The 126,974-nt window shown below is 35.5% G+C and overlaps 3 protein-coding genes, 1 long non-coding RNA gene, 2 other non-coding genes and 3 pseudogenes across 7 annotated transcripts; 3 read left to right on the top strand and 6 right to left on the bottom strand.

The window, feature by feature from the left end:
• Positions 1-15,889: 15,889 nt before the first annotated feature.
• On the top strand, positions 15,890-69,069 carry METAP1 (methionyl aminopeptidase 1). The gene is made up of 11 exons (XM_016133591.2): positions 15,890-16,067; positions 43,084-43,135; positions 47,820-47,932; positions 48,948-49,008; positions 52,831-52,922; positions 53,848-53,931; positions 55,728-55,866; positions 57,505-57,636; positions 60,447-60,590; positions 64,733-64,798; positions 67,262-69,069. Exons 1-11 carry the CDS (start codon positions 15,954-15,956, stop codon positions 67,423-67,425), a joined length of 1,161 nt encoding a protein of 386 aa, XP_015989077.1. The 5' UTR covers positions 15,890-15,953; the 3' UTR covers positions 67,426-69,069.
• Positions 18,630-18,750, bottom strand: LOC118608737 (annotated as a pseudogene).
• LOC118609038 lies at positions 37,860-37,978 on the bottom strand (annotated as a pseudogene).
• Positions 66,976-67,094, top strand: LOC118608919 (annotated as a pseudogene).
• An 8,904-nt stretch (positions 69,070-77,973) lies between the features above and the next one.
• On the bottom strand, positions 77,974-89,223 carry ADH5 (alcohol dehydrogenase 5 (class III), chi polypeptide). Its single transcript, XM_016133593.2, has 9 exons — positions 89,119-89,223; positions 86,507-86,608; positions 84,927-85,068; positions 84,334-84,421; positions 81,654-81,873; positions 81,241-81,501; positions 80,394-80,529; positions 78,403-78,541; positions 77,974-78,264 (listed from the first exon to the last, which is right to left on the bottom strand). The coding sequence occupies exons 1-9, from the start codon at positions 89,131-89,133 to the stop codon at positions 78,240-78,242; spliced, it is 1,128 nt and encodes a 375-aa protein (XP_015989079.1). The 5' UTR covers positions 89,134-89,223; the 3' UTR covers positions 77,974-78,239.
• Positions 89,224-90,841: 1,618 nt separating this feature from the next.
• LOC118608832 lies at positions 90,842-90,911 on the bottom strand. The gene has a single exon (XR_004953206.1). It is a non-coding gene; the product is annotated as a small nucleolar RNA U2-30 (small nucleolar RNA).
• Positions 90,912-91,104: 193 nt separating this feature from the next.
• LOC118608833 lies at positions 91,105-91,181 on the bottom strand. The gene has a single exon (XR_004953207.1). It is a non-coding gene; the product is annotated as a small nucleolar RNA U2-19 (small nucleolar RNA).
• Positions 91,182-97,047: 5,866 nt separating this feature from the next.
• ADH4 (alcohol dehydrogenase 4 (class II), pi polypeptide) lies at positions 97,048-111,938 on the bottom strand. 2 transcript variants are annotated; one of them, XM_016133594.2, is made up of 9 exons: positions 111,812-111,938; positions 110,455-110,556; positions 109,270-109,411; positions 107,827-107,914; positions 105,226-105,457; positions 103,660-103,920; positions 100,082-100,217; positions 99,494-99,632; positions 97,048-97,485 (listed from the first exon to the last, which is right to left on the bottom strand). In XM_016133594.2, exons 1-9 carry the CDS (start codon positions 111,827-111,829, stop codon positions 97,461-97,463), a joined length of 1,143 nt encoding a protein of 380 aa, XP_015989080.1. In that variant the 5' UTR covers positions 111,830-111,938; the 3' UTR covers positions 97,048-97,460. The 2 variants fall into 2 exon arrangements, with proteins under 2 accessions (XP_015989080.1, XP_015989081.1); XM_016133595.2 differs by lacking the exon at positions 110,455-110,556 and having other exon boundaries at positions 111,812-111,903.
• On the top strand, positions 110,270-116,632 carry LOC107504419. Its single transcript, XR_001595473.2, has 3 exons — positions 110,270-110,438; positions 114,764-114,814; positions 116,486-116,632. It is a non-coding gene; the product is annotated as an uncharacterized LOC107504419 (long non-coding RNA).
• The last annotated feature ends 10,342 nt before the right edge of the window (positions 116,633-126,974 follow it).

Raw genomic sequence — 126,974 nt, 5'->3', positions numbered from 1 at the left:
GCTTCTATTGTCTCATGGCTTCTGACCATTGCCTTTTCTCTGGGTGTTTGGTTGGTTTTGTTCTTTCTCACTTTTTTTTTTTTTAAATTCTACCCCTATGATAAACTGCTGACTTACTCTGTGTGTTATACACTCAGCCTTTGCAAGAAAGAGTATTGATCTATTTATTCAGTCATGGCCACTTCTGTTGGGCAGAGCTCGCACACTTGGGTCATCTCTGCTGCAGCCCGGGCTATAGGTTCTTGAACCTTTCTGAGAAGAAGTTGTGGTAGGGACAGACTCTGTGAGAATAATAAAAACAACTAACACAGAGTGCTTATAGTAGACCAACCATTGTTCCAAGTGCTTTATAGTTAGTTTACTCTGAATAAAATTTCCATTTTACAGATGAAGAAGCTAAGGTGATTAAAGTTGAGCAATATTTTCAAAGTCACACAGCCAGTAAGCAGCGGAGCCAGGATTCTAGCTGAGGAGTCTGGCTTTTAATTGTCTTTCCAATTCAACTGAATTTAAAGAAACCTGCACTGGGGTTACTGTGCATAGAAGAGGTGGCTAGCTGACCACTACAGATTTAAATTCAGCGTTCACAATGAGGATTCGTTATTAGAAAGCAGCTGGCCAGCCAAAGACTAGGTTTTCCAGTCCCTCTAAATTTAAGTAGGAGCCAATGTGAACTGAGCGATGTACCTCATGTTCAGGTCAAGGAGGTAAGGACCTGGTGTGCCTTCTTTGAGCTCTATTCCCCTTCCGCAGATACCTTGGAGCTCACGTATTTAAGACAGTGGTGCCAGAAGGGAAGTGACTAGTTCCCTGAGTGACCTCTTGGAGAATTGCCTAGGAGAGCTACCCAATCAGGAGTATTTACTAGACTTTGCATGACATAGAAACATACTTTAATGTACTGAGACGTGGGGATTATTTGTTATGGCAGTTAGCCTATTCTGAAATATACCATGTAAGTACCCATTTCTTCAATAAAATCTGTAAACTTGTTGATAAATATGTGGTCAAGATGTTCTAACCAAATAAATGTTTTGGACATTATTATTAAGTGAGAAAATTTATAAAAAATTTTGATAAAGGCTCTGGGAAAAAAATGCTGTGATCTTTATTGATCGTTACTAAAGATTACATTATACCAATAATTGACTTTTGTTTTGCATATGTGGCCATAAATGCAAATATTGTATGTTGGGACATTTTTCCCTGGAACTCTTAGAATTATGTAAATAATCAAGATCATCAGTTGGGAAATACTGTGAACTATTTCCCTATTTCCTGGAACTAGATTCTGATAGATTTAGGAGAGTGTATTTTCCAATGTCATGGGTTGAACATTGTACCCCTAAAAGCCACATGTTGAAGTCCTAACCCCCAGTACCTCAGAATGTGATCATATTTGAAGATAGGGATTTTAAAGATGTAATTTAGGTAAAATGAGATCATGTAGATGGGCCAATATGACTGGTGTCCTTATAAGAGATTAGAACACAGAGAACACAGACCAAAAGATAACACATTGGGTCCAACAAGAAGGTGACCATCTTCAAGCCAAGGAAAGTAGCCTCAGAAGAAACCAACCCTGCTGACAACTGATCATAGACTTCTAGCCTCTAGAATGTCAGAAAATAAACTTCTAATATTTAAGCCACCCAGTCTGTGGTGTTTTGTAATGGCAGCCCCAGCAAACTAATATATCCCCAAAGGCCCTTTTTCCCCTCAGAATCAACATTCTGCTTCTGCAAATCTCCTAATCATCACAGATGTAATCCTGCACAGCGTGGGCAGGATGCTTGAAATATAAGCTGATCTCTAAATATTTGAACACGAACATTTTTTGTTTTACTAATTCCACAGGCAAGAACTCTCTGCTTGCATCCTATAAAATCCCTGTATGTTAGCAACTGTTCCTTTACTTCGTGAGTTGAGATAAATAATCCAACTCTTCAACTGAGTTAGTAATATCCCACTAAGCTACTGATTGCATTTTAATCTTTGAATATCATTGATTAGAAAGATTCTTTTGATACTCTCACAAATTTATCGAATGCTTTCTTCTTAAGTGAAACAGAAGAGAGGAATCTTATGATAAAATGTTTCCTCTAATATTCAAGGGACTATTGGATTCATTGGGAGCATAACATAGTTTGGTTGGAGACCTCTATTTTTGTTTATTTTAAGAGAGGATGGAAGCCTTAAAAGAGTAGGTTCACTAACATCAGACTTTACAGAGAGCCCTTCAAAAGTATTTTATAGTCATGTCTTATTCAGTTTTTATAAATTATAGACTAAAGTACTCATAGAAAGTACCAATGCTTTAAATAAGATGAAATTACATGACATATTTGAAGCCTGTTCCGTCTACCTTTGTAAAAAACATTAGAATACATGGAGAAAATGAATGAATATAAAATTACTTGAGAATCCTTAGAGATGCATTACTAACATTCTTGTTGTAAAGACTATTATTGAAAAAAAACTGGCCCAAATGCACTGTTTAAGAAGAAACATGGTTTAAATACAAGATAAGAGAAGCAAATTGTATTGTTCAGTTGCAATATTTATTTTGATGCTAATGAGACTGGAATAAAGCAAAAAGATAGCCTCTGCAATCCCAGATTGCACATTGACACTTTTCAAGTTATCAAGTTACGATTAAGTAGCATCACATAGTAACTAGTCATTCTCAAAAGGGCAGCTGTAATCACAGCTGGATGAAGCTGCATTCTCACAAAGACATTCTGATCTTAGTAGTATGTCTGACCTCTCCTTTGAGCCTTCTCTGATGGCCCCCGTAGATCTCACCTCTTGCACTGCTTTCAGACATGCCCATAATAGAGCTGAAGTGAAGTCCTGCCATAAATCAAGGTTCATGAATGGAGACTATAAAATTTCTAATTTATATGCTATAAGGTATATGTTCCTTTAGGAGATATACAGCTATGCAAGTAGAGTAACTAGAAAGCACTGATAGAAGAGGACCACTTGCTAAGAAAGGGAGCAACAGAAATCAGTAAGCTCGTTGCAAGTGAATGTGCCACCAAGCAGTGCGATGGGGCAGCTGTGGAGTGCCCCCATAAGAAGCTTGGCTAAGCTATCAGAAAAGCAGCTGATAAATTTATAAAACAAACAGATGCTAGCCTTTCATTTCTAAACTGCTTTGGTGTGGGGTAGTTTTCTTTCCTGCCATCTACTTGGAAGGCATGACAAACCATTCTGTGTAATCTGAACTAAGATATAAAAGTGAAAGGTATGAAAGAATTGTACTTCCCCTTGCTTCATTCCTGGGCCCATCTTTCTGCTAAAAAGGTTGCTAAAAGGGTTGCAGAATATAAAAGGCTATTTCCTTGCATATAAAAGTTATGTCCCTGGGTAATCGAGTCTCCATCTTTTAGATCCTATTAGCCTATAGATGATGCATTACTTTCATAGTTCAAATGAGAAATAAAGTTCAGAATCTGCAATGTGGCTTTGGTGTTAATGTATATGTTGACTATTCCATAATTTGTAGATATTTGTCTAACTCTACTTTCTCAGAGATTTCACTTCTTTCAAATTTTCACAAGCACTCAAGACAGAAAATCAGAATGGTATTTACTTTACACCACCTGTCCAAGCCCACTTTTTAAGAAAATCACTTTTAGTTCAACTTGTACGTGTAATCAGTCTTAGAACAGTCATGTAATGTATTGTAGAATATAGCAGCAGAAATAAATTTAAGCAACTCTTCACTGTCTCTTGCTGCCTCAAAGGATGGAGATTGATGCCACTGCCATTTTAATTTATTAGGTGGTAGTAAGGAAAACCAGACCGTAATGTGGAATGTATATTTCAAATTAAACTTTGTAGTGTTTGGTTGATATTTATCTGAGGCATTGCATTTTAGAGTTGTATTAGCACAAAATTTGTGTCAATTAATTCAGAGGCTGAATTGTAAAGGAAATGTGTTTTACATGAAAAGTAAAGAAGATGGTCCCAGGTGTTTGTTAGGCTCATAAGTCTAAAATACTTAGACACTATTCTTTTTAGAAATATATGTCGAAAAATCCCTCTTTATCATTGAACCGAAATCCAGAACTTGTAATTAATTCAAAAGAAATAGGACATTTTGGATAAATAAAATGGATTTTATATTATTACAAATAGCATAGTATGTAAGTTAAAGAAATAATGCTTCTTTATTTTTAAATAGCTTTCTTCCTTTAAAGGAAGCACACTTTTGTTAAGGATACTGGAAAATATAAAAAAGTAAACAAGAAAATTTATTTGTTATTGTTCCACCATCCAAAGATAAGTATTATCCATATTTGGGTATGTTTCTCTATACTTTTTTTATGTTTCCGTTTTGAGCCTCTGTTTATTTTTATGACAAATTTCTTATTCTGGCTTTTATAGTTAATAGTAAATAATAACATTTATCTATGTTACGACATATTTTTACAATTTTAAAGAATCATACAATTTTATATTATACGTGAGCTCATCATTTATTTATCTAATTTCAGGTCATGAAATATTTAGGTTGATCTAAGTTTTAACTATCATAAAGTATACTACTGTGAATGTCTTTGAAAATAGAAAATATTCTTAATTTTGAATTTTAAATTATTTATTTAGGCTTTCTTCTTAGATAGAAATCATTTTTAAAGATGTCTAAAAAAAAGGACACTACCATCAGATACCTTCAGAAATCTATGAAAGTGCTATGTTTTTATGGCACTCTCACCATCATTGAATAGTATCATATATATGACTTCTTGTTAAACATAGCACAATGACCATATTCATTTATTTTCTCTTCTACTCAGAGCTGCATTAAAGAGAAAGCAAAAGAATAAAAATATATATATGCGAACTCATAAAAGCAAAGGAAATGAGAATGAAAACATGAAATTTGGACCAGAGGAAGCTGTGACTCCAGGAGTCAACCAGGGGCATAGTGAAGATATACAGACTCTGCTGGCGGTTGATATGTGTCTTCTTGGCAGGAGATAGAAGGATTATTTTCTTGAATATCTTAAGATCAGGAGAAAAGATCACCAAACAATAAGAGTTTGGCCTCCTACTACAAGAGTTGGCTTGTTGTCTGAAATATTCAGACAGAAACTTGGAAAAGAGAAAGGATATAAAAAAAGAGCATAAGAATCATATGGGACATGGAGGAGAAATTGAATGTATGTGTAATTGAAGTTTACTTTTAACATATGTGTCGTTAGAGATATTGACTAAGAATTTTCAAAATCCTACAGAAGATAACAAGCCATAGAATCAAAAAGCTCTAGATTCCAAACACAATAAATACAAAGAAAATCATGTCTAGGCACATAACAGAAAAACTATTAAAAACCAAAGACAAAGAAGGAAATCTTAAAAGTATTTGGGGACGGGGTGGTGGGGAGGAATCTCTTTCAAAGGAATAACAAGACTAATACCTAACTTTTAAATAGAAAACCTGAAAACCAAGAGACATCGGAGTAACAGCTGTAAAGTCCTATTTAAGAGAACCTCCATGTGTCAGTTTTTACATCTTTCTTTTTTTTTCCTTTTTTGTTTCAAAGTTACTTTTAAAAATTGCAATATAATTCATATGCCACAAAATTCGTCATTTTAAAGTGCATAATTCAGTGGTTTTTCACATATTTACAACGTTGTACAACCATGACCACTAATTCTAGAACATCATTATCACCCTAAAACAAACCCTTCCTTGGTCATTCCCATTCCCTCCTCCCAGATTCCTGGAAATCACTAATTTAATTTCCGTCTCTATGGATTTGCCTATTCTGGACATTTTATATAATTGGACTCATACAATATGTGGCCTTTTCTGTTAGGCTTCTTTCACTTGGCATATTGCTTTTGAGGTTCACCCATGTTGCAGCATATATTTAGTACTTCATTCTTTTTTATGGCTGAATAATATTCTATTACATCAGCATAACACGTTTAAACATTTATTCATCAGTTGATGAACATTTTCATTTTCTTTTAAAATAAATGTATGAGATTATTTTTGGACTTTAAATTCTATTCCACTGATTTATATGCCTGTCTATAAGCCAGTATTGCACAGTTCTTTATTTTCTTGCAAGCACTTATGTATCATTGACATTTATTTATTTGATTCTGGTTGGAAACTTTGAGAATACAAACTACGTGTTTTCTGTTATTCACTGATATATGCTAAGACTCTAGAAAAGCACTTAGGATATGGTATGTACTCAATGATACATGATTTGATTGCATTTGGACTTATTATTCTGTTTTTGATAATTTCTAAACACGAAATTCTAGATACACGGAATTCTTTCAGAGGTTTTCTAGATACCTAATTTTATTTTTGTCAGCTATCCTTTGGCTAATTTTATAACCTTCAATTTCTCACTTTTGCTCTTTAATTCATCATTTAAATTTTTTCCCCCAAATGTTACCAAATTTTCCTAAGATTATGTATTATCCTTCATATATATATATATATATATATATATATATATATATACACTTTCAACATATATAATATGTGAGGGAATTCTTATACATAAGAGGCAGACAAGGAGAAACTAACAAGGCAGGGGATGAATTAGGATTTGAATTCAGACATTCCTATTTTTCCCAGTTAATCACTCTGCTTTTTAGACAATTTTGTCCCATGGGGCTATACTATTATACTGCTACCATATATTAGAATTAGTCTTCTTTTCTAATTTATTATTTCTCTTCCATAACTTTGTGGCCACCTTTACTTGTTTTTAAAAAATAAATAAAATTAAAAATAATTTCAATAACAATTAGCAAAACAGTAACAACATAGCTTGGATATTTTAATTGTAAGTATAACTAACCTATACATTCACTTCGGACAAACTGACATTTAAAAAAAAGTCTGTCTTTCTATATGTAAATATGTGTCTTCCCATTTATTTTAGTTTCTCAATAGGTTTTCTAAATTTCTTCCTCTTGATATTAACACGTTTCTCAACAAGCTACTTGATGCTATTTCTAAAATTGGTATTATAAAAGAAATCTTTTTATGGTATTTTCTAGTCTGTTATATTTACTAGATGTCATTTATAATGTGTGGAAATCGCGTTCTTAAGAGCACTAACAAATATGTATTAGCTAATATTTATTGTGTCCATTTTTAATATGGCTTTAAATGCAAGTATTGTATTTTGAATATTTTAAGAGCCTATTCATTTATGTATGAAGTGGGTGCGAGGGATTTTTCTCTTAATGATGATTCCGCAACAGTACAAGACCAACAGAAAGTTTGTTATTCATGCTCATAATTTAATCAAATCATCTATTACAATGCATTTGTACTTTACAATTGATTAAGAAGAACAAAATATCATTGCTCAGAATTGTAAAAAGCCTGTTATAATCTGGTTATTTTAAAATTTAAAAAGTATTTTGCAGAAGTGTCACTCTATGGCAATTCAGTAAAGGAAATATGACTTCTAGACAGGTTTTAGCAAAACATGCTTATTGCGTTTCTTGAGTAAAAATCATTATGAGAGATACAATTTACCATATCTATTGTCCAATGAATACATGGATATTGTATATAAGCACAGAAATATGTTTTATATGATTCGTGGCTGCAATTTTTATTTATGTGATCCCATCATTGTTAATTTTTTACTCCATGTACATATACACACAAAAAAATACAAGTATGTAAGTTGTTAAGATTAACTGTAAAAACCACTTTCTAGTAGAATAAAATAGGTACATGCTAAAATGAAAGCATTTGAATCAAGGTCAAGGTATTGCTTCAAAGTAGGTCAGGTAATTTTCACTACACCTGTAGGTCAAGCAGTAGCTCTGCCTTTGGTTATAATTTTTTATAAAGTTATTGTACTCTGCATTAGAAAAATTAACTAGTATATGTAAATTATTATTTTTTAAAATATCTTGCATAGGATAGGGCTACATTTCTTGAAATAATCTCAAACTTAGAGAAAAGTTATAAGTACAGTACAAAATTTATTTTTTCTTAAAGCATTTGATAGTAAATTGCCTACCTGATGTTCTATCAATCTCTAATACTTTAGTGTTTTTCCTACAACCAGAACAGTCAGCCACATAACAAGAGATATTATGCACTACCATGAAAATCAGGAAATTATCATTGATACATTATTACCATCTAATCCTCAGACCCTGTTCAAGTTTTGCCAGGTGTTCAAATAATGTTCTTTAGAACAAAAGGATTCATTTGAGCATCATGAATTTTTTTCAAGCCATGTCTCTTTAGCCTCTTTCAGTCAAAAAGAGTTCCTTAGTATTTTTTTTTTTTTCATGAATTCAACTCTTTTGGACATTATAAGGCAGTTGTTTGTATAATGTTACTCATTTTTGGATTGTCTGATGTTTCTTCATGGTTAGATTCAGTTTATACATCTTTGGAGGGGTCATAAATTCTTCTCATCGGATCCTATCAGGTGGAGGACGATTTCAATGTGTACCTTTGCTGATGGTGCTTACTTTGATTAATTTAATGAATTTGGTGTCTACCAATCTTGTCAACTCTGAAGTTAATTTTCATCCTTTATAATTGATAAGCATTTTGTGGGGAAGTATTTTGAAACCATCTAAATATTCTATTCTTTATCAAATTGTCAATTCATTTATTTATCATTTTACAGCAGTATGATTCATTATTTCCTACTTTATTCAATGGGCTGTAATCTATTACTTTCATTATCATTACTGCTGTTCCTTTTCGTAGAGACTGATATTTAGAAGCCAATATCTGGGCATTAGGTATGATCCTTGCTTTTGGAATGCTGTAGGTCTCAGGCTTGCTCAGTGGCTAGAACTAAGGGATGTATGTATTTATATCCACACCTGTACTTACCTCTGCATCTATGTGTTTAAATCTATTAATATAAATTGAAAACCATAGCTGACACCAATTCCTCCAATTCCAATTCAATATCACAGGGTTTATTTTAGTTTTCTGTCTTTCCATACTTTAATTCCCTTCTCTGACAGAGAGAAAAGTAGCTTCAGTTATCCTTAACATATTGTCTGATGAACCCAGCATACGCAACTAATTTCCATTGCTGCTGCTGCCCTCCCCTGTGCACATTTTCTTCTTACCACATGTGGGCTCTGACACCCCACACCATTACCCCCTTCCACATGGATGACTTCTTCACTTAGCTCAGGCTCTGATGCCCTGCATCTGCTCCCTTACACATGGGACCCCTCCTCGCAGCATTCAAGCTCTGATTCCCCATGTTGGTCTGTCCCTCTTAGGGAGGTGTCCCACCTTACCTCCATCAGGCTCTGAACAGGAGAATACATATATTGTAGTGTAACAGATTAATAGAATACTATACAGTAAAGAATATAAACAAACTAGAGCTGTAGATATCAACAAAGATGAATTTCATAGTCATAATGAAGAATGATGAAGTTAAGATGAAGACAACCCACAGCACAATGCCCTTCAAGTTTGAAGATATTCATGAGAACGATAAATACTAACTTTAGGATAATGACTCACCCGAGGGAGAGAAAAAAGGGGGATGTGATTCATGAAGGGACTTCAACTGTATTGGTCATATTCTAGTTCTTAAGGTGAATGGTAAGCACATTATCCTCGATTATTTTTCATTTGGCCCTCTGGATCCATTTTCTGCCCTTCTCAATTGGCCCTCTGTTTTAGGAGGCTGCCTTGTATGGTCTCCTGTGGATCAATGTGTGCCTTATCCTTCTAAGTTGTAGAAGATTGAAAGGAGGGAAGATATTGAGGTCCCGGATTCTTGATTTTAAGATGACTTTCGACTGGCTAGGTTTCTTAACCAAAGGTCACAACTCCTGCTAGGAGGCCCTCTCCACCCAGCTCACTTTGGTTTTGGTATTTGCCCGGTCCCCTATTCCTTCAGGCTTAGGAATGGAAATGTTGCCCTTTGTTAACTCTCAGTTATTGCAGTATTCCTTTTTGGTTTCCAAGACACTGTTCATGCCTTAGTATATATTTCCTTTATTAAACTCTTCACTCTTCAAATTACCCAACTTGAGAGTGCCATATGCTTTTCACTGGGTTCTGACTGATAGAATATTTTCTCTATCTCTCTTTTTCTCCCTGTCTCTGTCTCTGTCTCTCCACATACACGCACCCTTTTTTCTTTTTCGTATATTTGAGATCACTCATATTTACAAAAAACTTAAGAAAGAAAAATGTTTATTAAGCACTTAGGTGTCAAACATTGTGATAGGGTCGAGAATATAGAGAAAAATGAGACAATAACCTATCTGTCACAAGGAAGTCACAGTGTAGAAGGACAGATAGGTGAAAATGAAAGGTTAGTAAGTGTAGTGGTTAAGAGCATGGGATTTGTGATTAGACAGACTAGAGCTCAAATCCAGACTTAGCCACCGAATGGTTCTGTGACCTTGGGCTAAAGAGATAAAAATGGGTCAGTAGTAGTACTTGTCTCATAGAGTCCTTGTGAAAATTAAAAGTAAACTCATTACCATCTATATATACTTTAACATTTTATAAGTCTTTAATAAATGCTACCTAAAATTATTGTTAACTGCAACAATTGCACTTTGTACCTGGTTTAGAGGTAGCACAGAGGAGGCACATGTTAATTATAGCTGAGGAGGTCTGCACAAATTTAATGGGTGAAGTGATGCCTGAGCTAGATTTTGAAGAAATAGTAATTTCACCGGGATCAAACAGAGATAGGCAGCCCAGGCAGAGGGAACAGCATGTATGAGAACATGCAAGAATGAAATAGTATTGCGTGTTCAGGGAACTGTGAGCAGTTAGTTTACTATTTCTGGAGGGTCAAGGCCAAGACATGAATAGTGAGAGATGAGGCTAACAAGTTAAGCAAGTGGTACAGGGATAAAAAGCCTAGTTTGGACTTGATCCTGCTGGTGATGAGCATCAAGAAAAGATTTTTATAAGGTTCTTCTTTAAAAAAAAAAAAATTCTAACTTACAGAAATGTTAGAAGAATTGTAAAAAGAACTCTGGTGTACCCAAGTTCCCCAATTGCTAACGTTCTACTACATTTACCTTGTCATTCATTTTTTCTCTCTGTATAACAATACGACAATGTAACCAACAATATAATTATAGCATAACTGTCAAAATCAGAGAATTCATAAGGGTACAATACAACCTAATTTCATTTAGAGCAAAAATACTTTTTTTTTCGGGGCAAAATCCACCCCAGGGTCAAGAGTTCAGTTGTCATATCTCTTGATCCGGGACTGCTCCTCAAATCTTTCCGTCTTCTGGGACACTGGAATTTTGAAGAGTACAGGGCAATAATACTGTGGACTATCTTCAGTTTGGGTTTGTCAGATGCTTCCTCATGATTAGAATCAGTTATGCATTTTTGGCAGGAACACCACAAAAAATATACTGTGTTCCCAGTGTTTCATATTAGATGGTGCGCAAGGTTGATTTGTCCCATTACTGGTGATTTTAACTTTGATAACACAGTTAAGAGAGTGTTTGCAAGGTTTCTCCACCATGATGTTACTATTTCTCCATTTTAAATGATATTTTATAAGTAGTTACACTGAGACTACACAAATATTCTGTTTCTTAAACTTTCACCCAATCGTTTTAATATCCATTGATGAGTCTAGCCTGAATAAATTATTACAATAACTGTTGTCAAATGGTGATTTTCTAACCCTATCATTCCTTCCAGATTCATTAGTTGACATCCTATTGTAAAGAGCTTATTTTTGTTTCTCATTGGTTTATTTATATATTTTTATCAGTATGGGTTCCTAAATTATTATATTTTTCTCATGGGCTATAATTTGATACTATAATTATTTATTCTAATGCTCAAATTGTCTCCTGTTTGGACAGTGGGAGCCCCTTCAAATTGGCTACTGTATCCTTTTCATAGTCTCCATCATTTTTGACCTCTACTTTATGTTCTGGTACAATGAGATTATCTAGACTTATCTTGTACTTTCCTTGCTCTGGCCCTGGAACGAGCCAATTCTCCAATTCCCTAAGGAGCCCTGATTCTTTTTAGTGAAGAATTGTATTTAGAAACAAAGATCTGGAAATTAGGTGTGCTCATTGCCATTAGGCCCTTTTAGGGGTCAGAGCTTTAAACATGCATGCACACACACTCATCTATACTACTCATCTCCTTAGCTATCAAAACCTTGAGTTGACATCAGTATTTCTAAATCTAACATAACAACACACTTCATTCCAGCCTGCATCCTTTCCATGTTTGTAACTATCTTCTCAGATAAAGAAAAACTTGGCTCTCATTATCCTTCATGCAGTTGCTTATTTACTCGTTTCCCCTTTATGTACCAAGCTCCCGATCCCTTTGACTGTTTCCTTAGCTTTGGCCTTGGTGGTTTCATAGATTCCCTTAACCTTGACTAGTAACTTACCTCTGTTTACTTAGCCCCAACTCTGTGGGTTCTATCCACCTCTTTGACCCTGGCTCTAGCTCTGCAGGCTCCACATTAATGAAGGATTTTAAGAAGGGGAAAGGCATGATCAGATTTGTCTCTTAGAAAATCAGCTTGATATCAGGGTAGATTCAATGGATTAGAAGCAGTTAAGAGGCTGCTGTAATAGTCCAACCAAAAGCTTAAAATGTCCTAAACTAAAGCTGCAGCTATTAGAAAATAGAGAACACATAAAAAATATTTAGAAGATGAAGGAGCCTAATTTTTATTAGATGCGAATTTCCTTTTACTACATCATAATGTAAAATCCCATGTTTTTCAGAACACCTCCTTACATTTATTATTTATTTATTTGTTTGTTTGTTTGTTTTTTATTATGGTTACATTAGCTAATGAAATCCAGTAAGTTTCGGGTGTATAATTTAGCTGTAAGGCATGTATACATTGCATTGTGTGTAGAAGGGGCCTAATTTTTAACTTGGGAGATAAGAGTAGACAGAGGGTGTCACTAAGAAAAATAGAGAATTCTGGAGAAAAAGCAGATTTAAATGAGGTGGCAAAAGTGGGTAAATAGAAGATAATTGTTTCTTTTTGGTCATGTTGAATTTGAACTGTCTTTGGACACTGGGAGTATAATAGCTAGTTGGATAAGTAGCTTTTGGGTATATGCTTACATCCTATCCCAAAAGTGCTTTTTCCTGTGCAGATGTCCAGGGAATCAAGTGCCTTCAGTGCCAAAGGACTCTTCAAAAATGCCAAATTCTTATCTGAGATGCTGTGTAGTCCATTCTTCCTCCTGGAAGTGTGTTAGCTGAACTTTGCTCACAGGAATGAAAATAGTAACCAAATGTCCAATAGGGACTTTGAGTTAAGATCTCAGAAAGAAGAATTAAAGAGGGACTATGACATAATTTTGTAAAAAAAATCTTATGTTCTGTCATGTTTTTATGCTTAAACAAAAGATCTAGGTGATTATCTTAACAGCCAGAAAAGTGGTCTTGGGAAGTTTATCTCACTCAATAGCTTGTCTTACGGGAGTAAAGAGGACCAAGGAAGGAGATGCTGATGGCAAGGCTAATAATGACAGCATCACTTATTGGGCTTTTAAGCACTTCACGAATTCTATCCAACTTAATTATAACAAAACCCTATGAGGCAGGCACTCTAACCAGTATTTTTCAGATACAGCTAATAAGGTTTAACAATTTGCCCATGGAAACATAAGGGAGTGGGGCTGAAAAGAGAGGTTTCAACTGAGGTCTGCTTATTGTAATGCAACATCTGTGTCCCCAGTACTGCTTTCTTAAAGATGCAAGGAGGCAGCAGCCCCCAGAGGAGATAGCCAGCAGGGGCAGGAGAGTCTTCAGTCTCCCTGGTCCCAGGAAGAACTCTTAGAGTCTTCTGGACTAGAACTTTCAGGAATTCTTGTTCCTCCATTTATTAGCTCAGTCCTGAACACAATCCATCAAGGGTCAACAAAGTGAAATTCCTTCAGAGTGGATGGACAAAGATTGCAAGTCATCTAAATGTGCTACCTAATACAAGAGAATGTTGGAAAAACTGATAAACCATAAGATATGATAGTTCGTCTCAAATACGTAAAGAGCTATCATATAGAAAAGGAATAGAATTTACTGTATTTTTTTTTTTTTATAAATCTAAGAGTAATCCATGTTATGTGAATATGTAGGATAAAAATTTGATCAGTGGCAAGAACGTTAACATTGAACATTCTGGTGGACAAGGACTGAAGGTAACAAAGACAAATGAAACGTGCTTAGTTAATTGTATTGAGGCAAATTTGTGTCTTGAACTTTTTTTTTTTAGTATTTTTTTCTGCAAAAATGAAAGCAAATGTAAAAGAAGAAATACAAATGTTAACAATCAGAGAAAAATGTTCAGTCTTACTATAATTTAATAAAAAAGGACATCGCTTCTATTGAACAAAAAGACATGAATTAAAAATAGTACCCAGCACTAGTAAGGTCTCAGGAAATAAGATCTCTAGTACAATTTGACCAGTAAATTTGTATATACTTTCTGAAGAAAATTTTGACAAACTGTATAAAAAACAATAAACAGCAACAACCTTTTGATGCAGCAGTTCTATTTTGAAGACTATATCACAATAAGGATGTATGGAAAATTCTAGCTAAAAGAGTATATTCGCTGAAGTCTTGTTTATAATGTATAACAATTAAAAATAACTTAAATGTCTATTAGTGAGTTTGGTTCGGTAAATTATCCATACAATAATTGAAGAAAGCAGTTAACTAAATACTCTGCATGGTATGGTCCTGTTTTCTTTAAAAAATATTTTATAGAAACATATATACACATGTATAATATATACTTATATTTAGTGGTTGATGTCTTTTTGTGTATATCATATTTTAAAGTTTATTGATTTTGTTACATTATTTGTATTGCTTACAATGCAAAGCTATTTAAAACAAGTCATATGAGCTTTTCTCATCTATTAAATATGGAATTTAATAATGGATAAGATAATACAAAGTTTTCACTACTTTGTCGTTGATCAATAAATATTAGTTCCTCTCTATTTCCTAGTGACAGGAGGTATTCAAGGATAAGTCAGAAAATGGCAGATCTGGGATGTAGGTGAAGAGATTTAGGCAACAGGTTTGCATCAGATGACATCTAATGCTCATTTAAACTTTGACATTTCATGTTTAACACAAATCTCCCCTATTTACCTCTTAAACAGTTATAATACAAACAATATTATATGTGTAAAATATAATTAAAGTTTGTACTGAATATCTAGTAACTGTTGTGTTACTATTACCAGCTCTGTAGATTGCGAATGGAGGGGGGTGGTGTGAAAAAATATCCAGCGCCACGGAGGAGGGCTCATGCAAATATCAGCCCACCTCCTCATAGGCAACTCTCAGGCTCTCTTTTTTTTTTGTGAATGAGCGGTGATCCTTAGGCCTCAGAGTACACAGTAAGCAATAGAACTTAAAAAAGGGAATTACTTTCATTTTCCAAGGAGCTGCCAGGTGGACTAACACAGAGGAGTGGAGCGCCCTTTCCAATAGCCTGCGAACGTGGGGGACATACAGGGCACTGGGATTCAGTCTGTAAGGGACCACTGGGTATCTCTCTTTAGGAACAGAGGGCGCGAGGCATGTGGGCCTCTCCTGGCCGGCCTCACCTGGCCTTCTCCGCCCAGCCCCAGGAGGTCGCACTCCCCGGGGGAACTCCGCGGGGGTGGTCGCCGAGCAGGTGGTCTCCGCAGCGTTACCTCGCGGCCCCCACGTGCGCGCTCGTCCCGGAGGCGGGGGCTTTGGGCGGGGGGCGGGGCGCCAGCTGCGCGCGCGGGGCGGGGGCGGGGCGCGCAGCGTGGTCAGGGCCGGTCCCGCGAGCCTCTTCCTTCCGCGCCCAGCCCCGCCGGGCCGAGCTCCTCCCCCGGCTCGGCCTTCCTCCCCTCCCCGGCTCGGCCTCCCTCGGCTTCCCTCCCTCCTCCTCTTCCTCGCTCAAGCGCTCCTCCAGCAGCCTGGCAGCATGGCGGCCGTGGAGACACGGGTATGCGAGACGGACGGCTGCAGCAGCGAGGCCAAGCTCCAGTGTCCCACCTGCATCAAACTGGGCATCCAGGGCTCGTACTTCTGCTCTCAGGTAGACGCCGGCGGCGGCGGCGGCGGCGGCGGACTCCCTCCGCTTCCCTCCGCGCCAGCCCTCGCGGCCGGTCGGGACGCACTCCTCCTCTTCCCATCGGCGCAGACTGCGCTTCCTCCCCCCCCCCGCCCCCGCCCCCGGCGCCGGCACCCCTCCCGCCGCCCGCGGTCCTGGGCCCTTCGCGACCCGGGCCGCGCTCGGTTGAAGCCATGTGGGCTGGGAGCGGAAGCGGAGTTGCCCGGGGTCGTCCCGCTGCCCTGGGGAGCCGCGTGGAGGGACCAGTTCCCGCGGCGCATATTCTGCCGGGGCAGAGGCTGCCAGGTGTGCGGGCTACCTGGGACAGGGGCCGCCCCAGCCGAGAGAGTCACAGCTGCCGCAGCTTCCGGCAGGGCTCTGGTGTCGGATCGCGGGGGGCGGGCCTCCAGGGCCCGTAGTCACTCTGGTCCGGAAGGGATTGGGGGGTCGGAAGAGACCCGCTGGGCTTTGAGGAGTGGGTTGCCTGGGGATGGTGGGAGTAGAAGAAGGGAAGAATGTAGGTTCTAGCTCCACCTCTGTCCTTGTGTTTTACTACCTCTCTTTGACACTTAAGCAACTTTGGGGATGAGGACGGAGAGGGGTCTGTGGAATTCTTTTCCTTTGGCATCCAAAATTTTTAATTTGGAAAACCGTGAGTTAACGGCACGAGTCGCATTTTGCATTTACTGAATTTCCCTGAGTGGAAAATTCAGTTCCATTAAGGGTTAAGGCTGTAGTGTATTTTAATAAGTTTTGTGCAGTGGAGCACACCCAGCATTAAATGGGGTCCTGACTGAAACGTGTGCTCATGCTTATGTTTACTGAAAAGTACTAGTGTTCTGGCTACATTTCGATACTCAGAATTTTGGCTGGGTGGCAGTGATATGGCTCTTACAGTCCAGGTTTGTTGAAGAGAAGCACATGAATATTCAAGTATTGGTAGTTACCTGCGGGGAGAAGAGCATGAACAGAGTCTGAAGGCCTGGTCAGGGTTCAGTCCTCCCTAATTACTGTGCGATCTTGATTTAGTCACGTTACCTAACCTTTATGAACTCTTCTTCCACCACTCTACGGAGGAGAAATGATTCTTTTACTTATATATTTCACAAGGTTGTTTTGAGGTCCAAGTTATTCAATGAATGTGAAATGCTGGTAAAACGTAAGGCATTTTTTTAAGGCCGCCAGTATGATGTGAACACTGCCATATGTGAAAATAGTAAATGAAAAGAATGAAAACATGAAACAACAAATACAAATAATATACTTAAAATACAAGATATATGAATATAAAGCTGTATGCAGAATAAACAAAATCCTCAAGTCACACTTGTAGATATGCCATTGTAAGAGATCTTAGCTATGTTGTATAGGTCTTGTTTTTAGTTAGGATTTGATCCTTGACCTTGTTAGTATCAGTTGGAAAAAGTTGCGCATGGAGGTATGTTGCTCATTCTAAAAATAGCAGTGGGACTACTCCACATACTAAACCTGGTATGAGTCCTTTTGTTTCTTTAAAATAATTTTCAGATTCTAGTTTGTTGAGGCCTATGTGGGACCTGGACTTAAAAAAACACAGTAGTTTCCTTTTGGAAATTGTGTAACATCTGAGTAGAATAATGTTTACTTCGCATTTAGGATTAGGTGGCATTTTGTAATGCTGAATGAATTCATATGTACAGACACTTATCTGTTGAGATTTTAAAAAGATACTATGAAACCATATTCTCAAGCATAGATGATATTCTGTTAAGCAAGGTATTCAGTAGAAAGAACATTGGCTCATTGCGATTTGTGGAAAAATTCAACACATTTTTGAAAACCTAAACAGTTTGTTTATTTTAAAATAATTGGAGTTATTTTATATTCATGTTGGATTCTACAGGTATATTTCTGGTACCATTGCTATACCTGTAAGTCAAACATATCCCAAGTTGCTTTCACAGCTATCTCTCTTCATTCCTATAACAATCTCCCATGGTCAGTTTTGAACATTTCTTACCAAGTCAGTTGTTGTGGTGTCTTAATTCATCTTCCTACTGTAGTTTCCCCATTGTGCAAACAAACACCCACAAAAAAACTATCCAAATAAAACCTTATGAACAGAAGTTATTTTCCCCTAGCATTGCACAGTTTGATTATGCTTACCCTCCACCCATAAAATAGAGTTACCATTGCTTACGGGATTCTAGCCCCATCAGGGAACCTCTGTGGAGTCCAGCTGATTTTCTCTTGCTCTAATCAGAGGCTGTCTTTCCTTCATCCAAAATGTCACCTGTCTTCTGAAATCATAGCTATTCTTTCAGTCCCAATTTGAGAATTTGATCAAATCACTAACTTTTCATAAGCCATTTTCCACAACTGTGATGAAAGTAGGGCTTCTCCTTGCCACTTTGATCTCCACTAAAATTGGTGGTCTTTCTTTATTCCTTGCTCCTTTGGTCCCTAGAGTGGCTGTCTGGCCAGCTTGTTACTCTGTCACACCACCTTGTTTATTGCCTCTGTAGTATTTTATATAATCTAATTATCATTTTTTTACTTTTTTTTTAGTGCCTACAGCACCTGGTATTCCTCCTAGGTGGTCTCCCATTTAAGTACTAACCAGGCCTGACCCTGCTTAGCTTCCGAGATCAGTGAGATTGGACATGGTCAGGGTGGCATGGCTGTAGACTGTTTTCTTATTTATCTGTTTTTCAGTCTCTGATTTAGGTGAGCTTTATGAATAAGTTGTCTTGTTCACTGCTCTATCCTCATTTTTCAACGCAATGCTCTTTATGCAGTAGTTGGTCAAATGTTTGAATCAATGAATAAATGTATCAAAATGCAGAATAGAGAGGTTAACTGCCTCATTTGAATCACAACTCCATCATTTACTAGCTATGCAATGGGTAAATAACCTGTTTTCTGTTACATCCTTTTAAAATGGGGCTATTAATAGTACTTACCTCAGGGTTTTAGTGAAGACTAAATATTTAGTATGTGTAAAACAGCACATTAGCAAACTTAATCACCGTTAGCTGTTTTTATCATACATCTGTATTTTATGCTTAAGAAGGTAGAAATATTTTTATCTAAATGCTTTATTCTAAGAAAAGTTTTGTTTCTTTAAGTGAGTAAAACCCATTTTACTTGAAAATTCAGCTTTTTAGGAGTTCCTGATGTTTGATGGTATTTCTCTGTAGAAGTGTTCATTCTTATTTAATAGTAGTTCACTAATTTTAAAAATAATTTAGTAGTTTTCTCCTAGTTCCTAGGAGTTTGTAATACTTTTTTTTTTTTTTGAGAGTGGATGCTGTGCTTTACTCATTTTTGTGTTTCTCTAAGTGCCCTGCACACAGTAGACACTTAGTTCATTAAATGAAATAGAGATGGATAAGCTTGAAAAAGAAAGCAAAGAGCATTCAGGCCTTCAGTTTAATAGCCCAGGGCAGATGCTATCTTGCCCTTAAAGGATCAGCTGAAAAGGACCTGAGTGGTTTGCAACCAATGTAATGCATAAGAATTTAAAAGGTAGTATAGTGTAAGCGGAAGGATACTGAGTTTGTAGTCTGACCTGGGTTTAAACCTTTGTTACCATGTCCTTGGGTAAGTCATCTAATTTTGTGAGAGAGGGCTAATGGTACATCCTCTTTATGGAGTTTTGGGGGCAGTGAATAAGAGAGCATGCAAAGTGCCTAGCACAGTGTTCAGTAAGCGGTTTTACTTTGCATATAGCCTCCTGCCTAAAACTGTTGCAGTCAATTATAAGGAAGGTTTAAAGTGTTTAAAAGTGATGTTTATCAGTGTTTTGAACAAATTCTTGCAATCGTTTCTTATAAAGAAGCAGTGGCAAGGCAAGGTGATTAACTGGGTGTCCTTGAAGAAAGTGAGTGGCTGGGCATCTTGCAGGAAGGATTGCCCTAACAACATGTAGCATCTTTGAAATGCAACTCTGTCCTCTGAAACTCTCTCTCCTTTAGTAGTAGAGTTCTAGACATTGAAGCATGTTTCTAGAACTCATCTTCATCAAATATTACTATATTATACTTTTTTTATTTATAGGGATTTTCTTTAAATTCCTCACATTACTCATCACACCTAGATATTGCTGTAAGTTCAATGATTGGGTACAGCTGTCATCATCTTATAAATGAAAGGTAGAACGAAGGCATAGAAAGGTTGTGATTTTTAAACAAAAACAACTAATATATTTACTGTAGAAAAATTAGGAAATACAGGTGAAAAGTTAGTGATAATTTCTATGACATTTTTGATGTGCATTTTTACAAACATTTTATGTACATTAATATGCATATAACTGCATATATTTTCACAAAAATGTTACCATAATAGAATCCTAGGGAAATTGACCACTCTTTTGCTTTAACTAATATATTGGGAATGTCTGTCATAGCTACATTTACAGTATCTTTTGTAATGGCTGAATTGTATGTTGTGTTATAGATATACTGTCCTTTACTCACCTGTAGTTGAATTTAGTTTATTTCCAATGTTTAGCCGCTATTTAATTACTCTTCAGTAAATGTTCCTGTACATTTTAAATCATTTTGATTTTCTCAGGAGCATAGAATAATGGTAGGACTGGTACATGAACACAGGATTGAACCATCCCAAGCTGCCAGCAATTCTCACATTGTAGTCAGTGGGTTTTTGTTGGTTTGAGGACCTTCTGGTGGTCAGTGGAGATCTCCTTTTACTGACCTGCTTATATTATAAATACTTATTATTGAGGTTTTGGAATGAATTTTACTTATATTCCACTAGGCCTTGTAAAAAGCAAGCTTCATTTGGTTGGCAGGTGATCCAAAGTTGAGCAAATCTTTAACTCTGAATTACTTTTTTTAGGGTTCTAAGAGCTGTTGGAAGTTTGTGTATCTTGTATGGTTCATATAGTTTGTGGATAGAAGTTTTAGTCGCTTTTTCTTGTGAGCCTTTTTTCAAGTTTGGCATACTTGCAGAATTTTTAGTTTGGTCTTAGTAAATTTAGTTGGGTGATAGGTCCATGAGCACATAGCTAGGTACATACCCAGCTGTAGATGTCAGGAGGGAGAAGCAGTAGCGTGGTAACTCCTTCTGTATTAATGAGGAATTATCTTTGGTATTAATAGCAAACCTATGTAGTAGATGTATATAGACAAATGTTCTACACAGCAACCGTGGTATTCTCTCCATATTAAAATTTTAATGTAATGAAATATAAATATAATTATTACCCTTTTCCCTTACCCTACAATTTTAACATGAAGCCTTTGCTTATTCATGTCTGGGCAGGTAGTGCTCCCAGCTCAACAATTATAAGTCTTTTTATTTTGATTTCTTTGATTGCTATCAGTCTTTTTTTCTGGCTTTGAATAAAGAACAATTGAAAACATTCTGTAGGCTAGGCCTGCCTTTCTCAATAGGTGTGTTTGGCAGCTGCAGTTGAACCTGAAAGAGGGCCTTGGGAAACTTCCCCCAGATTAAACATTGTAAGTAAGTTCGCTCCTTGCAGCACCTTTCACAGTAGCTAAGTTGTGGAGACAACTGAAATGTTCATGGATGGATGAATGGATAAACAAAATGTGGAGTAAACATAGAATGGAATACTATTCATCAATAATAAAAAAAAAGGAAATTCTGCAATGTGCCATAACATGGATGACCCTTGAGGACATTATGATAAATGAAATAAGCCAGTCACTGAAAGATAATAGTGCAGATTCTATTTACTTACGTGAGGTATCTGATATAGTGAAATTCATAGAACGAAAGAGAGGAATAGTGGTTGCCAGGGGCTAGGGGGAGGGATTGAAGGGATGGAGTTACTGATCAGTAGTATGAAGTTTCAGTCAAACAAGATGAATAAACCCCAGATGTCTGCTATTCAGTGCTCTACTGACAACAGTTAAAATTGTATTGACAACTTTGTGTTAAATGTGTTAGGAGGGTAGATCTCACATTTTAAGTGTTTTTATTATTATTAAAAAAAAAAATTCCTGTTTTTATCTCCAGAAACTTTTTATTGCAAAGTCAAGTAGGGACTACCTCCTGGTATACCAGAGCTGTGCCAGGTCTGTTGGAAAGCATTTCTCAGAACCCTGTCAGCTGAGTCTGCTAATGTGGCATTTATCTGGGTCATAAGCTCATGCCTCTGAAGAGCGGGTAAGGTTTAAATGATAAGTGAAATTATGACTAACAATTTCTTTATCATCATAAAGTAAGGCAACAGAGACTTCTCCATATTATGAACCTGTACTTAATGATTTTGCCTTGATAGAAAGTACAATAGGTCAACAACACTTTGTATCAGATTTTGAAGATTACCCTGTCTTACCCATCAAGTTATGAGCTTAAATCATTCAGTAAAATAGGTAAATGTAAGGTTTTAGATATGGTGTAGTTTCTCTCCCCTAATAGAGCATACCTTTATTTTTTTCAAGTAGGTATTTTATTACTAGTTATTTTGTTAATTAGTATTAGTGATGGGTTTGACTATTTGAATACTGACAGCTTTGTATTGTTCACTACTAAACAAAAGTACAGAAAAATATAAATGCAGTTATTACATGAATAATGTATCGCTTTCGAATTGAGGTTTTAAGAACTAGAAAGTGAGGATTTATACATAAGTATTTTTTTTCTAAATTGTTTTTATTAGATGTTGACTAGAATAAAAAATATTAAGTCATCCATAGGATCTAAAGAAGCGTGGCACGGTAAATGCCTGTATACTTACCACCTTACTTAATAAAAAGAATATTCCTAGGAAAAACCAGTAAAGCCAGAAGGCTCCTATATGTTCAGTACTCCTTTATCAGAGGTACTCCTTTACAGAGGTACTCCTTTATCTTGACTTTTGTGTTTATTATTCATTTGCTTTTCCATATGTTTGATTCCCTAGATAAAGCATTATTTAGTTTTGAAGTTTTTGAACTTTTTGTAAGTGAAATCACTGCAAGTATTCTTCCACAACTTCCTTTCTATGTTTAACATGTTCTTGAGATTTGCCCATGTTGTACATTGCTCTAGTTCATTCATTTTCATTGCTGTATGATATTCCAGTGAAATAATATATCATAATTTATTCATCCCTTTGTTACTGGATATTTGGATTGTTTCAGGTTTTTGCTATTATAAGCAGTGTGGCTCTAAATGTTCTTGTACCTAACTCCTGGTGCCTGTGTGCAGTAGTTTCTCTTGAGTGTACACCTAAGAAAAAAATTCTTGGGTGATAGGATATGTGTCTGTTTAGCTTTATTTGGATGTTCCAAATTGTTTTTTTTTAGTGTGATTGTACTTGCTTACACTCTCATCATCAGAAAATTTATATTGTTCCATATCCTTGCTAGGACTTGATTTTAACAGACATTTTGATTTTTGTCAATATAGTTTTTTGTGTTACTTTTGAATAACAGCATTCATTGGGCTGTTTTCATATCTGTAAACTTGCAAAAATTTGACTGTCCTCAAGAGGCTTCTGGTTACTTACACTGACAGGAGGCACAGAATACCTGGTTGTCCCACTCCCAGTGGTACTAAATTTGATCACTAGGTTAAGAATGTTACTGCCAGATCACCATAGCAAACATAATTTTTCATTTTGCAATTACCATATAATCTATGGGATGATATTTGGCATTATGAGAATATGCATTTCCTCAACAGTCCTTCCGAACCCAGTGGTTATAGCATCTGTGATCATCCTTGCCTGATAATTATTTCAATGTTGGTTGCAAAAGGTGATTCCCACCCCAACGTGATCCCCATGGTCCTTTAATAGCTGATTATTTTTACCTGTAAGGAAGAGTTTTCCCTCATCAACTGGTAAATAAACTATGTTCCACCTAAAAGTGGTATTATTCCTACTAAACAGACATGTAATGGTAACATACTGGTTTCTTCCAGTTGTCATAAATGTTTGTTGTTTTCTCATTCTTCAGTTTAGGGGTCTTTGGACTATTTTCCTTCATTAAATATTGAAATGAATTACAGTCCTGTTCTTTTTTATGTTGATCAATGTTACAATTTTCAAAATGGTTTCAATACCCCTTTGACCCTCCTCCATTAGTCTCTGCTTCCTGGCTTTCTGGCACAAGACAAATCAGATTTACCCTGTAATTTCTCTGTCCCAGGTCTGGAACCAATCCTGTCTTCAATAGCTCTGGTTTCTGATAGGAATGTCTTTAGAAATCTAATCTGAATGCTAAGTATGCTTCATGCTACTGGAATGCCCTTGGGGGATGGGGTAGTGACATCTTCAAGGAACTTTGCTGATGGCTCTGTGGAGGACACAAACCACTATAGGGCAGTTTTTCAAAGCAGCACACTAAATAGGCAAAGAACAGCATAGGTAAGGATAAGTCCTAGAAGGCCTTCTGAAGTAGGAGCGTTAAGAACTGGATTTTGATAAATTTTAAAAAATAAACAAAAAAAATTAAAAGATAAAAAGATGTGTATTTGGACGAAGGAGAGGACATTCTCTCCAGGGAAAGGATGTGTTTATGGAAAAAGAAGGAATCAGAGCATATCTGTTACAGCAGATAATTAGCTTTACTTTAGTGAAGAGTCCCAGTACGGACATGTAAGGAAATAAAGTGGTTGTAGGGATTGAGACTCTGCTGTCCCATTGAGTATATTTTTTTCAAAATGTAAATATCTTTTGTTTTTCATTGTAAAAAGCAGTGCATGATCTTTGTATATATTTAAAACAAGTGTATAAAGTGAAATCTCCATCATATCTTAAGAGAATGTTAACAGTTAGGTTTATTGTCTTTCTAGACTTTTATCTATGTATTACTTAGAGGATGAGAACGTGGATACTGTCTCAAGAAAGCCTGTATTTAAAACCTGGCTTTGCCATTAATTATCTGTGTGTTTTTTGGGCATGCGAACCCATCTAGGTCTCAGCTTTCTCATCTGTAAAATGGGATAGTAATAGTAGAACCCACTTCTTAGAGTGGTTTTGCGGAGTAAGTGTTAATACATAGTAGGTGTCTAAATCGTGTACTTGACATGATAGTAGTACACATTTGATGGTACATGCTCAAATGTTAGCTGTTGTTTTTATTTTTTAAAAACAAAAATAGGATCATTGCTTTGTATTTTATATAGCTATGTAGTTGCGTAACTTGTTTTTTAAAAAATGTGTCTTTTTTCTTATTGTAAGAAACATATAAACTTTATCATCATAATTATTTTTAAGTGTACACTTCAGCAGTGTTAAGTATATTCACATTGTTGTGGAACAGATCCCCAGGACTTTTCGTCTTGTAGAACTGAAGTTCTAGACCCATCAAACAACAACTCTCCTTTGTTCCCTCCTCCCAGCCCTGATAGTCACTGTTCTATTTTTTGTATTTATGAATTTGACTATTTTAGATACCTCATGCAAATGGAATCATACAGTATTTGTCCTTTTGTAACTGGCTTATTTTACTCAGGGCCCTCAGTGTTCATCCATGTTGTAACATGTGACAGGATTTCCTTCTTTTTTAAGGTTACAGAGTTGTCCATGGTGTGTGCATACCACATTTTATCAGTCCATTCTTTGACAGACATTTGGGTTGCTTTTACCTCTTGGCTATTGTAAATAACACTGCTGTGAACATGGCTATGCAAGTATCTCTTTGACCCTGCTTTCAGTTCTTTTGGATATGTACCCAGAAGTGCAATTGCTGGATCATTTAGTAGTTTTATTTTTAATTCTTTGGAGGAACCATCATGTTTTCTGTAGCCATCCCCACCCCAATGTAGTTTACATAGTGCTTTACGATCCTACCAACAGTGCACAAGGGTTACAACGTCTTCAAATCCCTGCCAATATTTGTTATTTTCTTTTTTTCTTCTTTAATAGTAGCCAGCTTAGTGGGTGCAAGATGATATCTCATTGTGGTTTTGATTTGTATTTCTCCGATTAGTGATGTCGAGTACCTTTCGTATGCTTGTTGGCCATTCTTATATCATTTTTAGAGAAATGTCTGTTCAAGTCCTTTGCTCACATTTTAATCAGGTTCTTTGATTTTTTTTTTTTCTCCTGAGTTATAGGAGTCTTCGTATATTTTATTTCTTTTTCTTGCCTGAATACTCAGGCTAAGACTTCCAGTACTTTGTTGGATAGAGTGGTGAAAGCGGGCATCCTTTTCTGTTCCTGATCTATAAAGAAAAGGCTTTTACTCTTTCCCCATTGATTGTGATGTTAGCAGTTGGCTTTTCATATATGGCTTTTATTATGTCGACGTAGTTTCTAGTTTGTTGAGTGTTTTTATCATGAAAGGGTGTTGAATCCTGTCAGATGCTTTTTCTGGATCAATTGAGATGATCATGCGGTTTTTGTCCTTCATTCTGTGGTATGTTATGTTAGTTTTGTATGTTGAACCATTGCATTCCAGAAATAAATCCCATGTGGTCATAATGTACAGTCTTTTTAATGTTGCAGATTTTTACATCAATACTTAGCATGATTATTGGTCTGTAGTTTTCTTGTGAGTTTATCTGGTTTACCTTCTTTATTGTTAGTTGAATCTTTACCCTTTTTTCCTCCTTAATTTAGCTAAGAGTTTGTGGATTTTGATTTAAAAAACAAAACAAAACACCCAGTTCTTAGTTTGATTTTTTCTATTGTTTTTCTATTTTATTAATCTTCACTGTAATCTTTTATTATTTTCTTCCTCCTGCTAGTTTTAGATTTACTTTGTTGTTCTTTTTCTAGTTCCTAGAAATGTAAAGTTAGGTTGTTAATTTGGGATCTTTTTTTAATGTATCCATTTATAGCTATAAACTTTAGCATTGCTTTTGCTGCATCCCATAAATTTTGGTATATTGTGTATTTTGGGATGTTTTGTATTTGGTATGTTTGGTGTTTTGTTTTCATTTGTCTCAAAACATTTTCTAATTTCCCTTGTGTCTTCTTTGACCCAATGATTAACAGTGCATTAATTTTCACATAATCGTGGATTTTTCAGTTTTCCTTTTAATTAACCTTTAAAACCTAAACCATTGTAGACGTCTTTGTATGCCCATATGTAAGGTTAATTCCATTGTTTTTAATGACTGTATAGAATTTGCTTGCATGGTTAAATCATATTTTATATAACCCATTTTATATGGATTGATAAATTCACTTCAATTTTTTACAATTATAAATAATGCTGCTGTGAGTATTAAATTTGCGTATATCTTTGCTAATTTGTCAGGTTATTTTCTTTGGTTAAATTTCTGTGTGTGGGTATATATGTTTTTATGTATTAAATATTTATATACATGTTCTATTTTGATACACATAGCCTTCTCATTACCAGCTGATCATTCAGTACTCACTAACATTGTTTGGTGTACTCTTTTTTGCTTATGTCTTCATTAATGTGAATTGATTTTAGTTTTGAAATGGTAGAAAAGAGAAAAATAATACAGGTTCTTAAGAGGATAGGAGTGGGTAGGTAATCATATTGTGAAAACCATTTAATGTTAATTCTGGCAATACTTGTAGGGTGGTTTGGAATAGGAAAAGATTAAGGAGAGGAGGGGATCGAGGTGGGGAAGCTGTATTGGTAGTTTGGCAAGTCGGTAGGGCCTAAAATAAGGTGGGAGATGTTGGGATTATTAGATGAGAAGAGTAATATAGGAAACTACTTGTTCTGGCAGCGAAATGAAAATACAGCTATTTTAACTCTGGTGGTACTTTTATGCTCTCCAGTGATTCATAATCCTGAAAATAGATAAGAATCACATAGCTTATCCTCAGAGATTATGACTTAATTTGAGGTGGGAAACAACATGAGTATTTTTAAAGTAAAACTTTCCAGGTGATTATAATACATCGCCAGGACTGAGAACCACACTACCCCATATAGCTTCTAAAACTGGTAGATACCTCTTGGTACTAAAGGAAAAGTGTGTTCTCTTGGAGTGAAGACCCAAATTTTACCTACTATTTATAAAAGATTATCAGTAGACAGTGCTTTGACATCGTTAAGTAGGCGAAGAATAAATCAGTGAAAGAAGGTGCTCTCAAAGATTCCTGAAATAAGTACACGTGACCTGCTGGGCTTAGGTGTGAGATGGGATGTGGTGTGGGGATACTTTATGGAGGAGGCGGCATTTGAAATAGACTTGAGGGCAAGTAGCTTCAAAGGATATAGATGTAAAGGTGTCAGGAAGGAGCAGATAGCGCAGGTTGTGCAAAGGAAAGGAAAGTGTGGTCTTCGTCGGAGGATGTCTAAATCTAGTTGGGTCATTGGTACATTTTTCAGAGATAAAGAAGGAAAGATTGCCCAGTTAAGGAGTCAGGGGTTGATTCTTCATGGAATGCATAGTCACTCAGGGTTTTGAGTGGTCCTAGTCTGGTAATGAATGAAAGAGAAAGTGAGACTATGGTTTAGAGAAGGAACAGTATTAGGTCTTCAGGAGTTAATAGGAGATATGGGCATGTTCTTCAACGCCATCGGTGACTTTGAAGACTTTAAACTGGTCACTTCATGGTCTCAGCAAGTAAGAGGAAGTTCGGTGTCCTTATGCAGATAAAAAGTTTGTATTATGACTATTTTGTTTCCTTCATTTACTTGAATCCTCCCTCATATATCTTGAAATACAAGCTGTTAGCTAATTAAGCTGTTTTGTGAGACAGTTTGCCAATTTATCTAATGATTTATTTAATGACAATAATCCTATTAGTCCTCTTATTTAAAAATTGGGATTTGGTATAAGTTTTATGAATCAAGTACAAGTACTGTGAAACCCTCTGAGTAAAACACAGAGCTATTTGGATAGTGACTTTTCAGTGAATGTGTGGAATTTCAAAATGTTAGATGATGATAACTATATTGAGAATGCAGTTGGGAGAAAAATTGATGTGGGATAGTTTCGAATGCCAAGTAGTCTGAAAAATGTAAAGTATGTTTCTCTTTTCCAGAAGTATGTTTATAACCTTGTCGAAAGTATTCTTTGCTGAATAGAATCAAGAATGATTATTTTTAAGTCTTGGTAATTGTTCCATAGCTTATGACTTTTCAGAATAGATATTGAAAGAAAATAATTTTCCATAAACACTTACGATGTGTCCAAAATGTTGATCTTTGTACCTTTTCCTGGGTTATTTACTCTGCCCACTATAAAGTAAGGATGCAGGAGAAGGATTTTGATTACAGTTCCTTCAAAACATTTATACTGCTTTTAGTTTGTTCAAAGTTTACCTGACAGTCAAATCAACAGTAGAGATCACAGTGGAATAGATTATCAACTTAATTGCAGAGGCAGTGATTGCTAAAAGGGTTTATAAAAAGTGTCATTTCCCATTAGAGGACAGTAGGAGTTTTACAGAGAAGATGGTATTTAAAATCAGTTATTGTCATCTTTACTCTTAAAGGAAGGTAAGGTTTGAATAGAGAGAAGGACATCTGATTATTTAAGTATAATTGCTTTGAAGTATACATGTAGAATTGGGTACAAGTGAGAGCTGTACCAGCTCCCTGCTCCTGTGTCAGTCAGAGCAGCTCTTTTTTTTTCTATTTTAAGTACTGAAGGTTGCTCTAGATTTCTTTTTACAAGAGTTCTGTGGTTAAGATGGGTAAAAAGAAAAATATTTGAAATGTACCCTGATACACTCCCTATGGCAAGCTTTTGCAATTAGAATAGAAGAGTCTTTATTTAAAATTCAGGAAGATTTGATGACTGGGTTCTGGGCATTGTCAGGTTGTAAATGACATTACCTTTTGAGGAAGAAGGTAGGAAAAATCAACAAATACTGGCGAATGTGTAGACAGACACACTCACTGTAAGGGATGGGTCACTGAAGACAACAGTGTTGGGAAGGGAATTGGGTTGATGTGAAAGAAAGGAGAAATGTGATTGTTTCTTTGGACGCCAGTCTGTCAGGCTTAGTTCACCAAAGGCTCATGTACCCCAGAGAAGAGGCTGAGAGAGGTGGGCTGTACGTTTTGGACACTGGGGGGATACTCAGTTGTGGCGCAGAGAGTAACTTGTCCACTCACACTGTGAGCAGAAAAGTATAAACATGTTGCCTTAATGTTGTATTAATTGGCATATAAATAGTACCTACCTTATAGGGTTTAGAGTTAACATACATAATTAGAATAATGACTAGCACATAGTAGGTACAATGTGTTATCTTTTACTACATTGTGATTACTTTTTATTTTCCTATACAACTCTACTTAGCTTTCTGTGTACTTAAATTTACCCCAACTTTCTTTGGTTTCATAAATCTCTTCTTAGTATGTTTAAACATACTTGGTATTCAATCACTTGGTTTCATGTTCTTGAAGGAGTCTCTTCTGGAGTCTTCTGATCTCTAGCTCTGCTGTATAGTTTTTTTTGGTGGGGGGAGGGGAATCATCTCACATCATTGGAGGTTTTTCTTGAGCATCTCTTGTATAGTATCCCCTGATTCCTGCATCCTGCTAAACTATTCATGAAAAATTCCATTGAAAAATAACATTTTAAGAAAGTATTTTCCTTTCTGGAATATAAAGCAATTGTTTTTAATTTAAAAGCATATATGGGTGGCAGTTTTATACTTTATGCTCTTTTTAGAAATAACTTTGATAATCATTTACAATTACATATATCAGTAATGGTGGAAGCTATTAAATAGCAGTTTTGTATGGAATTACCTTAGTTTATACCCAAATGCATTAGACTGTCACTCCAGGACTGCTTTATGTATTGAGTGCTCATTTAATATTAATTGATTGGTTTTGGCAATTTTTAAACTTTCTATTTGTTGAAAATTTTTAAATAGAAACAATCAAGTTTTATGAAACCACGATAATTGTTAGGTGCAGTATCTCTAGAGCTTACAAAATGGGCCTGTAGCCTCTTAAAAGGACATTTTCTTGAACTTAAAAGTCGTCCTAGTCCTTCCTCTTCCTTCTGTCTGGTAGGTCTTATAGAATAAGTAGGTAGTTTTTTGTTTATTTCGTTTTCCTTATTTGGAAATGAGGAAGAAAGGACTTACTTGTGACGCACCAGGAGGGCTTCAAAAACCATGCTGTATAACATCTGGCAATGTTTGTTCGTTTTTATTATTTAGAGGTTGTATTTTACCAACATAAAGGATAGGATTCTAGCGGAGTGACTTGCTTAGCACTTAAAACTTTTCAGTAGCACAATTTACAAGTTCATTCCTTTAATGTAAGACCTTTCGGGAGCTGCAGTGTAACAGTTGGCTGTGTATCCCCAGGAGTTTTGAAGGTACCTGGTGTATCTCTTAATCAGCATATTGTTCAACAGAATTCAATAAGAAACATTGTATTTTTTTTTTGTCTGTACTTGATATCATGGGTCACTATAGCATCTAATAAAGAAATAATTGCTACTGGTAGGAGAATTAACATACTTACAGTAATATAAGCTCTCTGAATGAAAACATTTAATCTATTGCAGAATGTTTAAGTTGTAAATACAATTCTGCTTGAGACTAGTCTCATGTTTTCTTTGACTTTATCCTTTTGCCAATTCTTACTATATACTGAGAAATATTTTTTATTTTTATATTTTAAAAAATCTAAGTTAAGAAACTTTAGCCTTTTCTCTTAAATTGGTCTCCTTTTACTTTGCCTTTCATCTGCTGCTGCTTCTCTCTCCTGTATGCTGCTAGGTTGTTTTTGTTTTCTTTACATTTACTGGTTTATTATAAAGGATACAACTCAGAGACAGCCAAATGGAAGAGATGCATAGCCCAAGGTTGCGGGGTAGGGGAAGTGCAGGCCTGTATCTTAATCATTTTATGGAGCTGTTGCATCTTCAGAGTACTGCCTTGTGAGCCTTACAGTTTTTAGAAAGAGAGTGGACTTTGGAGCCAGAGAGTTGTATTTAAATTCCAGCTCTGCCACCTGACAGGCATTTGAGCTGTCAAATTATTTAACCTTTCCCTGCTTTAGTCTCCTTGTCTGTAAAATGGTAATATTAATATACAGTTTCTAGGATTAATGTGAAATCTGAATGCGATAATACACATGTAAGGTGTCTGATATTCATAAAGGTTCTCAACAAATGGTACTTCCCACTAGCAAATGCTAAATGGAGGTATGACAGGCTGTTACCTATGATGGAAGGTGATGTCCTTCTAACTCGGCTTGATGGGAACCTTCCTCTATAGATATTCACCACCTGGTCCTCTTTACTCATTAAGAACATGACAGGGCTATTTTTACTTTTGAGACAAGACTCTGAAGCAGAAGTAATGGCTTGGTTTCCTCCCTATTATGTATTGGGAGGGTTAGATAATAAGGGTTTATAGTAACAGTTAATAACAACAACAGTAATAATGGTCAGTAGCAATAGTTAGTGAAATGGCAGGACAACAGGGAAGGGAAGAAAGATTAGCAAGAAAACTCTGCAGTACAGCACACATCGAGAGACAAAATGACCACAACTTTGTAAAAACAACTATGACCAAGTTGCATTTATGCAGTATATAAAATAGTAATCCACCATAGTCAGCTAGTTTATTTCATGGAGGTGAAAATCATTAAATAATAGGAAAAGCTATCACTGTAATACATCAAATGAGTGTATAAAAATACAAAAAGAAAATGACTTCTCTAAAATGTATTTGATAAAATTCAACATTAGTCCCTTGTCGCATTATTTCAAGGGTGGAAATCAAAAAAAATATTTCCTTAATATAAGAAAAAGTATAAGATTTTTCCAATTTTATTCTTTTAAAAAACTGTTTTAGTCGTTCTAGTTCATTTGTCTTTTCATACAAATCTTAGGATCATCCTTTTCTGTATCTAAAAAAAATCCTTTTATGATTTTGATTGGAATTGTTTAAAACTTATAGATGAATTTGGGGAGAATTGACATCTTTCCTATGTTTAGTCTTCCACTCCATGAACACAGGATATTTTTTTTATATCTTATTTAATTTCTTTTATCATTGTTTCTTAGTTTTCAGCATATATACATGTTTTGTTAAATTTATACTATATTTAATTTTGGGAGGAGTGATTGTAAATGGCATTGTTTTGTGTAATTTTTCAATTATACATTGCCAGTAAATAGAAATACAGTGGGTTTTTGTGTGTTGACCTTATATTTGTGACCTTGCTAATTATATCATCTTTGAATGGGGACAGTTTTATTCCTTTCCAGTTTGTGTGCCTTTTATATTTATTTTTCTTGCCTTTTTGCATGGTAATACTTCTGGTGTGACATTGAAACAAGAGTATTGGTTCCTTATCTTAGGAAGAAAGCATTGTGTTTTTCACACTAAATAATCTATAGACTCTTTGTAGATGGTCTTTATTAAGTTGAGGATATTATTTTCTAGTTTGTTGAGAGTTTTTATAAACGGATGTTGATTTTTGTTTCTAACTATATTGTGGATTTTTCTCTTTCTCCTAGCTTCTGTCACTTTTTGCTTCAGTGCATTTTGAAGCCCTGTTTGATATAGGTAGTTTAGACCGTTATATCCTCTTAGTAAATTGACCTTTTTTATCATTATCTATTTTTTGTCTTTACTCTTAGCAAGCTCCTTTGTTCTTGTCACATAGGTTCCTGAGGCTCTGTTCATTTTTTAAAAATCTCTTCATTGTTTGAAAGGGATAATTTTTGATCTTTCATTTCATTTCACTGAGTCTTTTCCCCTGTCATCTCCATTATGCTATGGAGTTCATATAGTTTTTAATATTAGCTATTGTATTTTCCAATTAAAAGCTTTTCATTTGGTTGTTTTTTATATCTTATTTGTAAATATTTTCTCTTATTCCATTGGTTTCAAGAAGGTTCTTGATTGCTTATTGGAGCATTTTAATAATAGCTACTTTAAAGTCTTTGTCCGTTAATGTCGGCATTGCTAATACCAGTGTTGGTGTCTGTTGACTCTCCTCGTGAGTTGAAATTTTCTTGGTTCTTAAAATGCCAACTACTTTTAGATTGTATCCTGGAGTTTTTGAATTTTATATTATGAGATCTTGAGTTCTGTTTAAATCCTGCGCAGAATGTTGATATTTTTATTTTAGCAGCCTACTAATCTGGTTAGATTTAGGCTACAAGTTCTAACTTGCCTTCTTTGGGCTTTGGTTCCAATGTCAGTTCAGTTTTTAAAGCCTTTGTTGTGTTCTTCAGACCTGGCCCATTGCTTGGTCTGAGACCTAGACGATGGTCTATTCTGTTCTCAGAAGCATCTGTATTATTTATTACGGACAACTTCATGGGGTCACTCTCTGGAATTCCTCCTTGGTACTTTCTGGTTCATTGGGAGTCCTTTTTTTTGGTCCTTCTGCCAGAAAGTGGGAGTTTAGATACCTGTTCTGCTGCACACTTACATGACTGTTCCTGTGTCTGGGGCCAAATGGCAAGAGGACACAGAAAAAAAGCAATGGGTTTTGGCCCCACCCTCTCTGAACCACATTTTCACTGATAAGAGAGGAAAATGCCTCTTTCCAAGAATTTTGGCTCCTACAAGCTCATGGATCACTTGGGATCTGGGGTGTGAAAGGACAGAAAAGAAGAAGCTGAACGTCAGTACTCTTTGAGTACTAGAGGTGCCCTTTCCTGTTCCATGAGCCGGAATTAGAGGGTTTCTCCTGGAGCAGTCTTGTGTTTGTGCCCTGGTGGTCACTTACCCCTAGTGATTGGGCAGCAGTGGTTTGGGATGGTAAACTCATTGTTAGTTCAGTGGTACTTCAGATTTTGGTCTCTCCCCAATCTGCTTGCTACTATTCACTTTTGAGAGTCCTTAAATAACTGCTCCCTGTATTCTGTTCGGGTTTTATATTTTATAGTTTTTATAGACGCAATCTGTGAATTTGTGATTTTTGTCTCATTTGCACTATGGCTGCTGATGGCTATGCTCATTTTATTTTTTATTTAAAAAAATTTTTTTAACGAAAAAGCCTGGCTTCCTAAGGGTTGCTGTTGTGTCTGCATAGCTTAGTAGTCTGTCAAAGATTGGTCACAGGTTGTGCTCAAACACCTTGAGCCTCTTTTGTTCTCAGTGATGGTTTGTGTGTTGGCCAGGGAGCTCATTTGAACTTAAGGTTCTGCTGGACTCTTGCATCCTCTTCACAATGTGCAATTTCTGGCTAATATCATGAGTTTTCATAAGCCAAGGATTTGGGTCAGGTTGATGCACATGTTAAAGACAGATATTTAGGTGCATCATCTTTTCACATTTAAAATTTAAATTGCTTTTAAAAGTAATAAATTGGTGATATTTGGAATTGAGCACTTATTACTGACCATACATTTCACACAGTTATTTTTTCTACATTACAATTTAGGAAAGTGGAACTTAGAGATATTAAGATTTTCCCCCCCAGCATCTCACAGCTAATAAGTGACCAAGCTAGGACACAAGTTTGACTTCAAAGTCCATGATTTTAACCACTGTCCTACATTTAATTTTGCAATTAAGTGTTTTAGAAAACCACGTGGGTTTTGAGTTGTCCCTACTTATAAACTCTGCGAATTGTGAATTATCCTTAGAAATAAGTGGACACTTATTTCTGTGTTTTAGTAGTATTAAAAAATTAGACAAGGATACTGATCATAGCATTTTAAATGCTGCTTTTACTTCTGTTCTCTAATGGTTTCTTTTCTACTCTTTTTCATAAATTAAATTGGTATGTAAACGCCCCTTTTTGATTTAAATTGGTATGTAAACTTTTGTGCTACCTGAATCATTTGAGATAGAGATGTTATTTTTGGAAATGTGTCTCCGGTTTTGTGAGGGTAAAAAAAGATGCTGGGTAATAACAAAGGTATTTTGCTCACATAAGCTATTTAGAAAAGTTTTATAAATGGGTTGTATCAGATTTCCAACTATATGAAAGCAGATCTTGCAATTTTGATATGGATGAATTTAGTAACCACAGTTCAGTTAAATAAAACCAGACAACAGAGAGTAATTACTTAAAGTACAAACTTTACTGCTAGCTCTTCAGTTCTTGGACCACTGCATAAATCGCAGGTGTGCATTTTGATCAGTGACCAGCCATTTCACTTCTTTTGAAGCCCATCAGTGACTGGTCACTGTGCACCTGTCACTCAGTTCTCCAGCAGGCAGCAGAACCTGTAGCCGTGCTACTTTCCCAGTGATAAACTTAAGTGACATTTTATAAAAATGGATAATCGAAAGAAAGAATTGGACAACAAAGATGAAAGTGCAGCAAAGAAATGAAGTGATAATGCTAGAATTGAATTCTAAATCAAACATTAATGGAGATGTAGAAGGCTTAGCTGACCAAGGGAATGTTGACATTGCCCACCACGCTAGAGAGTCTAGATGTGCAGCCAGAGGAACTCTGTGAGGCAAACTTTTGACATAAATGAGGAAATGATTGTGATGTCAAGAATGACAGTGTCTCAGGGGAAGTGACACCAACCAAAGACTTCACATTAAAGGAACTCTCAGATGTATTGACAGTGCAAGGATAAAATTTGCAAGCTGTTCCAAACCTCGGCAGGAGTATAACAACTGGCCCAGCATGACTGTATTTCATAAGTTATACAATGGGCAGAAGGCAAACATCGTTTAAACTTGTCTTGATAACATTTTTAAATAAAGAAATAAAAGCCTCTAGCTCTCAATATTTCTAATGTTTTAAATTACAGCGTACTAAACAAATATTAATTTTATTTATTTATTCTGTTCCCTGTATATTTAGAACTGACAGGAAGAGAGTTTTTAATGTTTTGACAAAAAATTTAAAAGGTCATGGACTAACTCTAATTTTTTATATTGATTATGAAGATTGCTTTTTATGGTTGGAGCTTGCATGGTCATTTTTATAATTCTACACTGTTATGCAAAGCAAGAACTGCCTGTGTTAAAAACCATTTTATGGAGTTCTTCAAGCCCATTCTGTATGCTATTTAGAAAAAGTTTTAATCTTGGTTTTGTGGATGGAGATCAGACATGCCATGAACTCATCTTTATCTGGTCGTTCTGGTTTTAAGACCCTTTAATGGCTTTCTGTTATTAGAATAGACCAGAATATCTATCTTTAGTTCTTCAGCCTCTTCTCATAGCACTGTATGTGTGTGTGTGTGCGTGCGTGCGTGTGTGTGTGTGTGTGTATTTAGCGCTTATAACTTAAACTATGTAGTTAACTGTGTAATTAGCCATGTAAAATTTGTCTAACATGGGCCTACATCGTTCACTGCTGAATGCCCAGCACCAGTGCTTTGGTCATAACATACACTCTGTATTTGCATGAATGAAAGAATCGTATGCACATGTTTGTTTGTGCATATATGTTCTCCCCCTCTCCCCGCCCTCCACAGAGGGTAATGATTTTCCAAGATTCTCAAAGGATTCAGTGATCTAAAAAAGTTAAGTTTCACACTACAGGAAGTTTTGCAATGAAATGGGTACTAAGCCTAACTGGTATTAAACATTAAAGATGTTTACTTCATAGTCTCAAATTGCATTTGAATATCTGGACATATGTATAGTACTATATGTGGTACTATATATGGCCATAAGCAAGCATTTAAAATTATTATTTTGTAGAACATAAAATTTATTTTAAAAAATGTTATCTGTGATGGATTGTATTAATAACATCTAAAAAAATCTGTTGATTATTACATAAAATGTAATCTGTTGTTTATTACATAAGTGGGAGATTGGCTACTTGGCAGATTTCATCTTCTATGAAATTATGTTTCTTTTAGTTTTAAAATTCTGTGTTTTCCTTTTTATTTTTTAATTAAAAGATTTTGTTTTTATTTATTATATTGAGTGGTGGTGTGGGAATCACTGAACTAGCAAGTTATATATATCAGATTATAAGAGTTTGCGAGTTACTTTTGGTCCACTTTTTTTTTTTTAAACACCTACAGTACCTGGTATTCCGAGGTGGTCTCCCATCCAAGTACTAACCAGGCCCAACCCTGCTAAGCTTTTGAGATCGGATGAGATTGGGCACATTCAGGGTGGCATGGGTGTAGACTTGTATTTTCCTTTTTAAATTACTGATTTTTTTAAAGTGCAAATTCATTCTTGTTATAAGTTTTAAAGGAATTTCTTTAAACATATATATATGTTTAAAATTTTTTTATATCCAATCATAACTCACAATGAGGTGATTTAAATGTCTCAACATCATAGAAGCAAAATGTCCATAGTTAATTAAAATAATTTTTTATAACTTTTTAGTTGGTTATTCAAATTATTTCACATACCTAGTCAAATGGACTCCCATCCTCCCTTACTTATTTCCTATTCCTTTAATAGTTTTTCATTGGTCAGTTAACTGATTTATCCTTAGTCTCTTCCACGGTTGTTTAGGACTCCTCTCAATACTTTTAAATATGTTTGTCATATAATTAGTTTTTTCTTGGTAATGAATGGCACTCTCGGGATTTTTTGACCCTCTCCAGCCAGAACTTCTTGTTCCCTGGACTTGTTTTGTAGTTGTCATCCTTACATCTCTCTTCAAGCGTCATCCTGGAGGTTCCCTTTACTTCTCTCTGTCTTATCTGTATCACATCTTCTTCTTTCCTGTTTTATTTTTGTGTTTTGTATAATATCTTCTCTAGTAGCTTTCTAAGAAAGATTGTATGGGAGATAAATATTTGAGATTCTGCATGTCTGAAAATTTCTAGCTATACCCTGATGCTTGGTTTTCAGTTTGGCTGGATATAGAATTCTGTCTTGGAAATGGCTTCGCAGAATTTTTATGTTATGGCTCTGTTTTCTTTTAGCTTCCAGTGCTGTCGAAGTCTGATGCCACTGGGATTCATAATCTTTTGCATATTATGTCCCCTCTCCTCCCTTTTCTCCATAAACTTATTGGATCTTCTCTTGTTCCTGGTATTATGAAATTTCAAATTGTATGCTTTGGGCAAGTTGATTTTCATCTTTAGGGGGCCTTTTTGGTCTGGCAACTGTCTTTTGGTTATGAAAAACTAAGTAATTTGAGCTCTTCCATTTTCTTTCTGAAGGTTTTGTTCAGATATTAGACTTGTTGACCCTCTGTTTCAAAAATATCTTTTTTATTTTCACCTTTTTGTGATTTTGCTCAAATTTTGGGAGAGATTTTTTGTAGCTTCATTTCGAGATATTCATTTCTACTGTCATATGTTAAAATTTCTAAGAACTTGTAATTTCATAATTACTTATAAACTGGAATTATAGACTGATAGAGCAGAAGAGTATCTAAAAGCATCTGTTAACCCTGCTTTGTCCACAAGTTGTTTCTTTGTTGCTTGACATATTTTTTTCTCATTTTGCAGGGTCATCATCTTTATATTCTAATTTCAGTGATGGCAGGAAAAGGGATTGCCAGGCTGAAGGTGGTACAGACTGTGCTGGTGCTTTCCTAATATTTGGAGTGGTTTAGGATTTTGGATAAGGGGGTTTATGTGCCAGGAATCTGTCCTTAATATTTTCAAGGAAGACTGTTCATAGTGAGTCATAGTGGAGCTGCAATATTGGCTGTATCAATATCTAGGAGAAGTGTAAACCACTTTAGCTATAGATAATTCTTACTAGGCAGACATTTAATTGATTTACTTACTCTAAGATGGCATCATGAAAGTGAACTGACAACCAACCGTACCAAATGTAGTTGGTATTGAGACGGTTTGTCTGGTGTTAAAGGAAACATTAGAGTTAAGGCCTTGAAGTGAAGAAAAGCAGTGGTGCGCCAAAGATGCAGTCGTGGTGGGATTTTGCCTCTGGGCCTGGAAGACTCTCACATGGGTTCTTAGACCCACCCCGAACTTTTCCCTTCTCTCCTTTCCTTCCCCATCCATGATCTTTTTCTGACAGTCTTATTGCCATAAATATCATTGCCGTCAGACTAGACGGGATGAAGGAAAAAGTAATGAAACTCTAATCTGCCCTGTCACTTTTGCAGTCATATCTGTGATGAGGAATAGCTCCAATGGGAAGAGAGGAAATTGAAATTGCCGATTGAAGTTAGGTTTCTTAAAATAAGTCATGTGCCTTTGCTCACCCCATTTAAAAATTACCAGGAGTAATTGAGAGTTGACTCCATATATAAGTACATGTAAGTGGAAAAAGCTTCAAAAAGACTGTACTTAGTCCTTCGCCCTATTTTAGTGTAGAAATTGGATTCATTCTTGTGTGCCCTGATGTCTTGTCAGTTACCGTATTAGTTTCCTGTGGCCGCTGTAACAAATCACCGCAAAGTGAGTGACTTAAAATAACAGATTTATGCTCTCACAGTTCTGGAGGCCAGAAGTGCAAAATCAGTTGCACTGAGCGTAAATCAAGCGTGAAGCACAGGGTTGTGTTCCCTCCAGAGGCTCTGCTCCATTACTAAATTGATGCTTTGAATTCAGTATACACACCCCAACACTCACCCATCCACACACTTGTAAAGCAGTGAGAAAGCCTGACCTTTAGTCGGGTAATGTTGGGTTTGAGTCTTAGTTCTGCTAGGTTTGGTTCTGTTATGTGATCGACAAATTGTCATGCTCGTTTGTGTTTTGGCCTTGTCATTTGTAAAATGGGGATAATGCCATCCGCTTTACAGGATTTTGTGAAAATGAAATTAGATATGGCATAAAGTGTACATATTCAGTAAACGGTAACTTACAGCTAATTATTATGATTGTCTTCCTATTTTGGATCAATGTCGACTTCCTTTTTTATTCTGTAGTAGATGTGGTAATACTGAAGCAATTATTTATTCCCATTTTAGATCTAGGGATTTTTCAGTGAAACATCAGTTTCCACTCTTGTGGCACAATAGATAAATATTTGGTTTTCTGCCAATTTCCTGTAACTCTGAGGTGGGGAAGAACTGATCTTTTTGCCAGTTGTGAGTAGTTTTTACATTTTGACAACAGATAGGGATAACCATTTTCTCTCCTGTATTAGTTTTCCTGTAGCTGCCATAACAAATTACCACAAAATTGGTGGCTTAAAGTAACACAGATTTATTATCTTACAGTTCTGTAGGCCAGAAGTCTGATGCAGGTCTCAGGGCTAAAGTCAGGTGTTGGCAGGTCAGCATTCCTTTCTGGAGGCTCTAGGGAGAATCTGTTACTTATCTTCCCAGGTTCTAGAGGTAGCCTGTACTCCTGGGCTCTTGGTGCCCTTTCTCCATCTTCAAAGCCAGTAATGTAATGTCTCTCTGACCCTGTTCCATCATTATATCATTCTCTGCCTCCTTCTGCCTCCCCCTTCTACCTCGTAAGGACACTTGTGATTACATTGGGCCTTTTTGGATAAAACAGGATAACCTTCCCATCTCAACGTCAGCTGATTAGCAACTTTAATTCCCCTTTACCTTAGTTGCAGTCTAGCATATTCACAGGTTTTGAGGATTAGGACATGGACATCTTTGGAATGCTGTTAATCTACCCACTATACCTCCTGTCCTTTCCAAAAGACTGAGCTCAGTTTTAGCTTTTAGAAATGAAAAAAACAAAAAACAAAAAAAACCTTAATGTTGTGGATACCTTCTTATACATATGAAGTCTGTTGATGTAGGTTGTAGTAGGAGGAAATAAGTATGACCTGGGTTCTTGACTTAACTGTTGTAGGCTGTGAGGATACAAGAAGAGTAAAGGGGAAATAGTTAAGATCCTGACCCCAGAGGGAGAAACGGACTTCTCAGAGGTCCTTGGTAAACCTTTAGTGAGAGTAGCCTTAGTGTTACTGGTGTAATGTGTGGTTCGATTACTGCACAATCCTACGGATGTTTTATTTGTATTTTTTTTCTTAGATTTTTCTCTTAACCATGACTTACTCTTTAATGCTTGCAAAAAAACAACTCTTTCCTGCTTGAGCTATTCATAGCAAAAGATGTGTAGGAATTTGTGAATTTTCTTAGTATTTGTAATGATTTATGGTAGTCTGCCCTTATCCCACGTTTCAAGACTCCCAGTGGATGCCTGTATATACTGTTTTTTTTTCTTCTTTTTCCTATACATACCTATGATAAAGTTGATTGCTTCTCTTTGTCATATCCGAATTGCCAGCATCACTCTTGTGCTTTGGAGCCATATTAAGTAAGGTAAGGGTTACTTGAACATATGCTCTCTGATAATGCCACGATTTGACAACTGAGATTCCTACTAAGTCATTAACAGGTGGGAAGTATGTACAGTGTGGATATTGCTGGACAAAGAAACGATTCATGTTCTGGGTGGGACTGCACAAGATTTCATCACACTACTGAGAATGGAGCACAATTATAAATTATAAATTATTTATTTCTGGAATTTTTCATGTAATATTTCTGGGCTACAGTTGACCTCAGATAACTGTAACTATGTAAACTGAAACTGATAAGGGGTTGACTACTGTGTGTTTGTGTAATTTTAAATTCTTTGAAGGAGGGACTCTAAAATTTAAAGCATAAATAAGAACTATACCTGATTGAATCATTTTTCTAATGTATTATTTAAGCTCATTACTTTAATTCAATTTATTACTTGAACTCATTTTTCCCAGTTCAGTAGTTCTTACTGTATCTGAAATATGTTATGTGAACATTTTTCTAAGTGAAAAGTTAGTCTTTCTAGTCACTGATCCATTTGATTAGTCAGTCAGCAAGTTACTCAAACTGCTGGTACCAGGTCCTCTGCTTGGGTCTGGGGACATGTTGATAAACTTGACATGATCCCTTCTCTCATAGAGCTCATAGTTTAGTAGGGCTGTGAGCACATAGTAAACAAAGTGGGTGTAACTGACTGGGAATAAAATGACTTTAAATAATCAAAGAATCTGCAAAATTTTCCTTTTTTTTTTTTTTTCTTTTAATGCATGATTGATTAATTGGCTTATGGTTCTTTTTAAGTATTTCAAAATAATTTGGTGACATAAAATTGAACTATAGCTACTATTTACAGTATAGGCTAATGTTTCTTGCTTATCTGAAGGAATATAAAGTTTAGGCTGCTTTATGAAATGAATTTTTTAGCAGGTGTCATTTAAGCTTTTCTAAATATTTATGTAGTGAAATCACAGATTTGATTTTTGTAAATGAATTTCCAATAACTTTCTTATATACAACATTTCTTAAAATGTTTCTAATTAAGGAAGGCCTGACACAGATTTTCATGTTTGTTCTTTTAGGAATGTTTTAAAGGAAGTTGGGCTACTCACAAATTACTACATAAGAAAGCAAGTAAGTGAAACCATGCATCTCTATACTATTTGTCTTAAGCAGCTTTTGTGCAGAAGAAAAAAAGTATTCTTTCAGTTCTGAAAGTGTAGGTTTGAATGTTCTGAAAATATGTATTTGAATATTCTGACAGTAATCTCAAGAGCTGGAATTTGGACATATATTTTATTTGTGGTATGTAATCATGAAAATAAAATGTGGCCGAGAGATCTATCTTTGTTGCTGTGTGACAAATGTAACATGGAAACATGAAATGTTTTCTAGAATAGATAGATCTGGCTTGAGCAATACCTGAGAATGTCTAATCTTTTGGCACTCTCTTTCTTTTGCTAGAAATACTGTATATTCAATGAGCTATCTGGCTCCAGTTAGCCTGCTATCTTTGATTTTGTTTGAACAAAATTTTGAATTTTGATTACTTTTTCTACTCAAAATTACATTACTCTGTTTTTTGGTGTTTTAATGTTATTATTTTTAGTCAAAGGTTTAATTTTCTCTTTTGAAGATGCTTTGTCAGACACCACAAAGTAAAACTATTGGCTGCTTCTTAGCTATTCTGTCTGCCACAGAGAGTATCTTTGATTCAAATGGCCTTTCTTGCTTGGGCTATTCATCTGTAAATTCATGTCATGATTGTGGTTGGCTTAAGACAGCCCATTACAATTACCTGGATATTGACACAGGCTTTCTGTTATCATGGCTTTGCCCTGCTCATGGAGGAAGCTATGGCAGGCAGCATGTGGTCCTTGGTTTAGGGGGTCTGCATTTAATGGAAATACTAGGCTATTGTGGGAGGAAATGTGGTTAGAGGTAAGAAAAAAATGATTGTGAATAAATGCATTTTTCAGAGCATAAATGACAAAATTTGTTACCTCAAACCAAAGTATAGAGCTTGGTTTAAATAATTTCATTTAGCTTTTTTCACTCGTACATTAAATACTGTATTTCTACTGTGAGGTATTTTTAGAGCTCTTTGAGCCAGTTATTAACATACGATAATAAGGAAATTAAAACATAGGGAAACAAAGGGTTGAAGTGAAACAGCACTTTAGTAAAAGAGCTTAAAATGTGTCTCTACCCAAGCATTTGTTAACTCATCAGTGTGCCTATTTCTTCAATACTAGATTTATAAGGGTAGACTTATTTCATTCTGACCTATACTACAGGAGAACTAAACAGCCAGTGTGCCCTAAAATAAAAAGAGCATAATTATTACTTCATTGAACTGAGACTGTTTGGGTTTTACATCTAGTGTTCAGTATTCCTTTGGGCTGTGTTGGGTAGAAACAGCCCTCAGGTGGCCAGCCCTGTATCTTTCCCACCCTAATAAACTGCCCCTGACTATGCCAGCTACACCCTTATGGATGACTGTGCTAGGGGAATGTGTGGGGAAGGATACTCTTCAGAGTGAGAAGAGTATTGGGAAAGAAATTAGGGGGAAACAATGTTGGGTTATGAAGGAACAGGGCATCAAAAAAGACAGCTCAGCACCTATTTCAAGAAACAATAGCGAGATAACATTTCAAGCAATTCATTTTGTAAGGATGACATATTCAGGCTTTTTCTTTTCTTATCATATAATGTGTACTGATCTTTACAGGTGGGTGATGTATATCTTTGTGCCTCTGAGATATTGGTCTGTAATTTGCTTTTAATATCTTTGACTGGTTTTGTCATTACAGTAGTCCTAGACTCAAAAAATAAAATGGGGAATGTTTTCTTCTGTTTTCTGGAAAAGATTATATAGAATTGGTATTATTTCTTCCTTAAAATGTTTGGTAGAATTCACCAGTGAAACCATCTGGACCTGGAGTTTTCTCGATTGCAGAAACTAATTAGTCTTTAGGAAGATTTCAAGTGTGAGTTAAATATTAGCACATAATGCTAATATTTGGATGGCTATTTCTTATACCGTATGTCCTGCCAGAGTGTACATAGTAGCGTTTGCTTTTAGTCTGTCTAATCTGTAAAAGTCGTAGCATTCCATATCAATGCTCTATTACTCTGCATGCTTTTTATGTATCACTATTATATTCAGTGTATTTCTTTGTCTCCCATTTCCTAAAGTAAGAGGTGGAAGCATTTGATAGGTGTCTTTTGAGTAGTCAAAAATATGCTATAAAAAGCCATTAAAAAAAAAAAACACACCAAAACTCTAAACAGTACTTTTATTTCACTCCTCTACCCTCCAAACTAGTGTGCTTGATTTTAGGATTGCATAGTGAAGGTGTTATGTAATGTTTCAAAATTGGTTCCACCAAGCTTTGCGAGAATAGATTATTTTGAGCCTCACCTCCAAAATGCTGAAATCATGTTCTATGTGAGGATTAAATGAACAAATCCATGTAAATTGCTTAGCATATGTAGAGTGCATGGTAAGTGCTCCACAGCTATTTACTAATAATATCTGGAAGAATCGAGTCCTAATTATGATCAGAAAATCCTGTCCTAGGCAGAGCTTAGACATATACAGTTATTTTATGTCAGCTGACTGGAGGAGGGAGCCTGCATAGAACTTTTCAAAGATTAAAGCCTGGATGTGATGTACTTTGGGGCAGACCTTGCATGTATCAGGTACTCTCTGACACTAACTGCATCTTACCTGACCACATTACATTGTGATGTTTGAGAGACACCTTACAGGTATGTATTTACACTGTCCTGTGCTTTCACAGCCTTTTGAAAAAGACCATTAGTATGCATTTTTGTTACCAACCTCCAGTCCAGTTCAGATTTATTGCGTGTTTGTTATGTGTCTAGCACTTAGGGCTCAGATCAAACTGACCCTAAAATGTAAACAAAATGACTTTTGAAGTGTAAATTTCCCTAAGTAAATTATTAGAACTTGCCATATTTCAGTCTCACATGGATAGCTTTTTGGTTATATTATTCGTTCAAGGTCTGCTTTCGGTTCTCTTTTGAAAATACACTGTGGAAGGCTCTGAATGCACATCAGCAGGAAGCTCTTAAAGAATTTACGTCCTTCTTTCTTGTTCCCTCCCCCGGAGTGTATTAAAGCAAAAAGCCTGCGTCTTGATTGTTAGTCTCTTCCATGTTTCAGGTGAAAATTATTCTTGAGGTTTGTATTTTAGATAAGAGCACTTGATGCAATTCATAGTGGAAGCAGGCATTGGTGGGCCTGCATTTCTAACTATTTTCTATAATGTTTGACCTTAGTGGCAATGAATGGAGTCCATTTTTGTCTTGGGATGAGAAACAGTTTTCTTATTGACATTAACACTCATAGTGGCTCTCTTGAACTCCAGAAGAGAGAAAGATAATTAAAATTCAGTAGCACAGTAGAGCTTTTCTTTTTCTATCATTTTTTTCTATTTTTTTTTTTTTACTTTATATGTAGTATTGTAATTGTATTCTCTTCCAGAGTGCTATGAATGGATTGACTGTATTTTTTGCATTCCTGTATCTCTGCCCATGTGAACCCCCTTGCCTCAGTTTCCTCATCTATAAAATGAGGAAATTTGACTAAATTGTCTTTATCTTGTTGTTGGTTTTAGTCACCATGCTGTACATTATATCCCTAGAGCTTCTTTATCTTGTAACTGGAATTTTGTACCTTTTGACCCCCATCACCCATTTCACCATTCCTCACTAGCTTAATATGATATGATTCCATCTTTTCTGCCCCATTTCATGTTTTATTTTAAATAGCTTGTTTAAAGGAGGAATTTTATTTTTCTTGTATACTTCTAAAATTATTTGAAGCCTTTCAAAACCTGTGATAACATGACAGTAATCAGGAAAAGATGGGTGTGCTTTGGGAGGTATATAGGCTGATTTGAATTCTCGCTATTCAAGGTCTTCGGTTAGTTGTTTTATTTCATATTGGAGATAAGAGGTGCAGCCAGTTCACTGATGTCACATACCATAGAGGGTCTGTTCTGTGTGATAATAAGGATTCTTAGGTACATTTCAGTAAATACAACATTATATATGAATAACTGACCTGATAAGGGGTGTGTGTATGTATATATATGTGTGTGTATGATTCTTAATTTTTCTACTGAGTTTTCAGTAACTTTCTAACTGATCGTTCCCTCCCCTTATTTTTGCCTTTTCCTACCACCTTCGATTACCCTTTTCCTGCAAGAAGGCAAATGATGCTCATAAGATTTTCAAAGCAATTCGAAATATTGACTTGAAAGCCATTCATCATCTAAGTGGGAAATTTTTATTTTTTACTTTAAGTTTGCTTTAGGGCTCTTTAGAATCTTTTTTTTTTTTTTTTTTTTTTTTTTTAGTAAAAGCATAGAATTCATTTGTAATACTTGCTCTCAGTTAGGAAGTTATGCCTAAGTTCAGATTTTATATTTCAAAATAGGCTTCCTATAAATCAATATTGTAGAGAGAATATATTTAGCATTTACTTCCGAAAAGGATTTCTACTGTGAGCAGTTCCTAGTTGACATTGTGTAAAAACTTACAATATGGTTAACTTGGGCTTTCTCCCCCAAGACACTTACATCTTTGAGTCGTTTTGGGGTTGTGAACATAGCAGAAAAGCAGCAGTAGCTTTGGTGATTTAGGTTGGGGTGGGGGTTGGTTAGATTTTTGTGCCTGAGCCGTTCGGTGGGGTGTTCAAACAAGTGATAGAGTATGCTGCTGCTCTGTAGCTTGACCATTGAAGCATTTCTTTCTCTCTTCTATATTTCATCCATACATCACACAGAAGATGAAAAGGCAAAGCGAGAAGTGTCTTCCTGGACTCTAGAAGGTAATATTAACACTGACCCATGGGCAGGTTATCGATATACTGGTAAACTCCGACCACATTATCCACTGGTGAGTAAATAAGGTAATAAAAATTTAACATTCTTTTAAAACAATTTTCAGAATTTGCAGTTTCTTAAAAATGACACTCAGAATTTGTATTCCAATTATGAGTCTTATAATCAAGATTAAGTTTGTGTTCTGGCTCCTCAGTACGTTATTTGGGAGTTAGTAAGAGTAACTGTCAATCAGGGATGGAGTAGAAAATTATAGATGAAAGGATTAAAACAATTTTAATCTTAAAAAGAAAGTGGTGGAATTGATATTTTCTGGCTGGCACAAGGGTAGCGTATATTGCTTTTCTAAAATTTTTTCAGCATATTTTTACCTTAATTTTGAGGTGGCTTTCCTGCCACTCCTACCCTTTTCTAGGTTCTTTTTTTTAATTTTAATTTTTCAATTAGAGTTGACATTCAACATTATTTTATATTATTTGAAGTGTACAACATCTACCCTTCCTATATTCTTGTCAGATGGGCCTCAGAGTCTTAACATAGGAATCCACTGAAGTTGAAATCTGTTTATCATCCTTAAATATTTAAATTCTCTTTGCTGATATATTTCTTTTTATAAAAAGAATACATCTTTAATTTTAAAAATTTGGAAAAATATCAAAAATATAAGAAAGTCTTTTTAATTCGACCCCTTAGAGATAATGATCAGGAGCGTATTGGTGAATATTTACTTACAGGCATTATTTTATTGTAGTTGGTTTGCCAGTTCGTTTGGAATAACATAGGTACCTGTTTTCTGTGCGCACTCTTAAATCCTTAGTGGCCTTGGCTGCTCTCCTCCATTTTAAAATATCCTAAGAAAGAGGGTGACTTTAGCATTAGGAAAGTGAAGCTTTATCTTCATGATAGATATTTCATGATATTTAAGATGTCATTTAAAACTTTTCATTTAAATGAAATTAACTTTTTAGTGTTTTTCCCCCCTACTTTTATTTCCTTTGTTAGTAAATTTTAATAATGAAAGTGACTTTTATATTTGACTCAGTTTTAACTAACATCTTTGATGTTTTTAGATGCCAACAAGGCCAGTGCCAAGTTATATTCAAAGGCCAGATTATGCTGATCACCCTTTAGGTAAGTTCTGCTATACTGACTCTTTAGCTTTCAATTTGGGAGCCTGATGACTACTGCAAAGGAAAGGAGTGCTTTTGTTGTAGAAATTTTTTAGTGCTGGATTTCTAACATAAACATTTTTGAAAGAGACACTACAACATTTGAGAGAATTGAAGATTCTTTTCATCCATTAGAAATCTACCCAGTTTTGAAACATCGTTTACTTCATTTTCAAATGCTATATTCAACATGATATTGTAGTTTGTTATGTCAAATTCTAGATTTAAAAAATAGTTTGGTTTTAACATATCCTCCTTTCTTAAGTAATATTCGATAAAAACAGATTGTGGAGGCCTCGAATGAATGCCTAACTAAAGACTGGGCAATAGCAGTAATAGAGAAGTAGTAATGGTGATGATAGTAGTAATCATGATAATTGTATAACTGATATTTATTTTTTCGCAACTATGTGTCAGGCACTTTGCTAAGTTCTTAACATTATGTTACTCCTGGGGTGGGTTCTGTTGTCTTTTCCACTTAATAGACAGTGAAACAACCAGAGAAGATAGGTAATTTGCAGGACAGGTTAGTGGAGCATTCTCTGACCTGAGGGCCTTTACACATAATTTAAGTTGGATTTCTGTGAAATTATTGATTTTGCATGTCAAAAATGGTTGATTATCAGTATTTCATATGGTTTAATCCGCTGAGCTAAGCTGCCTTCACTTTGTCTCTGAGAAGTGGGGAACCATATTATGTTTTTATGGATATAATTTAAAAATTTAGTTAAACTTCACTATTTCAGATACATGAAGGAAAAGGTAGTTTGATAGATAGCTCTTGAGGCTCTATAATTTTATTACTCTATTTAATATTCTTGAATGTAGTTTTAAACTGTAGTTTAAAAAAAAATACATTGACAAAGTAAATTCTAATAGGAAAATGTTACAGAGTGAAAAGTAAGCCCTACTCCACAGAGGTAACCACTGTTAACAGTTTGCAGAAGTTTCCAGAGATGTTTTGTGTGTGTACACACATAACTGCCACCCTGCCCCTCTGCCCCAATTATACACAATAGGAACAAACTATATACACTTTTTCACCAGTTGTAGTCTCTTAATATATCTTGTAAATATTTCATATAGGCCCCTATAAAACTTCTTTCTTTTTAATGACAGGTGTATTTCATTGTGTGGATGTACCATAATTTATTAAAGTAGGCTCTAATGCACTAATGTACATTTAGATTGTTTCCAGGTTTTTACTTCCGCAAGTTTGACTGCAGTAATTATTCTTGCAATTACATGTTAGTGCACATGTGAGAGTATTTCTCTAAGTTAACTGCCTAAAGTAAGATAGCTGGATCAAAGAATACATACATTTTTTATTTAGAGTGATGTAATAAATTTTAGAGATTTAGCAATTGTTACTTTCATTAAAAAATATAAGTATCTCTTTTTTTCTCTTATCTTCTGTAGCATAGCGTGCTATCGGGCTTAATGATTTGTGCTTATCTGAATGATGAAAAATGATATTTTGGTATTATTTTAATATGTATTTTTAAATTATGAGTAAGGTAGGGCATCTTTTTATATGTTAAAATTATTTGTATTTTCTTTCCTTTTGAACCATCTGTTCATCTTTAGCCCTTTTTTCTCTCCCCCAGTTAGGTTACTAGTATTTTTCCATCTGATTTATAAGTGTTCTTTCTATAACAAGGAAAATAATCTTTTGATGTATGTAGTATATTTTTTCCCAATTAAGCATTTACATCTTGTCTTTATAGCATTACATTTGTGATAAACTTTCAGCATTCTTCTGTAACAAAATTTATTAGCGTTTTTTTTCAAAGATGTCTATGGCTTAATGGCCTAGAAAGACCTTTTTGATTCAGAGATTATAAAAGTATTTTTCCATGTTTTCTTCCACTATTTTTATAGATATACTCTTTTTTGTGTGTGATAAAATTTTTGATTCATCTGAAGCTTATGTAGTACTAGGAATTAAATATAGATGCAACTTAATATTTTCCCCAAAGAATATATCCAGTTGTCACGTCACTAGTTATTTAAAACATCAGTCCTTTTTTACTGTTTTAAGAGGTAGCCCATATCATTGTATTTAATTCTCACATGTCTTTGAGTCTGTTTTTGGATTCTATTCTGTTTCTTTAACCCATTTGTCTAATGTGCCATAGCCAAACAATTATTATAGCTATATAATATTTTAATATTTGGTAGGCCTTGTTGTCCCCACCTTTCCTCTTTTTCAGAATTTACCTGGCTATTCTTGCATGTTTGTTTTTCCATGTGAAATTTGGAATCAGTTTGTCTGGTTCCCAAAAAAAATCCTGTTGCCATTTTTTATTGGGATAGTATTAAATTTATAGACTAATTTTGGAAGAATTGACACCTTTACAATATTGAGTCTTCCTATCCAAGAACAGGGTATGTTTTTCTATTTTATTTAAGTCTCCTTTTATGTCTTTCTGTGGTATTTTAAACATTTCATCATCGAGTCTTTAAGTTTATTTGTGGATACTTTATCTTTTTTAGTTATTCTTATAAATAGTATCTTTTATATTTTCTAGCTCATTTGTATATGGGAATTATCGATTTTGATATATTTAGCTTATAATCTGCCAACTTGCTGAGTTCTTATTTCTAGTCATTTACTAGGTATTCTCTTCTTCTAGGGATATATAATCATCTGAAATTGATAAGAATTTTATCCTTTTCTTTTTAATTTTATATGTCATATTTCTTTCTCTTGTTTAATATATCCGCTAGTACCATCGGAAGAGTGTTAAATAGTTGTGCTGAGAGTGGGCATTCCATGATGTGGGTTCTTGGCTGGAGATTTATTTTTAGCATGTTGGGGTAGTAACTGGCCATGTTATTTGAATCATCTTTCTAGATAATCATTTATTAATTTTCTTTCTTTAATCTATGACTGTGATGAATTATATAGTGGATTTGTTGATATTGAATTATCCTTGCCTTTTCAGTATGAATCTCGCTTAAGTCATGGTATGATATCTGCCTTTTGGATCCTGTTTGATAATATTTTAGTTGGGATTTTTATATCAGCTTTATAAAAAATATTAGTGTATTATTTTTTTGGTCACATTTTGAAATGATTATTATACTGGCTCTAATATTTTTAAATATATGAATAATTTGAGTTAAGCTGCTTTTATTAGCGAAGATTCTTAGGGCAGTCCTTTTTAAACTTTTTTGACTGCGACTCAGAGAAATGTCTTTTATAACATGATCTGTGTGTCTGTGTCTATGTGCGTAAATTAACAAACATTTTACAATAGCACTTACCCCTGCCCCGTACGATATTAATATTTTCTATTCCCTTTATGTACTTTGGAAATTAATGGGCCACAAATAGCAGTTCGAAAAACCCTGACTTAGGTTCCTATTTAAAAAAAAATAAATTTGAGCGTAACTGATTTATCAGTTGTTGGTATAGAGATGCATCATGAGGTGATGATCATAAAAGCTTTTGTGAATTGTGTGGTGCTACTCACATCGAATCATTTACTGACCTTATTAGCATAGCGCCTATCATGTAATAAGTGTATTCCATATTGACTGATTTCTAATAGATTTGGAAATTTGTGCTTTAGAATTCTTCCATCAGTTTGTATAGCAAATTTCCTTTTCACTTTGAAAATGTATTTTCAAAAAATTTGATCTGGACTCTCCCAAATTATGAAATACTGTTGTGTGAGATAGTGAGACTTGATGATGATTATATTATTGGGGAAATGGTTATGCTTAGTATTATATCTGTCCATTTGTTTGGGTTTTACTTACTGATTTTCCTTTCCAGGAATGTCTGAATCTGAACAGGCTCTTAAAGGTACTTCTCAAATTAAATTACTCTCATCTGAAGATATAGAAGGGATGCGACTTGTATGTAGGGTAAGATTTTTTTTTCCCTTATGGTGTAGGACACATTTAAATAGTTATTAGACATGAAGTCAGTGATGTGCTGAAGGGAGGAAATGTTACGTTGTAAGGCTGTGAGTGAATAGCCATACTTACTATTCATTAAACTTATTTTAGTATATAATTCTGTGCAATGGTTGTTTTCTACTTAAATAGTCTATTTGAAAATTAATATGGCAGGTAATCTATATTTAGTTGACAGTCTGTTTTACCCCTTGTATATATTTTTTAAAGAACCAGGTTTTTATGATATTTTGTCATTTTATTTTCACGAGTCACTATAATGCAGGGCAGAGTTTAAGGCTTACATAAACTTAAGCTAAAGCTCCCTTTAAAATACCTATGCAATGTGGTGGTAGTGGCTGATATTTATTAAGTGAAATCACATGTTCACATTTTTCTAAGGAAAAAAATGAAGAATTGGTAGTTTTCATTTAGAAATGGTTTTTAAAATTTTTATTCGGTGCTTAAAAGTGATTTGATACTAATATTCTTTGATAGTCTGGAGAAATTTATATTTCTATCACTTTTGTGCTATGATTCTTTGAGGATATCATTCATTGATTCTTTTATTTCCCTCCCTTCCCTTCCCCTTTATAGAAATATGACAACACTTAGCCTCTACCAGTTGATTATTGTTTAGATTACTTAGGTTGTACATTTTCACATGGAAATCACTCAGACTTATTAAGTTGTTTGCTAGTTAGCCCAATTTTATTTATGTGTTTACACATACGTACACACACTTATTAGATGTTAGAAGTACACATGGTTTTAAAATAAAGAATTTAATATTCAAGGTGAGATGCATTTTACAAATCTTTCACAAAACCTATGTAGTACAAAGGGTACAGATTTCTGTTTCATCTTGGGTGTATTAAGTGTTTCTCTTTTACAGCTTGCTAGAGAAGTGCTCGACATTGCTGCTGGGATGATTAAACCAGGTGTAACTACTGAAGAAATAGATCATGCTGTACACTTAGTAAGGACTTTACTTTTATGCTTTGAAAAATTTTTTTCACATTATTAGATGTTTTAGACATCAAAAATTAAATAAGCCTAAGTAACGAATGTCTAAAGTAACTTGGCTAAGCTATTTTGAAAGTAAATTTTTACTTGGTTTCAAATATAGAAAATATGCAACAGTAATTTTCCCCATCTTTTAATATCTGTGATATTGAGGTCTGACGTGAGCTTGAAATATCTTGTTTCTAAAACCTTACATTTCATAATTTTAGTTTATTCGTGCTTTAAATAAATTATGCCACCATATAGAACAAAGATTCTGAAATAAAAAAGAATACAGCTTCTGAAACTAGATTAGTGAAAAAATGTTTCTTTTTATGTCCACAGTAAGGCAGTAAACAGAGGTAAATGTTGATAGTAAATATTATCTAAGAATATCTTTTTTATAAAGATTACCTATCCATCAAGGAGAGACCTTAAAACTCTATAGTAGATGAGTGCATACATTATATGAACAGATTGTTCACAAAAGAGGAGCAGTAACTAGTAAATAAAATATATTGAAAACTAAACTTGCTCTGGTCAACATACAAATGCAAATCACAAAGTTCTACTAAGTTATTAAGTTTTCAAAGATGTTTATATCCACCACCTGTGTGGGGATAACGAAGCTGATACTCTTTAACGTGGCGGTGGTATTGTAAATTGGGGCAACCCTTTTGAAAGGACAAATGTTCTTGAGTATAATAATGTTTATGAAGACTTTATATTCATAATTTTATAAATTGTGATTTTTGGTTATTGTTCCATATGTTACAAAATATGGAATATGCATTAATAGCATTTTGAGTGCTTTTTTTGGCCAAATGCTCTTTTTTGTGCTTCTTTTACTAACTCATTTAATCTCCCCAATGACTCCATGAGGTAGATACTACTACCATCTCCATTTTATAGATAAGAAAACTGAGGCAGAGAGAGGTTAACTTACCCAAGGTTACACAGCTTGCGATGTGATGGAATTGGCATTTTCAATCAAGACATTCTACTGTGAGAAATATAGAAGTATATCATTAAGCAAGGGAGAAGTGATAGGCATGTAGTTATTGACAAGGAGTAATATGGTTTTGTAATCAAGGGACTTTAACTTTCTGAAAATAGTAAGAATCGTCAACAAAATTTTAATGCATTCTACAAATTGTATTATATGCAACTATTTAAAAATTATTAGTCTGAGGACTGTGTAGCACTACACTGAATAAAAACATCTAAGTGAAATAAGACTCATCATGGAAAACCAGACCATTTTCTTAGAAGTTCCTTTGTTGTTCTACTTGACTGTAGTGATTAAAATGCCTCTGACTGTACTTTACCATTTCTTAATTATACTTGTATTCATTTTTTGGTCAGAGATATATACTTGTTTCTGTATAAGAAAGTATAACTGTATTAGAAGTACACATTAATGTTTACTTTAAATAGTTTTTACTTCAATGTATTTTTCATAGGAGTAGTTAATTCTAAACTAGACTTTATATTTTTATACATTTATTAATATTTGTAATATGTGAATTTTTCTTAGCAAGTATCAGTAAATTGGTTTGCCTGCAGTCTATCTGACTGGCACAAATCCTGTTCTATACTGTTTAAGATAACTGTTGCTATTTCTAAAATAAAATATTTAACACATTTTTTATTAGGAGCATCTTTACAACAAATATTTTTACATTTTTCAAATTTTAAAATCTGGTTTATTGCATAGATTAATTTTTTTCTTTTATACATTCCAAATTATTCTCTTTATTTTAATTTTAGGCATGCATTGCCAGAAATTGCTATCCTTCTCCCTTGAATTATTATAATTTCCCAAAGTCTTGTTGTACTTCAGTGAATGAAGTAATCTGCCATGGAATTCCAGACAGACGGCCCTTGCAAGAAGGTGATATTGTTAATGGTAAGAAATATATAAATGTGACTTTTGTCACCATGAGCAAAGGGACAACAAGGTTTTGAGAGCCTGATAGTGACTCGTGTCTTCTTCATTTGCTTCCTGTCTTTAACTTACCCTTTTTCATATTTAGAATTTAAAATAAATCTTAAATCCATCGAAACCTTTTTTATGGTTTTAAGATACTGCTTTTAAGATACTTCTAGTATGATGTGTTTGGTACAGCTTGTATTTCTTTAATGTAGAGTATCATATGTGATTGTGGAATAGATGAAAGATGTCAGTGAAATGTGGGAGTAATGTTGATTCAAGTCAGATTATTATTTTTTGTTTCTTTTAGTCTACTAATGGTTTTGAAGAGATCAGGACAGGCTTTCTTCCAGATAAAGAGAAATCTGTAGTAATATATGAAGACCTTAAGAAAAAAGCTAAAAATCCTATAAAAGTACCTTCCCTTATATAAGAAGAAGTTCATCAAGTGACTTTCAGGACCTCTGTGTTAAGCTGTCTTGGGAAGCTGCAAGTGCAGAGGAAGAAGCTGTCCAGATATTTTCCTCTGTGATTCAAGAAAAATTGATGAAGAAGGCTCCCCTAGATGGTGTTTTTAATGTTGATGAACTTGGTCTTTTTAGTAGTCAGGGATCGTCAAGCACTTGCCTATCAAGTGAGGAAGCGTGACCCCAGGTGTTAAAGGCTGCAGAGAATGCACTGACTGTGCTGCTGGCTGTGAATGCTAGTGGAGACACTTTTTATCTGGATTGTTACTGCTTTAGTTAGAGTATCTATTCATAAGGTACCATAGGTTTTTCAGGGGTCTGTCTAAATAACCCTGTATTTCATATAAACTCTGTTTTATTTAATTTTTTATTTTATTTAGTTTTAAATCAATTAATTTTTTATTATGGTGACATTGGTTAACAAAATCCAATGTTTCAAGTGTACAATTCAACAGGATGGCACATATATATTGCATTGGGTGTTAGCCACTCTAAATCCTGTTATTTTATATGCGTAACGCATGAGGTTTTTAAGGAATGTATGTATTGTGCGAGAGCCAACATACCTGTGATATTTTAGGTTGAAATTCATGGTTTAAAAACACTCATTTCATGTGCTCTCTAATAGACATTCATTGTATTATAATGGTGTAGCAGTAATCTGTATTCTTAAACATGGGGACAAAGAGAAGGATGAATATTCACAAATAAGTGAAAGGCAAATGAGTTTTTGAAAAATAAGTGTAGAATAGTGTAAGTTTTTCTGTTTTTTTAATTTATTAGGAGGAAAAACTTCTTTGAGGATAGTAAGTTTAAGCAGTATTTTCTGTTTTATATCAAATGTAGTGAAGTCCTCCAAAACTTGGGTATTGACCTTACATGAATGTATCCTGGATGCAGTTTTCTTCTGCCATAAATGATCTATTACTACTATAAGACTATACAAGCCCACCATCGGCTTGTGCTGTGTGACCATGTCCCACGGTGAGTTTAGTTACATTAGAGATAAGGAGTCTCTTGGGCAATAACTATATACCCAGTGTCTAACTGACAATTAAACCGCTTGATGCTGTCATCTTGAAGAAACTGGACTTCAGTTTTGAAATAAAAACAAATGTAGTCTTTATATTTGCACATTCTTTTGCAGTGGACATCACGCTTTATCACAACGGTTATCACGGGGACCTGAACGAGACATTTTTTGTTGGAGATGTGGATGAGGGAGCACGGAAACTGGTCCAGACCACGTATGAGTGCCTGATGCAAGCCATCGATGCAGGTCAGCTTCAGTCCTGGGCACCACCCACTAGAACATCTGTGTGTTGTTGGGTCTTCAATGATTCGTCACTGCACCATGAATTCCTTGTCCCTGCCAGCTTGGCCTCTTCCCTACCTGCGTTAGCTTTGAATTTTAGCAGTAACAGTTTAAGGATGATTTGGAATCCTTTGATAAGATTGTTTATTTTTCTCTTCTGTGATTTGCCTGCCTTTTCTTTGGCTGATAAATAAGGGGTAATATATGCATAGTTTTTGAGCTCAATCTTTTCTACTTTTTATTCTTTTATAAATATTACATTCTCATTATAAATAATTAAAACAAGATAACTAGATTATGAAGGAAAAATGAATTATCCTCCATTACACCTGCCTTGCCTCTTTCCTTTTTATATTTCTCTTTTCTCCAGAAGTATTCACTTTGAATATTTAGGTTTTTTTCTCCTCTGTGTATTAACACACACATAACACTCATACCTATTATACGTGTTTAGTTAAATGGAGTCTCGTAGTATTCTGTAATTTGGTACTTTTTCAGTTAATAAAATCTTAGTGATCTTTCCAAATTAGCATATGTACCTGCATGCATCATTCTACCATATTTTGGTGACTGTATGTTATATTCCATAGTACAAACATTTCTACAGCTATTCCCCTACTGGATTTTGGTGTTTTCTAGATGCCTTGCTATTGTAGCGAATACTGTCTTTGGGTAGACATGAATTTCTCTACCATAGAAACAATTCATCCAGGGTTTTTGTTTGTTTGTTTATTCCTGTATCTTGTGAGGAGAGAGAAAGGCTTGTCGTAAGTGTTAACAGACTTTTACTGAAAAAGACAGCTTGAGGACAACTTTTCGGTTGAAATCCATAGCATTTCAGCTTTATCGTTCAGTGTATATTATCTGCATTTCCTACTCACCAAACAAACAAACACCCCTGATTTATCATCTACGGAGTCTTGTTCTTAGGCAAACATTTATTTATCTTTAGTAACACAAATCCGTTATTTTTATTATTTTTAGTCAATTTAATGTGGGGGAGATGATGAAATTTTTACTGATTTAATGAAATTTGAGAAATGAACAATGAAAGCATGTGATATTTTCATGTATCAATTTTTTTTACTTATTCACTGTTGATTATTTAAAAATAATATTCCCAGTGGTATTGTGAGATGAGAACTTTAGTATTTAGCTTCTTGTTTGTAGAAGCTTTAGTTTTAAATAATTTTTAGACTTTCTGCCACATAATGTGTTCATTGTTTCTATCCTTTTTGCTTCCCCGTGAGTTAGTTGGCTGAAATAACTGGACAGCTGTAATGTCATTTTACGAAGACATAGGAATAAAACATGCCAAGAAACTATCAGAAACCAAAGTCTTTATAACAGTAACCAGGAAAGAACAAAAGTTGTTTAATCTCTTTGTATGTATCATTCCTGCCCATTATTTTACGATAATTTGGCTGCCCATGGTGGTGCAAGGCACTGGAGAACTTGATCAGTTGTTGAAATTAGCCTTCTGGAAGAGGGCTTCTCACTTTACACGTGAATGGCGTTTTGAGTCTGATAAATCTTTGTTGTAGGGGCCCTGTCCTGTGCTTTTTATAGGATGCTTAGCAGCATCCCTGTCCTTACCCATTAGATGCCAGCTGCACCACCACTCCTAGTTGTGGAAACCAATAATATCTCCAAATATTACAAAGTACACCGTGGGACCAGAATTGTCTTTGCTTTGAGAATTAGAAAGGAATCTCCCCACTTTCACCTCATTATTGTCAAACGGGGATGGTCTTTATTGTATGCTGTGCAACATGGGTTAAAATTTTGCTTTTCTTACTGAATGGGGCTGATAGGAAGGCTTGAATGGAAATGTAGGAAAATCATGAAAGTCAGCATCGTTCCTCAAAATCATTAACCTTCTGTCCCCTAAAAATTTCAAGCTGGAACATCTGGTTAAGGACAAGTAAGTGTTACTTAAAATGATTCCTTGGGCTCTTGGCCCAGAAATTTGATAGGCTGGAGAAGATATGTTGTACCTGAACCTCAGGTTGGAAGTCAGGCAGAGAAGGAGACTGGGTGTGTGTGTGTGTGTGTGTGTGTGTGTGTGTGTGTGACTCACCTTCTGGAATCTGAGTGCTAAGAGAGCCATAACAGCAGTGAGAACCCCTTCTTCTGTTTGGGTTTTTGTCGAAACGGTAGTAAAGTCATAAAAATTAAATGGGGGTAGGAAGTATATAATGAAAAGTACCTTTCTATACCCTAAGCCCTTCTGCAGGACCTTCTGCAGAGGCAGCTATGAATAATTTGAGAACCACTTTTATGGAGATGAGGAAACCCAGGAGAGGTAATTCTTTGAGAAGTTGACCAGACTGAGACTCAGGACAAGTCAAGTTACTTTTTGGACATTCCTTTTTCTCCTGGTGCTCTTTCCTTTTTTGCCTCTTTTGTTCACTTTAATAGGATAAGTGCACTTGACCTTAAGGAAGGAGAGGAAGAGAAGTGTGTTTTCCATTCCCTTGTTTATTCAGAAGGCAAAAGGTGCCTTCCCGCATCTTCTTGGTACCGGGCATTGGACATGTGTCCTACTCCCTGCCCCTCCCACTCCCATACCCATCAAAGGAGGTGCTGCTCGTTTGAATGTCAGCTTTACCATTTACTGGCAGTATAGCCTCTCTATGTCTCTGTTTCCTCATGTGAAAATTTAGGCATGTAGCCGTATAAAGCATGCAGAAAAGTTCCTGGCACATAGATAGTAAGTATTTGCTTAGTAAATGTTATTACTTTTTGTCACGAGTCTTTTCTTTATCTTTCAGTGAAACCTGGTGTTCGGTACAGAGAATTGGGAAACATTATTCAGAAGCATGCCCAAGCAAGTGGCTTTTCAGTTGTTCGAAGTTATTGTGGGCATGGAATCCACAAGCTTTTCCATACAGCACCCAATGTACCCCACTATGCCAGTAAGTGCTATCCAAAGACTTGGTGTTCACCAACTATTTATTCAACAGATATTTATTCAAACATTTAACAGGATCTACTATTTTATATTTATTAGAATAATCTATTAGCTATTATAAATAGACCTCCCCAAATTGTATATTTGCTCAAACACAATACACGTTCATCTGTTCATCTTGCTCACAGAATAGTCTAAAGCATGCATGTGTGGTTGCTGTGTGCGGTAGGGCAATTATTCTGTGACCCAGGCTCTGTCATCTTCAACCTTCAGCTTTCAAGATACTCTGGGAGTTGACTCATAATCTGTAGATGTTAGGAAGGAAGGAGAGAAGCATGGAGGGCTATGCTTGGGAGGATTTAATGAACCAGCCTGGAATTGGCATATTCGCTACTTTTACTTTTCATCGGCAGGAACTCAGTCACATGTCTACACTAACTTAAAGAGAGGTTGGGAAATGTTATCTAGCTGAGTACTCTGGAAAAAAAGTAAATTAATTTTGGTGAACAGCCAGCAGTCTCTGCCACATATCTAGCCATCACTGTTCTGATTCTTTAAATAAAATTGGTTCAGCTTGGTTTGTTTTGAATACTTAGTGTATCTCAGATAATATACTGTTGTTGATACCAGTAGACAAAATACCTTTCTGCAAGTTGAGTGCTGTCTGATAGAATAACAAAGGGAGTGTAGGACAATTAATGTTTTCCAGAAACTTTTTCTTTTGGAGAGATAAGACATGCAGGAATAAATCTCCTTGTTTAGTGCTAGAAATGAAATCTATCCACTACAAGTAACCTACGAAGGAATTTAACAAATATGTAGGAGCCTCTGCCCTGTAAGAGGCTTTCACCTTTCTCTTTGTGCTTAAGATTTCTCATCTGTATAGTGGGTAAGGCGTGGCACCTTCCCTCAAACTGTTAATAGGAATAAGTGAGATATACATGGAAAACTCTTAATGTTAACTTTTAGAGTGATGCATGTGATGATGATAAGGTAACATTGTCCAGTTTGATCACAATTCAATGAAGAATTATTTTGCTCTATTTTAAAAACAGATTCTGTGCTTAGAGAAGTAATTTATTTACTCAAGTTCACAGAGACTAGTAAATAAATGCCAGGGCAAGGATTGATACCTGGATTCTGCCTGGCTTTCTATACTCATTATTTTCTCCTGTACTTCATGCTGTCTAGTAAGGGCCGAAGCAGTTTGGTACTAGGTCCTGTGGGAGAAATAAAGAATGATTGAATTTGGTTTGGAGGAGAAGATGTAGAAGAGCATTTCTAGGTAGAGGTGAAGCATGAATAGGTGCTTCAAGTTAAGACTGAACATAGACAATACGAGCTCGGCTGAGTATTATGTGCTAGGAACTAGTAATAGGCAGTGCCAGGAATTTACAGAAACATTTTTGGGCAGAGAACTGGCAAGGTGAAGTTGCCGTTTGGGGAAGACCAGTTTGGCCTTAGTGTCTAGAATGTATTGGAGGTGCGAGCTGGTGTGGCCAGTCGGCCCCGTGCACTGTTGCTGTGGATCAAGGAGGAGGTGGTAAAATTCTGGATGTCCGTAGTTGTGAAGAGAAAGTGAAATGAGTGAGAAACTGCCTAACAGTTGGAGCGCGAGAAGTCATTTAGAGCACAGCATTTGACATAAATCAGTAAGCATTTATTAGCAGACCACATAGTTCTTTTTACTTAAGATTTGAACGGTGCTTAAAATAAAAGCCGACAACAGAAAATTAGTAGCCAACTTCATTCCTTCCTGGTAAACCTTGTAATCATCTGATGTGCATTCTCTTTAACAGAATGGAAGTGGTTATTCTGATTACAGTGGTGTGAGTGTGTGCGTATATGTAAATAAAAAGTGTGTGTGCAGGGAGGGAATGAAAAAAGTGCCCTTACTTGCAGAGGTGACAAACTCAGGTTTAGGTATGGATTATGTAAAGAGACTGTCTGAAGAAGACAGGATTTGTGGGAGAGGGGGGTGTGCATCAGTGATAATGGTGTCAGCCAACTGTGGTGCCGCTGACATGCAAGAGATGCCGCTTGAGTTTCTTTTTAAATTATTTAGTAAGAAATAAACAATTCCAAAAAAAGAAGCAAGGACCAGGTAGGTATACTTCATTTCATACATTTGATATGTTTATGAAAAGTCAAGTGTAAATCAGGGTTTATATAAATGACAATATGTTGTGACCACTTTGGGGAAGTGTAGAGGAACCTGCTGGGATAGTCTTTGTGGAGCTGAGAGAGGCCTTTTGATATGTAAATGATCCCTGGCTTGTAATTCCATATTCCTAACCAGCTAAAGGTGGAACCGGGAAATTGTGTAACTTCCCTCCACCCCTTTCATGTAAGAGAAGTCCTTGTTATAGTAGAGTTTATTCGCTGCTTTATGTAAGTTATTAATGGTTGGGAAACCATGATGATAATACCTTACATTTAGAATGTACAGTATGGTAATGTTATGAGGTAGATGATAGAGCATGTACAAATATTTTAAGAAGCACTTAGCATAGTGTCACTCAGACAATGTGTGTTGGTTGAGTGAGATATGTTGAGAAACTTGAAAGCATGAGTCGATATGAGTAGGAGTTGTAACTTTTCTTGAATAATGAATCAGTGGCCGCAGCAGAGTTGGAACTTAGATTCCCTGTATCACTGCTGTCCAGTAGAATATATGAGGCACATATGTAATTAAACAGTTTTAGTCTTATTCAAAGAGTAAAATCAAATAGGTGAAATTAAGTATGTTTAATCTACTACATTAAAAATATTAGCATTTCAATATTTAATGAATGTAAAAACTATTGAGATATCCTACATGCTTTTTTTTTTTTTTGCTTGTTTCCTTTGTCATATTTTTACACTTACAGCCTGTCTTATTCTGACTGGCTACTTTTTTAAGTGCTCAGTAGCCGCGCGCGCAGCCAGGGCTGCTGTACTGGACGGCACAGCTCTAGGTTTATTCAGTCTCTTATTACGTGACACCACACTGATACTCTTGACAATCTTTTTGATATCATCAGAGGAATAGAATTAATTGTGTATATGTAGTAAATTGGTGATCATTTGGAGAGAAATTATTTTTGCCCCTTAGATTTTATAACTATTTAGAAACTGCAGATTTGGAACCTGCAGAAAGTGTATTTGGGAAATACGTAAGATAGTGGAAAGCAGCGTGATGGCTCTTCACAAGGAAAGATGAGCAGGAAAAAGTGTGGCTGAGCAACTCTGAAAGCCGGTGCTTTTGCCATCTGCTGGTCAGGCCAAGCAAATGCAGGCATTTGTTTACTCGGGTTCTTTTTTTAAATTTAATTTTATTTTTTTACCGGTTCTTGTTTTTCAATTTGAAATTTAAACTGCTTCTCCATTTTTGTCTGAGATTGTGTAAAAAGGCCTTTCTCTCTCTGGACGCTTTAATTCGTAGTTATGTTTCTCATGATGGTCTTGAAAAATACATATTAGTGAACTTGATCAAAAACTAAAACAGTATTTGGAAGGAGAAATGGAATTTTGTTTCAAATAAAAAGGAATAGTCTTGTCAGCACTAAAAAAAAATAGGTTAGTGTGCAGAGCCAGTGTTCCCCTGTGAAGATTAGAAAAAGAAGACAACGTATAGAAGAATTTAATGAAAATCGGCAATTGTTTCTGTGGGCTGTGTCCATCCCTCTACTCCACATCCACACATGCCCCCCCCCCCCCCCCCCCGCCACATACACACCCAAGAGGTGGGAGATTTGTGGCGTAATCTGAAACATCTGTTATTCTCCTTTAAGCTGTTACACCGGGATGAGTGACGGAACTTTGGCTCCATGATTGCAGTTCCAGTCCTACTGTAACAAATGGTGGACTTTTCCTTTTATAGAAGTGATAACCACATCTGAAATCCAGCCTACAGATGTCTCTCTGTATTTTCCTAGAGATAACATAAGCAGAACGAAATATGCCTAGGAGAATATCTGCCCCAAAGTAGGTGTTCATTAGTAAGGTACCTGTTTGTTGAATGATCTACTTTAAGAAAGGGGACTCAGGAGAAGGTAGTTTAAGAATCATGGATGGGACTATAAGTTGTACACTTTTTCAGTGAGCTGTTCAACAGTACACTGTAGGTTTTTTGCTATGTTTTGAGAATTTTTTCTTTAATTTCAGAAAATAAAGCAGTTGGAGTGATGAAGGCTGGCCACGTATTTACAATTGAGCCAATGATTTGTGAAGGTGAGAAAAAAGGATACAGTAATGTTTTTTAATTGAATTTTTATTTACTTTTGGCTACTCATGATCAGATTAGTAGTCTGCTCTACTTTCTTTTTGTTTATTTCCTCCGCCTGTCCCGTATTGAACTTGATTCAATGTCATTTGGAGAACTTAAAATTTTAAGAGTTGGTAAGAAAGCAGCAGTATTTTTTACACTGTAATTTTCTTGCTATCTGTAAATGCTAAAGTATTTCATTCCTGGTCCCTTTTCATTAGGATCCTGTCAAAGGGTATAGTGTAATAATTAGGAGCTTCCATCAAGCCCGTGTGGTCTTGCTTGGCATGGGGGGTGGAGGAGAGGAAAAATGTAGAGCAACTCACTTTGAGGCAGAGACAGTTTTATGTCCTCATGGTTTCTATGCCCTGTGACAGGCATGTGGCAATGATAATAGACTCTCGTGGTTATGCCCCTTACTGAGATGTCAGAGTGACAGCTGGAGCCTGCTTGTGAAGCCTTCACCTTCTTTTCTGCCAATTCTGTGTTGGGATCCTGGGGTACAGATTGAGACAGTAGTTAGTAGCAGGCAGTGTGACCTGGCCCTGTGTTAAAGGTACCTACCTCTCTCTGGGTTCTTCCAGTCTTTTTTGTACCTAATCTTGAGAGTGACATCCCACAACTTCTACCAGATTCTCTTCCTTAGAAAGGAGTCACTTAATCCATTTCACACTCAAGGGGAGGAGGAGAGCATTGGAGGTTATTTTAGAGGCGGCCTTAATCTGATCCTTTGCTTTAACATGGAAATCACAATCTTTATCCTGCTAACTCTGAGAAGCTGCCCTAAGAATTAAGTTGATCATCTATCTTAACACAGAGTACCTTGTATACTATAAAGGACTGTACAAATATATTGTTATTGTCGTCCTTATGGAATAAAGTTCTAATCATATATAACCAATTGCAAGGGCAATAAGCAATATTAGCAGAGAAAGGCAAGACAGTGAGAAGAAATTGTCTTTTGGTTACATACCTGTTTTCATTAACTGGCACCTGGGTAGTGAGACATAATGTGATGGTTACAGGCGTAAGCAAATAACTTTCTAGAGAGCTGGTTTAGATAATCTGCAAATTATAACAGTGTAACTCAGGCTAAATCCCAGCCTCAGAGTCTCAGGTCCAAGAATTTGAATTTCTTCAGAATAGTAGCCAACTATGTTTGACTTGACATTAATAACCTGTTTTAGTAGATCATAGTAAAATCAAAGAAGTATTATGTGTAAAATCCATTTGCAAAAATGTTTTTCATTACATTGAAAAATAACCATTTACTCATCTTTAGGTGTTTGGCAAAGTATGAGTTAACTTTACACTACCCCATGTTCTTTTCAGACTGAGATTTAATTTTGCAAAAGTAGGTTACTTCAGTGCAGAGTTTATGTTGTGGGATTTGTCTGAGTCAGTGAGACCTAATCTTTAATGAGGATTACTCAAAATGAAGAATGGATTGATGTTTCGACATGCAATTTGGAGGCCAAAGTATGTGTAAATAGATATTTTTGTGGTATCCAGAATTGCACAATTTTCTTATTCCCTCTGCCTCCCTTCCCCTCTCCCTTTCTATCTTTCTGTTGTGTTGTGGCTTCTTTTTACCATTGTCTCCCAGCCTGTTTCATGTCTCTTAATTTCCTTTCACTAGTTTCATTCCCTCTCTAACCCATTCTGCGTCATGTAAATTTTTTATTCTCTTGCTAATCCTTATTTCATTCTCTTTGCCCTCTTTCTGTTTACAGGGGTGTGGTCTACAAAAATTTCACAGTGTAATCTATTCTCACCATCTGCATGCCAGCATATCAGGAAAGAAATGCTATTATAAAAGTATAGAAAGTTACATTATTTTTTTCACAATATATGTTGGCTCTAGTTTAGTCAGATGCCAGAAAAGAGCTGAATTATACCAGTAAAGAACGGAATTTATTCATCCAATTTTTTTACTTGTAGTTTTGTGATGACGGGTATCGATATGTTTTCTAAAATGCAACACCCACTGTTTTTATTTTGGAAATACTATCTTGATCGGCTGTTTGGGAGGTATAAAACATTTGAAGTTTTAACACACTTGAGGTAAATTTAAATATTACTACATCATTGAACAAAAGACCAAAATGAAGTTGGAAATGCTTTAGCTAAAACAATTGAGATAGTCTATGGCCATGCCACCTGGAATACACCCAATCCCATCTGATTTTAGAAGCTAAGCAGGGTCGGGCCTGGTTAGTAGTTGGATGGGAGACCACTTAGGAAGACCAGGTGCTGCAGGTGCTAAAAATAAACAAACAAACAAATAAAACAACTGAGGTGTAAATAGGAATCTTAATAGTGAATTTTCTAATTGGTTTTCTGTAGGAGTATGTGCAAACGCACTTACCTAGCACTTACTTAGAAAATTGAGTGATAGATTTAAGAAAAATTGTTTTTGTGTGTTTAAGGTGGATGGCAGGATGAAACCTGGCCAGATGGTTGGACTGCGGTAACGAGAGATGGGAAGCGGTCTGCTCAGTTCGAGCACACCCTGTTGGTCACGGACACTGGCTGTGAAATCCTAACTCGGCGACTCGATAGTGCACGGCCTCATTTCATGTCCCAATTTTAATTTCTTGGGAGATGGCACATCTCGCTAATGCCTTCTGGCTGTACTTAGGCATTTTATTGGAAGTACAGAATGGAAGATGAAATTTTTATTACTTGTTTTGTTTTTGATTATAAATAAGGAAGGACCACAGCATTTGATGTGTGTCCTCAAGAGCTTGTCTTGGGTCTGAAAAAGCCAAGAAGGATAAAGGAAACATTTCTCAACTCCTTCGAGTGCTCCCCTGTCCCCTATAAAAATCTCTATACCCCTGTTTTCTCATTTGCCCTTTGAGCACTTTTACTTAAACCTCCTTCTAGTTGATTTTATCACTGCCACAACTGGGCCATCCAGAGCCAGCTACTTTCCAAATGAATGTTGAAGATGAGAATCCTTGAAACTTTAGCAACATAAGTTGCTTCAGCTTTTTTTATTATATATGTATGGAAATATATATGTATACATTTTAAATTCCATATATATAATTACTGAACGCAATGTGACCTGGGGTTTGTGTTGATTCTGCACTGACAGGGTTATATGCTGTCGTAAATGGACCCATAGTTTGCAGTGATTGAATTCCAAGTTGGGAATTGACCTCCCTCCTCCCCCATGCTAATTATTTACTCATGTAGTTGTGTGTAAGGAAGCACTGAGGTCAGTGAGACCTTCTCTTCAGTGTGGACTCTGTATCAGCGAATGAATGTGGAAAAATTCGCTTTGGAAAAAGGTTATTAGGTTTTTAAAAATCTAGTTTATGACAAAAATAGCCATGCTCCAAGTGGTAGCTGGCTGTTTCAGAGCATGAGAATTTTGTATTACATTGCTATTTCATACCTATTTGGTCGAAATGGGAGGGAAAAGTTCCCTTTCTCCTCCTCTCTTTTATTTCCAGGGCATACCTTGGAGATATTCAGAGAGGGGTGGAGGTTGCACTATAAAAGTTGATGGGGAAAGCCAGTTCTGAAATCTCTCCAGCAGTGAGCAGAGTCAGTCAGGTGGGCTGTTAGATCCTAACATTTAGCAAACCTGGTTGTAATAAGAAAGGAACCTCTTTGAAGACTGGACTGTTCCCTCATGGCAGGGATGCAGCTCTCCTTGGTGTGCTGAAAGCACGTTTCACCTTTACATTGCTGGGAACATCATCAGAAATGAACTCAGGTGCCCAATCTGTTCCTTTCAGTAGTTCAATTCAAATGGGAGTGGATCTAGTAAAGACAGATCAAAGTCATTGTTATTAGACTGTACTTGATTACTGAGTATCTGGTAAGTTTCTTGTAAGATAATTTGATACCACTGACATACTTGTACGAGAACATCTTTCCCAGAGTGCCTCAGACCTTTATTGCTTTAAAAGAATTATGATAATGTTTTCATTAGTTGTATTATTTTAATGATTTAGTAAAGTGACCGAATCTGGTATACACTTTCGGGGGTATGTGTGTGAAGTTTTTTATCAAACTGTAATATTTGTGAATGGAATGCCTTGCAATATCAATGTTAATATAATGTATAAAGGGAGATTAAAAGTTTGAGTGATTATCCCACCATGTAGTCATTAACGCTGCATTTGTTTGGGATTTCGGGGGAAGTGGTGGGAGCGGGGTAGCTGATTTCATAATAAAAAATAAACACAACCATTTGAATAAAAACGTTTTTCAAGTTTAATGGCTATATAAAAATTCTTGTACTGTGTTTAGTTCAGTAGAGTCTACCAGCAGCATTTGACATGCAACCATATTTTTGAGAGCTGTTAGGACAGAGAATGCTGAATATTTAGAGAGGCATTTTATATACTGGTAGTGGAATTAACAGTATGGGCTGATTCAATGTCTGTCAGAAAATAAGCTTAAGGGAAAAAAATCTAGGTGGGTAGTTTTTTTGTTAAAAGATTTTTAAAACCCACCACACTGGTGATGATGTTTTTCTTGGTTTGGGAGAACCAATATGGGCTATAGTCTAGTTGTATATATCTAATCATAAATGTGTAATAGATGAGAAAACATCTAGTTTCATCATTTTGCCTGTTTTTCAAAATAAGTCAGTGTATTAACTTTTTTATTTTTCGTATTAAGTTTTAAAAGAATCTTCTCCCCTTCACCCCCCTGCCCCCTTCCCCGCCACTGCTCACTCCTCTCTATGGAATTATATTTAGAAGATGGGAAACATGTTAACCTTTTATCTTCATTTTATGTCATTTGCTTACAAAATAGATTAAGGTACGTTAGAAGTCATTCACCAACACCTTTATACCACTTGCCATCCATATGTCTTAAGTTAACAAGAAGTGGAAGTTTAGAAATTTGTTTGCCATCTTGGGTTGATTCCTCAATTTGTTCCGCAACCACTTCTGGTTTTTCACTGGGTTTGATTAAAATCAAGAGCAGGATGCACCACTTTGCTAAAGTCCCCACATGCACCCTCATGCTATCTGTAAGCTATTTTTTAAAAAATTTTTTTAATTACCATTTTTTATTTCGAAAATTTTCAAGTTTACAGAAAATTTTCCAGTATACAGAAAGTATAATACAATGAAATAATCATATATCTTTTTCCTGTATTCAACAATTGTTATTTTGCTGTATCTCTCTGTATAAGCACTTACCTTTTGAAATAGGTGGCATCATACTTAACCCCTTAATAATATAGCATGTCTCTCTTAAAACATAAGGACATTTCTTACATGATCATAATACAGTTATCACATCCAAGGAACTTCAGAATTGTCTAATGTATAGTACGTATTCAAACTTGAGTCTCAGGTTCTCCCAAAATGCTCTTTAAAGCTTTTCTTCTTTTTTTAAATCCAAGACCCAAACCCATGGCACTTGGTTGTGCTCTATCTGTAGTCTTCTTTAGAATAATTTTCCTACCTTTTTTAAAAAATAAAATCAACATTTGGAAAAGCAGGTCAGTTAGCTTGTAAAAGTTTGTATTTTCTTTGTTTCTTACGAGTTACGAGTAGGTTCAGGATAAACATTTTGGCTGAAGACTCCATAAATGGCATATGGTATGTCTCATTCGTTATGTTACATCAGGAGGAACATAAAGTTATTGTCGCATTATTGCCAATGTAAGTTTGATCACTTGGTTTCTGTCAGATGTTTCCATTTTAAGAATATCTTTTTCTTAGGCGATATGGGAGGAGATAATGTGGAGATCATTTGCATATCCTGTTCACTCAGAGGTTTTAACATTCATCAATAATCCTTGTCAGAATTCATTTTATTACATTGGTGGCTGCAAATTGGGACTTTCTAAATCTAACATTCCATCTACGTTATTTAGCTGGCACTCTTACAAAGAAGCACGTTTTCTTATCTTTGCCCACTTGTTTTCGGTATGGCTCATCGATTCTTTTTAAACATTCTATTTAAATTACTGTAATTTTTTCAAATTTGGTTAGCAAGAACACCTTTAAGGGTACTCATGGGTCATTTTTACCTGGGCCTATCAGTCATTGGGTACTTTCTTGCTTTTTGCTATAGCAAGATAGTTTAGATTTATCATACAGTTTGCCTGCCCCAGACTGGGAATTGGCTATTTCTCCAAGGAAGAAGCCTTGTTTCTTTTCTTGAGGTGGTATTTGAAAATCAAGATCTAGGTGCTACTGGGGTGTCATTGTTTCTAGGCCCTTTCAGGGAACAGAGCCAGGAAATGCATTTTCTATATATCATGAGTCCCTTCTGATACTTTCATTTTGAACTTAATATTCATTTTCCCCACCCTTCCCTGTCTCATATTTGTATCTTCCTTCTCTCATGGGGAGAACTTGGGGTTTGAACAGTATTTACTTATTTGATTCTATAAGACATTTAAAATTATTTCAGAATTACATCAAAATCACTACCAACAATAAACTTAATAAGCGCAAATTTTGTGATTCTTATTTTTGGAACATGTCTCACTAAGGGGGTGCAGAGTATTGATTTAAAAATTATTTGAAGTAATTTTGATCTTACTGTATTTTAAATTTCATAACCATGTGCTACTTTTAAACAATGCAGTGCATCTTAGGAGTGGGGAGGATATTTTAGTGGTCTGGAAGTTAGAAATACTGGAACTATTTGAGGTGGTGTGATAAGATTCTATTTCTACGTGATGGTGGTTGACTTCTACCGAGCCCTCTACTTGCAGGAGGAGCAAATTATACCACTTGTGGATGTGTGGCTTATTTTCCAGTGTTAATAGAAAAAAAATCTGGTCATTCATGTTTTAGGAACAGATTGTTTCACAATGTAAACTACATTATGCTAACAATCTAAATGTGTTTGTTTCATTTTAAAAATGAACATCTAAAGGTGAACTTAGCAGTATGTGCTCCATGCAAAATAATGGTTTGCATTTGGTTTATTTTGTAAAAGAGCAGGAGTAAGATGGCATTGGCCGCTTGTTACCTGTTGCTTTTCATTTTGTGAACTGGGTGAGGAACAACAGAACTATCTGTATATGGTAGTTATATTTTAAAAATGTGTCAGTGCTGGTATGTTTTACTAAAATGTGTCAAGAAGTCAACATGTGAACACTCAAGGAGGACTTCCTGGGAGGATTTTTACTCATCACTATTATGCTTGTTATAGTTCAAAGTATTCTGATATTTTTTTTAAATGAACATCCAGCTTTTTACTGCTGTAAAGCTTTTAGAGTTATTATCACTCCCATCTCCTGAGTGATTAGCCCTTTACTATTACTCCAGCCTCCTCATCTCACTCCCTCCAAACACATACAAATCCTGAACTTTCCAAAACATTTAGGCAGATTTGCACTACAGTATCAGGAGAAGAGCACAAGGTCAACAATCAGGACAGCAGGGCTCTTAATTTCTCTTAAATTTTTCACTGGTTGCATGGTGAGGGGCCAAGTCACCATACTTCTGTTGAGATCTCCTATTTGGTGATACCACAGCTTAGCAACTTTTTTCTAGATATGTAGTGTGACTATAAAGCAAATTTGCCTTATTTTAGTAGTTGGGTCAGAGGTCAACAGAATTTAGGCTAGAATTTTAAAAACTTTATCAGTAAATATGAGTCCTGGGTAATTCTGAGGGAAAAAATAGCCAAGGATAAGAACTTTTAGTATTAAAATGTAGACTTGAGAAAGAGATCCACAGATATTCTTAAATTTCTACTGTCTTAACATATCTTGATATTTTTGGTATTTCAGTCCATGTCTAAACTAGAGGTAGTTCTGTGGTGGATGAGCACTGCTTTCTTGAAGGGAGTATGTGCATATTTACCTCATCTCAGGGAATTGTTGTGGCATCCTGCTTGATAAAAACGCATCTGCTTAAAAGCCCATCCCTTCTCCTTTGCTCCCATAAGGAAAAGTTCCACTAAAGGAAATTGGCATAGTGGAGGGCTTCATATGTCCCTGTTCATTTCATAATTGTTTCTCTAAAGACACGATTTCCTTGGTATAGTTTTATGCATTTATTATCTAAGTAACTTTAAAAACACTGTTTTTCAAATGCATTTTTGGTATACTTTTTCTCAGAGGTATTTGCCGACACAGAATCTGATTTTTCATGCACAGTGTCTCTAGACCCAAAGGACTGTCGCTGCTTTTGGACTTTGATCATCAGCCTGCTTGGCAGATGGGTGGCCAAGCAGAAAATGTTCTGAAGCATTCTGTGCATGTGAGATATGTTCCCCCTTCCCTAAACAACAAAACATTTTGAGAATTACCAGTCGCATTCCTGCATTCAAATGGGATAAATGGAAGTAGCATTATATATTTTTGGAGCCATTTTTGTTTGGTGTAAGTTTTACACACATGAACTGGCTCCCTGCGTCAGAGTTTTGAACATAATGAAATTTTTCCCTACCTCCATTCCCCCCAAACCCTGATTCTACACATTCTACTTTATATGTTGTTAGTTCCCTGTGCATGTAATAAAGAGCTTGTTTCAACTCAAATAAACCCATATATGGACTAACTTTCTCTAGTGAACATTATTAGGTGGGTTAAGTAGAATTAAGCAGAAGAAAAGCCCAACATGCCGAAAATGGAAATAGACAAGATCTGAAAAATGTTAGGTATGTGAAAATTTTTCAATAAAAATAAAGCTGCCTAAGATTCTTAATAACATTTTAAATCCTTAAATAACTTTTTACTAGTTTTCATGAAATGTACAGTGGAAGTTTATAGCCATATGTGTTAAAATTATATACCTTTTGTCCAAGATAGCAGTTTATAAAGATATATTCAAAAAATTCCCAAAACTTCGAAGGTGGTAGTAGAAACCTGATTTTGGACAACCAGTAGAAACCTAATTTTAGATATGCTGACATGAACACAGTGAATGTTCTTAGTCCTGTGTTGTATCTATGCTTTCCTCCAAAAACTATTTGGTTCAGTAGTATACATAACATCCTAGATGCCATCCAAGAGGATGTAGTAAAAGGATCTCAACAAAGAAGACTATACCTCAAGTCCAACGATCCAAGGACTCTTATAGTAAGGATCTTGTAAAATTGATTCTTTACACTGCTGCTTTGAAACAGACAATAATGCTTTCCCCCAGGAAATGCTCATACCTGTTAAAATGAATTAGCTGGCTCAAGAGTATGTACATGAGTGTGACAGAAATGAAAAGTCAACTAATTGGGCAGCTACAAGAATTGGAGTTCCATTATTTGAATTCCTTAAAACTGCTTTACTTTTTCATATTGGTGAACATAAAAATGTCTGTCATTCTCATTCATGTATAACTTATGAGAAGAAAAAAGGGAAGAAACTTTTAAAATAATTATTGGCTCTCCCTCATTTCCCTACATGTTAATTTTGTTATTGCAATTGCACAAAGCAATAACGTTTTGTTCCTGGAAGCCTGGGCTAAACCAAACTGAATTAAAAACATATTTCCTACAGCTAGGGTAGAAGCTAGTTTTTATTTCCCCTTTCTTCCAGTTCACCTAGAACAATAGTTCAGGGCCATTTGGGCCTCTACTGTGCCTCCAGCCCTCTAGGTTACATTGCCTAGCCCTTCAAATGTACCAAAGAGGTAAGGAGAACTCCTGAAAACTGTACTGCCACTTTTCCACGTTTGAATCAACTAAAAATTGCCTTCTCAGAAACACAACGTTTTGAGAGCAATTAAACTATATCAAAATATTTTTAAAAAGCATCTGGCTGGTTTCATTCTAAAATATAAATATGTGTATGGCATATCTGATGTGCTTGAAACAAGTCTAAAATATACTATCATGTGGTAAAACAAAGGCCACTGAAGAGCATTAATAGTATTCCTTTGTGTAATTGTAAAGGATGTGTATAAATGCTATTAAATGCACAGAAACTTCTGGGAAGATACATAGACTTAGTGGTCACCAGGTTTTAGGGGGAAAGGAGTATAGCTTATTTTGTCTACTATTTGAATTTTCTAACTCTTGGATATATTACATTCATGTGTTTACTTTTATATCATTGTATTACCTGGGATGGTAAAACTGTGGGTCATTTTGTTTGCTTCTTTATACTGCTCAGGATAAGGAAAAAAACACCTGTGTTACTTAGCAGCACTAGGAAAACACTGATAATCAGATCTATTAAAATAAAAAAAATATTAAAATAAAAAACCGACAAAAGCTTGGCATGTAGAATAAAGACCTAAATATTACTTAGAAAATGAAACAGTCCAGTAGAAAAATGGGCAAAGTATGTGTGTGAACTGATACTTTACAGAAAAGGAAATACAAATGGCCAAAAAATGAGATTTAGTAATTGAAATACAAACTAAAGTCACGATAAAGTACCTTTTCAACTCATCTGATTTGCAAAAATTTCCAACCACCCTGAAGAGCAATTTGGCAATTTCTAGTAAAAATGTGCTTATCCTAAGTAACTGACACATCGAGTACAAGAATGTTCCACCACAGTGTTGTCAACAATACAGAAGCAGCTTTGGACCATACCTTTAGTCTGTTGAATGGAGAATGGATACATTACAGTAGCTCATATAACTGTATCACGGCATGGTATTAAAAGTAATGAATGAGAGCTTCACACACAACATAGATTAAGTATACAACACAGATGAAGCATATGAGTGAAGAAATGAAAAGTTTCAGGTTTAAAACATTCACAATAATACCGAAGACAAGAGGATTTATGGATATATCCAGGCATGATAGGGAGATATTGCAGGTTTGGTTCCAGACCACTGCAATAAAGCAATTTACATGAATTCGGTTTCCTAGTACATGTAAATTACGTCTACAGTATACTGTAATCTACTAAGTGTGCAAAAATGTCTGAAAAACAATGTACATACCTTAGTGTAAAAACACTTAAAATATGCTAACCATCATCTGAACCTTCAAGTTATATTCAGTTTGCTGGTGGAGGGTCTTGTGTCAATGTTGGTGGCCACTGACTCATCAGGGTGGATTGCTGAAGGCTCGGGTGGCTGTGGCACTTCTTTAAAATAATGCCACATCAACTGACTTCCTCTTATGAACTTTTTGTAGCATGTAATGCTGTTTGAATTTTACCCATAGAATTTTTCAGATTGGAGTTAATCCTATCAAACCCTGCTGCTGTTTTGTCAACTAAGTTAATATTCTAAATCTTTTATTGTCATTTCAACAATCTTCATAACATCTTCTCCAGGAGCAGATTCCATTTCAAGATCACTTTCTCTGCTCATCTGTAAGAAGCAACTTCTCATCCATTCGGGTTTTATCTTGAGGTTGTAAAACTTCAGTTACATCTTCAGGCTCCACTTCTAATTCTAATTGTCTTTTTGTTTCCATCACATCTGTAGTTAATTCCTCCACTGATGTCTTAAATCTCTCTAAGTCATTCATGAGGGTTAGCATTAACTTATTCCAAACTCGGTTCATGTTGATATTTTGACCTCTTCACATGAGTCATTGATGTTCTTCTTAATGACATCTAGAATGATGAATCATTTCTAGGTTTTCAATATACGTTGCCCAGATTCATCAGAGGAATCACTCTCTGAAGTATTGTGAGAATTCCCAAAAAGTGACAGACATGAAGTGAGCAAATGCTTTGGGAAAATGTTGCTGACTTGTTCTACATAGGGTTGCCACAAACCTTCAACTTGTAAAAAAAACAAATGCTGAGAAGCGCACACATGCAATAAACAGGGTACACAGCAGGTCTTCAAATAATGTGGTTTCCTTCAACTTCATTGTAATGTCAACGAGAAAACTACTTCCAGCTGGGGCCATTCTGTGCAGGATTGATTGGCACATTCTCCCCGTGTCTGCATGGGATTTTTTGGGGTATTTTGGTTTCCTCCCATATTCCAGAGATGTGTGTATGAGGTCAACTGGCTTGTCTGAATTGTCTTGAGTGTGGGTGTGTGTGAGTGACCCTGTGTTGGGAGAGCATCCTGTCCAGGGTGGGGTCCTACCTTGTGCCCTGAGCTAGCAGGAGACACTACAGTCATCCATGACCTGAGCTGGAATAAGTGGGCTGGAAAATTATCTGACTTTATTAATCTTTCTTAAATGTATGTATAGCTCACATTTCAGTGTTTTAATATTAAAAGTGTTTTGAGTCCTACAAGTTTTGTGACCAGAAATATGCTGTAGGAACTTTTATCAATTAACCTATGGTAAAATTGGTTTCGTTATGTCCATTTAAAGTGTCAGTTTTGAAGAAACAATCAATGATGTTGAAGACTTACTGTATGCCTGTGTTGTAAAAGCATAACAACATGCATCAGACTGATAAAACATCAAATTCTGGATGGTGACTACCTCTGGAGAGGAAAGGCAGTGTGGACTGCAAGTGGTAATGTTAAGGTTTGACAAAGTAAATGCTGGGCACTTGGATATTCAGTATCTAAAAAACTATTTTTTGTGTGCTTGAAAGAGTTCATAGAGCTACCAACACACACACACCTACTCAGGCACAGAAAATAGTTCTAATGATGAATTTTAGTGCTGTGGGCCAGATACCATAGTAGGAACTGGGAGTATAAGTCTGAACAAGGCATGTACCTGTCCTCAAGAAGATGATCTCAAAGCCAACTTGGGTTCTGATTAACTTTCACTGATAGTTAAAGAAATCTCTTCCTTAGTAAATGGGCCCTAGACTCTTTAAAAAAGTTAAGCCACAGTTACCGAGGACAGCAGCAGACAAGGTTCAGGTACACACTTTTGCTCTGCTTCCTCCGGCTTTCCTTTAACCCATTTCCCGTTTGCCTTGAAAATACATGCCAGCAGCACTTGGGGCTGCAGCGTTTAGCCCGATAACCTGTGGATTACAGTCCTAGCTTTACCCCCAAAGTTTGCCATGAAATATATTGCTTTTATTATTTTCACATTGCTTAGTATATTGATAGTCTTTGGAAATAAATGACATCATTCTATTTATAGCATTCTGTATTTAGTAGTGGTATTTCCATTTACATAGTATAGTAATTCTCGATCACTGAAAATATCAAATCCTAGAAAATATAGCATCCCTATGTGTGATGTTAAATTAATGCTAGCAGTGAGCTCCACTTTTTTCTAAATGGGAAAAGGGTTAAAGAATGAATATAATGGGGAGAGAGAACTGGGAGAATAGATTCAGCAGAAAACAGATGACAATATCTACACATATGCAGAAATTACTTTTATTATGTTAAAAAAATTCCTTAATGAGATAGCAATTATTCATGTGAAGAGTCTAGAAAACCGATTTATTAGCTTTATCCTTGACTGAAGGTTTATGAATTATACACAAAACATGATTCCCTAGAGCTGGTTACTGAAGGTCTAAGAGGATGTGAACTTGTAAGAGCTTCTCCCTACTTGTTTGGCTGATCCAATCAGACCACATGACTCAGGTATTAGGATGGACATATTTTTCTCTTGAATTTAAAACTTGACAACAGTTCGGATGCTGTAAGAGAAGGAAATAATAAACGTAGGTTTTGAATGGTATCTTTTAAGATCACTGAAATAGTATTGTTTTTACTTTTTTCTCTCTAAACCTTAAATCATTACCACATGCTATAATATATAACTAAAGGAAGCTTACCTTATTCCTGCATGGAGCAGTTCAAAGGCTTTGTTAATCTGGTCAAAAGACAGACTGTGAGTCACAAATTCATCAATTTTTATCTTTTTGGACATATATTCGGACACCAGCTTTGGGACGCTTTCTACACTCTTCCATCCTAAAAGAAATCATACGTCTTATTTTTCAACAGGCCTCTACAATGTTTATTACTTTGTGGGTGACCCAAAGACATTTAAGAGAATAAAATTTTTCATTAAAGAGGAATGAAAAACTTCAAAATGAGCATAGAGATGAGAAAGAATTTAATGTACGTCATTAGTTTAAAAAGTAAATGCCTTTTTAATATTTTCCTTTTTCTGTACTGATTTACTAAAATCTTATTGTCTCAATTGAGACTTTTAGACTATCTAGGATAGAACCTGCAAGTCTTAGAACAACCTTTTTTAGGTCCAGCAAAGATTTCAATAATCATGAAATTCAAGTAAGAAAAATACTGATGTGACACATGACTTTATATCCTTGGTTGAAATTTAAAAATGAAATAGGAATAGCATCTCAGAATAGAAAACTGTGAAACTGAAATTAAAGAGGAATAAAAAACTTCAAAATGATCATAGAAATGAAAGCAAAGCAGAAAAGCTTTAGCTACATAAGATTTAAAATCAGATGCTTCAATTTTTCACTTGTATTGGAGCTTTTTCCAAATCTCCTCCTTATATTCTCACCAATTATTTTTTTCCTACAAATTGTGGGCTTTTTCTTTCTCTTTTAAAACTCCTGTTAACTGAGACAACTAGAACTCTAAACCAAAACATCTATTTACATTGTGGGTCGTATTTTTCCAACACCATGGCACCCCACTGTTCCAGCTTATTACCCAACCAGCATGTACTATGATGAGGCTTCAGTTAGAGGTTCCTACCTCTGGTTCCATTACCCAGGCTTAGAATAACTTCTCAAATCTAGTTATGGACCCTAGATGATGAGGCCTCTGAGTTACATGTGTGGCTTTAAAGTCTGTTCTAAGATATTTAAGCGCAGTACACATTTAGGGCTTTGGAAAGCAGGGTTTAGGCACCCTGACATTTTCTACAGCAAATGCAATGGTATAAAAGAGTAAAACTAAACCCCTTGTTTTAGCATACTTTACTAATCTTTTGACTTTTAAAGAACTGGCATAACGTGAGACAGGGGAAGTTAACAGGTATCTTGTTAAACATGGATCATTAAAAAGTCATGCATGCTATGTAATTTTTTTCCCTAAGAAGATGGTACACGAACTTAAGATTTCATATATTCACAAGAGTTGGGATATACAAACGTTTTGATGTCTTTTTGCTTCCCTAGGTGAGCAACCATGAAAAAGATGGAAGCTTTCTCAGCATTCTACTGGTATTTAGGCAACCCCAAACAACCAGGTAGTTTTTAGGATCAAACAGGGAAAAATGATCAGTCTGACAGCTTTTCAATTTTGTTGTAAGGTTTTGTCTAATTTAATATTTTCACTTTAAGACGTAATATTAGTTATTGCTGAAATCATTATTATTTAGACAGGTATGATCACATACAGTGATCACTGCACTCTCTGGAAAAATAAGTAAAAATGCCAATAACCTATTTAAGTTTAAAACATGACACAGTATGGCTGACACTATTGTTTGCTTATCTTGCAACCAACCTTTCACTCCTACCCTATCCCCAAACTATATCCTTATTAACAAAATACTGATATATATATATATTTTTTTTAAGTGTGTAAAAAGTGGCCTGTGCTTCAGGAGAATCTGAGCACCAACCCAGCCCCAGGGGAAAATAGTAATTGAGTGTGAAAACCTTTTATTACAATAACTTTGTATGTGACAACTCATGATGAGAAGGAAGCCCATGAAAATTCCTGTTAAAACAAGAAAGTTAGCCTGGAATTAAAACTTTGCAAATGGAAAAAAAACAAAACAAAAACCTCTGCCAATGGAAATAAGAAAATGTACATATCTCATTTATCAAATTACCTCCAAAGGCGGTGCCTTTCCATGTGCGACCTGTTACCAGCTGGAATGGACGAGTGGCGATTTCTTCACCTGCAGCAGCCACTCCAACCACCACACTGACACCCCAGCCTTTGTGGCAGGCCTCCAGTGCTGCTCTCTGCAGGCAAAAGAGAAGCCCAAATCACAGAAGTCAGTGCATTTTGCTGAGAATATCTGCCTCCCCAGAAGCTTCCTGGGGGAGAAGGTAGTATCACAAAGCTATCTTAAAAAAAAAAAAACAGGGCAACAAAATGATCAAACTGAATATTTAATTTTAACAGCTATTTTTTAAAAAATTACTAATCTGACTTAATATTAACATAAACTGAAAGAATTTAAAGTTTTTATTTTTATTTAAAAGTAAATGTTAGCTCAAAATTCTAAACACTTTAATAAAAGAATAGGCAGAGAATAGAACTACTTTTCCTGAGTGTCTACTTTGTGTCAAATAGTGCCATTGGTACCTGCATTTTACCCATGAGGAAACTGAGGTCATTGCTCAAGGTCACTGATTTTTAGTACTCGGATATATATCTAATTTCAAAGTTTGTGCTCTCTATAACTGCATCACGTTTTTTTATTTAAAGACATACTCTAATATTTGGCATATACCGAAAGGCAAAGAAACATTTTTCTGCACTCTTCCCTGAGCTGTTCTAGTATCCTTTCCCATTTGTAGTTTTAATAATAATTTTTCTCTTCCTCTATTAGAATAATTCTTATCGGGAGACTTACTTTCAAAAAACACTTTAAAATCTTACTTAAGAAAATTGTGTTAAAAAAAAAAAAAAAAAAAAAAAAAGAAAGGAATGAAACCAAGCATACTTACCATGACCTTCACGTTACCAATACACTCAAAGGAATAGTCCACGCCCCCATCAGTCATCTCAATGAGCACTTCCTGGATGGGTTTACTGAAATCCTGGGGGTTGATACATTCAGAAGCTCCAAACTCCTTGGCCTTTGCAAATCTATCTTTATTGATGTCTATACCGATAATCCGGGACGCACCAGCTACCTTACAGCCCATAATAACCGCCAGTCCAACTCCTCCCAGGCCGAAGACAGCACAAGTAGAGCCAGGTTCCACCTAACAGTAAAGACAGTCTATGAGGCACTCCTTCCACAAGAGTCAAGGAAATCACTTGGTTTCTTATAGATCGAGCCAATTTCATTATTCCACCAAAGCCTTTTGTTATACCAAATTAGAAAGTAGAAGCGACAAGCCAGGCCAACACTTACCTTGGCAGTGTTCACAACAGCACCATAACCAGTGGAAATGCCACAACCAAGGAGGCAGACTTTATCCAAAGGTGCTAAAGGATCAATTTTGGCAACAGAAATATCAGCCACAACTGTGTACTCAGAGAATGTGCTGGTTCCCATGTAATGTAAAATTGTCTTTCCTTTGCAAGTAAATCGGCTAGTGCCATCTGGCATTAATCCTTTCCCTTGAGTGACTCTAAAGCAAATAAAAGAGAAAAAAAAGGCAGGGTACAATCAAGAAAAAGAAATTTTTAAAATAATGACCAATGAATAGTTAGAAAAGTGTGCTAAGACCAAAAATCTAATTTCTAATGTATTTATTAATAAGTTAGCATCTTTCAGCGATGCCTTATTAGGAAAACTTATAAGAGATTTATAACCTTATCTTTTTTGACATTCAATATCCTTCTGGATCTTACTGTCAGAGTAGTGAAATGATTTTAACAGCTACAACTTATAGGTCAGATGAAATTATTTTAAAATTCCATCATAATAATCTGTAAATGTGACTTCATAAAGCATAAAGCCAAATCCATTACCTACAAGCAGAGATCGTGAGCAATTATCCAGATTAGCTGTTAAATTATCCAGATTAGCTGTTAAAAACAGATGGCCAAACTGGCTAATTTTGATCTTTCAGGAAGCCTTTTCCAAAAGTCGAGTCCTCAAAAGATTCAAGTTATTTTTTCTTAAGTCTGCCTCCGTAGTTGGTTACAGCAATTGGGGGTTAGGGAGTGGGGTGGGGTTTCACCAAGGCAACCAACATGACATATGGTAACAAAAATTATATTAGATATTCTAAACAGAGAGGTAATGTCTTGCTTAAGAGTAAGGGCCCTGAATGAAGTCTGACACACTTGGGTGATCTGCATGATCTTGGGCAATTTAATTAACCTTTGTTTCTTCACTAGAAAATACAAAGAAACAAAACTGTATCTTTTTTCATAGATTGCTTTAAAAAATATCAAATGAGGTGTTATATAAAGCATTGACACTGTGCCTGGCATAGCGTTTACTATTTGTTATTTTTGATAAAAATATTAAAATATTTATGAATATTTATAAAAATTTGATGTACACTCTTAGACAAATTGTTTGGAATATATATGAGTAAACAAATACATAGATGAAGAGAAAAATGGATTGCCTCTTGATTCAAGAGTAAATATATGTCCTTTAAGGAAAAAACAAAAACATGACAAGAAACAAATAGGTGGCAAAGCTCTACCATAAATCACTTCATGAGAGTAACTTAAATTTGTTCAGTCCTCCTTAATGTGAGAAATCACTTCTTCCCAGAAGAGTTTCATGAACAAAGGGTGACATGGGATACATTTTAAGCTATGAAAGGACTTGTTCCTCTAAAAGGTTCTAAACACAGAAAGTCCACTACTATAATTATACATGATCTATCACAAAATTTTTCAGGCTGTTTAATGCTCCCTCTGAAGGAAGTAGTTTTTTTTTCTAGCTTTGCCGAAAGTAACTGGATTTATGTTATAAAATAAATTGCATCTTGGTTTCCAAATATAAACTAATTTTGTCAGTGGCGTCAGAAAAGAAATGTAAGAACAGATTTCCCATGTACTCCTGGTAGGAGTGCATCCTATGACTCAGCAATTCCAATCCCAGGAAAATATCACAGAGAATGTATCGCATATATCCATCAAGAGACGCGTAATGAAAACATTCATAGTAACATTAATCACAACAGTTCTGGCAACGACTTAAATGTCCATCAACAGAATGGATAAATGGTGGTACCTGGAATGGAATATGACAGAGCAACAACAGAGCAACTTCGATAAATCTCCCAGACACTGTCAATGAAAGAAACCAGACAAAAGAGGGCATAATGCATAATTCTATTTATATGAAGTTCTACAGTAAAAGAAATCAGAATAGTGGTTACCTTTGAAGGAGGTAGTTGTTGATTAGGAAGGGATATGAAGGACTTTGTGGGATGCTAGATGGGTTCTCTATTTTGTTCTGGGTCATGGTTATAACCCTTAGGTGTGTATGTACATAAAAATTCATTGTGCTGTACACTTAAGATTTATATATCAAATGAGATATTATATAAAGCATTAGCACTGTGCCTGGCATAGTGTTTACTATTTGTTTTTTTTTTTGATAAAAATATTAAAATATTTATAAAAATATTTCAATATATGTCTGTTCTAGTCAATAAAAAACAAAGATGGGAACAAATACAAAATTGTAAACAGCCTCAAAGTAGTAGTTAAGTGCAGTTACCTTACCGCAATAAAGTAACTACCTTTTCTGTTTTAAGGGGTTATATTATCTCTTGTAGTCTTCCCAATAACCTTATGAGGTAAGTTTTATTTCTTTGATTCATAGACAATAAAACAGACATAAAAATGACTTAATTTAATTTCATAAGCATGTTTCCCTTTATTACATATTTTGGTAAATTTAACCAAGTGTTATGGAGAGAGAATGAGTTCAAAAAATTTAGTTTTCTCTCTTCATAGCTGATGACACTAGGCAAACCACTTAATTTCTGAGTCTATGAAAACTGGGATACTAATGCTGATAAAAAGACAATGAAATAATTCATATAGAATGCTCTGTATAAACTGCCAGATTATTAATATGATCTCTTGTTTTAAGAATAAAATAAAAAGGTACTAACCTTATCTTCTGGCAAAGGTTTGTTTTAGGATTTAGACAAAATTTGCATTCTCCACACTGAGGGATGTAAAGTGGGATGACAGTATCACCTGGAAAACGCAAAAATATTATCCTGAATTAGTAGCATCTGTTTCTAAATGAAGAACTACATCAGCTCCTGCAAATTCCTATTGCTGTCGAGTCATGGGGCTTTGCAAAACTAAATTCAAGGTTTAAAACTTTACCTATATGACATCATTCAGACACTGTCTGACCATGCAAAAAATACAAGTTTCAAAATTTTTATTAAAGGGAACTCTTAATAACTGGAGAACAAGGAGTCATGAGCTTCGAATTACTGACTCATTGATGCATCTTTAAAAATTCTTGCTTAATTAGACAAAATTGGCTTAGGAAATGTACTTAAACAGTTTTAGATGAACAGCAGTCTGAAAAATCAGAGAGAAAAAAACCATCAAACATTTGTGCTTCTCAGGTGAGAAATAAAATCAATCTTGACAACTTAGGTGATAAACAATGGAGAGTGTAAGAAATGTAATTTCCCTATAGAAATGAGCCAAAGTTATAAAATAAGTGGTCCAAATATCCTCCTACCTGCCTTCAGGTTAGTAACTCCATCACCAACACTTTCTATGATTCCAGCCGCTTCGTGTCCCAAGATCACTGGAAAATTCCCTTCAGGATCAGCCCCACTTAGGCTATAGGCATCAGTGTGGCAAATCGCAAAGGCAATAATCTATCAGGAAAGATTATTAATGGGTGTGTGTGCATGTAATTCAGGGAGAGGCATAGGTCAAAGGATAGGCACTTGTACTTTAATACCATATTCCACTGATTCTAAGATATACTTTCATATTTTAACCTCTAAAATCATCATGTGCTTACAAATCTATGGCATCTTAACTAGAATTGGCAGCATTTTTTAGTGGTACATAAAAGTAATGGTGCATCTATATGCCATGTACATGGTATATCTATTTTCAGTGTACATGTTTGATCTGTCCCAAAACGCTTCAGCTTTTAGTGGAACCAACTCTCTTTTAGCAGCCACACTCAAATTCTACCCAAAAAAAGCCCTTTATCCCTATTTCTCTCTCAAGTATCTCTTACTTTTTCCAAACCACCAAAGCACAGAAAGGAAGTCTTAGATTGCTTGTATCTATACTTCTCTGCTTCTCATCTATATACCCACCTACAATGTAACATTCTTTGCTATTTTTGTTAGCAGTTTCCCAGGGAAGACAGCTGAACTCCATGTGCCCCACACAGCTCATTCTAGTATATTCAGGACAAACAGTTTCTTTTTCACAATCAGGTTAATTTTTGAACTGAAGGAAAACACACAAACTAGTATAAGATTTCAGATTCTTGGGTCTGGGTTAACATAAACTTTAACAAGTTATTTGGTCCTGGGCTTCATGACCTATGTGTGATCTCTGGAGCATGAGCCAGTATGTGTACACGTGCCGTATGTTTGGAGATGGGACGGGGGACATATACTTCAATTTACAGCAAAAAAGAGCCGATTTTTCTAGAATATTAGTTTTATTCAGTAGTCATACTTTAAAGCGTTAATTTTATACAGAGTATAAAATTAGTATAAATGATAAAAACATCCAGCTGGTTGCCTTGTGTAATATGCCTCCAGGAGTAACTCCATTTCTCTTCCACAGCAGGGGCTGAGAAGCTCTGGAACCTAGGCCCTATCTGCAAGGGTCAGTACATTTCAAAGTTCTCTAAGAAAGCTGACTTCACTTGCTTGTTGTTCCAGTCAGTCAGGAACCTCTTCCCAAATCTTATTTGAAGTCTCTTCTAAAAACACTGAAGCCCATTTTTTTTTCTTTTGTTTCTAAAATGTCACCAGTCATTTTACGTTATAGGATCAACATCCTACAAAGCCATGTTAAACTCAGGCTACAGAAATAAACTGTAGTAAAGCAGTGATCCCTGGGGAAGGCTGCTTTGCCCAACATCAAAACTAAAAGATGGAGAGAAGTGCTAGAAAGGCAAGAGGGATAAAATAAGAGAGGATGTTTTGATTCTATGGTTGGATGACTTTTAATACTTTGTTCTCAACACTGTCCTTTGGGACTTATCCTCTGCAGACCTCAGAGGTTTCATGTATCTAGAGACCTAATTGTAAGTCTTCTCTAGTGCCTTAGATGTATCATTACCTTAATTCGAACTTCATGAGCCTTTGGGGGTGCCACTTCTACCTCCTCTATGGAGAGAGGTTTTCCAGCCTCCCAGGCAATAGCAGCTTTGCACTTGATAACCTGACATGGGAAAAAACAGACCAAGGTGTTTATCCTCCTGAATAATGAGCTGCTTATTAGTTAATTTAGATACTGATGAATGCCAGAAAGTATATTACAGATTCGCAAAGGAAGATATACCTCTAAGTGATATGGAGAATGTTTTACCAGTTTTTAGATTTCATATAAATAATATGCATTAAAATATTTAACTGCGATGACCACAAGGTCAGATATAAAAGCCTCATTTGGTTAAGAAGTTTTATTCATCAACTATTTAATGACTCTCTACAATGCATAAGGAACGCACATTACAAAGAGGTTCGAAGAGAACCTAATTCTGTGGGCCTGGCACAGGGTCCAAAGAATCTGAATTCTTAACACGAGCTCTCCAAAATTCATTTGCTCAAGCTGGTGTAGGTAACACTGGTGTAGTGCACGACTGCAGGGCGGGAAAGAGTATAAGGAGTATCAGAATAGGGGAACTTTAAAAACTACATCTTTGTTTTTTAACTGTGCTATCCAATACAGCATCCCATTTGCCACCTGTGGCTATTGAGCACTCGAAAAATAGCCAGTCTGAATAGTTTATCTGTAAATGTAAAATATACTCAGATTTTGAAGGTGTAGTACCACCTTCAAGTAAGAATATTTCAATATTTTTAAAATATTGATTACAATAGTATTTTGAATATATTGGATTAAATTTTAACCCAATTTTAAAATAGCTAATAGAAAAGTTAAAATTACCTATGTAGCTTTAAACCATTGGGTTTTATAGGAGACAGACTAGAAAGTTAATTATTAAAAGTGTGATTTAAAGGGAGAGGCATAAAGTGCTACAAAGTGCAAAAAGTGGAGAAAGAGTGTAACTTTGGTGAGTTTGGGAAAGCTTTACTTTTAACAGGGATACTGAAGGAGGAGGAAGAATTAGTTGTAGACGGTGATAAAACACCTATGTACAGGGTGATTGTGAACAGTGAATGAGAATGAATATGAAGCCCTTAATATAGTCCTTGGCAGAGTGTAGCTTTTCAAAAACAGGTTAGTAGTTATTACTAGCAGTAGAACAAAGTATGGAGGAAAAGGAGAGTTGAACTATATAGAGGGATGAGTGACTTGTGTAAATTGGTGAGGCCAGAGATTATTGCTTTTGAAATTAAAATGTAGATATTAAATCTGATGGGCTAGCAAATTCAGACACAGTACTGGAATCTTTATTCACCTCAATGTAAATAAATCTCGAAAGTCAAATTAAAATGCTAACAATGAAGTCACATATGCTAGATCTCTTAAGCAACAAGAATAACATTTATTATTCATTCATAATCTAAGTTTTATGCTCTCTCTTTTAAAATGTTTGAAAGAAGCTTAAACTTTTACTTTCAATTGCAATTCTAAGCATAACAAAGCCGCGCTCTACATCACAGGCAATTGCCCCACTTCAACATCTGAACTATGTTATGAATTATAACTTTTCACCTTCTCTGAATAAAGACATATGGTAATAAGGAAAAACAACTGACAATTTGTTAAGTCTGAAATATTTTTGGAATTTACCATTTCTTTTCAACTCCCAAATTTAAGGTCATAAATCTTTCTAGAAAATCTCTAAAGTTTGCAAAGCAACTTTAGACTGATTACTCATGTTATTCATATATTTCTACCTTTTCTTTATTGTCTAATGTGTATTTCAGGAACCAGGAATGGTCTGTTGCACAGGGACAGACCTGGATCAGAATCCCAGCTCACTATCCTTAGTGTGTCCACTAAGTACTACTAACCTCTAAGCCTCAGGTTTTGGTAAGATGGCGACACTACCTCAGAGGTTTTACATGAGGATTAAAGGATATAAAGCTCTAGTGCCTAAATACTAAAAAATGTTACTGAAAGGCATCTAGAAGTCTTCCTAAAATACATTCCTTGGTATTTCGTGGTGGCATAACAACAGCGCAATTATAAATTACTATCATGAAAAAACAAAGCAACCTAGAAGTTAGGGGCACCGGCTCTCATCGAACTTTACCACCTGCAAGTATGACCCGGGGCAAGTTACAGTAAGTCATGGAGAGGCTCCGTGACTTTATGCAAAATGAGGTACAAGGAAACCGATTTTACCACAGGCTAACTGATATAAACAAGAGTTAAGCTCCTACGGGTATCTCATCAACTTAATAAAAAGAAATGGGGCTTGAACAAAAAGATCTGCTTTATTTATTCTGGAAGACCTGTATTGGAGGAACTGTTGTACTTATTTTTTTGCATAGAAAGAGCTTGGCCGCTCCTAAGCCATTTTCACCAGGATAAGCACAGACCATTCCCGCCCCCCATTCTCCGATTCTCCCCGTCGCCCCTGCTGCTCAGATGCAGCAAAACCCTCCCAAGAAAGGAGCCCAAAAGAAGCTTTCTTCCTGCTGAACCGCTCGTCCCAAGCCCCGTTTCAGCTCCAGGACCCAGCGGCGTGGTGACACCCTATGCTTTCTCTCCCTCCTTGTCACCCTCAGACTCGGCCCCGACTGGGCCCGCGGTACCTGGTTCGCCATCATCTCCGGTTCGCATCAGCTGGGACGGAAATACAGGGCAGGCGGCGCGGTTAAACACGTGGGCGGAGCGTGCGTCCTACGCAGGGGGCGTGGGGCGGGCGCGACGGGGTGGGGCGGGCGCGGCGGGGTGGGGCGTGTGCCCTGAGAGTCTTACTTCCGCCTGCGCCGGGTGCAGGGCGTGGGGGCGGGGCTTGCGAGGCCTAGGACGGAAAGGGCGGGGCCTGAGGTGTAGAAAGTCCTGCGCCCTAGCCGGAGCTGGTGGTTCCTTGGAAGGCTAAGTGTTGCCTGTTTCATGGCTGTCCTAATAGCTGGCTGCAAGACATCTGTGTTAGGAAGGGGTTTCCTTGTGTAACTTTAGACGAGGAAGCGCAGATAAGGCTTACAAAGAAGAGATGTGGAAAGCGAGGGATCAGGATTTTCACTTGAAGTATATGAGAAAGTGAGAGGACTGCGGGGTCTTCCTGCTCCTTTATATACGTTGTGTACACTATGTCTTGAGGATGCAAAATGAGTAAGAGTAAGTACCCTTCAAAAGATTCTCCATCGAGAGAGGAAACAGTTCTGAGAAGAATAAGAAAGGGGACACAAAGAAAGGGGGAGGGATTCAGGAAACTTCCCAGGCTCCTATTCCAGCTGCTGCTGAAGGGTGAAGAGAATTTTTGGTTGTCGATAGGACACCGGGTGGGGAATTTGGAAGGAGTGGGTGTGTGTTTGGGGGTGGAGGGTTAGCGAAAAGTCTCTGGAGGGTAGGTGCAGTTCGATGTGTTTTAGGCGTGGGCCAGAGTTCAGAGAGAAAGGGTGAATGGAGTATTTGCCAGTTTACTACTAAACTGGTTGTTGTGGACACCAAATTTTATTAAAATAACTCTGCCAGACAGATAACTGTCTTGGCTCCTTTTCTTCAGTACATACCTTAAGGGTTGGCCATCTCAAAAATTTTGTCCAAAGCCCTTCCCTTCACTTCACCCTCTTATCCACACTATGGCTTTTAACTTCCATGTATGTAAGGATAGCTTCTAGAGTACGAATCAGGATGGCTCCTGGTAAATTCCAGGCTTGGGCATGCAACTACCTACTAGACATATGTCTCCATTAGGATATCTCACAGCTATCTCAAACTCAACTTGTCTAAAACTCATCTTGTAATCTTTCTCCTTAAAGGCACTCTTCCTTCTGTCTATGTGGTACCAGGCACCTACCTACTAGCCCCACTCAGAAACCTGGGAATTACAATTTCTCTTTTTCCATCTCTTTCAGTCAGTCTGTCACCAAACCCCAAATACCTCTCACATTTTGTGCCTCTTTTCTCCCGCTACTGCTCCTCCCTTTGTTCAGGCTCTCATAATTTCTTACAGGGTTTCTGACAAAGCCTTTCATCTGAATTCTATGTTGCCAGGCTCCTGAATCCGAATCAAACTAATGCCCACTTTGTGATCTTTCCAAAACATACATCAATCCAGGCCATTTCCTTTCACCTTTAATAAGTTTTGAATGATGTAGATATAAGTAAGTAAATGTCATTTTTTTTATTTAAAAAATTTCAAACTGTGTAGCTGGGCCTGCTAGGCCCTGCATAATGTTTCCTGCTTAACTTTCCATCCTTATTTTCTGGTATTGTGCCACACAAGTCTTGCTTCAACCTTACAGAACATTTGCATTTACTTTAAAGGACTGTTCTCTCTCTTTTAAAAAAAAATCATTTTTCTTATTCTGAACTCAGGTAAAATGTAGAAACCTTCATAGTTACAGAGGTCAGTAGTAAAATCTTTACATCATTGCTCAGAACCGATTAGCCGTTCATATACACATGTCCCTTACCTGTCCAATCTCATTCATCAGTAAGTCCTCAGTAATCAACCATCACCTTTATAAACACATGCGTGCGTGCGTGCACACACACACACACACACACACACACACACACACCCAGACATATAGGCCCTTATTGTTTGAAATTAGTTGATACTTTTGCTTTTTCAGAACTACAGAGATCATGCATCAGGCAGACAGGAAGGTCTGATCCTCAGATTTGGATATTTTCATCACTGATCCATTTCAGTAAATGCAGATCTCAGAGAAGGACTGTTTTCTTTTTTTAATTCCAGGCCTTTGTATATGATAGAACTTTTGATTGGAATGTAATGAGCTTTTTTCTAGTGAAAAAAAAAAAGAGCTTTTTAGCAGAGAGTTAACTTTCTTTTCCCTATTGCAGATATATTGTCTATCTTCTGGGAAGAAATGCTTGCATTTTTGTGGTACTTTGTTTACCACAATAATAGACAGAATTTTTAATTTTTGATCTGGCATATAAGGATTTTCAAAGTTGTCACTCAATCTGAATGAGTAAAAAACTGAGCAAACTGAGAAATCAGAAACTCTTCTCAAATCCATCAGAGAAGAAGAAAGAGACAGGAACAGAAGAATATTTGGAGCAATAATGACTGAAAACTTCCTCAAATTAATGTCAGACACCAAACCACAGATGCAAGAAGCTCAGAGAACATTAAGGAGGCTAAATGCCCCAAACAAACAAACCTACAGCTAGGCATTACATATTCAAACTCCAGAAAATCAAAGTTAAAGAAAAAAATCTTGAAAGAAGCCAGGGGGGAAAAGTACCTTACCTATACAGGTGCAAATGTAATAATTAAATCCAATTTCTCCTCAGAAACCATCCAAACAAAAAGAATGAAATATTAAAAGTGATGAGAGAAAAAATTCTCTAATCTAGAATTTTGCATCCTGTGACTTTATCCTTCAAAAGTGAAGGAGAAATACTTTCCCAGACAGATAAAAATAGGAAAAATTGTTGCCAGTAGACCCGCCTTGCAAGAAATGTTAAAAGTTCTTCAAAGAGAGGGAACAATGGTATAGGTCAGGAGCTCAGATCTGTATAAAGAGAAGAGATTGCTGATGCATAAGTGAAGGTAAAATAAAAACTTTTATTTTTCTTATTATTAGTTCATCTAACAGATAACACTTTGTTCAAAATAATAATACCAACAATATATTGAGTTATAGTTATGTATAAGTGAAATGAATGACAGTAATGCTACAAGGGTTGGGGGAAGAAATTAGGATTACTTTGTTATTGTAAGGTACTAGCCCTACCAGTGAAGCAGTATAGTGCTAATGAAAGTGAACTTGAAGTACAGATTTGTAGTTACAGAATTGTCATGGGGATGTAAAGTATAGCATAAGAAATATAGTCAATAGTATTGTAATAACTATGTTTGGTGTCAGATGGGTACTAGATTTATTGGGTAGTTACTTTGCTTTGTAAGTTCTATAAATTTCTATTCACTATGTTATACACCTGAAACTAATATAATAAGTCAACTGTAATTGAAAAGTAAAATATTATTTTGAAAAAATGAACTTGGATTGGTTGTAAATATACATGCAAACTTTAGAGAAATAGTAAAAAAAAGTTTTTGAAAGAAATAATTGATATACTAAAAGAAGAAAATGAAATCACAACACCAGAGAAAACAGAAAAAGATGAGAAGACAAAAATAGCAACAAAGAAAAAGGGCAACAAATAGAAACCAGTAACAAATATGATATTAATCCAACTTATATCAATAATCACACTAAAAGTGAATAGTCTAAATGCACCAATTGCAGTGTGAATCAAAAAACAAGACACGAATATATGTTATTCACAAAAAAATCTTTTAAATAGAAAGGCACATAAAGATTAAAAGTAAAGTGATGGAAAACAACATAACATGTTAACACTAATAAAAAGAAAGCTAGAATGCTATATTTCAAGCAGAGAAGACTTCAAAGCAAGAAATGTTGAGGTATAAAGAGAGGCATTACTTAATGATAAGAGGATCAATTCTCCAAGCAGACATAACAATTCTTAATGTGTATATGCCTAGCAAAAGAGCTTCAAAATACATGAGATAGAAAGTGATAGAACTGCGAGGAGAAACAGATAAATTTATTTTAACAGTTGGAGATTTAAACATGCCTCTATCAGAAATGGACAGATCCGGCAGGCAGAAAATCAGCAAGGGCATAGTTGAATTTGACAACATTGTAAATCACTTTGACATAACTGACATCTATGGACTATTTCATCCAAAAAGGGCAGAGTACATTTTTTTCTTAAGCTTACATGGAACATCCATCAAGACACCAGCTTCTGGGTTATAAAACACATCTTACCAAATTTAGAGAAATAAAAATCTTACAGTGTATGCTCCCTGACTACAATGGAATTAATAGCAATAGCAGAAAGATAACTGGAATAACTGGAATATTCAGGAGCTTAAACCAAACGTTTCTAAATAACACATGGGTCAAAGAAGGAATCTCAAGAGAAATTGAAGAAGTATTTGAACCTAATGAAAATGAAAACACAACAAAATTCGTGGGATATACTGAAAGCAGTTCTTAGGGGGATATTTATAGCTTGAATGCATAGATTGGAAAAGAAGAAAGATAAAATCAACATCTATCCTTCCAGCTTAGGAAAGTGAAAAAAGAAGAGCCCATTAAATCCAAAATAGCAGAACAAAAGAAATAATAAAATTTAGAGTAGAAATCAATGAAATTGAAAACAGCAAATCAGTTGAGAACAACAAAATCAAAACCTGGTTCTTTGTAAAGACCAGTGAAATTGATAAGCCTTTATCTAGGCTAAGAAAAAAAGAGGGCCACACATTACTAATATCAGAAATGAAAAAGGGACATCATTGCAGATCCTATGTACATCCAAAAGATAATAAAATAATACTATGAACAACTCTGTGCCCACAAAGTTGGTAATCTGATCAAAGAGACAAAAGATACAATCTGTCCAAAATTCACACAAGAAGAAATAAATCATGTGAATAGTCTTGTATCTATTAAAGAAATTTAATTGATAGTTAATAACTTTCCATACAGAAAGCACCAGGCTCAGATGGGTTCACAGGTGAATCCTATCAAATATTTAAGGAAAAAATTATACCAGTTAACTACAATATTTTTCAGATAACAGAAGCACAGGAAGATAGATCCTTACTAATTCATTCTATGAGGCCAGCATTACCCTAATACCAAAACCAAACAAAGCCATTACAAGAAAAGAAAACTACAGACCAATATCTCTCATGAACCTAGATGCAAAAATCCTCAACAAAATATCATAAGATCGAATCCAACAATTTATAAGAAAGTTATATGGCACGATCAGGTGGAATTTATCCCAGGCATGCAAGGCTGGTTCAACATTTGAAAATTAATGTAATCCATGACATCAACCTTAAAAAGAAAAATCACATGATCATATCAATAAAGGTGAAAAAGAATTTGACGAAAATCCAACACCCATTCATGGTGAAAACTTTCAGGAAATCAGGAACAAAGGGAACTTTCTCAAGTTGATTAAGAACATCTACAACAAATCTACAACTAACAACACACTTAATGATGAGACACTAGAAGCTTTCCCACTAAGATCAGGTACAAGGCAAGGATGTCCCCTCTCACTACTCCTTTTCCATATGATACTGGAAGTCCCAGCTAATACATTAAGGCAATAAAATAAAATAATAAAATAAAATAAAATGTATTCTGATTGGCAAAGAAGAAATAAAATTGTCTTTGTTCCCAGATGACATGATTGTGTATATAGAAAATCTGAAAGAATCCACAAAAACCTCCTGGAACTAATAAGCAATTATAACAATGATGCAGGATACAAGGTAATATACAAAAGTCAATTGATTTCTATATATGAGCAGTGAACAAATGGAATTTGAAATTAAAAATACAATACCATTTACATTAGCATGTTAAAATATGAAATACTTAAGTGTAAATCTAACAAAATAGCTTAACATCATTATGAGGGAAAACTGCAAAATTGTGATGAAAGAAACCAAACAACTATATAAATGGAGAGATATTTTATGTTCATAAGGTGACCCAGAGAGCAGACCTTAGCTTTTAACGATTAGGAAAAAATTGGCCTGTGAAGGTGTTTAACCCAAGCTTCACTGGCTACCCGTCTTATTTTTTAAAATGATTTATTTATTAAATTTGGGATTGGAAACCATACATCTTTCTTGACTCAACTTTTTAATTTTAAAAAGTTTCACGATTTTGAAATTAGAAAATCAGGACAATGAACACCTCTGTCCTTCACCTAGATGTATCAATTAATATTTTTTGTCACATTTAATTTCTCTCTCTCATCCACCCACCCACACACGAGTGCGTACACATGTGCACACACATACTTATCGATGAGCCATTAAAAGAAGTTGCAAATTTCATGAAATTTACTGTTAACTTTTTCGGTATCTTCTGTTACCGCCCTTAAGATAATGTTTAGCTTGAAGATTCAAAGATTCTTCGGATTTTCTTATAAAAATTCCCTTAAGCAAGTCAGAAAAATAGAGACTGTTTTCCGTGTAACATAGGATTTATTTACCGAGGTTAATAAATCTGCCCTGCCTACACCTCACAGGATGCGTTGCTGGAAGGCCTGCTATTTGCAAGGAACTCAAAGAATATGAAAAATGGCCTTGACCTCAGGTGATAATTTTGGAGAATCAGACAAAATATTTCACATGAAAGTACTTTTTTAAATGTCAGTTATGATGTAAATGAAAGTTGTTATTCTCTCCCTGAATTCTTTTTCTCAAATAGGATCTAGATGGAAAAATAAAAATGTTAAATAAAAACCACCAGAGGGCGCTAAAGTAGCATTTAGAAAGCAATGACAGTCCAGATGTCTGAAGAAACAGCGACTATACCTTAAAACATTTTTTTTCTTTCAGAAGTATACACTGTGATTGCATTATCTTATAAATATAAGTATTGTTAACCCTATTAACTGGCATTCTTAAGGATGCGTGATGATTTCAGACCAAAAAATCATTTAAAAAACTGGCCTGTAAATCTTACGTTAGAGAATCCAACCTTTAAAATATCGTTTTTGCTTTTTTTGTTTTTCGTTTTTTGTTTTTGTTTTCCTTCCCTTGGAGGGTTCAAGTGCCATTCCGGTTTTGTGGACTCAAGATGTGTTAAACGTTAAATAAAGACACTCAGAGCCAAAGGAGATCAGAGAAGGAAAATAGCTCTGTGGCTGCCAAGAACTGAAAAGGAGATGGGTCTCAAGGCGGACCTGAGGAGGATTGAGGAAGTCAAAAAGAGATGGGGCAGAGATGAGAAGGAATAACATAACTGATTCTGAACATCGCTGAAAACGTGAGAAAGGCCAACCACCTGCAGGGTGCATCCTGTTCCTTACAGTGCCAACAAAGGAAGCAGTTACAGATTAACCAGCTTCCATTTCTAATGAAAGAGGATCTTAAATGAGCAGAATATAAGTTTCTACTTTGAGACATTTACTACCCTCTTCAGCCAAAGCTTCAGAGAAGTTCACCTTCTCTCAGAGATCAACATGTAGTAAACATTTAAAAAAAAAAAAAACTGGTGGGTTTCCGAAATTCTGCTAAACTGGGGGCTAGTCTTTGTTCCTCTGCTCCAAATTATTATCTGTTTTATCCTTAAACTGTTCATGTAGCATCTATGAGTATAATAGTTTAAAAACTCTCATTTTGCTTGTGTGGAAATCTTATTGTCTATTAAATCTTGTAACTACAAATATTTTTGCTAACATTGCTTTATTATAAGTACATTGTTTTCTGTCACTTTTGATTGACTTTAGAAAGCAGATTACTTAGTGCAAATTACAGATCATTAAACTCTATGAAGCTCTAAAAATGTTGTAATAATTATTGAAGATAAAAGAGCAATTAATAAATATGGAAATTTGAGAGTATAGATGTGTTTTTTCTTTTTAACAATCCTCAATTATATATATATATACATTCATTTATATATGTATCCCACAACTTGTGATTATAGTTCACAATGGTAAAGTGGGGCTTAGAGAAAAGAAATTGACAGATGTTTAAGGAAAATTACTTAGCAGTTTATTAAAAAGAAATTACATAATAGCATTGTATATGTATACACATACATATATAATACCTATTTTGAAGACGTTATGTATCTTATGCACATAAAATAATAGTGATTTTTCCTAGCCCCTCATTCCCACTTCTTTAGAACCAATTTAAACAATTCCTAAACATCATATGATTTTATTCATAAACACATCAGTTACCATGGTTATTTAATATAGGAAATGTTAATATATTTTATGGATACGAATGCTATAATCTTTATAACTATTTGATGTTGAGATATTAACTAAATATTTGTTTAAATTCATGGTGATTCTTGTTGATCATATCGGGTAATAAAGTAACCAGACCAGTTCAGATGCAGTCAGATATTGTTCCAAATTTCGCCTGGCATCTTCAAAAAGTCAGAACTGTTCGAATGCTGTTGATAATTATAAAACAATAATCAGTATAATTTTCATGGTTAATTTCACCAAAACCCACAAATAATTTTTGTTTTTCCATTTCAGAATGTGATTTAATCTTTCTTTAGAGACATAATTTGCTAAGTCTAATTTTATTTATCTTGTCATCCTCTTCCATTCATGGCATTGATGATACTTTATATATAATGTTAATAAACTGGGGGAAAAGTGAAGACCCTTGCTTGGTCCTCAGCAAGATCTTTTTTGCCCAGGTGGTGCTGTTGAGAAGTAGAGAATACCAAGGTTCTAGTGAGCTTTCTACCTTGAACGTCATTGCTCTTGGTTCTCCTGTATCCTAGGACAATTTGGGCATCAAAAGAGGGGAGGATTGGTGTGTTAGAATGTTGCTTTCTGAGAATACAAATATTCCTACTCCTGAATAACTCCTTCTACATGTAGAAGCAAAGAGGGAGATAAACCTCAAGGACAGAATTCCTTATCTTGGGCCCTACTACTGGAGCCGTGGAATCTGTGGCATCAGCAGGTTGCCATGCGTAAATGTTTTTTTTTCCCACTCAGGGCCTAGAAGCTGTACTTCCCTGTAGAGGGAGAATCTTTATGTCTTTCCTTCACCATAAATGAGGGGCACTGAGCCATAACAGGCTAATCGATCATTGTATCCCATCCCCTTTTCTCCACTGTCTTGCTTCTGTGCAGTTAGTATAGCAGGAAGGCCTGTCCTCAATTGTGTTTCCAGTAGCCATATGATGAGCACACCTGGGAAGTTCCACCCTCTGCCTTCTCGGGTGCTGCCTTTCCATCAGTGTGGGTGGTCAGTGAGCCAGAGTGGAAATAGGAGGGTTCATTCAGGTGTTTCCCCTAGGCCTCCATTCTACCACTGTTTACTAGGCTTGCTTTAAGAGTGTGGGAGACTTGCTCAGTTATTAATAAAGTAATGCAACATTTTCTCTTGGCTGCCACGTAGCATCCCTTTGTTCGGTAAATTTATGACTGAGAAATCTGGGGGAGGAGGAGCTAGAAGCTGCAGGGCCTCAGGCCCCAAATGCTAACCCAACTCCTAACTTGAGGAATATTCCTTGAGGAATATTAGAGATTGAGCAAGATGTTGTGGGACTCATACATTAAGTTACTTAGTGTAGCTTTAAAAAGAATGTTGATTTCTTTTTTAAAAAAATGAACTTTTTGATATGTTATAGCTAACTTGTTTGCAAATTAGGGAGTTCATGTCAGTAGGAACATTTTCTTGGGTTTCTTTCCCATGAAGCAGCCTGGGTCCTTTTACCATGGATCTACTTTCTTTTGTAACGTTTCTTCTTTATGTCAAACTTCTTTCATTTAACTTTAGACTTTCCCTCACCCCTTTTCTTTCATAATGTCTTCTCTTTGCTTTTTTTTTTTTTTTTTTTTGTCCTGCATCTCTTCTATGCAGCATTGTTCCTGGTGTTTTGTCTTTTGCCTCTATTGATCAAAGCTGTATACTTGATCGTTTTAATAAAAATTGTTGATCCTAGCCTTACTCACTCCCCAATTGCTAGGGAGCCCCCAGTTGGGACATTTCTATAAATCAGTTATCAGGGCCCATTCATGCCAAGAGAGCACAATAAAGCTAAAATCGTGTGTCAGAATGTATAAGAGACCAATGACAAAGCAAGGGGACAAGAGAGTTGGGGCATCCTTTAAGTATCTGATACCTGCCACTCGCTGCTCACATCTCCACGGTTTTCACCTGATTCTGATAAAGAAGGGCCTGAAGTGGGCATTCTTTGTCAGAATATAATGATTCCAGAGCCAGGGCTATATTGGACCAAAGGGACCTGAAGTTACACTGTAGAAAGCTTTTTTTTTTTCTTTTCTTAAATGGCCTCTATTTAATCTTTAAAGCAAATGTAGTACCTCTGAGAACATGGAAAGTGTCATAAAAAAAACTGATAATTTTTTTACATAAAAGAAAAATAATATAGTAAAGGTTTTTCAAGCCACTTACCCATCTGTTTGCTAATTTACCTTTTTCCTTGGAGCATTAGGTCAAATGCCTCATTGATTTTGTCAAAAGGCAAAGTATTGGTTATCAAAACATCCAGATTGAATTTCTTATTCTTGTAGTCAGTAACCAGCTTTGGGATAGAATCTTTACTTTTCCAACCTGTAATTTGGCCAAAATGCCAAGTAAAGACATGGTATTTGTCATGAAGATGTAGTTTAACCAGAGTTGCATGAATGAAATTATCAGGCCAGCTTTGGCTTGCTCCATATAGACTAAACCCCTTCCCATCTTTAATTTTATGTATTTTTATCTATTTAAAACTTTTTCTTCATAAGAAAAATTCAAGATTATTTTCTACTTCTGGATAAGAAATTATCTCAGTTTGGTCAAAGTTTACAGTTTGTTCCTCTGTTTGTTCAATTTTCAAGTTGTAGTTACCCATCTATACAAACTGTTTACTTTCAAGTAATTTACAGATTTCCTGTAGTCTTTAGATGTTTTCTAGGTATTTAATATTTAAACAACAAATTATTTTTCTTTCCTTTCAATAACGTTTATTTTAAGAATTTGAGTACTACTATGGAGAATATTAAAAGAAAAAAACTGACCACCAAAGAATGTTCCATTGACAGTACGGCCCATTAATATCTCCAGTGGAGAAAGAATCATTTCTTTGCTATCCATGGCTACTCCAATGAGAGTACACGATCCCCAACCTACTGTTGTGCAGTTCAGGGCTGCTTTCTGAAAGGTCAAACAAAAAAGACCAGCTGAGTAAGTAGAAAAGTAGAACATGACTCCAGTGTGGATATGTAGTATGCCTATGAGATACTGGGAAGTCATAGTGTGATAGATTAAGCTTTGAACATTTTGTTTCAGATAGAACATCTAATAAAACTTTGAGATTCATCAAAAAATGATATTTAAAAGAAAGGTAACATAGTATTTCACCCTGTTTCATGCCATAGTTATATGAACCTAGAATGTATATCATTGTATATCAAGAAAACTACACATACCTGAAGTTAGGAAAGGTCTAGAGACTATAAACTCCATAAACTCTAATCAAAAAGCTTTTGACTATTTACCATGGGATATACTAAAATGTTTGCAATTCCAGGGGTATAGGATCAAAATATTTAAAGTCATTAAGAAAGAGTGGTTAAGTATTCACCAGAGCATAGGATGAGGCACATACTGTAAACTTAGTAGATCTCAATGTAGGATAAATGAAAAGGAATGCTATTTAAATGAAAGAGCAAAATAGTTAAACAAAATGACACTGGCCGCAGCTCATGAAACATTTCATCTGCATCTCTACACTGTTAGCTTTCTTACAGTTAGGTAGAGTTATGTGACTAGTTCTGGCCAATGGGCTATGGGCAGAAGTGATGTGTGTCATTTTCTAGCCAGAACAGAAAAGCCAGTGTGCAACTTGCCAGTTGTCCCTTCTCCTGCTGTAACAACCAAGAGGACCTCAGGTTGAGATTGCGAAGCCATAAATTTGAACCTCCTTGATTGCTGAGTCACCACATGAAAGGTAGTGGCCCAGGGGAGTTGCATTGATCTTTGCATGAGAGAAAGAGAAAACATTATTGTGGTAACCTATAATAAGTTTGGGAATAATATAACAATGCCAGGGATTGAAAATGTAAATAAGTTAAAGAAAGATATAAACTTCTGGATGGCCATTCCTCACATAAGCCTTATGGTAGGTAAATAGACAAACATTTAAAATGTTTTGAGACTAATATTACAAAAGAAAAATGTAAATATTTCCCTATATCCTTGCCATAGTCAGCAGTCAATTGATTCTGACCTGTTGGGGCAAGTTTTACTTTTATAGAAGTCTCAGTAGCAAATATAGTTCCTTTTCATCACTGATCACTATCTTAAAGAAGCAATTTGAAGTACAGTAAATTCTTTGTCTTTTCTCTCTTTTTCTGCCTTATTAGTGGCAGAAGAAATCAATGACTAGAACTTGAAGAACATGTTTTGAAATTTTGTTTGATGATGTGATTATTTATTGTTTTGGAAATTCTTAACACTTCTAAATAGCAACTCTTCTATTTTCTGTACTTTTTTATATAGCAGAAACATTTTTATTTATACATATACTGGATAGAGAGATCCATAGAGAGGGCGAAAGACCACGGGCATTACCTGTCACCTGAAGATAGCTGCTTACACTGACTTTTTTAAAAAATGTTTTTCCTATTGCTTTTTCTACATTTCTGACTTTGATCCAAGCAAAGAATTAAATTCCATAAGGCTGGAGTGATGACTTAATTAAATGTGTATTATATGAAAATACAGCATTTAATTTAGTAGGTTCTGATAACTTTTGATGAAAATTATTTTTAATCCTCAAAATCTTATAAAATTATCAGTCATTATGATTTACGAATCGTGTTGTGGGTTTTTCGACTGATAGAGAGCATTAGAGGTCATTGAAATCAAGTTTATACCCATTATTGAAATCTCCTCTACAACTCAGAAATGTATCTTTTCCTAGTTATGGAAACTTTTCGTGGAAGGGTAGCTAGCTCATCTTTTTGTGATTAAATAAATCCATCTCTTTTTATTTGGATTCTCTATTGTAATTTTATTCCATAATTTAAAATATGTTTCTTGGTACAATAAATAAGTTAATAGAACATGCCAGGTTTTGAATATGTGGTTCTCAACTTGAGAAATGTGTAAAAAATATTGGCACCCGGGCCCCTAACTCATGAGAATATCCTGGGATGTGGTCCATTCATTGGTACTAAAGAAATCCAATAACTCCTCAGGCACTTCTAAAGTATAGCCAGTGTTGAGAATATTTGTATTAGAAAAATAAGGTAAATGGTTGAATTTTAATGTTTGCAAAACACTTGAGCTGTGGGAAGTGGAGGAATGGATGTGGCACATTGCAAACTGCAGGTGCCAAGGACAATTACGAAAGCAGGACCTGAGGCTTGGAACACAAGGGAGCAGTGCAGGACAAGGAGCCCTTAGTGCATGAATTTTCAGTAATAGCTAACATCTACTGAGAGCTTATTACTTTCCAAATCCACTTTTAAACAGTCATATCATTACAATGAAATTATTTTGAGAGGAAAGATCTAGCAACGGCAGTCTGCTACTCTCAGCAGTTCTTCCTGGTCTTCACTTTTCTGGAGAATGGGTCAGTCAGGTAAGAGCCAAGGGGAAGAAACAGCAAAGCCTGTTCCTGGTCGAAGTATAGGATTTTATTTTCATATCTTTCCTAAAAGAGGGTTTTAGGAGCTAGGTTGAATGAAGGTGTAAATAAAAGCGAATAATGCACAGCTACTTCCCAGCTCTCACTAATGAAATAATGGTCATTTCATTAAAACAAAACAAAACTACTTAGTGTCTTTCAGCAAATATACCCTAGGTGACTCCACTGGATAATAAAACTGGACACTCTGACAAATTAACTTTTCCATCTATTGCCTGTATGGTTGGCTCTTTATTCTTCTTTTGGAGTAATATAGACATGACTGGCTTCATGGGCATGCAGCCAGGGCTGTCACTCACGGCCTTCGGAAGGGTATTGAAAATTATGTAGCCTGTCCTGAGAGGAGAAGAAATCTCAATGATACAAAATTGTAGTGTTCAGGAAAAAAAGGTTCACTTTTTAATTTTGTACTTTGTGTTCGTATGTGTGTTTAATAATTGAAAATTTCAAATATGTAATTTGGACCTAATTTTGTAGCCCATTTATTGAGATTGGACAGAACTGGATTGTCTTTAGGTTGCTGACCTCTCTCTCCCTGCTTTACTTTTAAATGGGAGTGGGTATCCCCGGCTATTAAGTTGGCACAATTTACCTTCTCTTACTCCTCCCTTTAAATCTCTGTTTTCTTTTTTTTTTTTCACTTCTTATAGGCATAATTCTCTTAATTTATTGCTCTTTCATGTGGAAGAATAAACAGGACTTTTAATAACATATTAATATTAAGTTGTTATCAGTAATATTTATTAAATATCAATTATAAAAGATTGCATAATATCTAATATAAAATTGAACACTGCTTATTATATAAATATATAATTTATATATTTATATAAATATATTAATATGAAATGTGAAATGAATAAATATATTAATATATACCATCAATGTTTATTTAGGTTAATAAATATTATTTGTTACATACGATTATGAAAATATACCTACCATGACTTCAGTTCCACCTACACAGTCAAAGGCAAAATCCACACCTCCATTGGTCATTTCAATAATGACGTCTTGGATGGGTTTTTGTTGGTCTCTAGGATTGAGGCAGTCAGTGGCTCCAAGGGCTTTGGCCTTTGTAAACTTCTCACTGTTGATGTCAACAGCTATAATTCTTGAAGCTCCTGCTACTTTACAACCTATTACAGCTGAAAGACCAACGCCTCCCAGACCAAAGATGGCACAAGTAGAACCAGGGGTGACCTGCAGGCAGGAAAATGATAAATTAACTTAAGAAGCAGCTGGTCCCACTTTTTTTTTTTCAAGGAAAAGAATCATATGGGGACAGGAACATTTAAATAAAGAATTGTCTATGGTAAAACAAAATAGCCACTTAAGGAAATCTGCCAATGTGAACAAGGATGTGTCACCGACTAAATTTGGAGAATTCTTTGAGACCCATTAGGATGATCAGTTAATAAGGAAAAAGCCCAAGTGCAAATTGTTTTTTTGTTTTCTTTTCCCCTTTAGCATTATCAGAATGAAATTCTAAAACTCACACATTTTAAAGGGTTTATTGCTTTTTCCCCATAGTTTTAAAATTCAAAAAAATTTCAATTACAGTTGACATACACTATTATATTAGTTTCAGGTGTACAACATAGTGATTAGATATTTATATACCTCATGAAGTGATCATTCCAATAAATTGGGTACCCACCTGATACCATACATAATTATTACAGTGTTATTGACTATATTCCCTTTATCACTCACTTCCAACCCTCCTCTTATCTGGCAACAAGGAACACCTTGTTGTCTACATTTCTAATAGGCCTTATTTGATTGTGTTAATGTTATAGTTGGTTTTGGATGACCACTAATATTTCTCTAAATATGAATTAACTCATTCAGTCATCCCAAATTGTCAATTCATTTAAATGAAAGGAGGTCTAAATTTCCTTGCTTTGGAGGATTTTTATTATCTCAGCCCTTTCACCTTTTAACTTCATCTCCATATTTCCAGCACTCCAGCCACTACAAACTGTTTCCTTGTCTTATCTGAGTCCCTCTCTTGGAGCCGCAAAAGGGATAGGATGAGAAGCAGAGATGAATTACTAGTTTGGGAAGAGGAATCTGTAGCATCAGGGAGAAAGTAGGAGAAGCTGTATGATTATGGGTGGGAGTCTCTGTAGTTTCTAATGTCTCTTGAGTGGGTCTGCTGTCCCAGGATGAGGATTCATATTTAGGGGACATATTTAAGCTGTATTTAAATTAGGGATGATCTATAATTAATGTCCTAGTGTAGGAAAAGAAATTAACATGACCTGGGTGCCAACTATATGCCAGTTGCTGGGCCAGATGTCTTACATATGTAAGATAATTTATTCCCATAGCAATTTGTAGCAGATATTTTTATAGAGAGGTAGGAGTAGAGAGGTTAAATAATTTGCCAAAAATCACAGAGGTAATAATGACAGAACCAGGAATTGAAGATAATTCTAGCTGCTTTATCACACTGCCTCCTAGTAATTTCTATTTTATATAACCTTGTGATAACCATTTTACCTTGGCGGTGTTGATTGCAGCTCCATAGCCAGTTGAAAAGCCACATCCAAGCAAACAAATTCTCTCTAAATTTACATCACTGTCTATTTTGCAAAGATTAGTATCTGATACTACAGTGTACTGAGAGAAGGCACTGATCCCCAGGAAATGGTTAACTGATTTGCCTTTGCAGGTAAACCTGCTTGTTTTGTCTTCCATCAGGTTTTGGGAAGAAAGAGGATTTTCGAATGAACTAGAGAATTAGGGGGAAAAAAGATACAAAAAAAAAGTAAGTGGACCACTTATTACTTTCCTGAAAAAAATATTAGGCATTATATATTTGCTATGACAATTTCGTAAGATAGAAAAATTGAGAAAATGACTTGAGACTTTTTGCCTAAATATATATGTCTATACATAAATAAATATTATAGAATATACAAAGTATTATATTATTTATGTTATCTAAAGAATATATTAAAATTACATATATAATGTAATATAATATATTATATAAATATACAATACAAACAATATATAAATATAATATAAATAATATATAACATAATACATAATATAATAAATATAATGGAAGTAGTCTATTATAGTGATGATAATAAACTTTTTATTGAATAGTTTTATATGCTAGAAACTCTTTTAAGGGTTTTACATATATTAATTTAAAACATTTTTTATTACGGACAACTCAAACATATATAAAAGGAGAAAGATTAACATAATGAATCTTTATGTAACCATCTCCTGGCTTCAGCAATTATCAACTCATGGTTAATCTAATTCCATCTATTACCCATTCCTACCCCTCGCACTACCACCTATTCTTCGTCCATTTTGGACTATTTTGAAGTAAATCCCAGGCCTCACTATTTCATTGTAAATATTCGAATATGTATCTCGAAAAGATAAAGATTCTTATAGGTCCACACATTGCATTTGGTTGATATGTCTCAAGTCTCTTTTAATTTATAGATTTTTCACCTCCCCTGCTGTTTTTTCCTTGAAATTTACTTGTTGAAGTAACAACCATTTGTTTGGTAGAGTTTTCCTCATTCTGGATTTTTCTGATTGCATTGCTGTAATCTGGTTTAACATGTTTCTCCATTGCCGGATTTCCTCTAAACTAGTATTTTTGATCTAAATGCTTGATCTGATTAGGGTTTTATGTTTTTGTAGGAATACTTCAAAGGTGGTGTTGTGTATTTTCATCTGGAGGCACATAATACCTTATCTCTCTTTTTGTGATATTAGAAAGAATTTATGATTATTGCCAAAGTCTGTTATTTCATTAAAAGTTTGCAAAAGGGCATATTAATTCTTCAAATATCTGCAATAACCCTTGAAGTAGGCATTATCATCCCAATTTTATAAGTGAGGAAATTGAGACATAACAATAGATATAAGAACAGTACGACGACTAGTTTTAATTAGTCTTAAGGACAAATAGATCTCTCTGTAGTCTCAGTAAAGAATAAGGTGATTAAGATTTTGGACTCTGGAACAATATTGCCTACATTCAAAATTTAGCTCCAAGACTTATCTGTGTGGCACTGGAATAAATTACTGTGCCTCATTGCATTCCTCTCTTATCTTCTATAGAAGTAGCTACCATTCCAAATTTGGCATCTATCATTCCGGTGATATATTTATACCTTTACATACACATGTGATCATAACCAATATATGGTATTTTTGTATATGACAACTTACTAAATATATGTTAGTAACTTGCTTCTTACCCTTAACATTAGTAGTGCGTGAGAGCACAATGGCCGCCCCTTAGCCCCATGGGATATATTTCAAGACCGCCACTGGATGCTTGAAACCTTGGATAGTATGAAAACCTATATATACTGTATTTTTTCCTATATATACATACCATTTCACCTAAAGGAAGCACTTCACAGCTTCTCTTTGGCATATCTAAATTTCCAGCATCACTACTCTTGTGCTTTGGGGCCATTATTAAGTAAAATAAGGGTTACTTGAACGCAAGCACTGAGATGCCATTACAGTGGATCTAATAATCAAGATGGCTACTAAGTGACTAATAGTCAGGGAGTGTATACAATGTAGATTCATTAGACAAAGAGATGATTCACATTCTGGGCAGTATGGGGTGGGATGGCATGGGATTTCATCCCACTACTCAGAATGGCATGTAATTTAAAACTATGAATTGTTTATTTCTGGAATTTTCCATTTAATATTTTCTAACTGCATTTGATCATGAGTAGATAACTGAAACCATGGAAAGTGAAACTGCAGATAAGAGAGACCACAGTATTCTATGTTGATATATGTAGATCAAGTTTAGCCATTTTCATTGTTACATAGTATTCCACTGTGTCGTTACATAGCAATTTGCTAATCTATTCTCTTGTTGATGGACATTTGTGATATTTTCATTTGTTTGCTATTATAAACAATATTGCAATGAACATTCTAGTACATATATCCCCTGGTGATCTTGCAACAGTTTTTGTATGCATCTAAGAGTAGAATTGGTGGGTAGAAAATACGTACCTCTTCAACTCCTTTTAGGTATTGCCAATGCAATAGTTGTATGAATATATACTCTTACTAACAGTGTATAGGGCTTACCCGATTTTCACACAAAGATTTGTGAGTGGACTCAGACAGAACTTGCATTTTCTACATTGAGGCGCATAGAATGGAATTACTTTGTCACCTAGAAAGAAAGTCCATATGTTGATTGGTGCCTAAGATGCTACTTATAAAATTCACCTACCAGATGAATCAATGGAGGAAAGCATCATTCTTTAGGGTATATATTTTATGTTCAGCAGAAAATATAGCTGGCTACAACATTTTGTTACTATCTAACATTGCCAATTACCCCAAGTATTGCATATTCTGTCTTTCTTTTTCTTTTTTTCCTCTGCTGGGCAATCAAGCAACAAATCTGTATTGATACTATCAGGGGAAGAGTATTGTCTGAGGACTCTTCTGTCATTGCAACTCATCATGACTATTATTTATTACATTTCTAAACACCTGTATGGAATAGAACTCCCTTATATAATAGGAGAGGTAGACGTAATAGGTTAGATATGGAGAGTAAACTTTATGTGATATCTCCATGTTTCGCCATTTATTTTACTCTCAAATTCTATATTTTTTAACTTTTTATTTAATTTCAATTTAAAATGCCTTCTATCCTCTGATGACTAAGGTCCAATAATAAATAATATTAGTTCAACATTTAGTATGTGCCAGATACCATTTTAACTGCTTTCTTTTATTGTCTCATTTAATTCTCAGAACAACCCTTTGGGATGTATGCTATCATTGTCCTCACTTTAGAAAAAAAGTCTGAGTAACAGAAAAGAGACTTAACAGTCAGTAAGTGGCAGAGCTGGGACTACATTAGCCAGACCCCTTCATGGTTATAAACTTTTGGGAGCAATTGGTTTTTATGATCTTGTTTGGAATGAAAAGATACAAGAGATTTCTAGATTTGGAGCATTCTCATAAAGGAAGAAAGAATGAAACAGTTCATCCTGCCTGAGAAGTCCTCAGTATTTGGTGGATCTGTTATAAAACAGGAAATTAATAATTTTAGCCATGTACATGTTTTATTTATGTATTATTTTTACTTTTCAAACTTCCAAAAAGATACTTAAACTAACATATTTCTCACTTAAGTTACTCATAAGACCTCGTTCTTTAAATTCTTATTTAAATTAGTTTTCTCTTTTAGAGGAGGTTGTTTTAAGTTGTCATTTGTGCCTCCATGGAAGCTTCAGTTTAAGCTAACTTTGTAGCTTTGCTTCATGGTATAATTTCTCAGTGCTATAGGTAAATAAAGTGGCCGTGTTCCCCAGATACTATTAGACAGCTCTGATTTCAAATATTCTGTCTCATTGTTAGACTGTGATAGATTGTGTCTCAGTTTTGCTTTGGGAACGATGATCCCTCTATGTAAATAGAGATTAATTATAGCATACTAAGCCTGGACTATATAGGAATTATCTCTGAAATATCCTGACATTTCTGTTTAATTGGAATCAGAAAATAAAATACCTGGTTTGAAGCTGGTCACTCCTGGCCCAACACTTTCCACAATTCCCGCACTCTCATGACCAAGGATCACCGGGAAGTTAAACTCTGTATTTTTAGGATGGATTATATGAATATCTGTGTGGCATACAGCAACGGCGATTATCTACAAAGCAACCACACTCTTGAGTTATGTTTCTGTAATCGTATCATTGGGATAGTTAGGTAGATAATTTTAGACCCAATGTCACCTGGAAACTTTACAACACTCTTAGAGTTTGATAAAAGAATTATATTTTGAAAAATAAAAGAACAAAAATATATTAGGATATATTCTTTTCCTCTTATAAATATGCCTTTGTTTTCTACTTTCCACTGTTTTTGGACAATCATAAAAACAGATATAATTGGCAGTTACTATCTCTAGGAGAGGAGAAATCAAAAAGAATAGGAAAAAGTTAAAATTTAATAGACAGAGGGAATGGAGGAAGCACAGGTTTCTGGACCTTGTTCGAATTTTGTTGAAACTGCTTGAAATGAAATAAAGGTAGTAAAATTGTATAGTTAAAAGGGAGATACCAAATATAGGTAGGATTGTCTAAATTAATTACTGCTATATCATTATTATTATTATTATTATTATTATTATTATTTCAGATTCTGTTCATGAGGATGTCTCATTCATTCTCTTGTATAAGCTCTTGATGTAGTAGTCTGGAGGAAATACATGGTCTTTTCTCCCTGCTAACCCACTCCTGGTCTCTTAAACTGGGCACCCAAAACCTTATGTTGCCCAGGGCAGCACTTCAGTATTTCCTCTTTCTTGTTTTGAACCAAATTCTCTATCTTACTTTTAATAACACTTTACAATAATTGGCAACTGAAAAACAAACAAATGAAAAAACATAGTTAATTCTAATCCAAGATGAATTCCTTTATCTAATTCTTAGGGTTAATGATCTCAGGGTTAAAGGTTAATGTTGAGATAATGTAGTTAAATTTTAAGCCTATTATCAATATTCTAAAAAATAAATAATAATTTACCCATCCTAGGGGGGTAAGGATTGTTTTTCATCTGGATCTAGAAATATAATTCCTCCATACCGTAAATTCCAGGGCCTCTTAGCTACATCACAGAGGCTTGACCTGATGGAAGGCAAGCCTGTACTTAGTGCCTTGTCTGTGCAGCCCGGGTGAGTCCCCACTCACCTGAATGCGAACTTCCTGAGCCTTGGGGGGAGCTACTTCAACCTCTTCTATGCAAAGGGGCTTGCCTATTTCCCAGGCAACGGCTGCTTTGCATTTAATAACCTGGGAGAGTTTGAGAGAGGGAGAGAGAGATGGGGAGAAAAGGAGGGAGAAGGTAAGGGAAAGGAAGCAAAAATGGAAGGGAGAGGGAAAGGGAGAATATTGTGGGTAAAAATTAAAAAGCATGTTGATACCGTAATTTCCTGAAAAAGAATCGTAGAGTTTGTGCCTGGATGCTATATATCATTATATTAGTTTAAAGAAAAAGGATGTTCATTGAAAATAAGAAGTCACGATCTACGTTATATTCATTACACTTTTAATTTTTGAAAAGAACTAGTATATAAAGGTTTACCCTAATATAATGCCTTGATTTTTTTCCTTCATAACAGAAAGGATAAATAGGGTTTGGAATGAATAAATGGCCGATAAATATATGCTGACAGAACGACTTGTTATCAGCTCTGAACTACCCGAATCCTTAATTGCTAGAGCAAAGATGTGTTTTTACATCTTTGCTACTCAAAGTGTGATCCTCCCTTGGACCATCAGTTATTGACATCACCAGGGAACATATTAGAACTACAAGCTCTGTCTCAAAGTCACTAAATCAATATATCTGCATTTAAAAAAGATCCAGGCGATTTATATTCACATAAAAGTTTGAGAAGTGAGGCTTAAGTAATTATTAAATTTATCAATAGAATATAAATTAAATTAATTTTAAATATAAGTAACATTGAAAGAAAGTAAAAAGAAATAAAACTATAATCCTCCATTCTAATGCTACTATTTTTGCTTTTGGTATGATTTTCCCAGTCTTTGAGCAGCACAAGAATACATGTTTTTTGATTGTTGTTATGCAATTTTGAATTATATCTTAAAATATCACTCATCTTATTTACAAATTCAATATATATTGTGAGAAGTTTCAAAATACAAATAAGAACAAAAGAAATAAAATCCACTTATAATTTTATGAGGTAAACACTTTGTCCCCAAATGGGATAGTATTATATGCAATTTTTGTAATCTTTTTTCTACTTATTAATATACTATGAATATTTTTCATATTCCTCTCTAACACTACTTCTAATAAATGCAAATTCTATTTTATGGTTATAAGATAATTACTTAAATCTCTCTCTTTTAGGGCCATTATAAGTAACATTTAATTGAGTACCCTTGCGGTAAGCGTTATAGTGAATCCGCAGTAATTTCTTTGAATTCCTAGCATGGGGAATACTTTTGATTAACTTTAAACTGGTGCCTTCTGAGAGCAATGTCTGAAGGACAAAGAAACAATATATTCGCTTACTTTGCCTTTGGTGCTCATTTTTCTCTGGAAAACTCGCCTTGGAAATTGCTCGCTGATGTAAGAAATTCTTCCACTTCTGTCCAGGGTGCTCTGTGTCCTTTAATGAACTGTCATTCTATAAATAACATACCTGCTCTTTGTTGTCCAATCCTTTTCTTCCTGATGTCATTTGTGTTATCATATTTCAACTATAAATACTTATTGCTCCCAACCATTTTTGGGGGAAAGATTTTTGTTTACTTTCCCTCCTTTTATTGAAAATTATAAGATAATAGAAAAAAATTTATTAAACATATGCACATGAGATAACATAATTATAAAGAACATTTCCACTGCTACAGAATTCTTCCTGTACCCATCCTTCTCCTTCACAACCTTAATAATTATTTCCTTGCATTTCTTTATGATTTATGCTCCTCTGTAAGTATTGTTTAATTTTACATTTTAAAAACTTTATATGAATGAAATCTTAGTGTACGTATTCTTTCGTCTTTTTTTTCTTTCAACTCCATGTGAGATTAACCCACAGTGCTTATGGCTGTTATTTTCATTATCATTCATTTTCTTTTTTCTTTTCTTCTTCTTTCTTTTCATGAATCAATGGTTGCATAAAAGAGTTTTCTTAGGGAAAATTCAGGAATAATATGCAGCCAGTACACACTATTAAGGTGATGCTGACTATTAAATTATTTAAATACTTTTGTTTCAGTTGGTAAAAAGCCACTGCCCCAAACTTCTAATATCTCTTTCAACTCTGCTTCAGCCCTGGGGACCCCTTTTTGTCACTGCTGAGGAGCTAGTCTCATGGCTCTCAGGACGTGTGATCCCATCATCCAGCTCCCAGTGGTTCTGGGCCATTGGTTGCACACAGTACATGCTAGTCCCTGGAGACCAGCAAGAAAGTATCTGGAGCCCATCTGACTTTCTGGGGTTGCCGTGGGTCAGAGCTTCCCCGTTTCTGGGAAATGGAATATCTCTTATCACTTGTTAAATATTTGACAAGTATTGGAACTGTTTGGATTTTAACATTGATAAATGATGTTGCAGCTAGCAGCAGCAGTGTCATCAGAGTTTACATTGTAAACTCTTACATTGTACCACGTCCTCACCTGTACTTGAAACTGCTAAACTTTAAAACTTTTAGTAATTTGTGGGTGTGTAATAATAAGTAATTGTGCTTTTCTCTGATTATTAATAAGGATAAGCACCAGTGGTGTACTGGAACCAGCGCATATTGATTTTTGGCCTGCTTATTCTATTAACTGCTGAGTTTGAAAATCATTATCATGAATTTGTTCATTTCTTATAGTTCTTTTCTTGCATTTTGCTTTACATATTTTGAAGCTTGATATTAGTGCATGCAAATGTTCTTCGTTGTATATGTTTTAAAAAGTTTAACAATGTATTTTCTCTGTCAGAGAAAATTGTTGTTATGCAATTTTGAATTATATCTTAAAATATCACTCATCTTATTTACAAATTCAATATATATTGTGAGAAGTTTCAAAATACAAATAAGAACAAAAGAAATAAAATCCACTGTTATGGTTATAACTATGTTATAACCATAAAATAGAATTTGCATCGATGTTTTCTTTATTTACATCATTTCCTTGAATGGTCCCATAGTATTCCACGATCTCTTCCAGACTTTAACAAGTATTTATTGTTGAGTAATTAATTTGTTCTATTGTAGTTTTTGGAAGTACAGTTTATACTCTTTGCTCCCATTTTCTCACTTTCACATTTCACCTCTTAATTTTTCTGATTTCCCTCTCTATTCTTTAATTAAAACTTTTGTTAGTGACCTCAATTTTATTTAAATGACCTTTAAAAAATTCCTTTGTAGCATTTAATTTTTCTAAGTTGTTCTTATTATATTTTTATAATCTCTTTCCATTTAATCTGAACTTTGATGGGAGTTTCTAGCTGATTCTAGACATCTCTATTTTAACGGTGTTCATGTTCACAGAACAACCCCAACTTCTTTCACAACTCCAGACCCCTTTCTTGGACTCCTTATTTTGACACATGCATCTCCATTTTTTCTTATTGTTCTGAAACCTCCCTTGACCTTGCTTTTTAATGTTGTTTACAAGCTCTGTTTACTCTACCTGTCATGTGCCTTTTATTTCCTTCTTTCCACTTTTATTACATTCTAGCAATTCTTATTACTTCTTGTTTGCACTATCACAGTAGCCCGCCCCCTGATTTTCCTATTTTTAGAGCTCCCTCTGCCAGTCTGTATTTCAAAATGGTGCTAGATTAGTATTTTTAAATGTTTTTTTTAATCATGTAATTCTCCTAATTTAAAACTATCAAGAACTCTCCATTTCCTTCTGAATTAAGTACGAAACTCTCACTGTAGCATTCAAAACCACTTACCTACAACCCGAACTATATTTCAAAGCTTTCCTTCCAGGTTTCCCGATTTATATTTTCATCTCAACCCAAAGCAGACCTTTCTCTAATACACTGCATGCCTTCTTGCCTCCATGCTTTTATTCAAACTCTTAGCTCTGATTGGAACGCCTACTGCTGCCATCTCTGCTTCCTAAATTCTCATATATTCTTAAAGTCCATCTCCAGGTACCTATCTTGCCTTTTCCAGTCTTTCTCTTCAGGTAAGACCTTTCCCTCTTTGAATCCTCATAGTACTCATTGTGTTTGCACCTCTCTTACTGTTCACACGTAGATAGCTACCTGAACCAAAACTTATTCCATCTCATGTTCTATTTTTTACATACCGCAGAGTATGCCTACAAGGCCTGAAAAATACTAGGTACTTATTAATGCTGATTAATAAAATTGAATATTTACCTTGGAAACACCATAGCCATTAAACTTTTCTGAATGCTTGGTATCAGCCTTCTACTGCCTTTCTTTTTGGGCTACACTTTGATGAGCTTCTTTGAAGTTAAAACTGTCTTTTGTTTTCTGTAACTGTCAAAGCACCTTCTAAGAAGTGTTTTGAGAGGAAGCTGGAGAAGAGATTGCAGAAAGGTAAGATCCCTGGACTTCTGAATGTGCGGACTTCTTCTAATGTTAAAAAAATAATAATCATGGATTCTTCCCATATGGATGGCTTTAAATTTTCTGACTGTTCATTTTCAGGCTTGTAGTTCTTAAAATTCCCAATGTTGTATATATTTAAAAGTATAATTTCCCATTACACTAGTATGTATAGTAATTTTTTTAATAATAATTTTTAAATCTCACTATGAATACCGAAAGAGCATATTTGGAACTCACAATGGTCTGAACTCAACTTATTGTGTTTCTGCACAAACTAGATCTTTCTCTATTTTTCTAAATTATATGTTTCCTTTATTTCCTACATTTATTTACACATTTCCTTGATTGTAAAGCACTTTTTTTACAAGATAAAGTCTCTAATGTCAGTTTCTTTTTACCATTGATAGCATACCATAGTTTCATTACAGCATTTTTCTTTCTCAGTAGTATGTAAAATTATGGTGTATCTTAAAATCGATGATGTAGTAGCTCTGATGAATTGTGGTAGTTGTAAAAACACATAGATTAGAATTCCTTAGCATTTCACCCACTCATCTTTCTAGTCACATGACCACCATTGTAAGTCATTTCTTTTTTAATTGAGATAAAATTCACTTAACATAAAATTTACCATTTCAACCATTTTAAAATGTACGACTTAGTGAATATTAAATACATTCCAATATTATGCAACTATTACCAATACTAATTACAGAATATTTCTATCGCTCCAAAAAGAAACCCATACTTCCCAACTACCCTCTGGTAACCATGAATCTGGTTTCTTTCTCTATAGATCTGCCTATCATGGGAATTTCATTTAAATCGAATCATACAGTGTATAGCCTTTTGTGTCTGTCTTCTTTCACTTACCATAACATTTTAAAGGTTTATCCATGTCGTAGCACGTATCTGTGCTTCATTACTTTTTATTGCCAAAAAACATTCTATTGTATGGACATACCTTTTCCAGTTGATAGATATTTGAATTATTTCTACTTTTTGACTATTAGGAATAATGTGGCTATAAACATTCACTTACAAGTTTTGTGTGGAACATATATATTCAGTTCTCTTGAGAGTATACCTAGGAATAGAGTTGCTGAGTTATGGTAACTCTGTGTCTAACTTTTGAGGAACTGCCAAACTGTTTTCCACAGTGCCTGCAGCATTCTACATTCAGGTTAGACATATATGAGGTTTCCCAGTTCTCTCCTCTCCATCAACACTTGTTATTTTCCTTTTCTTCCCCCCTTTCCTTACAGCCATTCTAGTAGGTGTGAAGTAATGTTCTTCACTGTTTTTTAAATGGTATTTCTCTCATAACTTCCTCATTGACCTTCTGGTCTCATCTCATTTCAGTTCATCCTAACCCCACTTCCAGAACAGATTTCCAAAGTAAAGTTCAAGTTATATAATTTCCTATTAAAAAAAATCTTCAATCGCTCTATAACAAACCTGTCAAATAGGTGTAAATTTGTTATCCTGGAGCTCAAGGACTTTTAATACATCTCCCCATAAATTTCAAATGCTGGTATTTTACTCCTTTAGTGCTGGTACTTTATGTTTCAACAAATCTGGAAAATTCACTCTCACTTGAACATCTCCTATAGTGTCCTGCCTTTGTTAATTTTGTTTTCTATACCTCCACTTCAACAGGTAGAATTCCTACGTTTTAGTGAAGGCTCATCTCAGAAATCCTCATGCACTGTGGTACATATATAATGGAATATTATTCAGCCATAAGAAGAGATGAAATACTGCCATTTGTGACAACATGGATGAACCTCAAAATAATCATGCTAAGTACACACAGAGACTCATGGACATGATGGACATGAACAAAAGACTAGTGTTTACCAGAGGGTAGAGGGTGGATGGAGGGGGGAGATAGATGGGGTAAAGGGCCAAATATGGGGTGACAGAAAGAAATCTAACTATGGGAGGTGAACATATATATATATATATATATGCCTTACTGTTAAAGTGTACAGCTGAAACTTATCAGATTTCATTAATCAATGTCACCATAAAAATAATAAATAAATAAATTTTAAAAAAGAAAGAAATCCCCTTCCAAATGAAAGCTCTCCTGAGCCTTCCATCCTTCCAACATTTTCCTTCTTGTGAGTATTCAGAGAAATTGATATGTTTCTTATGACACCTATCTTTTTCTTGTAATTTGAAAGATTGCAGGGTTTTTTTGTGACCTTCCTCCTGAAGTACAGACTTATTCTTCTAGTATATCTGCATTTCCTTGCAAATACAAAATATTAATAATTAACAAATTTGAATTTGAAATCATTGAATGGTTTCACAGACACTAGGTGAAACTTTTTGAGGTGTAGTGTGCTGTATACTTGGATTATATATTAGGGAAAAGAGAAAGACCTGGTCTTCAATATTATTAGAGAAACAGGACTGACAATATAAAATTTACAGAAATATGTATCCATGAATATAATAAATTCAAGTCTGCCTTGAAGGGGAGGAATCATGCTGGTGGACTGGAAAAGTGATGGGCAGAATAAGAGCAAATTCTTGGAAGTAGACCTGGAACATTAATTTAAAGGGCAATAGAATTTGGAAGAGTTAGAGCACAATAGAGTGAAGGCATATTTTCTCCAGTAAATCTAGTAACTTAAGTTACAAGTTTGGCAAATGTTTTATTAAGTGATTTAATTCTTTTCGTCTGTTTTTCTCAACATCATCTGTTAAGTGGCCTAGAAATTCAATGACCTATGTTGTTAAGTAATCTTCATTTTCCTGCAAAATCCGCAAATAAGACTGAGGTGATGATTCACAAAGACATTTCAATTTTATGCCAGTCAGGAGATATTAAATTCAGACACCAAAGTGATAATAACCAAGTCACAGAGTATCTGATGGGGGTGAATGCAGTTTTGTCATGATAGCATGGCCAGTAAATATGGCTAACAAGGTGTGCCTGGTGACTGGTGCTTCGCTCTGATGCTCCTTCTAGGAGGTTACTGTGAGCCGTGTATAGGAGCTTTCCCAGCCCCAGGCCACTGTTGCTCTGTACCTTTGTAGTTATTCTCCTAATGTTATAGTGGTAAGGCTATTTAATAAAAAGAAAGATAGTTCTAATCTGAGATGATTTGTGTTATGACTAGAAGAGTTACCCTCTGAGGTAAATGCGGTTTTTAAGAGCACAGTACTATTGCCTTTTGTGTTTTGATTTGGCAGAGAGGAAGGGGTGGTGGTGGGATGGTCTAGTTAGAACTTAGTATAAATTACTGATAAAAATTGGTAATTTGTGTATTGCTGGAGATGATTACTCTTCTACTTTAAATAAATTTGTGTAATTCATCTTTCAAAAAGCATATTTCGGAATACTGATTAATATATTCATATAGCACATCAGAAACATCTGGCCCAAGATTTTATTACTAATTTTAAAATTTCAGGAACTTTTTTTCTTTTAATCCAAGGATAAGGTAGTTCTGAGAAAAGAGGCATAATGAATTAAACTCATAGGTGACTGTGCATTGTAATGCCAACTAGTTAATTTATAATAGGAGATATATGGGGCCTGTCAGAAACATGTAACTGATGCCCGCAAAGGCCACATCCATGATGACTGGTAGGTCACTTTATGAAACTCTCATTAGAATTCAGAGTTTAGACAGTTCGGTTGGCTATTGGTAAACTGAAAGAGATTGGGGATACTTTATTTAGACTGAGGGGAGCTTAAATTATTTGATACATTTTGGGGGCAGGAAATTATAGAAATCTGACTCAAACCAGCTTAAATAAGTTCATTATGGCTTTAATTCAATTTCCAGAGATATGGCTGGCTCTGGAGTTTGTTGATGCAATGATGTCTGTAAGAACTTAGATTTTATCTTTTTCTCTGCTTGGCCTTCTCTGTTAAGTTCATCAAGGGCTGCTTCCTTGTGATTATAATTCCTAGTTAGTACTACATGCTTCCTTGTTCATGTGAGATTGAGGGGGTGGGGATGGGGGTAGGGAGAGGGCCGGGGAGAGGATGATTTGGGTTTGATTACTAGCTTTGTAGTTTCAGAAAAAGAAATGCTACCTCACCCAGGGTGAGGTAGTCCTGAAAAACCAACCAACCAAACCAACTAACCAATTCAGATACAACCTAGTTAAACTCCTGGGAGATTGTGAGCCGATTGGGCTAACTCAATTCACATGCCCATCTCTAGGCCAATACCAATTGCCAGTAAGAATGTTAAAAGCTGCTGTTAGTTTTAGTTTAATTGTCTAGGGGAGGAATAATATTGGGAATCAACCAGTACTACAATTCATTTGAATGAATGCTCTTTTCTCTCTGGAGATTTATTTATAAAAAATGGCTTAAAGTCAAAACAACCCTTTCCATGAATAGATATGGATAAGTATTCTATTTTTATGATGTTCATATTTCATGTGTGTATGTTTTATATATCAATTATCACACGCTTGTCTCTGTTAGCCCGTATGTCAGGTAAAGGTGCTCTATCAATGTCATTTGTTTAACTCTTTCAACCCAAAGGAGTTAGTTAGATTGTCTCCGTTCCAAGATTTTAGATCAAATTATTATATTGCTAAGGTTTGTCCTTAAGCATCACAAAGAGGATTGGGTGAGATTATATAACCGGATAAGTGTAAATATATTATTGTTAATAGAGAAAAAGGATATGTCTACTTTAGTGGACATCGAGTTACACAGATAAAGATCTGCTTCAAGCATACTTTGCATTGCAAAAGCTATAGAATTTCTTGGAACTGTTTGGTTATAGTATTCCAGTTGAGCTGGCTTTAGACAGAGATTTAATTATGAGTATATGAGCTGTATCATGGAATCCAAAAGCAAAGGGGCAAATATGCCTCAGGAAAGAACTGGAACCAGGCAGTAGATCTCTACCAGAACTTCATTTCCTTGTTTGCTGCTTCTAGGGCATAGTCTAGGGCATAGTTCCTCTTGCTGCAGACTGGACATCTTTTGATTTCAGTTCATGTGGTTGAAATTATTTTGCCAGGTCAACTATTTCCCCAGGCCACATACTATTGGGCCAGACTCTTAGGAAAGGGCTGAACTAACACACTTTCTTTGGTCTAGATTCCTAATTCCCGGAAGTTTTGTGACCACATTTGGTCCCATCATAAAGATGACTTCTAGGACCTTATAAACTTAAGAAATAGGCAGGTGGTGTTTTTTTTGTTTGTTTTCTGTTTTGGGGGGGGTTTGTTTTTGTTTTTTGTTTTTGCAAGGAGCTGAGCTAGATAGGCAATCTCATAGATGTTGACTCTATTGAGCTGATTTATGGCAAATTGCTCAATAAATTTTTATTCATTTATTTGTTTATAGATAAGATGTCCTTTTCTATCACAAAGTCAATGACTTATTTCCTTGTGTAGGAGGAAAGCACTGGACCTCGGATCAGGGGACCTTGAATCAAGTCCTGGCTCACCATTTATTACAGGATCTTAAGCAAGAATGGTTACTTTGTGTCTAAATCTCATCTTTAAAGTGAAAGACTTCAACTAAAGTGGTATAGTTTAAGAAGTTATGTTGGAAGAAGAATGTTTTACCTGGTAGAATCAACAAAGTGAAATCCTGAATTCTGCAGTTGGCACTATAAGAATGCTTGCTTTCTGACAATTTGAAACCGGAAAGAACATTTGCATATTATAATATCATTAACATATTCAACTCTGATTTTTTTAATTAAAAAATTTCTACTCTGCATATTTTTGGATTGAGGTGTTTATTTTATTTCTTTTATAATTTCATTTCGAAGAACAGAAATATACTACTAGTATCACAAGTAGGAATCTTACTTTTCATCTTCTACATTTTTTTTCATTGTTGCTTTTCATTATAGAGTTAGTTTCATTTGTGCCTTAGGTGTAGCTTATAAACTGATTTCTTAGGACTAGATTTTGAGTCCAATGCAAAGCTTGGAGTTTAGAAACCAGTCCTAAGAAATCAATTTAGAAGTCCCAGTATACGAATGGGATCCAGTGGGTCCCTATGCAAGGTCCAAGTTAGTTAGTAAGGGTCACTGTAAAGCAGGAATTTGGTACCTTTGAGATCACCTAATCTACTTTTTATAGATTATTACAGAGCTCTCGATAGTTCCATAAAACACTGTGACTACATGTAATAACTACTTTAGCTAGATTCTCTCAATCTGGAGGATGGAACTCTTTTGGAAATTTTTCCCAAGTTTACAAAATTTCTAGCAATGTGAGAATAATTTTTTTAATTTTGAAAAATAATTTTAAGTTATAGAAAAGTTGCAAAGGTATCGAGGTCATGAATATCAAGGAAAGAATGAACAGTTATCCCTCATCAAGAAGGACTGAAGTAACATGATAATTAAATGCAACTTGTGGTTTTGAATCAGATCTTTTTCCTCTAAGGACATTATTGGAACAGTTAATAAAACTCAAATAGGGTCTGAGGATTAGGTGATAGTAAAGTATGAATATTAATTTCTTGATTTTGATGTTTGTACTGTGCGAGTGACTTTTTACAAAATATGCATAAAAGTATTTGGGGTGACGGAATATTACATTGTCAACTTATTCTCAAATAGTTCAGGAATATAAATTCTTTATTCCGTACCTGCTGCTTCTGTAAGTTGGGAGGAATGTTTTAAAATATTTTTAAAAATTTAAAGTATAAAGAAAGTAAATGACATTTCACAGTTTAGTGTTGACCATTTTCCAACAACGTCCTCTATAGCCTGTTTCTCTCCATGAGTACTACAAGATCTAGTCTAGGATCATGTATTGCATTTAGTCGTCACATCTCATTTGTCTCCTTCAATTGTGAATAGCTTCTTATGCTTTCTTTATCTTTTATGACATTGATATTTTTGAAGAATTGCATCCCATTAAGTTTTGCCTTAATTTCTCTTTAAAGTATGAATCTAAGCCAATGAGTTTTGGTTTTTCATGATTTTTATTTTATTTTTATTTTTTTAATTTTTTCCCACTCTTTAATTCCCCATTCCCCACTTCTACCCCTGACCTACGGATGTTGTTGTCTCCCCTTAAGAACTAGATCTCTGAAGGCGGAGTGTCTCCTCCCAAGCACTTGCAGCATCCCGCCCGGGGCCTGGCACTCCCGGCGTACTTGGCCTGGCGCACCCAGGACCTGGCGCGACTGAGGTATGGTCCGTGGCTCCACCTGGGGCGTGAATCCAAGACCTTCTGTGTGTAAAGCAGACGTGTTAACCACCACACTATGGAGCCACCCCAGTTTTTCATGATTTTTAGAACTAAGACTATTTTAAACATTCGATGAAAACACACAGGTCATTTTCTTGGGATCCCTTCACTTTCTAACAACCATCAGTGGCAGTTGACTCCTGTTAAAGAAAACAAATTACTAATGACACCTGTTAAAGCTAGTAAAGACAGCTTTATTCAAGAGGGACTACTGCAGTGGGGCTTTGCAGTAGGGGAGAGAGTATGAGCTTAACTCTGAATACAACAGGGACAAGTGGAGGTTTATAGGCAAGGAACAGAGGTGGCGGGGCGGGGGGTGGTCCGAGGAGTGAAAATTATTAAGAGAATAACAAGACTAGAAGAATTTCTTTTTCTGGGTATCTACCCCCAAAATTTGAAAACATTTATTCATAAAGATATATGCACCTGATGTTCATAGCAGCATTATTCATGGTGGCCGAGACATGGAAACAACCAAAGTGCCCTTTGATAGATGATTGGATAAAGAAGATGTGGCACATATACACAATGAAATATTATTACTCAACCATAAGAAAAGATGAAATACTGCCATTTGGGACAATATTGATGGATCTCGAGATTATCATGCTAAGCAAAATAAGTCAGAAAAAGTTGGGAACCATTGATTTTATTCATATGTGGCATATAAAACTGAAAGCAACAAATGAACAAGACAAACAGAGACTCATGGACATGGACCACAATTTAGTGGTAACTAGAGGGAAGGGGGAAGAGGGAAAGGTAGATAAGGATAAAGGGAGTCAAATATATGGGGATGGAAGGAAATTTAACTTTGGGTTGTGAACATACAATGCAATATATATATATATATATATATTTATATGATGTATTGTCGAATTAGACATTTGAAACCTATATAACTTTATTAACCAATTTCACCGAATAAATTTAACAAAGAGAAAACAAAAAAAGACTAGGGAGATTCTTGCTATACCAACTCAAGAACTCAACAAGATCCTTGCTGAAGGCGGGCTAGAGTGATAAGATATTGAGGGTGGCGGATGAGGAATTTGATCATATATCAAGGATGGGAGATTTTTACTAAACTGACACAACAGGATTTTTGCTAGAACTGGGCAAAGCAGGCCAAGATAAGGGCCCAGTGGGCAAGAGGGCTCAGAGGAGCCTGACTCAAGTTTGGTCAAGGAGTCTATAATTTCTTGGTAAGAAATCATAATGTTTTGCTTTAGATGCAGCTTCCTTAGATACATTTATATACATCCATTTAGGCAAGTGTGTGTGTGTGTGTGTGTGTGTGTGTGTGTGTGTGTACATGTGTGTGTGTGTTATTTTAGATTCAGGCTATAGTTTGTGACAATTGACCAAGGAAAAATGAAAAATTCACATTAGTGTAGAAAAAAAAATGCCCTAGTGGTCATGGGTGGTAATTTAGGGTCAGGTTTCTGGTCAGAGTTTAGGTGGAAGAGGTATAGAGAATTAAGAATTATATTTGGGTCACTAGCCCTAAGTGGAACCCTGTAGCCCTCTCCCTCTGTGCCAGCTGCGTGTCTCTGCAGCTTGAAGGCCTAGGGGAGGGGAAATGTTGCAAGAGCAGTTGGATCTGTCTCTCATTACTGCTCAGATAGTCCAAAAGCTCAAGGGCTCCAATCTGGATGCTCAGTTGGAACAGCAAGCCTGGAATGTCACATAGAGACTCCTGGGGAAGATGGCAGACTAGGTAAAAGCAGGGTTCGTTTCCTCCCAGGTCCGCATTGAAATTACAACCAAATTATAAAATGATCAAAGTAGTTAATCACCTGAAATCCAGCTGATCATAACACCTACATCTGATAATATAAAGGATCCACATCAAAGCCAATCCAGCACAATCGACAACCATCAGTGAATTGGTTTGTAGTTCTCACCGGGTAGCTCTGAACAATCAAAAGCAGTGATTCACCTTGGCCTTCAGGGGAGCTGCTCCCAAGTGGCTACAAAACCAGTGCATCTGAAGGCTGGCACCAGACTACAATGGAGTAATTCCTGACTGGTTCCAGTAGTGATACACACAAAGGGTGGCTGCAACAAGTACACAAGCCTGCTAGAACAAATCCTATTCAATAAGGTCAGCCCCCACACAGCAACTCTTACCCAGTTTTCACAGTCAGCCTGAGCGTTAATCCCATCCAAGGATCTACTAACAACAATAAAGTCTTGGCGACAACAGAAGATCACACACAACCCACACAAAGGTCACATGCAGAGCTCTTGGCATAAAGGATCAGGGAGAGTGTGCCACTGGGCCACACTGGACACCATCCACATTAGGCCATCTGGCCAAGGCTGAGAGATGGAACAAATATTCTTGACACATAGAAACAAACACAGAGAGGCTAATAAAATGAGAAAACAAGGAAACATGCCGCAAATGAAACAACAGGAGAATACTCCAAAAAAATAAGCTAAATGAAATGGAGGCAAACAACCTACCAGAGACAGAGTTCAAAATAACGATTATAAGGATGCTCAACGAACTTATAGGAAGAATGGATGAGCACAATGAGAACTTCAATAGCATAAAAAAGGACATAGAAACCATAAAAAAGAACCAGATGAAAATGAAGAATACAATACCCGAAATGAAGGATACACTAGAAGGATTCAACAGTAGATCAGATGAAGCAGAAGATTGAATCAGATTGAAGCCAAGGTAACTGATTATACCCAATTAAAACAACAAAAGGAAAAAGAATTAAAAAAAAATTAGGATAGTTTAAGAGACTTCTGGGACAACATGAAGCATACAAATATCCAAATCATAGGAGGACCTGAAGAGGAAGAGAAAGAGCAAGGAATTGAGAATCTATTTGAAGAAATAATGACAGAAAGCTTCTCTAACCTGGCGAAGGAAGTAGATATACAAGTTCAGGAAGCACAAAGAATTCCAAACAAGAGGAATTCAAACAGACCTAAACCAAGACATATCATAATTAAAATGCCAAAAGTCAAAGACAAAGAGAGAATCTTAAAAGCGGCAAGGGAAAGGAAACTAGTTACTTATAAGGGTAGCCCCCATAGAATGTCTGCTGACTTTTCAATGGAAATTTTGCAGGCCAGAAGGCACCGGCAAGAAATATTCAAAGTTATGAAAAACAAGAATCTACAACCACAGATACTCGACCCGGTAAGGCTTTCAATTAAGACAGAAGGTGATAATAAAGAGCTTCTCAGACAGGAGAAAAGCTTAAGGAATTCATCACCAATAAGCCAGCATTACAAAAAATGTTAAAGGTTCTTCTGTAAAAAGAGAAGAGGTAAAAAAGAAAATAGAAATGACAAATATGAATAATAAAATGACAGTAACAATGTACCTATCAGTAGTCACTTTAAATGTAAATGGATAAATGCTCCAATCAAAAGACATAGGGTAACTGAATGGATAAGAAAACAAGACTCAAGCATATGCTATCTACAAGAGACCCACTTCAGATCAAACGATACTCGCAGACTGAAAGTAAAGGGATGGAAAAAGATATTTCACATAAATGGAAATGAAAAACAAACAAACAAAAAGCCAGGATAGCAATACTCATATCCGATAAAATAGACCTTAAAACAATGTCTACAATAAGAGACAAAAAAGGGCATCACATAAAGATAAAGGGTTCAATAAAGCAATAGGATATAACCTTAGTAAACATATATGCATCCAACATGCGAGCACCTACATACATAAAGCAATTATTGACTGACGTAAAAGGAGAGACCACTAGTAATACACTCACAGTAGAAGACTTTAACACTCATTGACACCAATGGACAGATCTTCCAGGCAAAGAATCAACAAAGAAACAATGGGCCTGAAAGGCACACTAGAGCAGATGGATTTAATAGAGATTTTCAGAGCATTTTACCCCAAAGCAGCAAAATATACATTCTCAAGTGCACATGGAACATTTTCAAGGATAGGTCACATGTTAGGACACAAATCAAGTCTCAATAAATTTGAGAAGACTGAAGTCACATCAATCATCTTCTCTGATCACAATGGTATGAAATTAAATCTCAACTACAAGAAAAAACAGGAAAATACGCAAACACGTGGAGGCTAAATAACATGCTACTGTACAATGAATGGGTTATTAATGAGATCAAGGAAGAAATCAAAAGCTACCTAGAGACCATTGAAAAGGAAAACACAACAACTCAAAATTAATGAGATACAGCAAAAGCAGTCCTAAGAGGGAAATTCATAACAATACAGGCCTGCCTCAAGAAACAAGAAAAAGCTCAAGTAAACAATCTAACCTTACAATTAAAAGAACTAGAAAAAGAACAACAAACAAAGCCCAAAGTGAAGAGAAGGAAGGAAATAATAAAGATCAGAGTGGAAATAAATGAAATAGAGTCTAGAAAAACAGCACAAAAGATTAATGAAACCAAGTGCTGATTCTTTGAAAGGATAAACAAAATTGACAGACCCTTAACCAGACTCATCAAGGAGAAAAGAGAGAGGACTCAAATAAATAAAATCAGAAATGAAAGAGAAGAGATAACCATGGACTTCACAGAAACACAATGGATCATAAGAAAATACAATGAGCAGTTATATGCCAACAAATTGGACAATCTGGAAAAAATGGACACAGTCCTAGAAATATACAATCTCTTAAGACTGAGTAAAGAAGAAACAGAAGATCTGAACCAGCCAATTACCACCAATGAAATAGAACCAGTAATCAAAAACCTCCCCCAAAACAAAAGTTCTGGAATAGATGGCTTCATAGGCAAATTTTACCAAACATTCAAAGAAGAATCAACACCTATTCTTTTCAAACTATTCCAAAAAATTCAAGAAGAGTGAAAGCTCCCTAACTCCTTTGATGAGGCCACCATTACTTTGATTCCAAAACCAGGCAAAAACATTACAAAAAAATAAAACTATAGGCCAATATCTCTT

This window comes from Rousettus aegyptiacus, unplaced genomic scaffold (genome assembly GCF_014176215.1).
Source record: "Rousettus aegyptiacus isolate mRouAeg1 unplaced genomic scaffold, mRouAeg1.p scaffold_m13_p_10, whole genome shotgun sequence".
NCBI classification, from domain to species: Eukaryota; Metazoa; Chordata; class Mammalia; order Chiroptera; family Pteropodidae; genus Rousettus; species Rousettus aegyptiacus.
This window is presented reverse-complemented; position numbering and strand designations above follow the sequence as displayed.

Bases quoted from the DNA above. Each gene is read 5' to 3' on its own strand.
- ADH5 (XM_016133593.2), bottom strand. The intron at 80,530-81,240 runs GTAAGTATGCTT...TTTTGCCTGCAG, and splicing joins TTGGTAACGTGAAGGTCATG to AGAGCAGCACTGGAGGCCTG. The intron at 78,265-78,402 runs GTAAGCTTCCTT...CTTCTCTTACAG, and splicing joins CTGCTCCATGCAGGAATAAG to CATCCGAACTGTTGTCAAGT.
- METAP1 (XM_016133591.2), top strand. From the start codon at position 15,954: ATGGCGGCCGTGGAGACACGGGTATGCGAGACGGACGGCTGCAGCAGC. The intron at 47,933-48,947 runs GTGAGTAAATAA...TGATGTTTTTAG, and splicing joins TCCGACCACATTATCCACTG to ATGCCAACAAGGCCAGTGCC. The intron at 57,637-60,446 runs GTCAGCTTCAGT...TTTATCTTTCAG, and splicing joins GATGCAAGCCATCGATGCAG to TGAAACCTGGTGTTCGGTAC.
- ADH4 (XM_016133594.2), bottom strand. The intron at 105,458-107,826 runs GTAAGCCCTATA...CTAATTCTCTAG, and splicing joins AATCTTTGTGTGAAAATCGG to TTCATTCGAAAATCCTCTTT. The intron at 97,486-99,493 runs GTAAATTAGCAA...AATTATCAACAG, and splicing joins CTAATGCTCCAAGGAAAAAG to CATTCGAACAGTTCTGACTT.